The sequence below is a fragment of the Amphiura filiformis genome, chromosome 15 (assembly GCF_039555335.1).
Source record: "Amphiura filiformis chromosome 15, Afil_fr2py, whole genome shotgun sequence".
Taxonomy (NCBI): Eukaryota; Metazoa; Echinodermata; class Ophiuroidea; order Amphilepidida; family Amphiuridae; genus Amphiura; species Amphiura filiformis.
In genome coordinates, this window is record NC_092642.1 from 40187775 (window position 1) to 40324593 (window position 136819).

Consider the following 136819-nt stretch of genomic DNA (forward strand, 5'->3'; position numbering starts at 1 on the left):
TTGCATTTTCTGACCCCTACAAAAAGACAACGACGTCGACGAAAAAAAGGACACGTTTTGTGTTGGATTAGACTACGGTATCGGTATGCCATAGTCGATTTTTGATCAATAAAAATATATTATTTAATCATTATGAACTCGAAATTATACTGATATTATTTTATTACACATACTAGTAAATGGTTTATTTATTTATTTATTTATTTATTTATTTACATAACTGGCTAAAATACATCGAAAATACACATACAAAGCATGTCATGAAATAAAAATTATAAAAGATTGTCCCGGTAGGCTAGCCAGGAGGAGCCAGGAGCGTGAACACTATCACCCAAGGGGTGTGACCCCTCCAACCCACCGAGACAAGTGAACTCAAAACATAAATATTAAGTATTAAATATTGCACATTTAGAATAAGTTACATATTACACATTGTACATATTTCATCAACAATAACATAAAATTTAGGAGTCCAGCTCCAGCTCTTGCATAGTCATTTCAATAAAATGTGTTTTAAGGTGGCTTTTGAATGGCCTCATATTTTTATACAAAATAAACTGATCCCTGATGGACACTGGAAGTGCATTCCAAAGACGGGGAAAATTGACACTGATGGTATATTTAAAACTATCGGTTTTGGGAGTGATGTGATTGTTAAAAAGCAAATTGTCAAGATGGCGAATGTTTACAATCCAGTTGCTGAAATGAAAGACATAAAATTTGAATTTGAAATACACTGGCAAGCAAAACAAATAGATAAATATTTCCTCCTGTTATTAAGATCCATAAGATTGAGTTGTTGAAGACGCTCCCTGTAAGATTGATCCCCTTCTCTGACCCAGAATAAATCTTGATGCCCTCCTTTGGATAAGTTCCAAATTATTAATGTGATTTTTACGATAAACAAACCAAACTGGTGAACAAAAATCTATGACCGGTAAAACAAGAGAACGATAAAGATAATGGTTATGAAAAGGTTTAGGCCTATATAATTATATTAGGGACAGTAACAGTAAAGTATACATAGGCTTATTGAATGCAGCATATTATAATGGCACTTCAATACTGAACACTTCTGATTTTAGAATCTACCAGTTTAATAATCGCGAAAGCCCGAGTTAAAAACACTTGGGAAGCCAACAAACAGAGGGAGTATAGTGACTAAAAAGATCAGATGTGAAAATCCATCAATTGTGCACAAATTAATTAAATCAGAAATGCATATAAATGGGCAAGTGGACTACGGAGAAGTCTAGTGTTGGATATGATAGCTCATATCAACACCTTTATTTATTTCAAAGTACATTTTGCGGAAGTAGGGACCGACAGTTATAATATTCTTTAAAGTGCTTTTGAAAAAAATGATTTGCCCCAAATGTCAAGTTCGAATAATTTAGGCCTATAGTTACTTTTTATTGCTGGTACGGTGGTGTCTTGTAACCCATACAAGTGCTAGAAGTTTCATTAAAAATTCATCGGGAAAAGTGGTTTTCCGGAGTTAATAAGTCCCTAGGAATGAAAACATGGCCACTAAGGGTTAACATTTTGTCTTGCTACTTTTTGAAGAAATCTTTAAATTGATGTATTGCTATTTACTGAAGATATACAATTTATGTATAATAGTCATTATGTCTACTGATGACGATAGCTTTACGTGTACGTACTTCTTGCTATTTAGTGTAGTTAGTTTTAGATTAATGTCTTGCTATCTACTGACGATAGCCTTTTAGGCATGTGTTGCTTTATACTGAAAATAGTTTCTGTATGGTTTGACATCTATTGATGATTGCTTTCTACTGAAGACATACTGTTTGGTATTGTTTGTCTGCTATGTGCACAGTGATTTTCATCACTCCGTGTACTTTTGAACTGTTTTCCTGACACTTCTATAGGCTCTAGAATTGGCCATTTTTGGCGATAGAACTTTGCCTGTTTTTGAGCCTACATTGGTTGTTTGGTTCATTGTGTCTGTTTATGTGCAGTGATTTTCATCACTTGTTCTTTGCTGTTTTTGCCCCCCCCCCCATCTGCATTTTACATGCTCCTTCATGTCAAGTTGGTGTACCTTGCTCTTTTTCTTTCCAGTGATATAGCCTTAACGATTTAAATAGACCTATATAGGGACGTTCTAATTAATTAATTCAGGGACTCATCACAAAGTTAAGAAAAGTAAAAGTGAAAAGTAGTGTTAACTGTTAACCCTTTTTGATACTAAAAATCATTCTTGGATAAAGAAGCTTTTTTCTGTTCTACTTAAAACCCTTTGAGGTTCTTTCTTAATGGTTCCTTAAATGTTCTTCAAGCTTAACGTTCTATAAAGAACCATTTTCTTGGCTAGAGAATGTTTTGGTTCTACAAAGAACCCCATGCATTGGTTTTCATTCCTAGGCATCTAACACTTTTCCAATGATTTAAAAAAAATAATTAAACTCTACCATTTATGGGTTTACAAGACACATCATACCAGCAAAAATAAATAAATAAATAAAAATAAAAGTAAATTATTCGACCTTGGCATTGGGGTAAATAATTGTTTTCAAAAGCCAACTGTCGGTCCCTACCCCAAATGTAGGCCTACTTTAGACAACAGACCGTTTTTGCTATGTGCACAGCGATTTCTGTTTGATTTTGTTTGTCTGCTATATGCACAGTGATTTTCATCACTCCGGTGTCATACGGTACTTTTGTACTGTTTTCCTGACACTTCATGGGCTCTGAAATTGGCCATTTTGGCCATAGAACTTTGCCTGTTTTTGTGCCTGCATTGGTTGTTTGGTTCATCGTGTCTATTTATGTGCAGTGATTTTCATCACTTGTTCTAGTTTACATTTGTACTCCAATTGATGCTGGTTGTTTTTTCAGCTTTTCATGGTTTTAGCACTTCTATCTGTCATCTCTCTGTGGGTCTTGGAACTGGTACATTTTGGCTATCGAACTTTACCTACTTTTAATGCCTGTACATTTGCTGTTCCCCTCCCCCCATCTGCATACTGTCTTGTCTGTATTCTGTGATAAGGTTCTATAAAGATGGGCCTAGGGACGTTCTAATTAATTCATTAGGGTGAGGCGCCGCAGTGTTAGCTTTGGATATTTAATGATTTTTGGTGAAAATAAAGATAATAATTAAATATCCAAAGCTAACGCTAAATAGCCTACGGGCGGCGCCTCCGCCTAATGAATTCAGGGACTCTTCAAAAGTTAAGAAAAGTGAAAAGTAGGCCTATAGTGTTAACCCTTTTTGGTACTAAAAAAAAATATTTTCTTGGATATAAAACCTTTTACTTTGAACGCTTCGAGGGTTCTTCAAAGGTTCTTCAAGCTTAAGGTTCTGTAAGGGGACACACCACTAAATAATCGTCCCATTGAAATACACGTGAAAATACAAGAAAGTAAATTCCTTTTTCCGAGTCTACCCTTACTTAGTTCCGAAAATGAGAAAATGTCTTATGGATTTTTTCAGTATAAAGACTGAAATTTAATAAAAAAAAATTTTTGTGACCAAGCGTGTCAAACCTTTGAGCTACGGGCACCTGAACAGCGCCCTCACGAATTTCAGCTGACAATAATCGCCTCCTTACCAGATCCGGCCTTGATATTATTCCGACAGCCTGTCACTAATTCACAATCGATTTGAAACATTTTTTGAACAGATTTTTAATGTTGAGGTCCAAGGGTGAAAATAAGAGAGCTTGAACCAGGAGCCACTTTGGCAAAAAAGTGGCCCCTGGTTCACCAAGATTTGGATTTCCAATTACCAAGGGGCCAATAAAAATAAAGATGTGCTGGCAGGGTGTCTATTCTTCCAGAAAATTGAAATTATTCCTCACCCTACCGTGCTGTGTCACATCCCCAGATTCTTCCCCAACTGAAACCCCCAAAAATGGACCAAAAAGGGAACATTTTATAGTTTAGGTTGGTTGCTAGCTCGGGGGGGGGGGGACACTCCCATATATTGACATACGTCATGAGCCCATGAAAAGACCTCATTATTTTTTGGCAAATCCTACACCCAATGACCCTGTTTTTTCAGTAGCCTACACTGAATGACCCCTTTCTTGAACAATTAGTCCTCAAAATTGAAATTTTGGCGCGCTTCACACACATTTTGAGCAAAATAAATAAGTTTTGTCTATGTTGTACCCCGGTGTTGTACAGTAAAATTGGGTAAAAATCTATTTTTGATTGTCAATGATGTGAAATTTAAGGCATTCCTATACAAAATTCACTCCATTTTTGACATTGCCAACACCGAATGACCCCTTTTTCTGAAAATTTCCACACCGATAGACCCCTAGTCTCATACGCTGGTGGGCACAGGTATGTCACTTTCATATTCGAGTGCCTTCCCCAGGTGCTATCTACATGTATGTACTTTTCCTTATTTTCTTGTTCCCTCCCTTCCCTGACTGAACATAGGTGTGTTGTGAATTGTTCTATTCTGTCTTCCCTAAAACCATCAAATTCTTTCATAGATGGTACAGTCTGGAACTGAACCATTGCATCTAATAGGACTAATGGTTCAAAGGGAAGACAGGCTGGTAAACACCTCTCTAGGCTCTTTATTATTTTCAGAGCTAGCTGTGATTTATTATTTACAGGAGTGTGAGAGTTCAGCTTTTTTGTTTTGATTTTCAGCTTTTTTTGTACCAGTACACTTGCTCTGTATAAAAGTATAGGATCTTCCCAAATTGCAGCTTTTTGCTAGGTGTTTTGAGCTTTTTGCTATCTGGTTTTTGCGTTTCAGCTCTTTTATATATATGTGGTGACTGGCATGCCCCTGGTTTATAAAGCCTTAGAATTAAAATTCTTCTGTTGCAGAGTTCTGAGAATGCCACTTAACTATTGCATCTAGGGAAGAATAATCAAGGATTTGGATCTGAAGCTGAGGTTTAAAAGGAAGATAAACTTGGACAATTTGATGGTTCTTCACTTCTTCCTTAGAATCCCAAATGCTTCCCTAGATAGGCAGATGTCCAAACTAAAAAGAAATGGACTTTGTATGAATGCAAAGCAGCGCTCCCTTAATTTTAGTGTGCAAACTGTGCATTATTACCTAGGCCCCTATAGTATGACCACTAGTCACTATTGCCCAGGCAGGGAAGAATTACTGACCCAACTTTTCCCTGTTTTATTTTTGGGATGGGAATGGGTAAAAGCCAAGGGACCACTACATGTATGCTGTTATGTACCCATTATAATTCTTCCCTAAATGACACTTGATGAATTCACCCACCCTGTAGAGCAGTCACTGCCAGCCAGTGACCATCTATTTCATTCCAAAAATACCATAAAACATAATAATACATATTCCAGTTATACATTTTCCCCCAAATTAGTTAATTTTATTTTTATTCTTCCTTGAATCCTGTTGACTTTCTTCTGTTTTTTCCCCTCTCTTTTTTTTTCTTTTTCAAAATGCAAAATTCTTCCCCAAAGGGGTACAATTTTTCCCTCCCCTTTGGGGCAATTAACGGAAGAATAAACGCCCCTGTGTGCTGGATGAGTTAAATAAGCAATATTTGCTTGTAATTTGATATTTTAGGTTCACTATCCAGGGGCCAGTTTTGGGCCAGGTTTGGGACCCGTCGTACTCTTGTACAGTACATGGTTACAAATGCAGGAAAGTGTGAATAGAATACTCTCACTTCCCATATGCATGTTAACTCCACTCATGAATCCCACTGTGAGTCCTCTGATCATAAATTCATAATTAAAACAAATAGGTTTATATGTGGTTGGTGGGGAGTAAATGGAAAGCTAGTATCAAGTGCCCTTAAATTTATTTTAGCCTGGTCCAGGGCCCTGAAAAGATAAATCCAGCTGGCTACACAAAATGAACATGATGAATGCTGCACATCTACAATGTAACAGCCTGTGCACACTGCCAGTCTGCCACCCATGACAATTGACATGTATGCTACATGTCTCATTGTATGCTACATGTCTCATTCACACAATGACTGATCAATATAGAAAAAGACCCAGCAAACTGGGAAAACATTTCAAGATTTGTTCTTTTATGGTTATTGTATCATTATTTTAGCTTTTATTAATCATTTTGATATTCCCCATCCAAATACACTCCACTACTTGTATGCTGCACACATGTTGAATTAATGATGTGCTGGAGCGGGATTTTCTGCCAGCCACATGACATGAGCTCACAGTGTACTTCTTGTGCCAGGCTTGGGCTAGTGCTTCTGAGTCATATGAGTGGAGAGGTCCTTACCATACAGAAATTTGGAATTTTATAAGAGATTTAAAGGATTTTTAAAATATTAATAAAACATGAATATAATTATCCAGATGTGCATGATTAATGATAATAATTATATGATTAAGCTAATGGATAATCTGTTAGATGTGTATTGTGTATGTGCATGAATGTACTTGGAAAATTGACAATTAATTTAATTCCAATTGATATTTTAAGATAAATATTTTTTCCACATAATTTTGTCCATGAATTGATTGGACTGGAATTGGACTGGCGTAGACTTCGAGCCCGAGTTTTTTTGACCAAGCTGGGCTGAGCCTTTTAATGTTCAATTCCGAGTCCGAGTCCAGCAAAAAGTGGACTTGAGTCCGAGTCCAGACTCGAAAGCTACATCACTGCTAAATATACTAAAGTATGTTGAAATTAGTATTGCACAGTCTGGGTGTCCATACATAGACATAGTTTTTTCACTTGCATCCCAAAATATGCCACCTTTAGCCTAGATTCACTATGACCACCAATATTTAATCTCTTTTGTACTTGTTTAATTAATTTGTTTATACTCGTACCCATAACTGGACCCATACAAGTCCCAATTTCCATATCCGTACTCTCTAAATGTAAAAGAGTGAAAAACTCACTCCCCAAAAGAATGATTCACTCAAAAATAGTGAAATCTGTTTTTAACTTTAAAACCACTCAAAATAGAGTGAAAACCACTCTAAAGAGTGAATTTTAACTTGTTCAAGGAGTTAAATGAAGGTCAACACATTTTTCGAGTTGTCATTCATTTAACTCCTTGAAAGAGTTAAAATTCACTCTTTTAGAGTGGTTTTCACCCGGGGGGGGGGGCACTCAACTTTGGAAGTGACGGTATGTGCCTGTCAATAGGCCCCCTGTTTTGAAGTCGACTATACCCGATGACCCCCTTTTTTTAAAAGCCATACCCGATGACCCCCCTTTTTTAGTTGCGGCTACCCAATTACCCCTTTTTTTGCTTGCGGCTACCCAATGACCCCCTTTTTTCTAGAATAGCATCATCAAAATGCAACAAAAAAATGCCGAAACTGTCAAATTTTGCTCCATTTTTTTCAAAATTATGCCGAAATTTTCAAAATTTTGCTTCATTTTTTCAAAATTTTCTACCCGATGACCCTTTTTTTAAATCTTATACTCGATGACCCCCTTTTTTCAAAATATTGTACCCAATGACCCCCTTTTGTATTTTGTTTGTACCCAATGACCTCCTTTTTAAAAATAACGCTTTGTACCTGATAGGCCCCTACTTCGCGACTCCGGTAGGCACATACCAGTCACTTCCAAAGTTGAGTGCCCCCCGGGGGTTTTCACTCTATTTTGAGTGGTTTTAAAGTTAAAAAACACATTTCACTCTTTTTTGAGTGGTCTTATAGGTGAATCACTCTTTTGGGGAGTGAGTTTTTCACTCTTTTACATTTAGAGAGTACCGTACCCATGGCCCGTGCTGGTACCCGTACTCGAGTCCCAATTTCGGTACCCGTACCCGTACTTGTACCCGTGGCTTCGGACCCGGACCCGCCTACTCATGCCCTATTGAATTTGGACCCGTACCTGTACTCATGGGACCCGTACCCATGACCTGGGACTCGTACCCGTACCAATGGCTTGGGACCGGTACGGTACCCGTACCCGTACTCAAGGTCCGGGACCCGTACCCGTACACATGGCGGGTCCCAATACTACTAGTCTGTAATAAAATGAGTACCCTCGAGAGGCTGATACAGTTCGCTATTTTTAACCAGAACTATACAGGTTTAAGTGGTGTCCCCATAAAGAACTTGACGAACGTAACCCGGCAGCCAGAAGAAGAAGAACAGGGTTGCCAACAAACTTCAGCCCGAATAGCGGGTCAAATAATCGAAAGTCGCCCAATATTTCTCTTAACCATATTACCATTGGTTTGGGGCAGGAAACAATCATAAGTCACGGGAGCTAATGTTGAAAAATCGCAATTTGTTTTCTTAAAACCATTGGTTTCTATATGGGACAGTAAATTGTCAAAAGTCGAGGGAATGGGAACTTAAATCTTCACTTGAAAAGTCGCCGAATTGGGCTAATAATCACGGAATCAGTAACTCTGATCCGCGAATTAAATTATGTCACATTTTATGTCACAGCTCGTCGTATTTAATTCGCGTTTTACTGTTTTACACTTAATCGCTTTTACTCTAAGCGAATCGCTGGCATGTTCTTTGCGCAAAAACAAAGCATCATTTTCAACAATAGGCATGCGCACGATTTGCTTCTCTTCAAAAGCGATCGAGTATGAACTCAGCTTAAATTGCAGCCCGTCGTATTTAATTCGCGTTTTGTGATTGATATTTATTTTTTTTTAACGAAAAAAAAAAAAAAGCAATATTATATTAACAAAACGACGAATTAAATATTTAATTCGCGAATTACATTTTTAATTCGCGAAGTAAATATTAAATTCGCGAATTAAATATTAAAGTCACGAATTAAATAATTTAATTCGCGAATAAAACATTTAATTCGCGAATAAAACATTTAATTCGCGAATAAAATAGTTTAATTCGCGAATAAAACATTTAATTCGCGAATTAAATATTAAATTCGCGAATTAAATTATTTAATTCGCGAATTAAATATTAAATTCACGAATTAAATGTTTAATTCGCGAATAAAATAGTTTAATTCGCGAATAAAACATTTAATTCGCGAATAAAACATTTAATTCGCGAATTAAATTATTTAATGCGCGAATTAAATATTAAATTCACGAATTAAATGTTTAATTCGCGAATTAAATGTTAAATTCGCGAATAAAATAATTTAATTCGCGAATAAAACATTTAATTCGCGAATAAAACATTAAATTCGCGAATAAAATAGTTTAATTCGCGAATAAAACATTTAATTCGCGAATAAAACATTTAATTCGCGAATAAAACATTAAATTCGCGAATAAAATAGTTTAATTCGCGAATAAAACATTTAATTCGCGAATAAAACATTAAATTCGCGAATAAAATAGTTTAATTCGCGAATAAAACATTTAATTAGCGAATAAAACATTTAATTCGCGAATAAAACATTTAATTCGCGAATAAAACATTTAATTCGCGAATAAAAATAATTTAATTCGCGAATAAAACATTAAATTCGCGAATAAAATAATTTAATTCGCGAATAAAACATTTAATTCGCGAATAAAACATTTAATTCGCGAATAAAACATTTAATTCGCGAATAAAACATTTAATTCGCGAATAAAATAATTTAATTCGCGAATAAAACATTTAATTCGCGAATAAAACATTTAATTCGCGAATAAAATAGTTTAATTCGCGAATAAAACATTTAATTCGCGAAAAAACATTAAATTCGCGAATAAAATAGTTTAATTCGCGAATAAAACATTTAATTCGCGAATAAAACATTTAATTCGCGAATCAAACATTTAATTCGCGAATAAAATAGTTTAATTCGCGAATAAAACATTTAATTCGCGAATAAAACATTTAATTCGCGAATAAAATAGTTTAATTCGCGAATAAAACATTTAATTCGCGAATAAAATAGTTTAATTCGCGAATAAAACATTTAATTCGCGAATAAAACATTTAATTCGCGATTTAAACATTTAATTCGCGAATAAAATAATTTAATTCGCGAATAAAACAAAACGTTTTTAATTCGCGAATAAAACATTTAATTCGCGAATAAAATAGTTTAATTCGCGAATAAAACATTTAATTCGCGAATAAAACATTAAATTCGCGAATAAAATAGTTTAATTCGCGAATAAAACATTTAATTCGCGAATAAAACATTTAATTCGCGAATAAAACATTTAATTCGCGAATAAAATAGTTTAATTCGCGAATAAAATAGTTTAATTCGCGAATAAAACATTTAATTCGCGAATAAAACATTAAATTCGTGAATAAAATAGTTTAATTCGCGAATAAAACATTTAATTCGCGAATAAAACATTTAATTCGCGAATAAAACATTAAATTCGCGAATAAAATAGTTTAATTCGCGAATAAAACATTTAATTCGCGAATAAAACATTTAATTCGCGAATAAAACATTAAATTCGCGAATAAAATAGTTTAATTCGCGAATAAAACATTTAATTCGCGAATAAAACATTTAATTCGCGAATAAAACATTAAATTCGCGAATAAAATAGTTTAATTCGCGAATAAAATATTTTAATCCCGAAATAAAACATTTAATTCGCGAAAAAAACATTAAATTCGCGAATAAAATAGTTTAATTCGCGAATAAAACATTTAATTCGCGAATAAAACATTTAATTCGCGAATAAAACATTTAATTCGCGAATAAAACATTTAATTCGCGAATAAAACATTTAATTCGCGAATAAAACATTTAATTCGCGAATAAAACATTTAATTCGCGAATAAAACATTAAATTCGCGAATAAAATAGTTTAATTCGCGAATAAAACATTTAATTCGCGAATAAAACATTTAATTCGCGAATAAAACATTAAATTCGCGAATAAAATAGTTTAATTCGCGAATAAAATATTAAATTCGCGAATAAAATAGTTTAATTCGCGAATAAAACATTTAATTCGCGAATAAAACATTTAATTCGCGAATAAAACATTAAATTCGCGAATAAAATAGTTTAATTCGCGAATAAAATATTAAATTCGCGAATAAAATAGTTTAATTCGCGAATAAAACATTTAATTCGCGAATAAAACATTTAATTCGCGAATAAAACATTAAATTCGCGAATAAAATAGTTTAATTCGCGAATAAAACATTTAATTCGCGAATAAAACATTAAATTCGCCAATAAAACATTTAATTCGCGAATAAAACATTAAATTCGCGAATAAAATAGTTTAATTCGCGAATAAAACATTTAATTCGCGAATAAAACATTTAATTCGCGAATAAAACATTAAATTCGCGAATAAAATAGTTTAATTGGCAAATAAAACATTTAATTCGCGAATAAAACATTTAATTCGCGAATAAAACATTAAATTCGCGAATAAAATAGTTTAATTCGCGAATAAAACATTTAATTCGCGAATAAAACATTTAATTCGCGAATAAAACATTAAATTCGCGAATAAAATAGTTTAATTCGCGAATAAAACATTTAATTCGCGAATAAAACATTTAATTCGCGAATAAAACATTTAATTCGCGAATAAAACATTAAATTCGCGAATAAAATAGTTTAATTCGCGAATAAAACATTTAATTCGCGAATAAAACATTTAATTCGCGAACAAAATAGTTTAATTCGCGAATAAAACATTAAATTCGTTACTTTGTTAATATTATTATTTTATTTTTTTGATGAATCTAAAAAAAATTAAATATGTCACATATCAGCCACCGTAGCCACCGTATAACTCATATTTACTCGCAAACGCAAAATCGGAATCTGGTTCTGGTTCTGGTTGATTAGGGCCTACTAGGGTACCTGCAGGTAATATGGGACCATTAAGGACGTTTAGCTTATGTGCATAAAAACTATAGAAGATAGGGCCTATGCCCAAAAGAGATTGTTATGATGAACAACCTGTCCTTTAAGATTAATAAAACAGTTATCTTGTTTTTATGTTTGTTTGGACGCTATGACGTCAAAATGACGTCATCGTCAAGTGTCCCATATTACCTGCATGTGCAGGTAATATGGGACACTGTGTTATCTCTATGGTGAAAATCAAAATGTTCAGAAAATCACTCTTTTGTTCTAAAAACATTTTTGTTACATGATTTTGAATGTTAAATGCAAATTTCAACAAGAAAATTCAATTTTCTAAATAGTTTTGCTTTTCGCATTGACAATGCACACAATTTCCTATGTGTCCCATATTACCTGCACCCATTCAGTTGAAAATCAGAGAAAATAATCATTTATAAAAGGAAAGTGCCACTTTTCAGTGGAATTTTACCTGCTGATAAGCTTACTACCCATCACCTAAAGATCCATATGAAAAAGTTTGGCTACAATATGAGCAGAAAAGTGGTAGCACGAAGAGCAACATTTTTTTACTGCATGACCTTGTATTAGGCAAGCATGGGAAAACCTATTGTGCTCCCCATTGTTCACTCGTTATGGCTGATTGATTTCCATTGTTAAGAATCCCCGTGCACATCGAAAAAATGAGTTTTGGTGATATTTATTATGATTTTGGACCAAAAAGTGCCACCATTTGCTATCCACTAATAAACATGAATTTTATATCATAAGAAAGATAACTCTCTCAAGTGTTTATTGCAATGCGAAGAAAAATGTTAGTATGTTCCAGTGAAATGTTCTGAAATTATTTATCAAATAACTTGCTCAAAAAACTTGAAAAAGAAAGAAAAATGTCTCATTTCCCATAGAAAATTGAAAAACGTACAACTTTCAAAGTAAAAAGTGCCACCTTTTCCCAAAACTCAATGGATTTATAATTTATATTATTTGAAAGTAGATATAGCAAAGTTTTTAATACCGAGCGAAGATATTTAAAAACATTTTTCATTTTCCTGTAGTGGTTGAAGATGGGTAGAAAAGTCGAAATTTTACTAGAATTTCCTGTGTTAAAAAGACCTTTTGAAAGTGGCATGAGCAGATGCACCAAAGTTTTCCATATGATAAAAAGTGACAAATGCACCCTCAGTACCAGAGTATTTGGATACACAATCATAAAATGTGGCGTCATTGATTTTATATCAGGTCAAAAAAACGACGTAAATTTTGGGCAATTTCACTCTTTTGGCATTGATTTCAAGTTTGATACACAGACTCCAAAACTGCATTTCTAGAAGCACAATTGAATATTGATGTCTCTAAACACTTAACAAATCAACTTAAAGTGTGTACATTCTCTAAGCTACTTTTTGTTAAAATGAAAACAGGTGTCCCATATTACCTGCTGTCCCATATTACCTGCAGCTACCCTAGTAGGCCTACTCCAACTAAGCGGGATCCGCGGGATCCCGCATCAGCGTCGGAGGAATCAACTGACATTTTGGGAATAAGCTTTTTTCGTGAATATCTACTGGAAAATGTCATAAAAATACGATGCTAGGATCACGAAATACTCCTTTAAATAAATCTTAATGATTTTTGCATCCTGGTATTCCCGGTTTTACACTCCACTGTCGGCTCCACTGTCACAAAACGAATGACGCATATTCTTGCTCGTCGATGTCTTTTTTAAAAACCTTTCTTGTACCCTATCTTTTTAGCCTCATCTTAAAGTTACAGTTCACTTTTTACAACGCACGGAGGTGATAAACAGAACTGCACCGTCATTAAAGAGTTGTTGCTATGCAACTGGACTCCATTGTATTGACAGGTTGAACTTCGTGGGATTGATAGCAATATTTATTGTCGTATTTTAAACAGTTTACACGAACAAATAACAAGAATTTTACAGTGACCAATAAAAAAATAAAGAGGTGAGTACTGTCGTATATTTCACGTTAAAATAAACTGTTAAATAACTCTAAAAACAGTCTTGGAATCTAGACTTCCGAAACTTAGTAGAAGAATTCAACAACCCTGTCACTGCCTGTTTCATGGTTTATTCTCTATGCCATGATGCTATCTCTCGTAGTCTACTGTAGTAGACCAGTTTAATTTATCATTCCCTAAATTAATCTTTCTGACCTGACCATGTTCTGATTCAACAGCTCAGATATCCATGAGAAAACTGGTCTACTGTATTTCGAATATACAATGAACTATGCACTCTATAGTGGGTATGATGTTACCGCATTAAAAATGCAGTCTTGGCTGTTTATGCACATATCCTGTGGTTTTTACAATTAAGCCGTTTGAATAGCCGTCCAGCGCGTACTATTTGCACAAGGTCCAATGTATTGACGTCGCGCACGTATACGCGATAGTTAAGCTGTCAAAGGAAATCTGAATGACACAGATAGAGCTACCCCACGTGGGTTGGGTTCAGTGAACACAGTGGGTTGGGCTAATGCATAAACATGTATGCTTGCCTATCTGTTATTGGTTAAGATTTACCACCCACATTGATTTTTACTTCATTAACATTCATCTCAGATTCGAGATGAAAGAGGTTGAGTCTATGTGTTAAGATATGGTGGGTCACACAGGTCATATCCAACTACCGCAGTCCTTTTTTCTCTGGGCAGGGCAGTCACTGGAGATGTGATGTGTTTCGTCATTAAATGGGTTCATGCATGGAAACGTATGAATTGTTTATCAAAAAAAAAGAAAGGAATGCAGCGCAGTCTATATCTCTCGCGGTGTGTCAGGTGAGAACAACCTACATCTTTGGTTGGTTGGCCTAGGCAGTAAACAAACAACCACTATATATTTGCTCGAAAAACCAAATTTTCGCATTACTCATGTACTGCATTACCGGTTCGGTATATTCCTCGATCTCCCGTATGAAAGCGACTTACATGCATATTCGGATCGAAACCGACGGAGCCTTTGATTAACTTACCCACATATTCAGTCACATACATGATACAACATTCCGCTATTTATATAGCTAAAATAATAGTTTCTCGATCATGAGAGTATGATGTACTGCGTGCAGTGCACTGCGTAATGTCGCAAGTTTAGTGGAATGACACGATAGCACGATCGATTGTGCACGTACAGGAAATGCGGCGATCCTGACTTTTAGACCACCCTCGCTATATAGGGCTCAAATATTACTATTTCATCAAGGTTTAATATTCTAACAGTAACAAGCTTAAACTAAAAGTTTCATCTAGACTAAGGAGTCAAGCTTTAAACTATTAAGCAACAATATCCAACAAGCTAAAAACGATTTTTTTTACCCGCTTTTTAACAAGCTAAAACCAATTTTTGAAAAGAAGCTTTAACATCAATTTTTTTCATTTTAAAAACAATCTAAACAATCTTTAAAAATACAGTGACCTACCTAATATTACTAATCTATGTTTCCGATGATATCCAAGAAGCTAAAATATTGTGAAAGAGGGCAGGGCTTTGAGTAATGAGGGAAATTACGGGGTAAAATACATCACGTTTTTTGAGAAATTCGCCATCTTGAATAAATGCAGAATTGCGTCATGGAGTAAAACGATGTCAAACGCGCTTGAAAATGCATGATACGCTAGCGTAAATTACCGAAAATGAGCGTACATCAAGCGCATGTGCTACGCGAAAACTTTGGAGCTGGCATCACCGGTTTTGTAACCAGCTCTTTTACGTCAAAAATAGCTATAAAAACATGAATTTTGGAACAAAATAAAGCTTGTTTGATGGAATAAAAGGTATGTTTGTACAGTTGAAAACATGTTTAACCTTGTTGCGAAAGTTTAATATGATAAATTTGCCATTTGTACCTTATATTATTAGGGATGACCAATGAACCATCAACTTGATTAGAACGCTCCCATAGACATGCAGGGAGCTCAACTGTGCACTGCTTGCACAGACATTTCTAAATTGATCTCATTCTTTTATTTTTCAATATTTTTCTGTAAAAATTGTTGAAGTGAATGCCAATTATATTTTGTAACTATCTTGCAAATTACAGCAACACAACTTATTTCATTTTTCTGTAAGTGCGAGTCAAAATTGGTCCATCGCCACAGTGGGTTTAATTGCCAGTGGCTGAGTTCAGCACTGCTCAAGAATGGCACAAAATATTCATGTCAATAATTTCAGGTGAAAAACGTGGTCTACTGAGCTGTAATGTGACAGAGTTGCCAGTAATACCTCTATCATACCCTCTGTAAAAAGGGAAAAAAATTGAACAAGTAGATCTCGAGTTACAAATTAAATCACCAGCTTCCCTTTAGAATTTCCATACTCCTTTCGAATCATGCTAAGAAGACACCTTTCTGAACATAAATGTGAAGTTTCGTGGCTTATTTGATGTATTTTTCACCTGATTTCAACCCTAAACATTTTCTTATATTTAGGCCTATACCACCTACAACTTGCTGCTTGCTATACCTTGTTTAGAACTTTCAAAAGAAGTACCTGAATGTGCAGACATAACTGTTTCAAAATAGCTCATGAAAGTCATGCAGGTGACTCCGAGGTCATGCATTGAATTGGTTTGAATGAAGAATACTATGGGAACCAGCACCTTTTGTTAGAAGTCACACATGAGCATGATGAGTGAAGTGGATTTAACCTCTATTGTTGTGAATGAGTCAATGACCTTCAATGACACTGAAGATTTTGTTTGCATACACCTCCTAATTGGTCATATTAAACCCAATAACATTGAAATTTTTGGTTGTGAAAAAAAAGTTCACCTGGACTTAGTGCAATTTTGATTTTGTGCCATATCGGCCATCTTGGATGATTTTTGGCAAATGTTCTCTAAATGCATGATTTCAATGCCTCAGTTTGAAAAAATAATTTATGCCATTGACTAGTAAAGTGCCATTTCACAAGAAACCCCTTTGATACTTTCACAGTATGCTTGTTTCATGTTTGCAATATATGTTAAAATAAAGAAATATATAAAGGTAAATATATGCTTATGCCAATTTTGCTCCCAATTGCTATTTTTGGACCTTGCCATTTTATTTCGCTCCAATGACCGGTCAGAATGGGAAACTTTGAAAATTCATAATTCAAAAAATTTTTGTCCGATTTTGACCATTTAACCACCAAAATACTTCTGTTGATGAGTTCTATCCAGAAAACAATCTTTTGTAGCAATAGGGGCAACATGAAATTTTGATGGTTATCCCTACTTATATAGCTCGGGTGGTCTAAAAGTCAGGATCGCCGGAAATGCATCGCTACCCAAAGTGTGTGTGGTAGGCGTTGTACGCCAACGCAATTGTCATTGCGTGCCTCTCATGATCGAGAAACTATTATAGTAAAAATGATGTATTTTTTTACATGCGTAATTTGCGTATGTTATAAAAGGGTCCTGAGACATTCTCACTGTTCTAGTACATGAGTAGCTTTTCTGATGCAGAAAATGTAAATTGCAAGTTTACAGATCTGTCACTTCAACATTAATGGTTCACTTTAGCAAATTGAAAATATCCTGGGTGGGCGCTTATTGGACAATGGGGCATGAGCGCTTATTAGAACGAATGAATGGTAATTTACCTGTAATTACTGTACTGTCTCAGTCTGTCTGTGTGGATAGAGATAGATCTGTATCTGTATCAATACCATGAATTGATACTGCCCCAACGCTTCAGTTCAGGTGAAGCCAAACGAACAGGAATGGCAGCATTGAATGGTTGTGCACATGCGGAATGATATTTATTGGAGTTGCTTGATTCTTAAATTCTTTGGAGTCTTGTATCATGGTGATGTGGTAGGGTAGTTTGTTCCAGTCTTGTACCAGTAACATACAAGCACAGTTTTTTCCCGAGGACACTACGGGACTGGGATGCGCTTCCGCTGCCCACTGTGGAGCAGTTCAAGGAAGCCATCGAAGCCAACTAAATCCATGGCAGATGTTTTACTTGCACCAAATGAACTTGCACCTGTAAATAGAAGAGGCTGAGTGAGCACAGAGCACATTCGTCCCCTGCTAGAAGCACCGCACAGCAGTCCCTCATCCAGTTGCTGAACAGGCTTTTGATGAGAATATGCATAGAAGTAGAAGTAGAAGCAGTTCGGGGCACTCGTATCGTATATCACGGACATCTCTGATTTCAAAGATGGGTCAGTGATTTCACATACGGGGAGTCTGTGATATCACATACATTGATCTTTGTCGACATCTGGGGCACTTTCGATGAGTGTATTAGAATAAGCTTTCCTATGTTTAGCAAATTTCTACCTGTGCAAAAATTATATCTATATGTGCAAATTCTGACAAATGGTCCCAGAACACACTTAGATTGCAATGGCCAAAATCAAATGTTTTGAAGTAAAAAAATCCCAAGAGTACCCGAGCCTGCGCTCTAATTCAACTTGGGCTAGCTACAACCATGATAAGGCATACTCGGCCAGTGGGGTTTGACTCCCACCCTTTTTATTTTACCCCCACCCTTTTTATTGAGGCACCCTTTATACTGAAAATTCTTGACCCCACGCTTTTTACTGAGGCACCCTTTATACTGAAAATTCTTGACCCCCACCACTTTTTGCTTTTTCCGCTATTTGTAAACTGACAAAGTCACACGCAATTTAGTTCAAGTATCAAGTACGCCGAATTCTGCACCTACACGTGCGAGTCCGATGTTTTTCTCTCCATTAAAAGTTGATACATTACGTGAACAATGCAAATTATAATTTTTATATGTGAAAAACTACTACTGTACTGTAAAATAAGCATTTTAATGAATAACTGTACTTTTATGGCGTTCAAATGTTGTTCTTGTCATGAAACTTGACGACGCTATGTTCAGCTTACTATATCCTACTTCTTCCGTGCTGCTTCGCCAATCAATTATGCATGATAATGACGCCACTCATATACGATCAATGTAAAGAAAAATAACACGTCATGGAAAATCGGACATTTGCATATGACGTAGGTGTTTTGGCAGGGCTTCCGGGGGGAGGATATTGTGTACATTGCACATAGTGTGCAAGTTTTGGTGATTTTTCTTGGAACTATGATTATTTTATCATTCAATAAAAATAAACTGTAAGTTGGAAGAAGTGCCACGCTTTTTATTTTAATCCCACGCTTTATATCAGTCCACGCTTTTTACCCAAAAAGTTTAAACCCCACGCTTTCACCAATTTTCAGAATTTCGAACCGGCACGCATTATAAAGCGTGGACTGCCGAGTGTGAAGGCCTAGTAAATTATTCCCACTGCGCAGGCACGTTCACCAAAATTACTAATATCGTTTGCGACTGGGTTTTGAAACTAGGGAGTATGTGATTTATGATACTGTTATGTGACATGACGCTTCAAGAGTATTTGATATCAGAGACGTCCATGAATTATGAGTGCCCCCGAACTGGTACTGTCCTTGGCCAGAACGAGTACTTGTAGCAGTCCTTATTTGCTGTTATGATTTAATATGAGTTCTGGTGAGAGTGCCTTGAACTTGAAGGATGTTGGACAGTATGTCATATGCAAATGCCCAGGACTTCAAAAGTAGGGTCTATTGCTGACAGGATTTTTTCGGGAAATATGGCATGAGCATATTCTGGAGGGGCTGTGGAGGGGCACCAGACTCCTGGGGTAAACGCAGGGGGTGGCAAAAAAGAATGTGCGACGGAAGAAGAAGGGGTAGGGCGGAAAATTATAAAAAAGGTGAGAATTATCCCAGTTTTTTTTTTTTTATTCAGTCCAGGGGGTCGGCCAGTGCCAATCTTCCCTGAAAGAAATGTGCCTTTAGATATTGCATGGCATTGGCAGCTTTACGTAATTTTTATATGAATATTATGATTTTATTTAAAACATTTTGGTGGTGCAATCCATTCCAGCTAGGCAAGCCAGCCGTCAATCATGCCGGCATGCACAGCAGCAGATATTGAAGGCAGAACTGCATAGCTGTACAGGAAAGAAGAGTCAGAGTTCCAGAATTCTTCAAAGATTATGATAGTTTACGCTCAGGTTTTGTTACAAGTAAGTGAGCTAGTTGTTGTTGTTGTTGTTGTTATTGTTGTTGTGTTGTTGTTGTTGCATTGTTGTTGTGTTGTTGTTGTTGTTGTTTTTGCATTGGCCAAAATATTGTTTGCTTGCCCTTTTGCGACCAACCCTAATCTTGAAAATCTGGACACAAAATTTTACTGTTCAAAAGAATATATCATTTTCATTATCAAACCTAATTTTGAAAATTCCAGAAAAAGGAATTTTCAAGAATTTTGACATCCTGACATGATTTTTAAACAGTTTCTTCACAATTCATCACATCTATTTCTAGGATTTTTATTTTAATGGTAATATATATTTAAATAAAAAAGAAGCCCTGTTCTACTGACTGACTGACCTCTCAATTAGTGTCGGTCGGTCGCAAACACAAGCAAACACTTTTCCCCCATAATGCAATGGTAGTCTGTTATGAGAAGATGGTACCATAAAAGTTTGAGAAAACTCCAAACAGTCAAAGTCTCAGCATTACCTGATAATGAGGGGCGATATGCTATGCACATACCACATATTTTTACGGTCTTTTGCGTAAACGCAAAGACACACGAAGCTCTATCGCGTAGGCCTATTATACACAAAGCCACGTAACGCTGGCGTGATTGTTAGACACTGCGCAATCAAACAATCGGCCCTCATGAATATGCGAGAATCATTAAAGTCATAATGTACGATCTTATAATATGGATTTGGTTAATTTTTTTCAAACCTGATTTTTGTGCATGATGGGCAATTCCAAGCAAAAGTGGACATGACTCAAAAAAATGAAATTGCCAATATATATTTCTTTTAACTTTTATATTATTCCAAACAGATGTAAGGTTCAAGTTATAAACTTTTTTCAGCATTTTTCTAACATTTTGGTGGTTTTTTAAAAGTTTCTTTGGAGAGTGTATTTTAAGTGAAAAACTCCTGTTCAACTTAGGGGTCAGTCCATGTCGAAACAGATTGAGTGTACACCCACCCTCTTGGATTTTGCTCTCCTTTGGCTCAGGGGTACCTTTCATGGAGCCCTAGGTGAGGTCACAAGAAAAAGTTCAAATTCCATTTCGTTTGCGAATGGCGGGCAATCAAAGTTTGGCGACCTCGACCAAAATTGTGAATTTAAGGGTCCAAATGACAAAGTGCTCTCTTTGAGGGGCACTTTCTTCTTAATTGAACCAGTTGTGATCCTCTTTTTGAATGTGGTCACTCACTGGCTGTGTCTGAAATACCTAATGCCAAAAAGATAGATTTCGAATTTCGTTGGGATTTCAGAGGGGTCAAAATCAGCACTTCGTACTGTTCAATCAAATTATCTTGATTTTGAAGGACCCATGATAATGTCACAGTGCACTTATAGGTCCTAATTATGTTCAGAATGGATTAACCATATGCCAATGTCTATGAGCAATTAAAAAAGAGAAATTTCTAGACCCCTACAGAATTTTAGGCCACCCCTAAAGTGGTTCAGCCACAAATGGCACTTAAAGTCAGCAAATTTTGACCCCTAATAACTTTAGGTGTACACCAGATATGAATTTCTAGTCTTTTGCATCTGAAAGAATGTAGTTTAATGTTACTAGGAACATAAGATTTGTTTTGTATTTTTTGTGTTTTAGTATTAAGTTGACGCTTTCAAAATAGTCATTTTTGCCTAACATACCATGCATACAGGATACGGTACAAAATGCCAATTTTAGTATGATATTTTTTTATATTTTTGATCACTTTATAGCCATTTGTATTATTTATCCTGATATTTCAAGTTGCTCTTGAGTCAAGTAATAAGAAAAAAACTACTTTCTAATCCTCTGTATGGATTTTTAAGGGGGTCAAAAATGCACTTCCTGGCAACGATGCACATGCAAAGTACAGGTTATGGGGGTCAAATTTTCAGAATGCTCCCAATTATGTCAAGTAATATATCAAATTACTCGTATGGTCATGAGGATTCCAAAAATATATAGTTTGTTATGTGTCAGACCTTTCAGGAGGGCGCTATGACTAAAAATGTTCATAGGTCAACGACCTTTTGAAAGTATCAAAACACAAAAATACAAAACAAATCTTATGTTCCTAGTAACATAAGACTACATTCTTTCAGATGCAAAAGACTAGAAATTCATATCTGGTGTACACCTAAAGTTATTAGGTGTCAAAATTTGCCGATTTTAAGCGCCATTTGTGGCTGAACCACTTTAGGGGGCCTAAAATTCTGTAGGGGGTCTAGAAATTTCTCTTTTTGAATTGCTCATAGACATTGGCACATGGTTAATCCATTCTGAACATAATTAGGACCTATAAGTGCACTGTGGCATTATCACGGGTCCTTCAAAATCAAAGATAATTTGATTGAACAGTATGAAGTGCTGATTTTGACCCCTCTGAAATCCCAACGAAATTCAAATCAATCTTTTTTGGCATTAGGCATTTCAGACACAGCCAGTGAGTGACCACATTCAAAAGAGGGTCACAACTGATTTAATTAAGAAGAAAATGCCTCTCAAAGAGAGCGCTTTGTCATTTGGACACCTTAAATTCACAATTTTGGTCGAGGTCGCCAAACTTTGATTGCCCGCCATTCGCAAACGAAATTGAATTTGAATTTTTTTCTTGTGACCTCACCTAGGGGTCCATGAAAGGTACCCCTGAGCCAAAGGAGAGCATAATCCAAGAGGGTGGGTGTACACTCAGTCTGTTTTGACATGGACTGACCCTTAGATATTTTCCAAGTGGGCCTATTTTATTAAACATGGGCACTTTTCTTTTAAATTTGATACATTTTATATCTCTGAAATATGGTCTTCAAGAAACATCCAACACATTTTAAATAATCCCCACTAATTTTTTTTTCTTTCATTATGCGTTTTCATAGCACTAAATATGGCGTAGTACGAGTTACCGAAAGATGCATTTTTTATGTATTTTCAAAATGTTGGCAATGTAATTGATGCCACTTATTATTTTCCTTCTACTAGTAGTGCCTTGAGTAAAAATAAGAAATTAATATACAAAACACTATCCATCACATAATAATGACCCATTCAAAACTGTAGCACGAGTTACCAGTAGCACGAGTTACCGATGTAGCACGAGTTACCATAGCCCACTTCCCCCTGTACCAGCAAAGGTAATGCAAAATCTACCACTTGGCAGCAATAGAGGATCTCCCAACTACATGAATATGCATTTATATGTGACCATGGTATTGGTAACTATTTTTTTTTCTTTCATTATTTTCATAGCACTAAATATGGCGAGTACGAGTTACCGAAAGATGCATTTTTTATATATTTTCAAAATGTTGGCAATTTAATTGATGCCACTTATTATTTTCCTTCTACTAGTAGTGCCTTGAGTAAAAATAAGAAATTAATATACAAAACACTATCCATCACATAATAATGACCCATTTAAAACTGTAGCACGAGTTACCAGTAGCACGAGTTACCGATGTAGTACTGAGTTACCATAGCCCACTTCCCCTGTACCAGCAAAGGTCATGCAAAATCTACCACTTGGCAGCAATAGAGGATCTCCCAACTTCATGAATATGCATTTATATGTGACCATTATATTGGTAACAGCTTTCTAGCAGCAGTGTAGCCAGTGTGGGGGGAAGGGGCAGCCTGCCCCATGACAAACTAGAATTATGCAGTTCGTAATTAAGGTGCCCATACACACACACAAAAAAGTGTGTAAATAACAAAGGTTTGTAAATAAAAAATAATATGCAATATGCAAATAAGCTCATTAATATTCATAAATATGCAAATAACATGACACAAAATTATACAGCACATCAGGCCACCATATCCAACCAAACCAAGTTTGAAGTTGATTGGTTATTGTGTTTATAATGCTGCAAAGTGGATTAATGAAAATGTAGGCAAAATTTGTAAATAAGCTCATTAATATTCATAAATATGCAAATAACATAACACAAAACTACACAGCACATCAAGCCACCATTATTCTATCACCATACCGGTACCAAGTTTGTAGTTATTGTGTTGGAGCTGTACAGTGGATTAATGAATTTGCTTCCGCCCGGACAGCCAAACAAAGAAAGAACTAGAGCAACTGTGCCCTTTGCAAGGGCACGAGGTAAGTTAGGCGGATGATTGTGACGATCTCAAGCAGCAATACTTTGCTGGATAGTATTAATTTTAATAAGACTGTTTCATTAATTGCCGTTTTAATATACCTTGATCGTGGAAAGCTGGCATTTTGAAAACTTAACCTTTGACCCCCTTAATGACCTTAAATGAATTTCAAAATATTTAAAACATGATAAGAATGTCATAAGGATCATTGCATTTACATTTCAGCTCAATTGAAGCATTTTGAAAACTTGACCTTTGACCCCTTTATTGCCCCTTAATGACCTGAAATGAATTTCAAAATATTTTCAACATCTTTAGAATGTCATAAGGCTAATTGCATTTAAATTTCAGCTCAATACGAGCATTTTCGAAAACTTGACATTTGACCCCTTTATGACCCCTTAATGACCTTAAATAAATCTTAAAATATTTTTAAAATGTATAGAATGTCATAAGGATCATTGCATATAAATATCAGCTCAATTGAAGCATTTTGAAAAACTTGACCTTTGACCCCTTTATGACCCCTTAATGACCTGAAATGAATTTTAAAATATTTTATATATCTTGAGAATGTCATAAGGATCATTGCATTTAAATTTCAGCTCAATTGGAGCATTTTGAACAACTTGACCTTTGACCCCTTTATGGCCCCTTAATGACCTTAAATAAATTATAAATGTTTTAAACATGGTTAGAATGTCATAAGGATCATTGCATTTAAATTTCAGCTCAATCGGAGCATTTTCGGTTAAAATGACCTTTTTTGACCCCTGTGACCCCTGGATGACCTCGGACGTTAAACAAATCCATAACTTTTGTAGCCAGCTACCCAATACTGCTTGTGACTGAGTTTGGTCGAAATCCGATCAAGGATGTGGGAGTAGTAGCAAATTGTGAGAAAGAAGAAGAAGAAGAAACAAAGAAATGGCAAGAAAGAAATAAGTTAGGCTGCACGCCTAACTTAAAGAAACAAACAACCAGGCAACCACACATGTGTGGGGGCCAAAAATTAAAGAGAAAAGTGACCTCCTGTCGCAGGAAAATTAAAGTAAAAATATGGAAGGCAAAGATAGAGATAAGATTCAAGGAGCCAGTTTCCACCCCGATCATGTGCCAAAATAGTGTAAATTTATTTATACCAAATGTTTGCACACACCAATAAAGTCCTTCTTTTTTTTTAAAAGCTCAAAGACTTTACATTGTACAGTCTCTCTAAAAAACATGCTGTTTAGCATATATCCCACTATCAATACCTGGTCAAAATGAAGCAACCAAAATGTTTAGCCCTCCACCCCCTAGGATCTAGCCTAAGAACCAATCAATTAATATGGGCCTCATGGAAGAACAGAGGATACCTTAAAACATCCACTGAATGAGTAACCGAGGCAAAAAAAGAAATAAAACAAACAAACTAGAGCAACTGTGCCCTTTGCAAGGGCACGAGGTAAGTTAGGCGGATGATTGTGACGATCTGATCAAGCGGCAATACTGTGCTGGGTGCTGGATAGTATTGATTTTAATAAGACTGTTTCATTAATTGCCGTTTTAATATACCTTGACTTTTGACCTCTGTATGACCCCTTAATGACTTTAAATGAATTTTGAAATATTTAAAACATGTAAAGAATGTCATAAGGATCATTGCATTTAAATTTCAGCTCAATTGAAGCATTTTGAAAACTAGACCTTTGACCCCTTTATTGCCCCTTAATGAACTGAAATGAATTTTACAATATTTTCAACATGTTTAGAATGTCATAAGGATTATTGCATTTAAATTTCAGCTCAATTGGAGCATTTTGAAAAACTTGACCTTTGACCCCTTTATGGCCCCTTAATGACCTTAAATAAATTTGAAAATATTTTAAACATGTTTAGAATGTAATTAGGATCATTGCATTTAAATTTCAGCTTAATCGAGCATTTTCGGTTAAAATGACCTTTTTGACCCCTGTGACCCCTTGGATGACCTCTGATGTTAAACAACCCATACCTTTTGTAGCCAGCTACCCAATACTGCTTGTGACTGAGTTTGGTCGAAATCCGATCAAGGGTGTGGAAGAAGTAGCAAATTGTGAGAAGAAAGAAGAAAGAAGAAAGAAAGAAAGAAAGAAATGCAAAGAAAGAAATAAGTTAGGCTGCCCGCCTAACTTAAATAGATACTGGAAATCCTGAGATTAACAGCCACAGTGACATTGTTGATACTGAGATTTGTATAGTTCTGAGATTTGTTTTGGAAATTGGTTTGTTGTTGAGTGTAATGAGGCTCATTTTTCAGCTTAGTGAAGTGATTGAAATCGGGCAAACTAGAGTATTTGCACCAAGCAGGAAATGGTCTCAACCAAAAGATGACCAAACATTCTGTAACTCAGAAAGCAATTTTTAAAAAACTTACAGAGCAAATAACCATGAACATTACAAGTTTTGTGAGGGAATTTAGAGTCAAATAACATGGAAGTAAAAGTTTTATCAATTGTTGACTGTTCAATTTAACTGTTTAAATTTAAGCCCTAGAATAAAATATCCAAACAGGATCAAGCAAGGCGTATGTAAGGCTGGGATGTTTGTATGTAATGTGTGTGGTACATTGTATGCTGGTACATACACTGAATAGTGTTATTTGTACATAGATGGGTTATTTGGGTGATTATTTGTACATAGATTGAGTTATTTGATCATTACACCAGTTGTTGAGGAATTGTTATCAAAAAAAATTGACATTTAGATGAACAATACCATTTTATATATGGCGGACAAACTGTAGCACGAGTTACCGTAGTACGAGTTACCATGTTTTTGCCAGTCAATGTAAAACTATGAGGGGCACAACTTTTTAAGGTATACCAAAACAAACCTTATTATAGCAATTACTTATCATATAATCAATAAGGCTTTAGTGTTTTTTGTTTTAGCACACCATCAAAATAAAAATGAGTGATTTTTAAGCATGTCCTCTGCTCGTAGTACGAGTTACCGATTTTACAGCTGTCCCATACATACAAAAGTTGATATCCTGAATTAGCAATACTATGAGGATCTAGCCTTGAATGTTGGGTATTAAAATACAAAAAATACAGATTCCAATCAAATCAATTTAAAAGCTGGAGCACAAAGTATGTAAAAGGACGCCATAAAGTGTAGCACGAGTTACCGTGGAATTGCCCGCATATATTTGTAATGTTTACACATGTCACAACTTGCACCTAAATGGAATCAGCCAAATTTGTTGTGTTTGTATAGTAAACAGAGCAAAGTTCGACATAAAGTCATAATTCAAGAAATTATGACTTTATGTCCGCCCATAGAACAGCGTGTTAAACGGCCAAAATAACAAGCAGTGCTTCTTTCACATTACCTCGTTATTTCAGCTCAAAATGGACAGAAACCATTCCCGATCATTATTACTAGTTTTATTTCAGCATTTTGAGTATATAATGACCAAATTTAAAATTTGAAGGAAATCGTACATTAAGCCTTTAACATACAATGCACAGGGACTTTGAACTTGGACTTTGTCTGTTGAAAAATATTCTGTATAGTGATTTCAACAACTCTTCCTATACCTTTGTACAGGAGCCAACCGTTGTTAAACCGTGATGAACCCACACTTTTACTGTAGCGTATACGCGAACGCGAGCGAGACTACGCGTTACGCGAGAGCGCGTAAAATTCGTCATGCCTGGAACCTTTGTGCGTATGCCAGCTTACAAGTTGAATTCAGTATTTTTCAGATAGCGGCTAAACATTGCCGTTTTATTCTGCAGTTTTATTGTTGATATCAAAAGAGAAATCATCGAAGTTTTTGTAAGGCTGAGTGGCAATGATTAACTGACATTCCTCGTAAAATAATCGTGAATTATACGATATTTAGCTTCTTTTCGTTGTTGAAAGGATTCAATCATGTTTCACGTTGTTCATCACCGTTTAACAACTTCGCGTCCGGCGCGTCTGCGTGGTTTACTTGGCGGGCAGCTAAAGCTAAAGCTGCCCTCGCCAAGTAAACCACGCAGACGACGCGCCGCATCGTTGTTAAACGGTGATGAACAACGGTGAAACATGATTGAATCTAAATAGCAGCTTCATCATATTTTCATCATAGACTGCAATATTAATTTTGAATACTGTTCTCCTGGGAGGTCCTGGGCTTTTATCAGCTATGATGCTCTAATTACCAGTAGTAATATGACTCAGATAAACCAGTGGCATAACATCATAGGGGCATGTCCCCCTCCCCACAGTACATCAGGAGTGGACAAATTTCATAGAAAAATGACCACAATTTAATGACTGGTGCCTTAGACCCAATGCCCCACCCCCCTGTAATCAGTCCCTGCTCCCCAATCCAATTGGATGACTCATAAATGCTACGCCACTGCTTACAACAATATGATATGAAATTATGGTCATATGAATTAATAATCTTTTTTTTTTTTTAAACCTTTAATTAACAGTCCAAATCACCCTGGGGTATTAAGGCCAGAGTAATGGAAGACACATTCGTTCACGTCCGAATTTGAGATTTTTTGATATTTATCAACACTAAGATGTATTCTTTCACTTGAAACTGATAAAATACAACTTGCTAATATTTATTCGTATTTTTGCTTGATTTATTTCACCTCTTTTCAACTCTAAAAAGTCACATGGCTCAAGACAGCTTAGTAAATTGGCGGAAATAATGAGTCAGAAATGTGCGAATGCGAAATATTGTGATTACGCCTGTGAATCGAAGTCGCGTGGACGCGGTGCAACTCTGCGCGTATGTCTAACGCAGTCAAGGCGCATTCGGTATGTTGTTAACGCCAGCAAATGTGGTGTAAACAAAACAAAAATTTGCAGTCAAAATGCCACTTAGATTTTTTAATTATTTTGAATTTTGGCGCACTGAAAGCAGACATTATAGATTCATTGGTGCAAAAGATGCATATTTAGACCATGCACCAGATACAGCTTTTACAAGTGTGAAAGTCTTACCGTTTAAAAATTTAAGGACGTTTTGTGCATAATTTTGACATTTTTTACTAAAACGTCGATTTCTCAGAGTTCACTTTTGACAATAATGCTTGCGATTTTTGTGACAAGATAACTTCGAAAATATGCAAGCAAAGGGTAAACTTTTTTCACTATCCTTTAGAGTACATCAAAGTCTAGGGAAGGTTTTTTTATTTTTTCAAAATATTTGTTTTAAACAAAAATATACACCATTATGTGCAATTTTTAGCTTAATAGAGTGACAAAATGGCTTTTTTCACATGTTTTTTCAATATTTCAAAAAGAGACGAATTTCAAAAAATAAAAAAAACCTTCCTAAGTTCATGTCTCTTCTTCATGAAAAGCTAACTGACTTTTTTTTACTCCGAACGGCTTTTTTTCTAAGTTGTCACAAAAAATTGGGGTAAATAAGTCAATTTTTGTGATTTTTTCAAAAACTTGAGATTTTTGAACAAATCTGACGTCACCATGGGATTCCTTGACTCATTTCCTTTCCAAAAATGTATAGTTTTATATACTTTGGACATACAATTCAGAAATAATGAAGCTCGAAAAGGTCCATATTCTCTCCCATTACTCTGCCCTTAAAGTATAATAGAGAGCTATGACCATATATGTGACCATCCTCCACAACCATGCCACAACTGAGCCCGGATGTCGCCAGTGCCACTATTGAGATATGCTCCATTGAACTAATAACAATAAACAATAGGAAACAAAGGATTTATTGACTGTTTTATTGATTTTTCACTACTTAAAATGTCAAGTACTATAGACATGATATACCGTACATCATTTTAAGGCCAGTGTAATGGGAGAGAACATGGACCTTTTCGAGCATCATTATTTCTGAATTTTATGTCAAAAGTATATAAAACTATAGGCCTACATTTTTGGAAAGGAAATGAGTCAAGGAATCCATGGTGACGCCAGATTTGTTAAAAAATCTCAAGTTTTTGAAAAAATCACAAAAATTCACTTCAGTGCGCCAAAATTCAAAATAATTAAAAAATCCAAGTGGCATTTTGACTGCAAATTGTTGTTTTGTTTACACCACATTTGCTGGCGTAAACAACATACCGAATGCGCCTTGACTGCATTGCACATACGCGCAGAGTTGCGTCGCGTCACGCGCCACGAATCGCGCGCGTAATCACAATATTTCGCATTCACACATTTCTGACTCATTATTTCCGGCCAATTTACTAAGCTGTCTTGAGCCATGTGACTTTTTAGAGTTGAAAAGAGTGAAACAAATCAAGTAAAAATACGAGTAAATATTAGCAAGTTGTATTTTATCAGTTTCAAGTGAAAGAATACATGTTAGGGGCTGTGCAATAATTATGAGCCCCGAATGGCGTGCCAAAATCACTTGCCCCCCCCCCTCTCGCCCGCCAAAACCGCTTGCCCCCCCCTCTCGGCCCGCCAAAAATTCTTTGCCCCCCCCCCCTTGAACATGCCAAATTTTTGGGATCCCAAATTCTAAACTTTAAATGGTCTAGATGTATGTTATGCAAGCCTAGTGAAAGCAGGAAAATTTGCATATTTAAGCGTTTCCGTGCCGTTTTCCTAAGCCATTTTAGAGCGTTTTATTAAAAAGGCGCCCGTGAATCGTGCCAAAATCGCTTGCCCCCCCTCTCGGCTTGCCAAAATTGCTTGCCCCCCTTTCGGCTCGCCAAAAATTTCTTTCCCCCAATTTTACCCTCCCCAGGGCTCATAATTATTGCACAGCCCCTTAGTGTTGATAAATATCAAGAAATCTCAAATTCGGGCGTGAACGAATATGTCTTCCATTACTCTGGCCTTAAAGCTAATTTCAAGCAGAATATTTTGGTTGAATATCTCAAAAATGATGATTGGCGACTTCAGGGCTCAGTTGTGCTGGATGGTCACATATGATCTTGAATTGAACTTTATTACACTTTGTCAAACTTATAAAAGCAAGAGTTGTCAGTAATATCTTTATTATCTTGGTCTTAAACCTCATTGACACCTGCATTAACAAAAACCTGAATAAAAGTTTCACTTTCAGCTCTTATTATTACATTTCTCTCCATCCACAGAGTCACAGTTCGCAAGATGTCTCGATCAAAGTTTCCAAATAGTGTTGAGTCCAGAAGAGGAGGCGATATTACTGAGAAAATATGAAGATAAACCAGGGGGTAATATGGTCAACTACCAAAAATTTGCTGATGTCATTGATTGTAGTAAGTAAATTTAACACAAGAATGTTTTTCAGTTCAGTTTCTTATTCAGAAAGTGCATCTAAAGGATATTCTGATTTAAAGACAAAATTCTGGTCAGCATGTTGCTACATATTTTACACCTTAAATTGTCTTTCAACTTCACAATAAAATTATAACATTCATCATGTATGGGCTGTGCAATAATTATGAGCGGGGGGTAAAATTTCCAAATGGTGTGCCAAAATAAAAGTCAGGGGTCTTTTGGAGCGGTGCGGTCCAAAATACGGGTCTTTCCCGGGGAACAAATACCTGTATGGTCATCTGTGTTGAGGACCTCCCAGCACCCCGAGCCTGCAACCCTGCATGCATGTGTACACTTCCCAGCAAACACAAAACATTTTTAAAACGTAAAAACATTGGTAAAAACGTTAAATGTCGGTTTTATAAAGGTCATGAAAATGTTTTAAAACATTTTGTATGAAAACACACTGCAACAATATACTTAAAATGTTGTCTAAATGTTAAATATTGTAAAAAATTTTGGAAATATATTTTGCCAAATATTCTTGTTAGAATATTTTGGAAGTAAGTTTTCAAAAAATGTGTTTGAATGTTATGAAAACGTTTATATCCTTCACATAACTCGACATTTAAACGTTTTCTGGCAACCTTTTCTAACCTTTTGCGAATAATATCAAAAAAGGTTTTGTGTTTGCTGGGTTTATGCTTGAGTTCCCCTTTCTGATGTGTAATTCATATTGTGTTGCTTTCTGTTTCATTTCAGTTTTCCAACCAGATCAACTTAAAGTAAACCCTATGACACAGAAGATTGAACCAGAGGAATTGTAAGTCAGCTTAGAATTTAAATCAGTTTAGAAAATCTATTTTCTTCAGTATTTAATTTATTGTTTTCCCAGTTTTAGTTGGATATAGAATAATGCCATAATACATGCAGTAGGAATGAAGAATAAAGACCTTTTGTAATACATTTTGTTATATGAGTGAATGTTCTTAGTCATCCAGTAGTTTCAAACAGAGTTTTGGAAGTAAATCAAATACTGGAACTTACTTTTTGCAAGTTTGCGACGTTGCTTCTGGAACCACCAGACATCATCAGTCTATCACGTGATCAGCCCAGCGGGTCAGTTGCCTGATGAAATCTGGTGGTTCCAGATGCAAAGTTGCAAAAAGTAAGTTCCGGTATTTGATTTAATTCCAAAACTCTACATTTTGTTATACAGACTTGACATTTAATATGGAATATTTTTCGCAAATTTCCCAGATTGGTTTGGACGGAGTCTGCATACACTGCACAGGCTAAAATATTAATTGAGTGTGTCGGGGGATGGTGTAAAATATTTATTTGGTAGAAAATGTGCTTTCCATATGTTTGCATTATGGTGCTCATAATGTAGCGAATTTGCCTAAAATGGCGGGATTAGGGAGGCTGAATTTGAGCTTTGTGGGGACACAATTTCAGACTTTATGCAACATGGTTCTGTTATTATCAAATTTATAGGGGTTTGAGGTGATATTTCTTAAACTTCGTCAGCAACTGGCATTCATCACAGCTGAAAAACACTTACAATGTACCAAGTTTTTGAACAGGGGAGGAGCTTAAAATGGGGCTCTTAGAAGCTGTACGTACTCAGAAAGTTTGAATGGCCCCCTGGGGTCAAATGTTATAAACTTATGGTACAAAAACAACTGCTTGGATTCCTGGTTGGCCAATGAACTCACACTGCTTCTTTGTGTACAGTAAGTTTATAACTTTTGGTCCCAGGGGACCATTCAAACTTTCTGAGTGCGTATCACTTTTAAGAGCCATATTTTTTAAAGCTCCTCCCACTTTCAAAACTGGTAGATCACAGGTGCATTTCAGTTCAGACGAACACTTATTGGTATACAGGTTCAGTAAAATCGCCTCAATCCCCAATGAATTTGATAATATCAGAATAATGTTGGTCAAATTCAGAAATTTTACTCCCACAAAAATCAAATTCCGGTCTCCTTAAATCCGCCATTTTAGGCTAATTCACTTCAGTATGAGCGCCATAATGTAAACTAATGGAAAGCACATTTTCTGTCATACAATTATTTTACACCATCTCCCGATACACCCCAATTAATATTTAGCCCGTGCCGCACAGTGTCTTCGACCCTATATCTTCATGGCAGGAATCGCCATGGTAGGTTAAATCCACAGCCACGATTAGCCATTTGGTTCAAACCTTTAAAGCTCTTTTAAACTAATAATTAGTCGAGGGACATAACTAAGGCTACTCACAATAGCCGGGTAATCGATCTTGGTTGCGCGTGATTAAGCTTGTATACCCCATTGAGGTCAATGGTCATCGACTTTTATACTGCCTACAGTGAGTGCAGCTGTACTACATGCTGCACGCTGTAGTCCATAACAGGACCAACGCAATATAAAATGGTCAAATTTTGAGTTCAAAGCGCACGGCCAATTTTCAAAGCGCATTCTAGCGACTATCATATCTGTTCAACACGTATTTCCAAGTTTATGAGACCAAATCTGGTTTCTTGAGAAAAAATCATGACGGGAGATATTCATCATTTTCTAACCCGGTATCAGAAGATTTTCGTCTGATATCAAAATCGTGCATAGCAATTCACGTGTATCGATCCCGTGTATTCATTTTAGTGTCCCTTCTGCACCAAATAATTATTAGCCAGGCGGTGTCGGTGTGTGCCGTTTATGCAGACCTCTACCAGACCAGTCTTGGAATTTTGCGAAAAAGTATTCCATATTAAATGTCAAGTCTGTATTTATGTGGCTAAAAGTAATAAAATTAATCCTACTTGATTTGAAACTAACATTTTAAAAATCGTCATGTGTGTATAATTTGATATTTTAGTCTTGGAAGCAAGAGATCTTTACGTCCACTCAGTCCAGCCACAAAGAACAAGATTACAGAGATTGTAGAGAGAATTGCCCCATACTACAAGTACCATGGAATCAACATTAGGACCTGCTATGAAGATTTTGACAGGCATCATATTGGTGTGGTTACAGAAAGTCAGGTATTTATGCGTACATTGTAAAAAAAACCAATTTTTTGGCCCAAATTTTTTCAGTCAACCTAACAAAAAAAATATTTTTATTAATTTTTAAAAACTAGATACAAATATTTAGGAACCGGTTTTTTTATAATTTTTTTATATTTTGACCAACTTTGAGAAATTTGCACCAAAAATATTCAAAAAATGCTCAATTTAAAAAAAAATCATACAAAAGCCTGATTTTCTCCCAAATATTTTTGGTGATTAAATCTGTGTGCCTTCTTTTATATCCTGTAGTTTCATCGTAGTTTTCCAAAACCTATCGGTTTGAATGATGAAGAGCTTTCTTTGCTTGTGAGAGGATACCTGGATCCAGAGAGACCCGGCCTATGTAACTATCTCAACTTTCACAATGATGTGGAAGCAATCAAACGGAGGATGGATTAAGAAGAACAAATTGATGTCACACAGGTCAACACATATAACATACCTAGAGAGGTAAATGGTTAATTATCTATTCTTTCATTACTTGGTTATAAACAGTTTCAGTGACTTCTTTTATACTATAGATACACAATGTTCAAACCATAATGAAATATACTTAAAACTTTTTATTTAATTATTGTAAAATTTTGGGCAGGGTTGATGATTAATTCCTTAGCTTACTGGATAATTGGAGCATGTGAAAAATTATACTTTTTGTCCCATAGAGAACGGTACTGTGCACACTGACAATATAGGCATTACTTTGTGAAAAGCTTCTAATTTCACTCTTGCTAGATTGACTTCGCAATTGTTTTGCTAAAATTATGCCCAGCTCAGAAATAAAACCACAATTTGCTTGGATTTTATTTTATTATTGTTTTCTGATATGTACGGGATAAAATGGTGAGCGTATATACTTTGTTTAAAATACAAAATTAGGATTTATAAAAACACCAAATAAATCCTGACCTTTGTATGCGTTCAACCAGTTTACCGTGTGCCTTAGAACCCGATAGAGCGGTGACATTTGACCATACACTAGGATCCACAACATGCTCATCTATCATGGGAACAGTTCTTAAACCCTAATACATTTGTACATTCATCCTTTGTACACAAACTCATACTCTGCAACTTGAGGTCAAATTTTGCACTATGATTATGTAATTGAGGTTATTGGACTATGCCATTGGGATGAGACTCTTGTGGTCCATAGTGATAAGATCTTAAACTGATGGCTTTTGTTTGCTAATTACCATAGAATCTAGCTACTACCTCCATGATTGGATTAAGTATATAACTAAATCCTGTTATCAACCCAGCAATGTTTGCTTATCTTAATCTTACTATAAATAGGGGAATGTTGTATCTATGTGAGTCCATCAAAGGCTCCTCCAGTTTCTATCCAAATGTCGCCAAATTCATACGGGAGATCGATGAATATACGGGAACGGGTTTAAACTTTATTTGGTTGAAAACGGTCAAGAATTGGCTGCAAAAACAGTGAAAATATGGGTAAAAACGGGTTTTTGTTATGAAAATAGGTTGTCAGCCTACAGCGTCACTGCAGCTGGCCGGCAGCTACTGCGTCGGCGCCTCGTCATGTAATCGCACTTTCGCCAATGGGCGAGTAACGGCGCAGAGCCACGCGACTGCGAGCCAGAGACCAGTGGACATGATAATACGGAAAGAAGGAAAATAAAGGACAAAAAGGTACATGGGCGGGTCACGGGACCGGGTGAACACGTGCCGTAGACACGCTAGAGGACGTAATAAAGACGGGAAAAAGATGTGGTTAAATAACGGGTTAAATAAATAAATGACATGGAAACGGAAAATCACAAGCTAAGCAGAACAAACTAAAAAAGAAAATGTATCGAAGAGACAGATTTAGATACATGTAAATAAAAATGTACCTTTTCAATGATTCTATCTGTTCAGTAATTCTTCCTGTTATAGTGAACGCTCCCATTTACTCATCTAGCGGGGACCCGCGCGAAGCGCGGGTATCCCGCTAGTAATAACAAACTGTAGCGTACTAAATAAGACAGAAAAGGCAAACAGACAGAAATTTAGAGTTTTAAATTAGAGAGTTGACAGGAAGTTGTAAGAGTTAAATTGTTATGGATATGATTGGTGTAAGCGAAAATGTTGAATGTCAGATCAAAGTCATCCGAGGTGAATTAAGTAATGTCAATCACAAATTGTTACAGGTCATTTGAGGTGGACTAACTTTATATTTGGATTGTCAGAACACCTTCCCCAATCAAACACATTTCTCTTGCATTTGATCATCTTCTACTCTTCCCTAGAAAAATCATTATAATACCAAATCTACACACCATGGAATTCACCAAATCACGTCCAAGTTCACATTGGGCGCCACATTCCTTTTTTAAAGGAATTTTTATTTAAGTTCATGATACATCAATTTATCAGTGTACAGTAACTGAATCATTTACTCATGTCGATATTAATAGAGATTGATACTATGTACATATTAAAAGAGTCATTATTCTAATTTTTTCAAAGGCAAATAAAAGTAGAGCCCTGTTCAATAACTGGGCTTTTCCCTTTTTTCACAAAAATAGAGCCCTGTTCAAAGCCTTTATTTTTCCCTTGTACATAATAAACATACATACTTAATATTTGATAAACATACTTATTGCAGATAACATCAGACAAAGAACTCAACCAAATCCTCGGTAGAATCCAGGTTGCAGTCCACAAATATGGCATCCGTACGACAGAGTTTTTCTGCGATCACGACAAGCTACGTGGCGGTGTTATTACCAAGAACCAGTTTGTATGCGGCATTATGCTGTGTATCAAGGAGCGTGTAAATCTAACCAAAGGGGAGGTACAGAAAGTTGTGGACTACTATGTGAATCCTGATAGCAGAGTACGATACATGGATTTCTGCCATGCCATGGAAAATGGTACGGACACAGATATAAATTCTGTTTTTGCATTTTTTTTACATAGCATTATTATACCATTTGATGTGGCTAAGAAAGTTTTTTTTTTATTAAAGATGATATTAAAATCTCAAAGGGGACACTATTTTATATGCTCTTAAGGGAGCCTTCTCAACCTCTCTTTTACCAAAGGATTTTTTCCAAAAAAACCTACCACCCTGTCATCCAATTTTTCAGGAAAACTGTCCTATCCTGTTACCCAAAGATCTTTTATGAGAGTTTTTTGTTTTTGCATTCTGGTTAATTTTTGAATGTTTGCACAAAGAGACCATTCATTTTACTGTGTATTGTCAAACAGGTACACCAGTATCTATCTTGTAGGCGAAGTGCAACACCTTTTGAATTGATTAAAATAAAATTGAAGGTCTTAGATGTGCCACTTTTAAATAATGTGTAAAATTAAATTGTTTTTTCTTTAAAAACTTGCATCCCACAGCATTTAATGATCCATATCTAGAGAAGAACCCACAGCTAGAAGTGCCTAGGCCTCCTCGTGGAGCTCTGAGTCGTACCCTTAATTCATTATCTTCAGCTGAGGAGAGAAGGGTGCAAAACATACTGGATGCACTGGCAGAAGATGTGCGCAAGAGGCGGGTCATGACATTTCCATACTTTAAGGATTACGATAGGGTAAATACTTAATTGAAGAACTTCATCTGTTTATATAAAATCTAGCTAATATATCTGGTACTGGTTTAGAATATAAGCCAATACATTTCAGATGATGATGTTGTTGTTGTTATGGATAATGATGATAATGATGATCATACGTCCCCGGATAGATGATGATAATGACAACGACGGCGATGATGAGACAACAATGACGATGTATTTTAGGTAGTGCCAGCACTGCTTATAACAATTTTTTACATAAGCTTACAAAGTTGTTACAAGAAATATCTGAAAGGTTTATAAATTTTAAATGAAAACAGCTTAATGGACAAATGGACAAATCATTCTTAGTATTTGAAAAGAAAATGAATTCTTCAAAGCATTTACTGTACTATTATCAAAAATGGGGAGGGGGTTCTTATTGGAAAGGTGTGTATATGTTCAGTAGATTTGGGTAACACCCATTTTAAAAAAATCTCACAAAATCAGGAACAAGTGCAAATTTTTCATTGTTTTTAGCAAAATTTGCACAAAATATCCTGAATTTGGCAAATGTACCTTAATCTACTTTCAAATTTCAGAAAAAGTATATATTTTTGGGTCTCTTTTTTGTCAAGTTTTGTATATTTTGGAGTAAGTGCATGTTTGGAATCCTAACCACACAGTCCCCATACACCCAATCCAAATCAAGAAGCCACCTGGTGTGAATTGTAATCATCGTTTCCTTTGTTTAACCCACAGAGTAAAGCCTACACACGTAATATGACCAAGACACAATTTGAGCGTGTACTGCGTTCCCTCTCACTCCTGGTTCAACCTGAGGATTTGATTCTTCTTTGCAAGAAATTTGAGGAACCTAACAGTGGAGATGTAAACTACCCTGCATTTGTGCAAGCTGTAGACAAAGGTAGGACAGCATTGGTTATATATAATCACTAATCAAGTCATATAGCGTGACTTAACTTGGCATCTTAGCGTGAGTGCGATATACGACGGTACGCATTTGTAATGCATGGTATTGTTTTGGCACATACTGTACATGTATTTTATCGAACTGCATTTGTTTATTTTATGCCTTGGAGCCAAGATGAGAAGCTTGGACAGGAGAGTGATTCCACATTTGATAGCAATATAGCAAGACTGGAATGTCAGTAAACTAAGACCAATCCAAGAAATTGTCAGGCTTGGTTGGTGAATGCTGTCAGAGAGATATCAGGAGCGCAGAGATGTTAGTTATTCTATGTCAAAGAATAAATCAAGTGAAGTTATACCAGTATAATACAACAAAATTTATGCTGATTCCATCATTATAATAAGGAATATAGTCATAAGTATAAGGAGTATAAATCATATGTTATGTTTTAGAACTTCATTGGATGCATCATGTTGACATAAGGAAATGATGATTGCATCACTCATTCCATCTAAATATTTGTAGTGTATAATGATGTTTTTGATTTTATCCCATCTTGTCAAAAAGAAAAAGAAATCTCATAATCTCTTCTTATTCTTAAAGTCCACCCCAAGTCTACCCCTTTGCAATCCTTTTACTAGTTGGGTCCCGGGGTTGGGTCCAGATTGGCTGACTAATGAGTAATTAGGTTGTGAATTTGAAGAATCCAATTGGCTGATAAAGGAGACAAATGAAAGCAACCAATTGGCTGATTAAGCAGTAATGGAACATATCTCTTTTCACAATGTTCAGTACACCTCATACATTTGATTCTACCGTTGAAACACCCAGTAAGATTTACATACATTTGCATTATTCCTGTTTTCTTGTAGAGTTTGTTGGTTTCACCATGGATAGTGATAAACCTAAGGAAAAGAAGAGACCCAAGACTCCAACCTATGACAAACCACCTGATACAAGTAATGTTGATGTCTTTGAGGTCATAAGTCGCATCAGACATCATGTTCTTGTCAACAGACTTAGGGTGAGTGAATTTATTGAAATTTAGATTTTTTTAAATTCAATTGGTAGAGACAATCATTTCAAAGTAAAATGTACCTGTAAAACAAACCAGTGATGTTAAATTTTGATTTATAATGTAAGCTGTGGAATTTCAAACCGAATGGACTTTCTTCTACTTCTGCTGTAATTTTTGGTAGACCAATGTTCACTGGTATCTCGCCAAATGGTACGAACATCAGATTTGGTGCAGAAACAAACATCAAAAATCCACCCACCACACAGAAAAAAGTGGAGATTATAAACAAAGTTGAAGTGCTAGTAAAAAGACTGGTTTGGTGCCGACTTAGATGAAAGTGGAGACATCTGCCGTAGAAGTTGAGGCTAAGAGTTTTCAATGTGTTTTCTGTAAAAATTGGAGGTCTTTATGTAAAATGATAATAGCATGCTAAAAAAAACCTGCTGAAAGTGCGAGTGGTAAATTTGTAAAGATTTTCTAAATGTTGGGTTCTGTGAGTGGATATTTGACATACCTTTGAAAAATTATGGTTTGGGGTAAAAATTTGCCACTTTTTTGCCTTTTAAATTTGGGGATCTTTATGTAAACTTCTCAGCTATCAGAATAAGATGAGATGATGAGAGAGTGTGTTCAATATTGCACAATTAAAAAAGAATCAAACATGAATGATCTTGGGTGATGGAGCACAACACTATTAAAACCTTACTTAATAATTCATATTACTTTTAACAGGTGTGCCAATATTTCCAAGACTTTGACCCACTCAAGGAGTATTCCATACCTAGCAGCAAATTCCGTATGGGACTCAGTGCAATGGGTCTGCATAATCTAAACAATGCTGAATTCAAAGTTCTCAGTGACTGCTTCAAGGATCCAAAGAAGAAAGCTGAGTCAGTCTTGTGGAAAGAATTTGAGAATGAAATTGAAACGGGTAAGTCACCTGACCCACGTGACGGTTAACTTATCTTGCCCCAAGTACTGTAAGGGGTGTCTTTGAGAGCTGATGGAGTGCTGGTAAAGGGAGGTCTTTCGGAGCTACAAAACAGTCAAAATCAGTGAGAGTCTTTCTTGGTTTTTTGGTTGAACATTTCCTAGAAAAAACAGAAATGCAAAGGATAAGCAATGCTGACATTAGAATTCTACATGGCCTTCTGATCAAAGGAGTGCTAGCAATGCATGTACACACAGTTGAGTACTGCTAGTTGAGTAAACGGGAGCGGTTAGTAAACGGGAGTGTTTAGTAAACGGGAGTAAACGGTGATGATAATCATGCTGTCTTGGTGTAGATTATTCATCCAGTAATAATCAGATGTTGATAATCATGTTAGCTCCTGTCATGTAAGAAGCTAAACTTTTATTTAAGTGAATATCCAGATCTGTGATAATGTTCCTTCAAGAGGCAAATGTATTTGGTTTGATGTTCTTGTACTCGTCAACTGCATGCATTATTCTTTTCATAAACCTGGCCAATTTGAAAATGAGTTGAAATAATTACATTGTCACCAGGATAAAAGATAACTACCATTCTATAGAAACGATTACTGAAGGTTTGCATTTGATTTTGTCCCATCAGTGTTCACCCAGGTGCAACCCGATCTTGAGAAAACACCCATGAACATGGTCCCCAAAATGGACACATTCCTTATGAAGAAACCAGGCACTATGGATTGGGGCACAGCCACACAAGAGCAACAATCCGTCTCAGATGCAGCCATCGATCGTATGCAACAGAACGTTGCTCAAAGGCGCGTACTCTGCAAACCGTGTTTTCAAGATTTTGACCTTCACAACATCGGTGTAGTTACCAAGCCACAGTTCCGTCAGTGCCTGGCGTACTTGCAGCTCAATGCAACAGAACCAGAGTATGAAGCATTGGAAGCCAAATATTCCAATCACATGGGCTTCAATTATCTACTGTTTCTGGGAGATCTAGAACCCAAACCAGATCAAGAGTTGATGTATACCAAACGACTTGAAGAGCTTAGACTTGTAAATGCCAGACAGGTGTCGTTAGAGAAGAATCCACTTAGGGATATTGATGCTGTCATGACCAAAATCAAGAATAAGGTAAGTGTACATGGGTAAAATGAGAATAACTAAATGAGCGTTTATAGGGGCATGACTTGAGCACCAGCCTCATCCCGCATTTTTGTAATCAAAACTGAGATTTTGGTATCGGGAAAAAGCCAATTTTTTCTATCACCCTAGAAAAATTTAATGTGCAGTAAAATTTAACGCCTGAGATAACCACTGCCGGAAGTATATACTATCCTATGGGGCATACATGTTTGTGCTTCTCATATCAAAACTGCTGGAGCAAATACAGCTCAACATTTAGAAACATTATTTTAATAGTAGGTCTCAATAGAAAACAAAATGTGATAAAAAAGTTAATTTACTTGGACAATCCTATAAAGCAACATTGATTTTAAATCTGACATTGTCAATTCCCACATCTGTTTCTCAATCAGATGTTGTTTTTAGTGATTTTATTGAGTATTTGTATTATGTTTATATTTTGAATTTCCCTGGGCATTTTCCACAATTTCTTACATTGTGTCTTTATTTGGGGAAAGAGCAATTTGATTCTTTTTAATCATGAGAACATGTATCAAGACAGTTTGGAAAATGTTACAAATCAAAATGTTGGTTTCTCAGTATATGGTTGATTAAATACTTTATTTATCAAAATCAAACTTAACCTGTCACAAAAAACGGTTCAAATTGCCGTGACTTGAATTAGGTAGGCTCCAGATCTCCCCAACTTGGATTTTGTAACCGTCAAATATATTATATTTAAAAGTTCTTGAAAGTAATGTGGAGTTGTTTATCTATTGTAATTGTTGATTATAGTCAGTCCCAACCCTAAAACCTACCCCTAACTTGGGGGGAGGCGGACTTTATGTTATCTGTTATATTCATAAGTGAAACTTAAAAATCATTTGCCTTCTTTCTTTCAGGTTATAAAAGAAAGAATTCGGGTGTCAGAATTCCTGAAGGATTATGACAAGCTACGCACTGGACGTATGCTGAAAACTGTGTTCAAGAGGGGCCTGGATCTGGCTAAGCTTGGGCTTCAACCAACAGAAATGGCAGTTTTAGAACAATAGTAAGTGATCTATGTAAGGGAACAAACAACAAGTTTGATGAAGCCCTCTGAGGTAGGAGATTGAAAAAGCATTGATTACAGGATGATACTCCTAACAAAACATCAATGTTTTTTTGAAATTGGACCTACTTACAGTTTTGTTTCAAACGGCAAGGAGGCGGTCATACCCTCGGTATAAGGCATCATTGATATATTTTTCTGTGCCAGAATATGTTGTAGCCATAAGCCTCACCATAACATATTGCACAAATTTAAGTCTTTGCACCGCCTCAAAAATGTTCATCTATATGCGGACATGGATATGCGGCTTGTGTAAATTTCCACTTCAAATGTATCACTTGTGGTAGCATATTCTGTTGATGCATGCATTGATATTTGTCATTTGAACTGTAACAAAATCTGATCTCGTCATTAATCTAAATTATGCCCCAAGTTATCATGATTAATCGTGTCTCCTACCTTTTCCCCCCACTACAGCTTTGAATCACCCAAAGATCCTCAGTATGTGGAGTATGTTGTTTTCTGCAATGAGATTGAGAGCATATTTACTCTAAAGAACCTTGAGAAAGCACCCCAAGTAACGCCATCACAATACAAACCACCGATAGAGGTTGATCAGAATGTACTTCCACCAGATGCAGAGGACATCCTGCAGCGTACAGTGCATAGACTTGCAGAGAAGGTAAGTTAGGCTAAGCTATCAAGTTTAGACTTGGGGACCCCCCCCCCAAAAAAAAACCCACCAAACAAACAAAACCAAACAAACAAAACCTGACCCAACATTGTGAACACTGAAACCAACCCTAATTTTGGACATTTTTAATGCAGAAAACTGTCTCTCTCACAGGGAGGGTTCTTCCTGGTTGGGATGTGCCACGGTTTTGGGGTACCTTTTGAGCGATTTTGGTATATTGATGGGTGGTTTTTCAGTGGAGACCAATGCGCCCAGTTGAGCCCCTTTGGGTAAAAGTGCCCTTAAAAGCAACCAATTTGGGCAAATGTTGGTGTGTTTTGTTAAAAATTGGTATACTGATGGGTTGCAAAAACAGTAAAAAGTAAGAATAGAGAAAGTCAGCATCCGAAAGTCTGCATGGCACATCCCCATACAAAATTTTGAAGACCCACTGATCTCTCTTTTTTTTTTAAATACCTAATAATTTGGTTCTGTATTAAATTCATACTGCAAACTTGAAGATAATGCTTTTATTAATGGGAAAGTATTATCTATAGAAGTATATGGCCAAATTATTATTGCAGATTCCTAAACATAGCCTACTCTATTTGTAATATTGTAATCACATATCAATTTGTGTCTTGTCAAATTCACAGGTTCATAAGCACCGTATGCAGTTGTTTCCTCTATTTGAAGACTACGATAGAGTCCACAACGGCACCGTTTCACGCGAACAATTCCGACGTGTCCTCACAGAGCTGGAACTTGGAGGCTTGGTGAAAGAAGCCGAATTCCGAGTGTTGCACATGAAATTCCACGTCAGCGTTGGAGGCAAAGAAGACATTGACTACATCAAATTTTGTGATATGGTCAATGAACTGGCTAATTTTGACCCTCGTAAACCATAAGTGATCAAATAAACTGAAAGACTGCACTAATATAAATGGACACACAGCTCGGTCAATAAGACAGAACTTGACCATTCCAACTTGAATTAATCAAGAACTACATTCTTGCAGGGCTTGGGGAAAGGCTGGTGAATTTTAACATGTTGGTTTGCTTACAAGAATCATCTAATTGTCAATATGCGAGAATGCATAACCTTTTCTTTTGTATTTTATTGGGCTATTCCAGTTGAAATCCATACACCCCTATGGGAGGCATGGCCTTAATCTCCGACACAGGGAGTGTGAATTTCAAATGGGGTTACCTGAATGGGTGGCTCCATTTGAAATCTACACCACCTATGTGGGAGATAAAGTTCTTGTCTTTCATACGGGCCTTACAGGGTGTGTGGATTTTAACTGGAATAGCACATTACACTTAAAACCCTCCTGCAATAAGCCTTTTTGAAGTATGGCGGGCACAAAAGGAGAGGGGTACTTTGATTTGGGTAATCTTTTGGAAATCAAAGTATGCCCTCTCCTTTTTTACCCGCCATGATACTTGGTGCCTGATATGATAATCTTGTTTTTGTTACATTGACCATGTTAGTAGGATGTCAATGTTGGGGGAGAGATTTGAGAGTTGAAATAAACATATGTTGCAATGGCCGCCACACCTACGTTTGGTCGAGGGAAAGTAATTAAAGGCCCATTCAGTGATTTGCTCATCTGGATGATCATAAAAATCATCAAAATTCAGATTTTGGTACTTTTGTCATTGTTATAGATGTGTTAACATGGCCTGCTAGTGGTTCAGCAGAAAGCCGTGTATTTAAAAGACATTCACATGAATCTGTAATTTATATACTGACAGTATATAAATTAGCTACATGTATTTGAATGGGGCTTCAACTTCGTCAATACTGCTGTTTTTTTTGTTTTTTGCCAAATGTTTTATTTCAAAAATACCAAATGACAATTTGAATGACTTATCCCTCACTTTTCAGCAATATATAAACAATTCATTTTTGTATACTCTCGCTGAGATCACTGAATGTGCCTTTAATAATGCATTTGAATGAAATCTTGCTTATGGCTAACTTCGCAGACTTTACTAAAATCACAACTTCCAAGTTTGAATATAGGAATTTGGATGTATATTAATAGTTTATCTTAAGTGTACTAGCACAGAATGTCTGTTTAATGAAAATTTCGCCGTAAAGCAACCTGATGTTTGAATATTGGACTTAACAACCCATTTGAAATTCACTCTCCCTCTGTTGGTTATGTAGCCCAATGAAAGATCTACTTAAAAAACGAAAGATTGCCCCTTACAGTTGCAAGGTATTTACTCTATGGGAATGATAATTGCAGAACAAAGCTAGAACAAAAATGTTCTTGTGCCTAAATTTACCAATAAGCTTCCATACATGAACATTTCTTTGTATTCTTTATTTTCTGTAACATAGTAATTCTTGTATATTTTAAAATGAAGTTTATGTGTCTTTCAAATTGGTGAAGATCAATTAAAAGGAACAAATAATTGTGTGTTGTACTGTATTTATAGTAGACATTCCAGACTATCCGTCCATTCCAAAAGAAAAGTATTACGTAATAGAATTACTTGGGTTTTTATTTGTGTGTCTTCAACTTTATATGTATTAAATGAAAAATTGAACAAAATTGTTTTAAGAACAAGTATGTTGGTATATAAATGTAATATATATAATAAAATTCTGTCGATAATAAAAGATAATTTGTCCTGCAGATTATAGTGAAATTGAATAGAATTCTTTGTGCCTGTGTAATAATTCAAGAATGATTGCTAACAGAATTATTTTGCTAAACACAATTATTTTGTCATATACTTTGTAATACCAGCCTGACTATATATAATTGGTCCCTCAATATAAGGCAAATTGTTTAGTCTCGGGAAACATGCATTGCATGTGTGACCTGCTACCATGAAATGAGCATTAAGTCGCAAGTTGGTAGTTTCAAACAAAGAGCATCAACTCAGTCAGCCAGGATGTCTCCAAAACTACCAACTTGCGACTTGACGCTCATTTCGTGGTAGCAGGTCGCATATCTGTGTCCAATTGGGTTTGCTGCGATAAGAAAAAAACACAGAATAAAAGCGGATCAAGTAAAACTGGAATTTGCCTACTGTAAGGCCCTGTTCAGACTTTTTATTCAACATCAAATGTTTGATGTAAAAGTTCTTTTTTCCAATCTATTTTGACTCTATTTCCAGTCATTTTTAACGAATGTTTGTTGACAATATATGTCCATCAGATATTCAACGTCAAATATATAATTGATTTTTTGTCAACAAACATTTGTTAGAAGATCAGAATTAATTGAAACTGATTGAATTGTTAACGAATGCTTGTTGCGTAAATATTCGACAACGAGTCATGGAGTATGAATCGGCCCTAAATGTGTGCTATGATGTAGCAATTTCCATCAAATATTAATTTGCTATGCTTGATTCAAAATGCTGAAATTAGTAGTTCGTAACTTTCAAGAAAGGTTTCTGTCCTCTCCACGCCAAAATAACAAGGTAAAGTGAACGAAACCCCACTGGATATTTCGGCAGTTTAACATGGACAGGAGTTCTATGGGGGACATGTCAAAATTACTGTTGACCTGAAAAACAACAAATTTGGTTGATTTCATTTAGTTGGAATGTGTAAATATTATGCCCCCAAAATTGGGTTGGAAAACAAATTTCATATCAACAGATTGTACATTATGGCTTTAAATAATCAGATTCTGCCTAAATGCACACTTTCCTTTACTCCCAAGGTGTAAAACACAAGCAGATCCATGGAGGGCCCCAGTCCCCTTTTTCTAATGCACCCATTGCATGGTTCCGCCATTGCAAGGAGAGCCTTGATCCTGCAGCATGCATGAATGGGAATTGAACCAGTCAAAGTTATGTAATTCTTCCTTTCATGTCATGCCAGTTCCAGGCTCTCCTTGCATCACCTAGGTTTCATTAATATCATTGAGGTATAGGACTTTTTATTTTTTCGGAGAAGAGCAGGTAGGGCAACTACTTTATTATATTTCTACATGTTCATACTATATACTCTGAAAATTTTAGAAAATTCGCACGAGTCCGTTTTTTTTAAATCACATTTTTGTTCCTAAAATGGGGGTTATAGCGCCCTCAACTGGCACTCTCTGCATAGGGCTACATGTAAAGACCAGTAAGACAAATGGCCCTAAAATAAAACGGACTCGTGCAAATTTCCTCAAATTTTACATATGATGTAGATTTAACATCTGGAATGTAATGCAAGTGATGTCGTTGCTGCTCTTCTAAATTCATTTTCTAAATGTCCGCCCCAGACCAAGGTGCATCATGGTGGAACCGTGCAATAGGTGAATAGTGACTCAAATAGACCTTTTATTTAGGCTAAAAACATCAGTCAAAAGTTGCAGATTGCTCCATTGGATGCCCTATTGATTTGTACACAAAACATTCTCAAACAAGAACTTTCAGTGAACAAAATATGCAGAACACAATGGATATTGGATTACTTGTGGTTTTATTTACAGTACTGTATCTACATAACTTTATGATTTGATTTACTATACAGTATATACATAACATGGAAATCCATACAAAGGATATAAACCTGGGGTAACGTTTCACTAAACTTTTAACCCTTCGTAACTCAAGTAACCGTTTGTAAAGTTACAAATACCCAATACTAATCTTTACGTAGGGTCCCTGAAGTAAATCCCTATTAATTACGAAGGGTACCGTTCATAAGTTGAGTGAAATGGAACTTACGACTCGTCATAAGTTACGAACGATTTTGAGACTCACAAAGCTTCGTAAAGTATAGTGAAATGGATACCTGGTAAGGGAAAGTTATTTGACTGAAGCAGACTCCTCCTATCACTCAAACACTTTCAGAAATTATTGGGTTTTATTATTGACTCCAGCAGTCAATGTCAGACATGAAGTGAAACCAAGTGAGTTTAAGGGATCGGATAGCAACGTTTGTACAGTATTTTTGTGGGACCTGAGAGCATATCAGACACACCAAATTGATTCTGAATACGAGGAATGTCCTGATGATATCAAAAAAACATGTACTGTGCAAACATTGCTATCGGATTCCTTAACAGTTTTATGATTTTTTTCTAACCAGGATTTAGATTAAGTATATTATAAACATTTCATCATTTGATGCCAGGGGTAGAAGTGTAAACATAAAAACTTTACAAGAATCAAACTTGATTCGGGCAAATTTGTTTACGAGAACCTTCACATTCACTTGAACCATTTCGCAGATTTTCGCCGAAACCCTAAACCTGAATGCCATTCAATATTTCTACCGTCAACCTCACCATTGAAAAGAAATGACAATTGATGCTAGTTCTAGAAGGGAGGTTAAGTCACAAAATCATGAAAATGGAGTTAGTGTCAGTTTCTGCTACAAGGGGGTTATCTACACCCTCTGAACAAGTTTCATAGTGAAATAATATGGTAGGAAATTGAAACTGCAGAGATTTAACCATCCCCTTGCATCTGATATAACAATCTTCTTTGCAATTTTGGAAAGTACTAGCATCCTCTTTTATTGTCAAAAGTTTTTTACAATCCCAACAACAATCCGCCACACAACAGGTAATGAACCTTCAGATACAGTATGTGTGTCATGAATGGCACTTACACCTGCGGCATCTCTTCAGACTTGCCAACTTAATTATGGGTAAATTATTGAGTTCTGTCATGACAGTATATGTTATGTTGACAAGTAAGTATTAACCATTGGTGAAAGTAATATAACTCATGTAGGAGTGACAGAAAAAACAACAATCAACAACAAAATTTACAACAAATATTAAATTTGTGTAATGGTAGAAATATAATCACTCTGTGAAAGATGTGTTATCCCCTATCACTTGCCTAGTGGCTCATTAAATGTCAATCCATCTTTCTCTGTGTGGCTTATAATATTTCAACCATCTCACTCATAGACAGATACTATTTGTATAGTATACAATACACATGTATACAATACACATGTATACAATACACATGTATATAGCAGCATTTACAAAAACATAATTTTTTTCTAAAGTTACGCAAAAAATAACAGAAATCATCTCTGTAAAACAAAACAAAAACAAAATAATAATAACTATAAGCAAAGTAGTAATCAAAGACATCTGACAGAAGGCAGTCGTGTATAGCTCCATGCATAATGCTATGGGAAATCATCCATATTGGATTGACAGGTTGGAGACCAAAATAGCATACCTCCAGTATTCTTTGGCACTGGCAAAAATTAAATAATTGGTGTCTAGGCTAAGTACAAAGGTTTGGGTAATCAGCACAATTTCATGACATGCAGATCACAAAAAAACACACTTCAGTGAAGTTTGACAGCCCATATAAATGAAACCCAGAGGTACACTATTTACCCGTAACCCTACATGACCAACATGCAAACATGGCTGACTCCATCTTAAGTCTAAATTAGTTGATGGTAACCTTACAAATTCACTAATAAGTGCATAATATATGTGACATAATACAAAAATAAAGTTCAGGTATAAAGTAAAGAAATTAGAAAAATAAGCTAATAAACAGGCATTTGAAATGTTTTTGAATGTATGAACATGCAGGCCTTCATTTTTGAAAATTGCAGGAGCTCTGTTAATCACTCTCCTGAGTTTACTTAGGTGCTCACCAAGGAGCTCAATCTTTTAATATCTGTATTAAAACATAGGGATTCAAGTAGTGAAGGAGCTCAGTAAATTATACTCCTGGAATGTTGTTCAGGAGAGCTGTAGGAGCTCTGGTGCAATTGAGCTCCTCAAAAATGAAGGTCTGAACATGGTATAACAATATTGTAATGTCACTTTTCAGCTCACAAGAATATTGTCTCAAAGTTCAGTTTTATAAGAGTGATAATAAGACATATTCTCACTCTATATTGAATAAGAATCCGCATTTAAAGAGGGATGTGACCAGATTGGCAGCCTCGTTCCCCACTTTGTCCTATCATGGTGGTTACCAGTACCACCTTCTGATATCGAAAACATTAGTCCAATTATTTAACTCAAAACTTAGGAATCAGATTATTTTGGTACATTCCTCAATGCGAGGTAAAAACACAATATGAAACAAAACACATTATGTTCAATTACACACAAAATGTGTCAATTCGTTACCCAAACATGTTATCTTCACAAAATCATGAATTTCAGGTCATTATCAACATCAACAAGCAAAATTAATCGTTATTGGTTTACCAACTACAAGGAGGTGGAAGCATAGTGATGAATGCTTGTCATGATTACAAGTGCACAGTACCGTATTCTGCCCATGTGACTAATTGAGTCCAAAATCCTCTCATGCTACAGCAGATGAATTCTGTACATGACATCCACTCTGCTTCCACCTCTTTTAGTGTGTCTTGTCTCAAGTTGAAAGTCACGCCATGTTGCATTTCACAGTGGCAGATTTGATTTAGTTGGTTTACGCAGATGCATTGCCAGTGGAATTAGGTTAGCCTAGGCTTGGGCAATAGTGAATAACAATCAATTTCAACTTATTTTTTTCTTCTTTTTTTTTCGATGTATTGAGTATCAAGTGACTTTACTTAAAAATCTATTTAGTAAGAAAAACAATTGATTATTTTTGATAAAATCAAAATGTCAAATACTTTCATTCAGTAATCAATTATTTTTTATTTATCAAAATATCGCCCAAGCCTGGGTTAGCGTGTGCGATTCGAATCTGCCAACTGTAAAATCCAACATGGTGTTACTCTCAACCTGAGACGAGACACACTATAGTTAAATTTTGCCCCATATTCGACCTTATTGAAACCTATCCCCTAATAAGCGCACCACTCCCTACAAATTTGTTCAAGGAACACATGTTGAAATGTCCCTTTTTAAAGCACCTGTATATAAATTCAGTCAAATGTCCTAATAAAATGACTATCAAAAACTTCTAGCTTAGGATTACAACTCCAGATACACTTGTGTTAAGTGTGTAAATACTTCCTCCCCCACATAATGACTTAAAAGGGCATTTTGTGTTCCACAGCCTCATCCCCCCACTTTTCTCAAAAAAAGTTGAGATTTTTATATCACTGGAATACCTCTGGCTACATAATGTTTATGGACCAAAAATTTCTTGCAGATTAAATCGTTTAGCAAAAATATCATCAAATTTAAATTTCGTTCTGGTATACCAGAACGAAATTACAACAGTGGCCTATGGAACAGTGTAATACACATAATCATGCATAACTCTCAAACGCAAAATCAGAAACAACTGAAATTTTGGGAATAAGCTTTTTTCGTGGATATCTACTGAAAAATGTCATAAAAAGAGGATGCTAGGATCATGAAATCCTCCTTTAAGCTACCAGGTTGCTAATTGGGTCAAATACAGTCATTGTTTTTTAACATGCCTACAATAGAACAATGTTCTTTCCATTTAATATTTTTTAATAAAACCTGAGTTGCTCAAGGAGTAATCATGACTATAGACCCTATCGAATATAAATTCAACCAGAATGGTGTAACAATTGAAATGGTAAACATGTTGGTTCTAAGTTCTAAGTGACACAGGGATAGGTCTCTGGTTCTGGTTCTGGTTGAGTCGGCATTGCCAGACATGCTGTACTTCACCAACTTCGCGGTCAAAGGTCTATGCGCATTTAATGGCGTCGCGTCGCGAAAAGAGCTAATTAATGAAGTTTATTTTTTAACATTTCCCCGCTCGTCGCTGTCACTGTCGTCTCGTCAAGGTCATTCCAGTCGGTCGTCGTTCTGTGGAAGTAGCTGAATTTGTGTACATCCTTCCTGATCAGCTCCCTTTTGAGTTTCCTGCTGTTTCCTCTTGTTTTCAATCCTGCTGTTCCACCCTGTTGAACATAGTCTTCCGCTCTCTAGTCTCTAGATTGATTACACAACCATTCATACGTATCACCTGTTTTGTTGTAATATCATTCAAATTGCCTGTGCCACCTTATAGAGGGAAGAAGTTTATAAAATGACGTAAAGTGACATACTATTTGATAGGGTCTATAGTGGAAATTTCATTTGAATGAACACAGCTGCCAACAGCATGACGACCGTTCATGTACACTGTGTGATGAACGGCTGTGAGTGCGTGATGCGGAAGTGAATCCAACCATGCCAACTCACTTGTGATTGGTTAATATTTTCATTGAGCATCCAAGGTCATGCGTTTGCATTGTACTTTAAAATACGTACAGGTGCGATCGCGGTTGGATCGTGTACAGCTGTTGGCAGCTGTGTTCATTTAAGGCCAGAGTAATGGAAGACACATTCGTCCACGCCCGAATTTGAGATTTCTTGATATTTATCAACACTAAGATGTATTCTTTCACTTGAAACTGATAAAATACAACTTGTTAATATTTACACATATTTTTGCTTGATTTATTTCACTCTTTTCAACTCTAAAAAGTCACATGGCTCAAGAGAGCTTAGTAAATTGGCAGGAAATAATGAGTCAGAAATGCGCGAATGCGAAATATTGTGATTACGCTGCGATTAGGTTAGTCGCGTGGCGCTGACGCAAGTCTCTTGGCGTATGTCCGGCGCAGTCAAGGCGCGTTCGGTATGTTTTTAACGCCGCAAATCGCGGTGTAAACAAAACACAAATGTGCAGTCAAAATGCCACTTAGATTTTTAATTATTTTGAATTTTGGCGCACTAAAAGCAGACATTATAAATTCATTGTTGCAAAAAGATGCATATTAAGACCATGCACCAGTACAGCTTTTACAAGCGTGAAAGTCTTGCCGTTTTAAAATATAAGGACATTTTGTGCATAATTTTGACATTTTTTTACTAAAACATCGATTTCTCATAGTTCACTTTTGACAATATTGCACGATTTTTGTGACAAGATAACTCGAAAAATATGCAAGCAAAAGGTAAACTTTTTGCACTATCGTTTAGAGTACATCAAAGTCTAGGGAAGCTTTTCTCATTTTTTCAAAATATTTGTTTTAAACAAAAATATACACCATTATGTGCAATTTTAGCTGAATAGAATGACAAAATTGCTTTTTTCACATGTTTTTTCCAATATTTCAAAAAAGAGACGAATTTCAAAAAATAAAAAACCTTCCCTAAGTTCATGTCTCTTCTTCATTAAAAGCTAACTGATTTTTTTTTACTCCGAACTGATTTGTCACAAAAAATTGGGGTAAAAAGTGATTTTTTGTGATTTTATCAAAACTTCGAGATTTTTTGAAAAATCTGACGTCCATGGGATTCCTTGACTCATTTCCTTTTCAAAAATGTATAGTTTTATATACTTTGGAGATACAATTCAGAAATAATGATGCTCGAAAAGGTCCATGTTCTCTCCCATTACTCTGCCCTTAAATGAAATTTCTACAATGGTCGCTTGAGAAATGTGATTCCAGCTTTATGATTGTGCATAAATTCAGTTTCAGTCGTATGTATTCAAATCAAAAGTCAGGTACTTCACATTGTGCAATTCAAGTTAAAATCCATACACCCCTATGGAAGACATGACTTAAATCTCCCACACAGATTTGAAGCCACCCATTCAGGTAACCCCATTTGAAATTCACACTCCCTGTGTGGAAGATTACAGTCATGACTTCCGTAAGGGGTGTATGGATTTCAACTGGAATAACCCATTACTCTTTCATTCTGATGAGAATGACACATGTCTACGACTACTTGCTTTTTTCCCTTTTGCCTTCACCGCCTTTTTGAGTTTTTCTGAACTGCTGATAAGTGGCGAGTTCATCAGATCAGAAAGTCCTCTCTTACTAACTGGTGTATACTGTGCCTTGCTTGTTTCCCCAGATGGTGTCTGTAGTTCCGATATCGCTTTTGCCACATCTGGATAATTGGTATAGACATCTTCTTCAGATGACAATAGCATGCTGTCATCTGTGTCATCTGAGAACATTGGAGACATCTGGTCTGAGGTAGAAGGGCTGTTCCCGGATGACATTTTCGTTGCAAGAGATCTTCTTGTAGGGAGTCTACGGAAAGACTTGTGTTTGATAGGTCCATCACTTGTACTGGCTTCAGTTTGCACACCTGTCTCAGTTTCAGATCCTCCTGGACTGTCCCCACTACTCTTGCCAATCCTGGGTGATTGTTTCGTTTTCAGCTTTCTTGAAGGCGACAGAAATTCTTTCATATCTTCTGTATTCACCTGTGAAGTGTCCGGAATGTCTGGAACATCTAATAAGTTAACAAGAGTGATAGCATCATTTTTGAAATTCACTTCCTCGTCTGATTCACATTCAAGATCATCAACATCAAGAAGTTCTACGTCACTCAATTCGGCCTCATAATCATCATCATCTTGAGTACTCTTCCGTCTCTTAGTAAGCCTATCTTCTTCCACTTCTTCCTCCTCAATCTCATTCCTCCCTCGCTTTTTTCTTCCAGCCTCTTGACTCTTTTCATGTTCAATGTCAGTTATTTCTAGCAAAGTATTTACATTGTCATTCTTTGTTGCTGCTTTACTGGCTCCTTTTAAACCTTTAATATCAAGCCATGATAAGATACTACCGCTGGCTTCGTCCAATTTCTTTTGTCCTTTTGTTTTCTTTCCGGGTATCTTTCCTGATCCTTTAGATAACTTGGATTGTTTACCAGTGGATGAAGGACTTCGTAATGATTTCTTTCTTCCTGGTGAGGCGATTTGTTTCCCAAATATAGGTGATGACGTTGGTTTTCCTTTTGTTGCTGGTGACTGCTTGATGACCTTTTGTCTCTTACCACTATATGGTGATGATGTTGGTCGCTTCAGTGGTGGAGAAGACACAGAACCAAACACGGGAGAATCGCTTCTTGTGGAAGATTTGGGCGATTTCAAAACTCCCATTTTTGGAGATGCACCGTTTTGGGGTTTCTTTTGCTTCCATACTTTGACGATTTCAGGTGTTCTGTTTGCTTTTCTTGCGGGAGATTTTCGTGGAGGTGAATCAAAAACATCCTCGAGCGATGAGGCAGTGCTAAGACATCTACTGCTCATCTCTGACGTCTGGAGAAAGGATGCGGATGATAGCAGTCGGCTAGAGTGCATATCTCCTGAAATGCACCTACCACAAGGAGCATTCACATCTTCCTTGTGTGATGCACCAAGGTTTTCTTCATTTTCTGATGGTGAAATTTGTCTCTTTTCAGTAATGGACATCTTAATGTCTGTTTCTACTGGAATCTTCTTTTGTATGGAAGCATGTGTGATAGGTGTACTAGTTACAGTTATTGCTTCAGATGATGATTTTCTTGGTACCCTGAGAGAAGATCCTTTCTGTGGAGTTCTGGTCGGAGATTTCTTTGGTGTTCTGATTGGAGAATGTTTAATAGGCGATGTTATGAGAGGCTTTCTTTCAACTGTTTTATCTGGTGTATCTTCTACCATCACTTCCATCTTAACTTTCTTTGGGGTCTTGATTGGAGACTTCAGAGCCGACTCATGAACAGACTTATCAGGAGATTTCCATAGAGCTCTATTAGCCGTCCTCCTTGGAGATTTAGTTGGAGTCCTTTTAGAAGACTTTGGAGATGAAAGCACATCGGGCATGACTTGTGATCTTGTATTCTTGCTGGGTGAATCTTCTGGTTCTGTCTTCACAGCTAGCATCTTCCTTGACTGCAGCAATGTAGTTGGACTTGCAAAGTTGCTGAACAAATGTGTAGATGATGCTGATTGGGTTCGAGAGTGCAATAATCGCCTACCAACTGGTCTTGCCTCCGGCGTTTTACCAGCTATCCTGAGAGCAACAGCTCTACCTTTGGACAATTCTTCTTTCACATTCACTCTACCTTTGGCTAATTCTTCTTTCATATTCTTGATACTTGTAGATTTAGGTCCTTTCTTAGAGTAGAATACACTTCTGTGACTGTGGTGTCGTGTTAGTTTTGGTTGACTCTTCCCTGGTGTGCGTCTCTTTGGATGCGGAGTCTCTGTAATCAATTATGTAAAATTATACAAAATAGTAAATGTGGAAACAGTATAACTACAAAGAATGGTACACATTAAAAGGTATAAATATGGAAAAAATATTTGACAAAAACAGATTGCAATTGTGACCCGTCACATCAACTTGGTGCAGAAGTCAGTCACTATGTATATTCCTTTTTTTCATAAGATGCAGCCCATTTTTAAAAAATTCAATCATAATCCGGTAACAGAAATGGATATTATTAGCTTGCTCTTAATTCAGAAGAAATTGTGCTCAGCCACAGACCTGTTGCTTCACCAGCACCTGTGAGATTCACAATTGAAAGAGTGCGCTTTGTCTCAGTATCAAACTAGTCTGTTACGGCTTAGGGAACAAACCAAAAATTTGATGACAACCTATAAACGAAAAGTCCTTTCGTCTGATTACGTTTGTAAAAAACTATTTAAATATCGGGCAGACTTCCCTTTTTGGGTTCAAATTTTTAACATTTCACACTTACGTTTCAGGGAATGGTCTGCTTCCAAACAAACAGATTTATATTTATAAGATGTCATCGCATTTTTGGTATGTTCCCGTAAGTGCAACATCAAACAATGAAATATCTTGTCTTGACAACATATCATTTATTGTACTGGCTCTACCTATTCAACCTGCCTGGTATTTGATATCATGTCGCAACCAACAACTGCCGCGTTTTGATGCGAGTAGTTTTTTTTATAGTCCGTACACTTTCCTTGAGTATATAAAAGTATACATTTTCAGAAAGTAAATGATGCAAGGAATCCAACTACAAATAAATAAGGTAATTCTTGGCCAAGCCCGAACACCCGGAACGATAGTGGATATGCAATTAACACACGCACACAGTGGGGTACAGAAGAAAGCATGCATGTGCCTTCCATTGTATACACGCTTTAAGCTACATGGATGCAATAGGTACATTAGAGCTACAACAGATTCCTGCAAAAATCCAGAGAAAATCTCAACATTTGATTTTACTTTACTGACTCGAGGAAGGTATACAGACTATAATCATAATCTATCATTTGCAGTCAAAAATGTCTCAAATCAATAAGATAATTCTGTGTCTGTGTCACCACAAACATGCGATATAAACTGGAGCAGAATTTACCTGGAAAATTTGTAGATATTATCCTAAATATGCCTTACTAAGACTAATGACAAAAAAGTTTGTCTTAGAAACCTGTGTGTAGCTACATGAAATAGGATTTTCCATTGAAGCTACACAAATGAGTCCACTGGATCTTTGAGCCAGTCTTTGCTATGTCTTATTTTTTTGTTTTTTTCTCTGTTATTGATTGGTAGTGTAACTTTAGTTCTTGTAATATGTTTTCAGGGGTAGGTACTTATCAGGCCTTATTGGCTTTCCAGCCTACTCCTCCATAAGTTTTGAATTGTTTGTCGTTTTGATGTATAGTATTGTTTTTAATATGGAAATGATGAACTGAAATTGAAATAGAAAAAAAAAATTGAAATTGACTCTTTTTGGGGAGTCTAAAACTACATAATGTACTAATACAGTTGTGCAAACCTTACTTACCCTTGACAACTTTATCAGGTGACTCCTCCACTATTGAGTTTTCATCGCTTTTGTTATCAGTGATGTGTTTTCTGTATGTACAAAAACACATTCAAATAGATAAGACAAATAATAAGACAAACACTCAGTGATATTCAAGTCTTCAATCTGTAGAATAATATTTACATGTGACAGGCAGTAACCCCAAAATGAAGAGTGGGTCGAGTCCCAGCCTGGCTAGACAAAATATCTATTAGCTTTAAAGATGGTGATCTGCCGATTACTGTGTCATCATGTTACTAGTCCCAAGTTCAATTTTGTTCACACTGTAGATCAAATAATATTGCAAGCAATACATTTTTGAGAATTCAACATGTCTTTTGTTTGATGTACATTTGGTATATGAGTAAATGATCATGTGTTTCTGGATTTTAAAACAAAACAATAAGTGTTGCAAAACCAGCAGGCCTTTGAAATGGGTGAAAAAACTGTCACCACCAGATGAAATTAATTATGAAACAATTAGAAAAATTGTTAGTTGCCTTATTAATTAATAGACCTACTCCTCACAGTCATCTATTGTTTCTCAACCACAGCCTGTAGGACTTATTAACAAAACAATATTGTCAAGTCCACAGATGTAAAGCTATGTAATAGATTTAAGTAGCCAATGCATTTAATTCCAGCTGAACATGTTGTCACAATATCAAAGGTTAGGGATTGTGAGATCCCAGTCTAAGCCATATCACATCCCAAGCAATGAAATTGAGACTTGCTACATTGAATTCTTGGGTTGTCATGGCCCCTTATCCAAGAAGTGAAATGCAATGAAGTGTATTCACTGAGATTCCTTAGGAGAGCATTGGTTCAAAATCTATGCAACCTCTGATTGCGAGGTATTCCGAATTCAAGCAGAGTCATGAGGAAATAACAGGATCCAAACATCAACGTTTATTTCTGAATCCAAACCAGGGGAAGCAGCTGATGTAATGAGGCAGTATACTCTACCACGAGAAAGGTCACAGGTCACTCAGCACTTGTGACTGTCCTGTGGGTTTTGTAATTAAATACCCTAATGTTAATTTAGCCAAGATAAAAGCTCTTCGTAAATTTGATTCAGTACACACATAACCAGTTGCGGTCTATATCTAAGAACTGTCCTGAACGATGTGCTAAAAACTCAGTATATTTACTCTAAACATGCTTGTTGTTATTCTTTGGTTCACTTCAAGTTAGGTAGTGACGTCAATGCCTTTTAGCGGTTGCGCTGCAAGCATGTCGACAAACCGCTCTTGTATGCGTGCATGTACGCTGTGCGCGATATTATTCACTTGCGCGATTCGATTATGTGCCCAGCGAAATACGCACCCAAGTCACTACCAAACTTTAGGCGAAACAATGTATAGCATTGCACGTATGTATAGATCATACTCCTTACCTAGCTAAGTCTTGTTTGTTCAGCATAGCCTGTAATACTTGCTTCTTGCCTGGTGTCTCTTTCACTATTCTTGTTTTCAGCACAAATCTTGATGGTGATTTCCCAGGTGTTCTCCTCCTTGGGCTTGTCCTGCAAAAAAAAATCATATCATAATAAGACTGCTCATAACAAACTATTTCAAAGGCTGCCAGTTCCAAATCTGCTGTACATGAGCATGTCTCCAGGAGTAATAACACCCATCAAATAGACGGGGAAAATGTAAATGTGCTGGAAAAAGAACCCAAAGAATTTTCCAGATGAGTTCTAGAAGCCATTCACATCAGGAAAAAAGGACCCAACTTCAACAGAGACACTGGACTGGACTTAGATCCAGTTTGGGACAACCTCCTCATACCCAAGACAACCAGGGGGACGAGGACAACACCTTTGTCATCATCTGACCTCTATTTGTGAAAATAAAACCCTCGCAAAAAATTACCTCTTACACAGAACTTACCATCTAGCAGCAGGTGGCTCTTTAGCAGACGACTCCATGACAGCAACAGACTGCCTCCGTGAGAATGTGCTGACTTTCTTTCTTGGACTCCTACGAAGAGGTGCTTCTCCACCTCCTGAGAATAAATTCCTGCAAACTCTCTTGGCTTGGTCATCTGGAACAAACAAATAAATAATCACACAAACAAATAAGATAACGACTCACTTCAAATGATTGAAGTTTTTCTGCATAAATTAGTTGACATGGAATTTTACTTCGCAAAAGCACTGAAAAACATCATATTATGACAGAACTTCAAGCTGATTTTACTAGTTCCACTATTACTAAAAGTCTGATAAAAAGTAATAAAAACACAAAATTAGAATTTTTTAAGTAGATTACTGTATAAAAGCATATATAATTTGCGTCTGCAACAATAATACATGTTTGAAGGTTCTTTTTTTTTTTCACAACTATCAACCGTTTATAGTGCATGATAACCAAAGTCAAAACTGCATTTCAAGAAGATCACAATTACCAGAAGGTATGCATATTGAATGTGGTGGTTTTACAATTGGATTGGCACGCATTTGATCTGAGGAATCTTATATAAGTGGATCCTGGGTTTATCTACCGGAAGTCAGTTTGACTAAAATTATGTCATTGCGTGTCCTGGAACAACCCGTAGTGTACATCGCACTGAAACACGTACTGTACGCTCTGCTGATAGCATGTATGCGGTGCTAACCCACCTGCTGTTAGCACCGCATATATTGTATTGTGGGAAGGAATTTTGGTCAAATTGACTTCCGGTAGAGTAACCCAGGATCCAAGTTTTGAGCTCCAGTTTTTTACTCCACCACACTATAGTTCTTGACCATTTCAGTAGACTACCCCTATAACAAGTTGATGGGCTAAACGAGCACCAACTAGCTTTGCATCTTTTTTCACTCATTAAATACAATTTTCAAAACATGAGGGGATAGGGCAGGGTGGCTGGGTTCGTTCAGTGTAATTACCTTCTTGTTCCTTCTTCTTTTTCTTCTTTTCCTGCAAAATAACAAAAAGAATTTAAATCTTTTTCTATCATTACAACTCATATAATCATCACAAAGCCATGAACCATTATAGCTAACTTGAGAAAGACAAAGCAGTGTCTTTAGACATGGAACAAAAGTTCAATAACAATTACCCTTTACAGCCTGTCTCAAAAAAAATTGTGCAAGTGAAAAGCTCCCTCTCTGGCAATTAGAAAATACCGTTATGACATAATGCTTACATTAATGTCAAGGGCGTAGTCTTAGCTCTCAAATTTTGTTTATACTGTTCAATTTGCTTGTTTTAATCTCGAGATATGTTTAGGTAAAGACGAAAGGGTAAAATTACAATTGTACCACTTTTAATAGGAAGAGGACTTTACATGTAACAGTGATAGCATCAAGTTTATCAAGAGTTCCTTCGTGAAATCAAAAGAATGCATCAATTACACAATACACAATTTTTACACTGTTTTTACTGTTTTATCATGATGCAGGAATGATGATTCCCCTTTTCCACTTAAAGCAATATTATAACATTATCATACAAAATAGATTAGCATTTCTTTGACATAAAATGTTAGTTCTTACTGTCAGATATATCCCCTTTTATTTTTGAGCCGAACAACTACGTCAAAGCAAAGAAAATTGGAATTTACTACCAGCGTGTATGTCGCCAATGTCGTACCACTCCTTCGGTCATGTTATGGTACGACCCTTTGTGTAGATCTCGGTGGCGGCCGGATCGTTAAAAAAAAAATGTATGCGTTCGACTAATAATTCCATCGTAATAATAAGACGCCGGTTCCGGCGCTTTATTCAAAATATCGGATTTTGACAAAACTACAGCACCTAGAGTCTTGATTTTTGCAGGGTATATTGGTTTAATAAAGTACACTATAATTGTGTAAAAAAGTGAATTTTAAAAAATCAGTGAGGGCGTCCTCAACAGCAAATGTTATAATATGGCTTTAAAAGAGATTAAAAGATAAATAAATATTTCACATTCTGCTGTAAAAATTAAATACATGTGCATGTCAATGACTTTATCATGGTAAATGCTGTTCTCTTAGTCACTTAAGACATTTAAAAGACAAACAAATATTGCGCACTTATACATGTTAAATGTTAATGAACGCGTATTACTTGTTGGGAGAGATATTAGACAAAATAATGAATGCGTGCTGATGTCGATGCGTCTAATGCATGCACCCGAAAGGAGGATTGCATTAGACGCATCAACATCAGCAATCATTGATTTACATGTACAGCTCTCTTCCCTAGTAAAAGTGGCACAATTGTGATTTTACCCTTACGTTGTTAAATAAAAATATCTCGAACTTGGAACAAGCAAATTGAACAGAACAAACAATATTTGAGAGCTAAAACTGCGCCTGTGACGTTGATGTAAGCATTATGTCACAACGGTATTCTCTAATTGCCATAGTGGGCGCTTTTTACTTGCCCAATTTTTTTTGAGACAGGCTGTATATGCCACACTTAATAATAACTAGCATTATATCCATTAATTGGTTTAACTAGTATCATGTGACCAAAAAAACCACATTTTGCAAAGTAGTCAAAAAGCCGATTGATGAGGGAACGGGGTACTATAATTGGAAGTACTATTTCCCCAGGGAATGATATGCTACTATAAATTTCCCTCTGAGCCTGTATAACCCCATGGCCGCATTGCAGTTCCCAGTAGTCTTTGCAACTCGCCACTCAACTGTGTGCGTGCTTTGTGCGTGTGCATTCAACAAAACAGAGCAAGGCCAGCCTAGCCTTTACTAGGCCTTGCCTCAGTGTTCGATTTACCAGAAAACAGTCACTTGCATTTGTGCAGGTAACATAGAAAATCTATCTGCACAAAGTGAAAGTAACTTGCACACAATTTAACCATATAAAATAAGATGTTTGTGCTGTGAAACTAATCATCTTTATTACAGATGAAAAAAAAAATTGGTGTCATTTCGTAAGGGATATTTATATTACTTCTTTGATTTAGAGGCACATTGTACGTTCGTCGTTGCTGATTCCAACTGTGTAATTTATGACTAAAATTCTACATGCACTTGTGCAGGTACATTTGAAAAGTTACCTGCACAGAATCAAAATCACCTGCATATGTGCAGGCGTGCAGGTGGTAAATCGAACACCTGCCTTGCCTGCATGTATGCCTAGGCCTATACCTATGATAATGGGGTTTCTAATATTTTTTAAACCAATCAATGAACAAAGAATATATTAATGAATGATATAAAACAAATATTTACAGCTCTGAATTCGGGATCTGGTGGAATCTATTGGTCCCCTTGGTGAACTGGAGACTGTGAGCCTACTACTTTCCCTCGATCTAGCAGTCTCGGGAAAATAGTAGGCTCGCAGTCTCCAGTTCACCTCGGGACCAATAAATTCCACTAGATCCCTCATGAGCAGTAAATATTTGATATAAAATGGATCGATTGAGCCCATATTTATTGAGTCGAGCTATGAGTTTTAAAATATTGGACGAGACGTGAGTCGAGTCCAATATTTTAAAACTCATAGCTCGACCAATAAATATGGGCTTAAAGCATCCAATTTTATCATTATTATGTTTTGGATCCAATATTTTTACACACTTGGATCCATCAAAACATAATAATGTATAATATTGGTCAACAGGCCTACTAATGACAAAGCATAATCAGAATGGAAAGAGGTTGTAGGTGCTTTTATTTGTCAATTTTCAAAGATCTTAGAGTGCATATAGTTTATATGTGCAAAATGTTAGATCAGGTCTAACTTTTAGACTTGGTCTAACTACGAAGATTAGTCATACGAAGGGACTTTTGGTATTACATATATTGTTCTAATTATTGTACATCCTGTTAAAGGCAAATATATGTAGCTTAATATTAGATGGCTGCAGTTTAAGGTGGTATTGGATGCATTTTCTAGAAATTAGACAATGCTTTGAGCATGTTTTAAACAGATTAATTGAGTAGGGTAAAGTACACTGATCAATATGCCTTTTGATTGAGCAAATGGACATACGGTTTCCATAATACATCAATTTATATTTTCTTTGTATCCTATTGTTTTTGTCAATAATCAATATAGTTAATGAGCTAAAAGGACTGGAAAGGCTCATTAATATGTAATTTTACCAATATTTTGCTAAAATCAATGCATAAATGTTCAGGGTACTTTTATTTTGCATACTTTTGCTCTGAAACTTGGTCAAAGTGTTTCTAATATGTTCTAATGTATTATACAGTGAAGCCGCCCTCTAATTTGCATATTTGCATAATTAATGAGCTAATTTGCATAAATGCTAATTAATTATGCAAATATGCAAATTAGGGGGCGGCTTCACTATATAATACATTAGAACATATTAGAAACACTTTGACCAAGTTTCAGAGCAAAAGTATGCAAAATAAAAGTACCCTGAACATTTATGCATGGATTTTTAGCAAAATATTGGCAAAAATTATATGTAAATGAGCTTCTCCAGTCAATTTAGCTCATTAACTTAATTGATTATTGATAAAAACAATAAGATACAAAGAAAATATAAATTGATATATTTTGAAAACCGTATGTGCGATTGACACCAAACAAAAGGCACACTGATCAGTGTACTTTGCTCTACTCAATTAATCTGTTTAAAACATGCTTAGAGCACTTTTATAATGCCTCCATAACCACCTTAACTTTTGGACTTTGCTAGGAGTAAATGAGGAAATAAAAAGAGTAAAAGGATCCCTCCTTTAGTCTAACCTCCATAGTTAGACCTGATCTAACTTGATTTGCATATGGACCTAAGGTTTAAATTATCATTACCTTTGTCTTCTTAGATGCTTCTTTCTTGATGACCACTGGTATGACCCTCTTTGACCCCACATCAAAACTTGGATGTCGTACAAGGCTTTTTGACCTGTAACATTATCGAAGAGATAAGTATACTGTTGATTAGTGAACTTTTTAGTGATTCATGTCATGGATCATTTTTGTCTTCTTTTTTTTAAGAATCAATACAAAATAACTGGGCATAAATCAAGCCACAATTACCATACATGTGCAAAATAGCTTACTCCCTCCATGAAACTTCATAGAAAGACAGGACTATAGATGAGGTGACATGTGTTTCCATTTGATACGCCCTCTGTTGGTCTGTGATCAAAACTGTCAGGCAAAAAACACTTTAGTTTACATGGAAGAAGTTGATTTTTATTCATTAACTTTGGTTTCAAAGCAAATAATACTAAAAATGTTATCAAACTTGTTTATAAATGCATCAAGCCATATACATAATATCACACAAAACTTCAAAGGTTTTTAAAAGTTGAGTTTTAAAGAAATTTATGTGGTCTGTCATAGACACTCCTTTGTTATTTTGCCTGGCTTGAAACAATAGAGGGCGGTCTGAATGTAAACATGTGACATCATAGGTCAACTCATCTATACTAAAGAGTTGTACTACTTGTAGATCTTTGAAGATTGGAGAACTTTGGTGCACAAATATTTCTTAGTATTTTAATGTGGCATAAATCACAACCATCTACACATGTGTTACCCCAGTAAACACAGCTCAGACAGCAACACACTGTGCATGTTTGAAGAGTTTTATTCACCCAGTACAGACTGACTAAACACCTCCAATCGCAGACATGCGATCTGTGATCTATCAACATCATCCAGCAAGTGCGTATGTACTCCAGTTGAAATCCATACACCCCTATGGAAGACATAACCTTAATCTTCCACACAGGGAGTGTGAATTCCAAATAGGGATTCCCTAAATGGGTAACTCCAGTTGAAATCTACACTAGAGTCTGAAGTTTACCATTTTCTAAAATCCATTTTCCGTGTTGTAAAATTTGTAAATCCGTGTCATGAATAAAGCTTAAAATGTATAAACAATGATAATGTCACAATAAAGTGTTCAATATCGCGAGCAATATGCTCTGATTGGAATATTCTCACGATAAGGGAGTGTTCATAAATACTTTGGTAGGGGGGCTGGAAAATATGTAGGGGGGTCATAACATTTTAGGAGTTCTGAATAGGGGGGTTAAAAACTTTTGGGTGTATGAACAGGGGGGTTAACAAGTTTTGGGCACGTAGAGGGGGGGTATAAAACTTTAGCAACATTAGTCCTGAAGCAAAAAATATAAAATAGCCTGAAATTTTTTCGCGCGCTACGCTCGAAAATGTTGCAGTAACACCAGAACAAAAGTTCATTCCAGATAAGGGGATTTGATCAGGTCCTTTATGTAAATTTGATAAGTCACTCAATAGTCAAAGATATAAGTATGAAGTGTAAAAAAATATCTTTTTGTCTGTAACTTAATTTTGAGGTTTGTGTCAGTTCCTTCTGGTCTGCTCTTTTAATCACTAAAAAGGTGCAATATCTTTGTTCTTCTTTAGTGTTGACAATTTTTACGATAACGTTTCATGCAGTACAGATTATTAATTTATTATCACTATATATGGGCAATTCCAAGCAAAAGTGGACATGACTCAAAAAAATGAAATTGCCAATATATATTTCTTTTAACTTTTATATTATTCCAAACAGATGTAAGGTTCAAGTTATAAACTTTTTTCGGCATTTTTCTTTTAAAAGTTTCTTTGGAGAGTGTATTTTAAGTGTAAAACTCCTGTTCAACTTAGATATTTTCCAAGTGGGCCTATTTTATTAAACATGGGCACTTTTCTTTTAAATTTGATACATTTTATATCTCTGAAATATGGTCTTCAAGAAACATCCAACACATTTTAAATAATCCCCACTAATTTTTTTTTCTTTCATTGCGTTTTCATAGCACTAAATATGGCGTAAAGTACGAGTTACCGAAAGATGCATTTTTTTATATATTTTCAAAATGTTGGCAATTTAATTGATGCCACTTATTATTTTCCTTCTACTAGTATAGTAGTAGTGCCTTGAGTAAAAATAAGAAATTAATATACAAAACACTATCCATCACATAATAATGACCCATTAAAAACTGTAGCACGAGTTACCAGTAGCACAAGTTACCGATGTAGCACGAGTTACCATAGCCCACTTCCCCCTGTACCAGCAAAGGTAATGCAAAATCTACCACTTGGCAGCAATAGAGGATCTCCCAACTACATGAATATGCATTTATATGTGACCATGGTATTGGTAACTAATTTTTTTCTTTCATTGTGTTTTCATAGCACTAAATATGGCGTAGCACGAGTTACCGAAAGATGCATTTTTTTTATATATTTTCAAAATGTTGGCAATTTAATTGATGCCACTTATTATTTTCCTTCTACTAGTAGTGCCTTGAGTAAAAATAAGAAATTAATATACAAAACACTATCCATCACATAATAATGACCCATTAAAAACTGTAGCACGAGTTACCAGTAGCACGAGTTACCGATGTAGCACGAGTTACCATAGCCCACTTCCCCTGTACCAGCAAAGGTAATGCAAAATCTACCACTTGGCAGCAATAGAGGATCTCCCAACTACATGAATATGCATTTATATGTGACCATGATATTGGTAACAGCTTTCTAGCAGCAGTGTAGTCAGTGTGGGGGGGCAGCCTGCCCCATGACAAACTAGAATTATGCAGTTCGTAATTAAGGTGCCCATACACACACACACAAAAGTGTATAAATAACAAAGGTTTGTAAATAAAAAATAATATGCAATATGCAAATAAGCTCATTAATATTCCTAAATATGCAAATAACATGACACAAAATTATACAGCACATCAGGCCACCATATCCAACCAAACCAAGTTTGAAGTTGATTGGTTATTGTGTTTATAATGCTGCAAAGTGGATTAATGAAAATGTAGGCAAAATTTGTAAATAAGCTCATTAATATTCATAAATATGCAAATAACATAACACAAAACTACACAGCACATCAAGCCACCATTATTCTATCACCATACCGGTACCAAGTTTGTAGTTATTGTGTTGGAGCTGTACAGTGGATTAATGAATTTGCTTCTGCCCGGACAGCCAAACAAAGAAAGAAAGAAAGAAACAACCAGGCAACCACACATGTGTAGGGGCCAAAAATTAAAGAGAAAAGTGACCTCCTGTCGCAGGAAAATTAAAGTAAAAATATGGAAGGCAATGATAGAGATAAGATTCAAGGAGCCAGTTTCCACCCCGATCATGTGCCAAAATAGTGTAAATTTATTTAGCAAATTTTTGCACACACCAATAAAGTCCTTTTTTTTTAAGCTCAAAGACTTTACATTGTACAGTCTCTCTAAAAAAACATGCTATTTAGCATATATCCCACTATCAATACCTGGTCAAAATGATGCAACCAAAATGTTTAGCCCTCCACCCCCTAGGATCTAGCCTAAGAACCAATCAATTAATATGGGCCTCATGGAAGAACAGAGGATAACCTTAAAACATCCACTGAATGAGTAACCAAGGCAAAAGAAGAAATAAAACAAACAAAATAGATACTGGAAATCCTGAGATTAACAGCCACAGTGATATTGTTGATACTGAGATTTGTATAGTTCTAAGATTTGTATTGGAAATTGGTTTGTTGTTGAGTGTAATGAGGCTCATTTTCCAGCTTAGTGAAGTGATTGAAATCGGGCAAACTGTAGAGTATTTGCACCAAGCAGGAAATGGTCTCAACCAAAAGATGACCAAACATTCTTTAACTCAGAAAGCAATTTTTTAAAAACTTACAGAGCAAATTCCCTCACAAGTTTTGTGAGGGAATTTAGAGTCAAATAACATGGAAGTAAACGTTTTATCAATTGTTGACTGTTTAATTTAACTGTTTAAATTTAAGCCCCAGAATAAAATATCCAAACATGATCAAGCAAGGCGTATGTAAGGCTGGGATGTTTGTATGTAATGTGTGTGGTACATTGTATGCTGGTACATACACTGAATAGTGTTATTTGTACATAGATGGGTTATTTGGGGGGTTATTTGTACATAGATTGAGTTATTTGATCATTACACCACTTGTTGAGGAATTGTTATCAAAAAAATTGACATTTAGATGAACAATACCATTTTATATATGGCGGACAAACTGTAGCACGAGTTACCGTAGTACGAGTTACCATGTTTTTGCCAGTCAATGTAAAACTATGAGGGGCACAACTTTTTAAGGTATACGGTCATTTTCACAGTAAAGGGTGTAACTTTTGATTTTTAGGGTCAAAATTTCAAACCACTTAAATATCGTTTCTGTTTACTGAAATCATGCATAGAAGCAACTTAAATTCCAGTAAAATAATGTTTCAAGGCTTAAACCTTTTGATTTCTAATAAAAATTTGACATTTCCATAACATTTTGGTTAAAATCTAAGAAAAATGTATTTTACATAACCTCAGAAAATTATGACATGAAAGCTGGAATACATGTGAAATCCCATTCCAAAGTAAGTCAACAGATATAAGTTAAATTTTATACCATGTTTTGCTATGTTTGTAATTGCAGTTTTGAAAATTTTTAACATCAAGTGTCATTTACAATGGAAGTTTCAAACCTTAAACATATTTTTAAAGTTTTATTTGGGTTCCTAAAATAATTTGAATGTCTAACTTCATGTACAAATACTACTTGATGAAAGGAACCTCCCAGCCAAGTTTCACAGAAATTGGAGTTATTTTTTAGAATTGGCAATTCAAGCGATTTGTGTTTCGGAGGCTTCAGTTAACAACACAGGTGATCATAAAAGTAAAATATTTGGCTAACTACTACAAGTTGACATAAAAAAATAGGTAAAAAATATCACAATTACCAATTTTCATGCTTTGCTTCTAAGTATTGAATTTCAGTTGTGACAAAAATTAAATTATCACAGCAAGTCATTTTTTTTGTTTTGGAGGCTTCATGTTAACAATTGTTAAACATTGCAGAAGTATTTTTTTTAAAACAACAGTGTTGGGATCATCTAAGCTGTTATTTTCTTGTGTGTATTGAATCAATGATTCTATGCGGCAGATATTGTAGATTTATCACATGTTAATTTTTTCACCCATTTGTTAAGTATGGTGTTTTTTGCATGTGAAGCCTCCGAAACAGGCTTTTTTGGGTATCAGTATATTTGTCAAACATTAACCATAATGTCAAATTTTTTTTTAATTTATGACATTCTGCACATATCAAGTAATAATTACAATGCAGATATCGGTATGAAACACACCAATTTAGATATGCATAGATGATAATTAATCTTATTGTTGTTTCGAGGCTTCATTTGTTTCGAGGCTTCAATTGTTAACGGAAAGTTTGTATTGGGTCCCATTTTCAAACGGTGATATATATTTCCACGATTTAAAAACATGTGACTTGAGGATCTACTTTGCTACATTTTGATAAATAGATTGGATGAGCTCTTTTATTTATATTTGCACAAGCTTGCTGAACAGTTTGTTTCGAGGCTTCAAAAAGTTAACGGAAAACGGCTCTTTGAAGTCAAGATTTTATAAAAAATTTTAAAAGCTTGCAAATCGACTAATTTTTGTTACCCATTTCAAGTTAAGATAACAACTGTTATGAATCAAGAAGAAGTGAAGAAATAACCAAGAATTATGAACCAAAGCTACACCCACAAAGTTTGTTAACAACTGTTAACGGAAAATGAAGCCTCGAAACGACAAATTTCAAGTCCGGTTCTCAAAAATACAGGGCTGTTCACAATTAAATCTAATGTGGCAGTGTTTACTGAACATATGACTGTACTTTCAGGATAAGAAAAATTATCCATGAACTAACTGAAGAAAACACAGGGTTTTACAAAATGTTACTGTTTTTATAGTTTTTCAAAATGGCAATATTAAGTACATTTAAGCCTGCTAAAACTGAACGCAGTAACTCCCAAAGCTGATTATGCTACCCAAGGTAGCTGCTAACTAGATGACTTATGTGGCCAAAAATCATGGAATTATGTGGCTTTATTAGAACACTACGGATTAAAATGTTAAAAATCCAAAGTTACACCCTTTACCGTGAAAATGACCTATACCAAAACAAACCTTATCATAGCAATTACTTATCATATAATCAATAAGGCTTTAGTGTTTTTTGTTTTAGCACACCATCAAAATAAAAATGAGTGATTTTTAAGCATGTCCTCTGCTCGTAGCACGAGTTACCGATTTTTACAGCTGTCCCATACATACAAAAGTTGATATCCTGAATTAGCAATACTATGAGGATCTAGCCTTGAATATTGGGTATTAAAACACAAAAAATACAGATTCCATTCAAATCAATTTAAAAGCTGGAGCACAAAGTATGCAAAAGGACACCCAAAAGTGTAGCACAAGTTACCGTGGAATTGCCCATATACAACTACAGTAAGCCAAAAAATTAAGGTACCAATTATGTTCACCTCTTGTATATCCTAAACAAAGACCAAAATGTCATAATTGGAACCTGCAGCCAATAGCTGCATCTTTTAGCTCGAATTTAAGACCTCATTCGTTGAAATTGTTCAAGAAATAAAGACACGGCGATCCCAAAACCCAAGGAAGATATCAATGTAAAAGTTGCAGTTTCCTTCATTGCATGCGCTATTGATTTGTACACAAAGCGTTTGTGAACAAGAGAACTAGCACTGCGCTTCCATTGATTAGCACGTTAAAACTAGTGTTGTGCTTTCACTGATTAGAACACAAAAGTGTAACTTTTGATTTTGTTTCTTCATTAGGTTTTAGATCACTGTTTCTTTAATTCTCAACCAATTTCAACAAATAAGGTCTTAAATCCGAGCTAAAGAGTACAGGTATTGACTGCTTGTTTTAATTTTGACATATTTGTCTTTATTTAGGATATACAGGGGTGAACACAACTGATACCTTAATTCTTTGGCTTACTGTATAGCATGTTGCATTAGGCCTACAATCATAGGCAGAGGAAGCTTGGAGAACCGGGGTACACGTTTCCACCCTCTAATTTTTGCATGGGGGACATCCCCCTAAAAATCCTAGTAGGAGAAAAAAAATCAATAATTGCCCTATGCAACTCTTTTAGCACATCGAAAAGCATCGTGTTTTGGGCCCAAATAGGGTAAAATTACAAAATTTTGTGCTTCACTATAGCTCACGATCACGCGAACTAGCCCATCAAATAGCAAAACACACCATTTCGGCAGTAGCGTATAGCCAAGGGCAGGGGGAAAGTTCCCCCATGACAAAGATGAAAGAAAAAGTTCCCCTAACAAAAAATGAAAGATAAAATCTGGAGGGCAAAGGAAAAGAAGAGCCCCTTTTCCACCCAAATTCACCCCGGTCATGGGCCAAAATAGTGTAAAATACAAAACGTTTGCGCGCTGTGTGCGCACATTGTCACAATAAAGGCATTCTCGTCCCCATCATGGGCGAAAATAGTGTAAAATACAAAATGTTTGCACGCTACGTCCACATATCATCCCAATAAAACCTTTTTTGGAAGCTCAAATACATGAAATGCTCAAATCGAGTCTCTCTAAAAAACAAAACCGGTATACATGGTAGGCCCTATATGTCTCTGCAATTTTTTTGTCAACTGTGCCCCCGAAATTTTATTTTGCCCCCCCAGTTCCAGTAAAACCAGAACAAAATATACTCGTCCCCTGCCTGACCCCCTAAATTACAATGCTTCCATCGCCACTGATTCCAATCATAAATGGATGTTTTTTTAATACTGGATTGCATTTAAATATACTATTGAGCTACTTTACAAAATGATAAAACAATTCTACAATTTGCACATTGCGCATCAATACAAATTTTAGTATCATTAATAATTATGTTTCCTCTGTCCTTTGATGTAGAATGGTAGGCTACATTAAAATGAGGGGGGGGGTCAAAATATTTTTGAACCTAATATGAGGGGGGGTCAAAAAGTTTTAGGTCCATTAAGAGGGGGGGGGGGTCAAAAAAGTTTTGGGTTCACGAAGAGGGGGGTTACAAAAATTTTCGACATGAAAAAATATATTTTCCAGCCCCCCCACCAAAGTATTTATGAACACTCCCTAATAGGCTGACTATTACGATGTTTGATGGGATATAGGGGGTTCTTGCCTTGGTAATATACCTTTATTTCGGTATTATTGATCAGTATTTTTATCATAAAAAGATTGTTTTTAGCATTTTTTTTCTCTTATATTTTAACAATTTTTGTCACATCATACAAAATGTCATTTTCCATGTTGTACCTACGATTCCGCGATTTTCTTCCGTTTTCCGTAAAACAGAAAACTTCAGACTCTAATCTACACCCCCTGTGTGGCAGATCGAGATCATGTCTTCCATAAGTGTATGGATTTCAACCAGAATAGTCCACCCATGTGTCCCCAGTTAAAATCTCCTCATTTATCACTGACCTCTGTCCAGCAACTGACGGCATCACCATAGACCCATAAGAAGAGGGTGCCTCCACTGATTGTTGTTTCTTTAGTGACTTAGGCTTTCTGGTAGGTGACATCAACTCCTCTGGCTTAGCTAGCATCAGGTCATTGTATACCACTTTCAAAATTGGACCCAAGATTTTGTGATAGCTGGCAAAATGTAAAACATATTTCAATAGAGGGTTATATTCTAGGAAATAATATAAGGTGTCTCAATAACAGTAACCCCAAAACACGTTTTCTTCAAAGTTTTGTCAAGCAAATATCTTATACAATGTTATGTTGGCTATTTTACTGGAAATAGTTTAAGTATGAATGAGGCTATGATTAGGACAGGGATTGAGTTTTAAGGTGTGCAAGTGCGACCATCATCGTACACCTTAAATCGTCTGTCCGAATGTGATTTATAGCACACTTCAATTCCTAAACTTCTTACCGAGTGCAATTTAATAGCACACCTGACAACCCACCTAAACATTTCCAGAAGTGCGTTTTGTAGCAAGCTGTTATTTTCAAAACTCAATCCCGGTTAGGTGATTTTGATGTTGAGTTGTAGCATTAAGGTTAGTTTTAGGAATGGTATTCTTTATTCTCAAGCTATTCTATCTTGAGAATCTGATCGAACACTTCAAATCTTCTTCTAACAACAACTTCAGCTGTTAAGTGGCTTTATAATAGTAAAAGTGTGCATCTTCAATTTACATCACTAGCAATATACTTTCTTTTGCCATGATTGAGGTTAGCTTTTCTATTTGACTCATATGGGATAAGGTTGTAACATACAGAGACATTAAGACAATATTACTCTCTTTTGCCACACGTTGGCTAACTATATCATACATTATTTATTGCAAAACAAATTATCTTCCTATTGTTTTTACAAGTTACATCCTTTTACCATGTGAAACTCATTGAAAACAAGTTGAACAAAGTTATGGCAAAATGAATCATAGTTTGTTTAGCTTATAACTGGTGAAAATGATTTGTTTTTTGTTACTGCGCAAAATCAATAATGTCCCAGCTTATGCTTGCATGAAGTCCCGCAAATGCTTGTGTAAATTCACATAAGCGCGTGCCGGTTCCTCATTTCACAACACATCGCCCAAATGTGTGCATGCCATTCTATATCAATACACAATGTTATGAGTCTATAAGCTGAGCAAACTGTAACATGTTATTATCTATTCCAGCTCCACTCACACCTCATTAATTTCCCTAGATTTTTGGATCCACTGAAATATGTATTAGCATTTTACCCTGAAAAATCAATATAACAGGGCTGCAGTGCTAGTTTTCATGCCCCTCCATTGAACGTTTGTCGTAATCCTACCCACAATTTTTTTTTTGTCATTGGAGTTGGAACAGATAATAGTGAAGTAAATATAAGACACACCCTCCTCCCATAAGCAATACTCACTTTGATACTACATCCTCCAAGAAGGTAGTAAGTCTGCTGTGATCAAGCCATATTGGTATACTCTGTAGCATGGTCACCATCTGGTAATGAGAGAAAAAAAAGTGGTTTTAATCATAGGCCAAGCATGTTTAACTTGTCACCTTTTTTTGTGTTGTGCTTGAGCTTATGTCTTTTCAAATATGCACCCGCCCCATACAAAGTGGTACATTTATTAATTGCACCTTTTGGGCTACCATTATATACAAGTTCTCAACCTCTCCGATAATGATCATTATAACATGAGGACATAAAAGGACATTAATTCACTTACTAAAACAATTTTTGCCCAAACTATTCCCACACAATTAAAAGTTAATCTCTGTGCTTGCACATTCCTTTTAAAAGGATTTTTGTCAGCAACATGCAACATTTTGACCTCAAAGTTTGATGAACTTGAATCAATCTAGGTACTTATTGCATGAACTGTGTAGGCGATGGGATTTTCCTGTATGTGCTGCCATGCCTGGTAGACTTTAGTAAAGTACACAGAGATAACGCTGCATTGGGCTATTCAATTTGAAATCCATACCCCCCTATGGTGGACATGAATCTCCCAAACATTGAGTGTAGATTTCAAATGGAGTAACCCTATTTGAAATTCACACTCCCTGTGTGGAAGATTAAGGTCATGTCATCCATAACGAGCGTATGGATTTCAACTGGAATAGCCCATTGCTGGACTCAAACTGATAAATTTGCTGTACTTTGGCTTCAATTGCTTCATCAGACGCGGTACATCACAGTATAAATTTCATATAAGGCAGGATATACGGCTAGCTCTTTAGCATAAAAAGACCAAAACTATTTTCACTGCAGCATCTGTCTTGAGCCTTTTAACTTTCCAAGAACCTGCGTAGAATTACCTGGTCTACAAGGGAGGAATGTTTGATGATATGGGCATAAAGACAAATAAGAAGGGTGATTCCAAAGTATTGACGCCATGACTTATCCAAACTGAAAGCAACTCAAATACCAGTAGAGGATTTCAGGCTCATTTCATTAACAGTCTAAAGGAAACACTCAATATGGAGGAGAAGGTAATAAATATGCTAAAACACATTATGTCATAGATTTGTAATTAAATGTGAGAATAAAAGATAGCAATTCTGTGCTTAGTATTTACTTATGACAACAAAAAGGGCTTACATTACATTTCTGATCACTGACCCAATATCCACCAATTAGATATACATGGTGCTCAACATTTATGTTTACATATAAAATATAGAAATATGGAGCTGTGGCCTTATTGCAACCTTTTAGTCAGTGATTTTTATTTAGATACTTTAAAATGTTTCAAATACTTTTACACCAGTGTTCGAAATATGCCTAAATAAGTTACAGGCCAGCCGGGCTTGACCTTAAAAAGTTACCGGCCAGCAACTAGATGCCAGTCAGAAAAGTTACCGGCCAGGCCAAAAAGTTACAGGCCAATGGCCGGCTAACCGGCCCTATTTCGAACGCTGTTTTACACCTTGAAATAATAAAGGAATAGGATATATACATTATGCATATACAGGGTGATCAAAACTACTTTTGGTACTTTTTTTGTAATTTTGTGTACACCTCTATGGACTTCCTGTATCAAATCACCTATCTTGAAGAAACTTTTCCTTTGTGTCTCCACAGGCTAAAACCGGGGCAACCCCTGATCTCTCAGTAAGGTCATGTGACCAATGCGAGGAACAAGACAAGACAGCCTCTGTGTATTGCCAGGACTGCAAGCATTACTTGTGTGAATCTTGCCTAACTATTCATGCAGCATGGAAAGGTATGAAGCACCATACAGTGTTAACAGTAGCAGACAAATTATCTGAAGAAGTCAGCCTCTCTCATGTTGAAGGACAGTATTGTAGTGAGCATGATAATAAAGAAAAGAAGTTCTATTGCAAAACGTGTGACAAGCCAGTCTGCAAAGACTGTATTGACTCAAAACAGTGCTGTCATGATCATGATACGGTTACTCTGCAACAAGCAGCTGATAACAAGTTGCAGGGATTGAAAGAGCAAATGAAGGAATGCAATAAGAAGAAAGACGAAATTCAAGATGCTATAGATAAGATAGAGAAGATCGAAGACGAGATTTCCTGCTCTGCAGATAAAATCAGATGTGAACTTAACTCAAAGAAAGCAACTTACATGAAAGTGGTAGAGAGTGTATTTGATACAGCTGTAGGCGATGTTGATAGGTTAAAGAAGGAGCATACTAAGAAGCTTACTGAAATAAAATACTGTTTGAAGGGGAAAATGACGGAAATCGATAGCATCAAAGAGCGAGGTGAACATTTGGTGGGGACAAGATCCAATTCTGAAATTGTATCAAACTGCACACCTGACCTGTCAAGTTCCTTTCAAAAGGTCAGTGACCTTGAGGTCAATGAGGTAGATGAAATCCTGCATCAATTCACACCCAATATTCCAATGCCAGTGTGTAAATATGTGGTTGGATATAAGAAAATAGGACAGATAACTTTATCCCAAAAAAATGTATCTCCAACTGGAATTGCAGTAACTTCAGATGAAAAGATCGTGGTATCTCAAGGCTACTATATGCAAGTAGGTGTTACAGTGTATACTATGTCTGGGGTCATACTACACAAGTTTAATGAGTTATTTCCTTCATGTGTAGCCATTACTCCTGACGATATTTATGTATTCCCTAGTGCCAATTATACAAGTTGTCAGCTTTACAGTAACAAGTACAAGTTGCTCAAGAAATTTGTATTCAATGAATCATGTACAGCAACAGCAGTCACTGTAGATAAAAATGGTAGCATTATATTAGGAATGGCTAAAAACATGAATATCGATAATCACACTATATCAATCCATTCTTCTGATGGCACCGTCCAAGCCTGCTTTGCACCATCCATTTCACCAAACAGTCTTGCTGTAACATCTAAAGAAGAGATTGTTATTGCAAATGGCCAGGACACACTTCAACTGTTGGACTACACCGGCAAATGCCTTCACACCACTGAACCCCCTTCTGAAGTCACTACATGGAAACCCACCCAAGTGTGCTGTAATACACAAGATTGTGTGTTTGTGGTGAATCAGGGTGATCCAAAAGCAATCTTTAGGTTTGCAGCAGGAAGAGTGTACATGGGATGTGTGACAACAGAGGTCAATGACCCTTGGGCTATTGCAATCTCTCATGATGATCAGAAACTTCTTGTTGGTGACAAGTCAGATGGGTCAAACTTGGTAAATATATTCCAAGCACCATAACTATTAAAACAGAACATTTCTAGAACTACAGTATGGTGGTTTTAATAACGCTCATTATAATATTTAAAATATTATACAAATATTGAATGTTTATAAATGAGTTCAATGGTAAGAATATTTTCATGAGGTGAAATATGGACTGTTCCATTCAACAAGTCTTTGCCGAGTTGAATGGAACAATTCAAATTTCACCAAATGGAAATGTTCTTTCCACTGAATGACTAAACACTTTCAATATTTATTTTATATAACTCGTATATAAGTTTCCTTTCTTCCACTTAATTTTGAAAACAAAATGAATATCTAAATGTATATTTATTTAGAAGCAACACCCACAGCTAGGAGTATAATTGGCGAGTCGAGGTAGAAACCTCACACTATACGCTCTCGCGTCTGTCAGCATTGCTACAGTAGCTCTGCATAATTTGTGCATTGGAAAAATGACTAGAAATAATCAATAGTAACTGGCCAATCAAATAACAAACTTTGTATGAGTTATATAATACTATTTATTTACTGAGAGAAAAGTGAATACAACTAGCCATATTGCATTGTTAGTGTACAATTAATCCAAGTTTGTAAGAATAAGATGGCATATGATTGATCATTTATTTATACAGACAGACTACTCTTTTTTGAAGTACAACAACATAGTGCTGCTACTACTACTCACCGTATATAAACAGTAAAATAGTGATGTAACAGTAAAAATTACTGATGAGTTGTCACTTTTCACTATTCAACTTTCACCCTACCACAAAAAATACCCTTAAACAAGAGCAGATTATACCAAAAAAATTTACCCCCAATAAGTTTTTAGCAAAATGTGCAACAATGTTTTGTGGGGCCTGAGAGCACATCAGACATATCGAATTGCCTTCTGAATACAGAAAATACAGAAAAGGCAAATTATTGAAAATTTATATTTTTGATATTTAACAGTCCTCAAAGTAAATTTTATAAATATAAGTATATGTAGCTGGGAGGAAAAGCCTACGATCATTTGAAATTTTTGACGTTTCGTATTAAAGATATACATTTTTTTGGGAAAAAATGTTTATCTTCAAATTAAAATTTGTATTATATCGTGAATTTAAAATAAACAAAATTACTTGACATCAGAAGGACATTCCTCATATTCAGTATGCAATTTGATATGTCTGATGCGCACTCATGTCCCACAAAAAATACTGTGCAACCGTTGCTATCTGATTCTTTAACATGACCGGGAGCTACTTTTAAATTGAAACCATCTCCTGGTAAAAAGTCTTCCCAAGTCTCTCATTTTTGCACGCAATGTAGCAATATGTTTCAAGGTTTTAACTCTTGGTTGGTCCAACTTTGCTATTTTTTCCTTGAAAGTACCAGCAGAAGAATGATTGCATGTAACAACTGTTGGGACTCCATTGTGTTGGATGTTTGAAAACGGTGTTTGTTTGAACTATGAACTTCAATGATGGATATTCAAAACTATTTATAATAATATGATGTGTACTTTATAAATTATGTCTCTTATCTTATCCAGATATTACAATTATGATATGTACTGTATATTTTTATACCCAGATATTGTGCAACCATTGTTAAATATATGTAATAAATGCACATTGTACCAGTTGTGTACTTTGTGGAAAGGAAAAAAACTGACCAGAGTAATATAAATAACAGGGCAGTAGCTCCGGAACCAGGCCCCCCAGCATTTTGGTGGCTATGGAAAAGTACCATTGCCTCCTCCCTCTCCGCCAATAATTTGAGCCAGGCACTATTGGGCCCCCAATATTTAACACTAACATTTTCAGGCGTTTTGGGAAAATGTTGACAACTTTAGGCAACTTCCCCTGTGACATGTGGCCTTAGATGGTCGTATCAGATGATGGTAGGGTCTTTAGGTGACAAATGCTCCCAGTCAGTATAGTTCTTCCCCTGAAGTACTTCCTTCTTTCATGAATTTCTTGGTGACAATTGACAAGCTCAACTGAAGTCTTCGTGTCCTTCCCCTACATTCTTATTAAGTTTCTCTCATTCTTTTTTTCTAGCTCCTCTCCAATATTAAATTATTTAGTGTGCCGAAATCTGAGGCTTTTTCTTCATTTTTTAAACTTAAAAATGTGAAAAAGTGCCGATATGCAATGTTTAAACATGTCCAAGCTTACATTGAGTCGGCCAAATTCATTATGTTTGTAAGATATTGGCTATTAAAACAGTAGTGTGTAGGGAAGGTGGGGCATAACGGACCCCGGGCAAAAGCGGACCCATGGGGAAAATAGGCCTTGGCAATACTGCCGTCTATGCAAATTATATTGAGGAACACAAGTATGGTCACGCAGATTTACAACAAAAATTTGATCTGAAACAATCTACTGACATCCGAGCAAGATCGAGTCAAAAATTACAACCTGTCTGACGTAAAGATATGTAGATGTTTAATGCGCTGAAATTTTACTTCATTAATATCGGATTCCCAAATAATTGTGTATATTGTAAACACTAAGGTACTAGCTTTGAGCTGTATGTACTGCATGGCCTATATGATACAATGTATTATGCATGCAACCTATTTCTAAAAAATCGGGTATGGGGCAAAACGGAACCCCTAGTGGGGGCATAACGGAACAGGGTTCCGCTTTTGCCCCGGGCGCTTTTGCCCACAGATGGGTTCCGCTTTTGCCCCAATTGGACATAATACGTCTTCACTCAAGAAAATTTAGGCGTTATCTAGGGGCCTACTCGAGCATGGTAAACACTTCGCTGAAACATAGGCATATTAAACTAGGCCTAGGCCTACAGATAGAATAAATGATTAAAAGTTAACTTACTCCAGAGAGATGGGTAGGCCTACTTAATATTTCTTTCTAATCAAATATTGGTCATACATATTATAGGCCTACTAGGTCTATAAGAAGTTAACCACTCACTCCACGAGATGGTAGGCCCACTTAATATTGTAACTGATAGGCCTACATATAACCCGGCCTACGGCCTACCAATGGAACTACTGATATAAGTTTACACACAGGGTGCCGTTTTGCCCCATAGGGGGGTTCCGTTTTGCCCCGATAGTGGGGCAAAACGGATTTATTTTTTGAAAATATTTCTTCATTTTTATAAAAATTGTAAGATTCAAGTTATATTGGTTAATGGTATATTAACGGTAAATACAAACTTCAACTGAACATATACTTTTTCCAGTCATATTACTTATGGTGACGCATAGAGCATCCTCGGTTAAGTGTTCCGTTATGCCCCACCTTCCCCTACTTTGGTAATTTTGGACACCATCTTGGATTGAAGTAACAAATCGAGGCGACACAAAAGCTTCTTTTGATTCTATTAACCCAAGTAACTTCAATGTAGTAGTTTTTTCTTGAGTTGGACTTGCCTATAAATTCTGTGCTATATGCATGATGCATGCAATGCGCCGGTGCTCCTTTGTTAAAAGGGAAATCCCTGATTGGAGATAGCATTTTCATTAATACAGCATAACATTACTTACATGATAACTTTAGAATGTATTTGATAATGACTATTACACCCGGAGGGTACCTTTACAGTTTATATACGTATAGGCCTAACATGCTTAAATAAGTGCACACACCCGTCTTCCAAATCTAGGTATATCAAACACCCAGATCTGGAAGTTATACGAAGTGGTCCTTTAATGTTACCAAAAATTATCTAAATTATTATGTAAGAATACATAAACATGATTGTTTCTGAAACATTACAAAATATACAAAATTATGTAATTAAAATAATAGCATTTCAATTAAAGATATATAATAAGATATTGTAGAGAGTTGTAACGCGCATATTATGAAGATGAATAATATCTGAGACTAATATTTATAACGCGCATATTATGAAAAACTCTTCTTTGTTTCTCCACAGGCAAAAACTGAAGCAAATCCTGATCTTTCAGCAAGGTCATGTGACCTATGCGAGGAACCAGACAAGACAGCTTCTGTGTATTGCCATGATTGTAAGAATTACTTGTGCGAAACTTGTCATGATGCCCACAAGATATGGAAAGTTATGAAGCACCATCGCATCACAGCAGTAGCAAACATATTATCTGGAGAAGTCAGCCTCTCTTGTGTTGAAGGACAGTACTGTAGTGAGCATGATAACAAAGAAAAGAAGTTCTATTGCAAAACGTGTGACAAGCCAGTCTGCAAAGACTGTATTGACTCAAAACAGTGCTGTCATGATCATGATACGGCTACCCTGCAACAAGCAGCTGATAACAAGTTGCAGGGATTGAAAGAGCAAATGAAGGAATGCAATAAGAAGAAAGACGAAATTCAAGATGCTATAGATAAGATTGAGAAGATCGAAGACGAGATTTCCAGCTCTGCAGATAAAATCAGACGAGAACTCAACTCAAAGAAAGCAACTTACATGAAAGTGTTAGATAGTGTATTTGATACAGCTGTAGGTGATGTTGATAGGTTAAAGAAAGAGCATACCAAGAAGCTTACTGAAATAAAATACTGTTTGAAGGGGAAAATGACGGAAATCGATAGCATCAAAGAGCGAGGTGAACATTTGGTGGGGACAAGATCCAATTCTGAAATTGTATCAAACTGCACACCTGACCTGTCAAGTTCCTTTCAAAAGGTCAATGACCTTGAGGTCAATGAGGTAGATGAAATCCTGCATCAATTCACACCCAATATTCCAATGCCAGTGTTTAAATGTGTGGTTGGATATAAGAAAATAGGACAGATAACTTTATCCCAAAAAAATGTATCTCCAACTGGAATTGCAGTAACTTCAGATGAAAAGATCGTGGTATCTCAAGGCTACTATATGCAAGTAGGTGTTACAGTGTATACTATGTCTGGGGTCATACTACACAAGTTTAATGAGTTATCTCCTTCATGTGTAGCCATTACTCCTGACGATATTTATGTATTCCCTAGTGCCAATTATACAAGTTGTCAGCTTTACAGTAACAAGTACAAGTTGCTCAAGAAATTTGTATTCAATGAATCATGTACAGCAACGGCAGTCACTGTAGATAAAAATGGTAGCATTATATTAGGAATGGCTAAAAACATGAATATCGATAATCACACTATATCAATCCATTCTTCTGATGGCACCGTCCAAGCCTGCTTTGCACCATCCATTTCACCAAACAGTCTTGCTGTAACATCTAAAGAAGAGATTGTTATTGCAAATGGCCAGGACACACTTCAACTGTTGGACTACACCGCAAATGCCTTCACACCACTGAACCCCTTCTGAAGTCACTACATGGAAACCCACCCAAGTGTGCTGTAATACACAAGATTATGTGTTTGTGGTGAATCAGGGTGATCCAAAAGCAATCTTTAGGTTTGCAGCAGGAAGAGTGTACATGGGATGTGTGACAACAGAGGTCAATGACCCAAGGGCTATTGCAATCTCTCATGATGATCAGAAACTTCTTGTTGGTGACAAGTCAGATGGGTCAAACTTGGTAAAGATATTCCAAGCACCATAACTATTAAAACAGAACATTTCTAGAACTACAGTATGGTGGTTTTAATAACGTTCATTATAATATTTAAAATATTATACAAATATTGAATGTTTATAAATGAGTTCAATGGTAAGAATATTTTCATGAGGTGAAATATGGACTGTTCCATTCAACAAGTCTTTGCCGAGTTGAATGGAACAATTCATATTTCACCAAATGGAAATGTTCTTTCCACTGAATGAATAAAAACTTTCAATATTTATTTTATATAACTCGTATATAAGTTTCCTTTCTTCCACTTAATTTTGAAAACAAAATGAATATCTAAATGTATATTTATTTAGAAGCAACACCCACAGCTACGAGTATAATTGGCGAGTCGAGGTAGAAACCTCACACTGTACGCTCTCGCGTCTGTCAGCATTGCTACAGTAGCTCCGCGTCAGTGCAATGGAAAAATGACTAGAAATAATCAATAGTAACTGGCCAATCAAATAGCAAGAAACTTTGTATGAGTTATATAATACTATTTATTTACAGAGAGAAAAGTTAATACAACTAGCCATATTTCATTGTTAGTGTACAATTAATCCAAGTTTGTAAGAATAAGATGGCATATGATTGATCATCTATTTATACTGACAGACTGCTCTTTTATGAAATACAACAACATAGTGCTGCTACTACTACTCACCGTATAATAAACAGTAAAATAGTGATGTAACAGTAAAAATTACTGATGAATTCTTACTTTTCACTATTCAACTTTCACCCTGTCACCACAAATACCCTTAAACAAGAGCAGATTATACCAAATTTTTTTACCCTGAAGTTTTTAGCAAAATGTGCACTTTGATTCAATTGGCAAACATATATGTGATCAGAAAAACTAGTCCTTTTCTGGAAATCGGGTTTTCTTTTTCATTTCGAAATCCACAGTAGGCTAAATATTAAGCAAAATCTGTGTTTTCAGAAACAGTTTTGAAATTGTTTAAGAACATACATAATCACTCATTTGAAATCCATATTATAGAATCAGTTGCAGCGCTAAGGAGAGGAGGTGAGGGAGGGGGGATTCCCCAGTCAAACTTCTTCCCACCACCAGTAAAACCCCAAAATTACAGCAAATTTGGGCAAAATTTGTTGATTTTGCCCCCCCACTACTGAAATACATTTTACTCCCCCAATGCCTCCCCAGAAAAAAAAATCCTTTTTATTAACAACACAAATATGTTCTGACTGAAATGATAGATACCTCTCTCAATTTGGGGCACTTAATTCAGCATTATGCAAAAACACAGTGTGTTCAACCTGCAAATCCATGTGGCAAGTTTTAATACTGGACACCACTGGTTAGTAATGATCTTTAAGGAGATACTTGCCAAATTATGATAGCTGATATTATGTGTACAATGATATGTGGTATTTGTGTTGGCAAATCTTCAAAATGCCAATCTCAAAAGAAAAATTGATTTGAACTGGTGTGGAATTGAACTCCATTGTCCTCCTCCCGATTGGCTGGCTCAACTTTTAATGTTTCCAGTTTTAAATCATCCATATAGGTATATATAGGTACCAATCATAACTTGTTTATTTGGATATAGATGTTGATTCCAATTTGTGGTGTTTTTTTCAGCATTCAGCATCTCTTTTGTGAATGTAGTATTACAACTCAAATTTTGAAATAATATTCAGTCACAAATTTGGTATATATTCATCTTAAAGGGGAATGGACAGATTTGTTCATATTGTGTTTTGTACCTCACATTGAGGCCTGTACCAAAATAATCTGATTCTCATGTTGATATTAGAAGTAAAACATGTTTTACAACAGCCCATAGAATGGTGGTATACCACAATTGGGATGAGGCTATTACCTTTTCATTCATATAAAATTCTACCAGGAGTTACCAAAACCTGACCAGAGTAATATACGTAACAGGAGTAATAGAACATGGTTGGTTATGTGGAACCTGAGTGCCGATAATAAGGTAGAAACGAATGTGCTGTAACAATAATTGAATGGGAACAATGGTAGGGCGGTTCTCGCACCATAATACTGGACCCTGGAGCTTGTACCATCTTTTGCGGTTTGTAAAAAAATGAGAAAAAAAACAAGGTTGCTTTTGAACCACATAAGTGTTGCCTGCTTTTGCAGTTATTCAACAAGTTGACCTCAAATGACTTTTGACCTCAATATGTGACCTTGAACTCCACTATTACCAAAAACTGTGAATTTAAGAACAAGTGGAGAAGTTCAAGATTTGCAAAGCGCAAAATATGACTTGCACAAAAATGACAACATTGACAGTATTAATTACCAACCTCATCAACCATCTCCTGAACATGATCTGGGAGGATAATTTCTTCCGACATGCTCTCATCAAGGACATTCTCTTACCTCATCAACCATCTCCTGAACATGATCTGGGAGGATAATTTCTTCCGACATGCTCTCATCAAGGACATTCTCTTACCTCATCAACCATATCCTGAACATGATCTGGGAGGATAATTTCTTCAGACATGCTCTCAAGGACATTCTCTTACCTCATCAACCATCTCCTGAACATGATCTGGGAGGATGATTTCTTCAGACATACTCTCATCAAGGACATTCTCTTACCTCATCAACCATCTCCTGAACATGATCTGGGAGGATAATTTCTTCCGACATACTCTCATCAAGGACATTTTCTTCACTTTCTTCATCTTCTTTGTTCTTGTCTTTCTCTGGCATCTCAATTACAGTTGGTAGGAGGGCTTCCATTTCTAGTCTCAGGAGAACCTGATGATGCAGAAGAAATTAAAACATGACATATATGTTCAAATTATAAACATACCATTTTTCACCCTGATGTGGCAATGATGTCAATGTGCATTTCATTGGGCGTTCGTTCAAAGGGCTGGTGTACACAAGCATGAGCTTAAGGGTTGTGTTTAGCTATTTCAGGTGGGTAGGGGTAGAAAAAAGATTATTGCCATTTTGACCAAAACACGTGAGTATTTATGATTTGCCAAACAGAAACTAACAGAATAATACCTAAAAGTATCACTTTTTAATCATTTTGTCATAAATACGACTTTCCACCATTTACAATTATTTGTACCGGGTGTGCCTGTTGTCAAGTCGATCAAGATTGTGATGTAACATTCCGCACAGAGGGTAATCAGTACGGCGTGAAAAGTATGGCTTCTATAAGGTTACAATAAGGAACAAACCAAAAGATCGATGACGTCCAATAAACGTAACTAGTTTCGCTTCTCAGCCGACCCCTCCCTCCATGCCAGAAACGTAATAATGAAATGTTGGAAATTTTGACATAATAATAATAATGACACATTCTTCAGACCGATGTTTTTGTACAAACGTAATCGAGTATTTTTACCCCTACCCTTAAACGTAAACTGGTTTCGCTTTATAAGACGTTATCGATTTTTTGGTTTGTTCCGTAAAACAGGTAATAGGTATGAATGGCCGTGTAATCGATCTAGAGAAACCTGTCTCGCTGTCATCTTAAGCTGCATGGGTGTCCCAGAAAGATCCATACCGGAAAGTTGAATTTTGTAGGTAGCATTGTTATCAGTCGTATTGTTTTGAGTTCTAAATATTACATATATTTAGCTTTCTTGGTAATTTAAGATTTTAAAGATCGAATGTTTCTAAAATAAATTACAGAATATTATGTATAATGGTGAAGTTTAAGTTTTGACAATACAATCTATTATGAAAATAATGAACTAACTGCTCAGCACAAAGTTATTTGGAAAAAGTTTTGCAGCTAATTTTGTTATGATCTATCGATTACTAGCATGCATGGTATAAAGGATTTGTTAAGCTTGATTGACCTAATACTGCATGTGTCGTCTTTAGCGGCAGTTTCAAAAATAATGATTATGTGTATGAGTTTCATCATTTGAAATGCCGGCAGAGATTGATTTAGGGGCCTATTATAAAAATATTATAGAGAAGATTCGGTCCTTGTGCCACAGCATGTATTTATGTCCCTATTGGCAAACACACAACTAGGAAAAGGTGAAGATTACATTTGCAGCAAGTTTTTCTTAAACAAGTTATACCCTCTATAAGAATTACATTTTTGGCCTAAATTGATCGTAAATTTTTTTTTTTAAATTCAGCACAAATATCGGGACTAATATTGAAAACACATGAAAAAGGTCACTTAAATCAATATTAAGAATTATTCAGTGTTTCAAGCTCTACATTTGTGCCAAATTTGGTGTATCTCCTTTGACAACTGAATGATTTCTACACTATATTGCAAAATACGCCTACGCTGGGCGATAGTGATAAAGCAGGTCAATGTCTGGTGCTTATGAAGCCTGTGCTGTAAGTTACACACGTGCAATTTTTGTCCAGTTTTAAGAATATCAATATCACGCCAAACTAATCAAGTTTTTGAAATGAAAGTAACACAATAAGTAGGTGACATTTATAAATTAGAGAGCTTATGAATGACGTTATTTAACTTTAACTTTAACGCCTAGAGGATTATAGAGGATTATGTATTCAAAACCAAGGTGGTTTTGAATACATAATCCTCTGTAATCCTCTAGACGCTAAAGTTAAAGTTAAAGTAACGCATTTCGCAAGCTCTATTGTATTCCATGTACCGGTACTAAAATTAAATACACTGTTGATTAATTTTTCAAACACGGTATAGATCATTCTGGAACACCCTGTATCTCAGAACTGTCCTTCAACACAGGTGGTAGTATACGGTTATATTGTTCCGGTCCATTTATGACATAGCCATCCTCATTTTAATACATGATAATACAATAAAACATGAGATCGGTTTGAATGGTTGTGGAATCAAACTAGAGACCTGTTCCTTTGTCACCTTTATAGACCTGATAAATCAAGCGGAACGATTCTTGTCATATCGCTTTTACAGAATTGGTCGTATTGCCAGCGCTGCAGTGTTAGTATTAACTTTGGGCTTCTTATGAATTGACTGTCAATATCTTACTAGGTATACATTAAAACTCAAACGGGAGAAAGAATCACAAGATACGCATGTTAGAACATTTTCAACAATGTTTTAAAATTGTATATTACAATGTATTTACATTAACATTGTACCCTAAATAACATGGACATTTGGGTGATATGTTGATGTAGTTACGGGCCATATTTAGTGCCGATTTGTCTCAATTTGCTTTTGACTTGCCTGGCAACACTCCATAAAATATGGCTAGTCGTGTGAAGACAAAGTTGAAGACCTATAAGGAGTTATATTCGCTCAAATGGAATCATTATGAAGATCGTAAGTAAAAGTAATATAATAACATAGCGCTATTAGCTCGCCTATGAACCTTGATATTCGTTAGTTAACCGGATAAATAACTTCGCAAAACTGACAAACTTGTAGGCCCCTACCAAAATTGGCGTTAACTCGTTACTGTCGAAAATGTACAAAATATGGCTTCCGTGAATCTGAAAATATTGATATTTCAAAATTGGTTAATTGTATTACCATAAATCGAACACGGACATGCAGGATGGTATCTCCAGAAGTCTTTTTGCCTAAAAAAATGGAATTTTGTTGAATTTAGAGTAACAAAATAACATGCGCCAGACAGTGGTCGACGAGACTGTAAAATCAGGTAGAAGTTTGTATGTTGACGAGCTTGAACATGCCTTCGTCGCATTCAAGTCACAAATATCTATCATAATTCTTATTTCAAGGTCCTGTAAATACCTCAGCAAAAAGATATGGTCATCGTCCAACACGGACTGCTCGAAAAGAGTTCACCTATAAAAAAAAACTGCGTGGGCTGTTATGCGTCGTTATATGTACAGGCATATTTGAAGAATTTCCTATCAACTAATAATATTAAGATTGCTAAAATATTAATCTAAAGACTTCAATCTTTCATGTGCACCATAAATTTTGCCCCTGAGATAGATATTGCTAGGCAAAATTTCACAGCAAACATTGCAGTTTTCTCCCATTTCGGAGATATTTGAGACAATACAGCTCGACCCCTTAAAGACAACACATAAATGCGCAAGTGAAACAGCTGCTTCACCACGTTGATGTCACTGCCGCTCAGGATGAAAAATTGTACTACTTTAAATTGATAAACAACTACTGTATTCAACTTAATTACCCCCTCCCCCACACTTCAGTAAATCTAATCATTTCAAGGAACAGCTTTTCAAACTGATCATTTTCCCTGAAACTCAGGATCATAGAAATTTAAAATGAATGTCACTGCCACTATAATTCTACAACTAGTTGATTAATTCACACATAATACAAATGCCCCATTTGTGTTTGTGTGTTGTATGTTCCATAACATAATACCCTGTAGTTCCCTCAATGCTCAGATACACCATTTTTACATATTATGTACCAAAGATGTATTTGTGTGTATACAGTGAATTCGACGTAATGCACACAACACTTACAATATTTTCCAGTAAACTTGTGACACGAGCAAATTTAAACCTTGCATCCCGTATTTATTCTGTTGAAACGCACTCGTCTCTGGCTGGCTGCTAAAGCGATCTGCTGTTGCCGAGTGGAAATTTATGAATGAACATTGTGCTGTACGTGTTGTTAGCTCCGACTTTGTCACATCATAGTAGTAAGCACTCGTCAATGGTTTACACTAAAATAATCATAATAATAATAATAATTTTTATCTTACCTGCATTTCAACTTCTCTGACTCTGTGTTCATAGCTTTCAGGATTGTCCATATTGATGTAGCGCTGTCTAAGCTGGGCGTGGTTGATAAGGAGGGCCTTGCTTGCTATCTCTCTCACATGTTTCTATTATATGAAGTAAAGAAAGGTTAGTCATAAGTTTGGGAAGCATTTTCAAATTACTTTAAACATAAACCTACGGTAGAGTGCCACCATCTTTACTGTCACCACTTTGGTTTTGATTATCAACTATATTGTTTATAAATCAATTAAAAGTATTGTCACCAACATTTTGGGAAAGGTTTAAATTTGATTGAAGGAGGTGCCATATGCCAATAATTTTGCACACCATTGATGGAGGGGTCAGATGCAATATCACCGTTTTTGAATCACCACTGGATTAACACATTATCATATAAATCTAAACATGTTCTGTTGTCAGAGCAGAATTATGTTATTCTAAATCTGCCTGAGCTTGATAATGGAAGTATGTTGCCTTTCAATTAGTATTTGATTGATTGAGGTGTATTATGAACAGGTTTTCAACCTAGTAGTTTTGTCAGCTTCGTACATAACATGATGCATGTCCTGTACCATCTGATTGATGGTTAAGTAGTATGAAAGCTTGATCACTGATCACAGTTGAAAAATGACTGGTTTTTGCACAGGTTTGGAAACCATCAGACTGCAACATAATTATGTCTGGCATGAAGTGAAGCTTGCTTGCGTGAGTGTGTGCAAACCAAATGTGTTTTTGTTCCTGTGTGTGTGTGTGGGTGGGGTGGGCGGAGGGGTGTTTGTACTGGTGTGTACCTACCACAAGTTCTTCTGTCAAATCTGTAAATACTTGATCGGAACATTTGGACTTGGCATAAAGAAGAATGGGTCGCATTGTTTTGAACACCCACATCAAAGAATCCAATTCCTGGTGGAAAACAGAGCAAACAATCATGAGACAAAATAAGAAAAGTTTAACAACAAGTATTGCTGTGCAATGAACAAATGTCAGGTATCAAGGGTAGTGATCCTGAACTTGGGTTACCAGTCTCCTGATGAAGGTCAAAGTTGTGATCGAAAATTTGAGGTATGTCTTAAATTTGAAGTTTAAATTTTAAAGTTTAAATAATCAATTACCACCAGCAAATAAGGATGTGAAAATCTATCCAACTATGGACGCACAACCGTGGACGTGCATGTTTGATTTTTTTCATCTAACAGTGTGTGTGGTTAAATTTACTATCCAAGTGTAAACTTACCCTAGGTACAAAAGCAATTGCAACCATTAGCTATAATGCTTTCTTATGGCATTTAACATATTTTAACATGGAGGTTGTCCCGAGGATAACTAAGGCATAAATTCTGCTTGTCCTCAAAACATTTTGGTTGTCCCCAAAATGTGTCATATTTAAGAGGTAAAATATAGTGGTTGTCCAGAGGATAAGTACATATCTCAATATGATTGTCCCCAAAGATATTTGGACTAGAGAACAAGAGGATAAGTGCTTATTTCAAACACTGTCTAGAAACAGTGTCTAGGAACCATGTCAAACACCGTCTATAATGGAAGACAGAGATAAAAAGACTTTATCGCATCTGACGTCATCAAACTCCAGCACGGTTTGTTTACAAAATGTTGTGATGACATGCTGAACAAGTCAGTATAACCGGGCGCCTTATTGTTAATTTTGTACCTTCAATCATACAAACCATCTCAAAAGTTAGGTCTTTATAGTAGGAAACTTTCTTTCCCAAAGGCACAATGTCAACTATGCCTAGAAAAGTTGCATTTTGCCTTGTAAAAGTACGTAATTTTTCGACATTTTCTGCTATTCCTTTTCTCCGATTGGCACCAGATATATCAGCCTTCCTTTTACACGCTATTAACCAATCAAGGATCGAAGGGAATTTGATTGACAGTGACGTCAGACGTGATAGTTTTTTTATCGGTCTTTCATTATAGGAACCATGGAGGTCCACAGTTTCTGTGCATCCACTGTTGTAGCAATGTGTGTGTCCTCGTTTGCTGGCGTTTACAAACACACCATTTAGTTACTCTTTTACATACCCCAGTCAGACATTTCTTGTATGAAGTCTGAAGATGTGACCCAAATTCCTCTTCACTTGTATATTTGGTTTTACCTGCAAATGTATAAAAAGTTAACATCAATCAATTAACTATAATTTGGTTCACCTTAAGTTTGGTGGTGACGTCGATGCTCTTTCGCTGTTGCGCCTCAAGCTTGCCAACAAACCGTCCCTATACGCGTGCGTGTACACTCAAGGCATTTAACTTTACGCGTGTGATTCGATTCTTCAGTGAGCGAAATACGCACACACGTTACTACCAAACTTGAGATGAACCAAATTATATCATCAACTGATTGGCCAAACCATCAATCAAGCAATAATAAGTCAATCAATCAATGATCAGACAGTACTGAAATTATTAATTAAACAATCATATTGACTTAATCAATCCATCAATTTGAATCGATCAATATATGTGATGTGATCAAGCAAGATCAGCCAGAAGTCGGAAATATTGATTTTAAGATACAACCAAGAAAAGGAAACATTTCCTTTTGTTTCCTATTGTTTTGGAAACTCTTACTGTTCAAATCTTTTGAACTGGTTGTCCAAAAGCCTTTTTGAAATATGGCAGGCACAAAAGGAGAGGGTGTACTTTGAAGTGAGTAATCTTTTGTATGCTTCTCAGCTGACAAAAGATTACTCACTTCAAAGTACGTCCTCTGCTTTTGTGCCCGCCATATTTAAAAAAACTGAAAATTAAATATGACTTGACTTCAGATTGATTTTGCTTGATCACACCACATATGATCAACCAATCAGTTTAAAAAGCTCAAAATCAATCAATCAATCAACCATTAATCAAATGGTACAAATGTATTAATAGTTCATAATTAGTCCAGCAAATTACAGCCAGCATTCTGCTTCATCTGTAAACCAATTCACTCACCTCTCTTGACGATCTCAATATAAGCCTTATTGACATGAGGCTTTTCTTCAGTAACTGGTTCTTTGTTCTTGTCTTCAGCTGCAGGCTTCTTCTTGTTCACATTCTTATTCATACTCTGTTTCATTATAGACACTGTCCTGGTGCCAACATTTAATGTCTTCTTCACTTTAAGCTTTGTCACCTCTGGATTGAGGGGAGAAAAGGGCAACATAAACAAGAAATGTCTTTAAAAATGACAACGCCATGGATGAATTCATGTTTTAACATAAAAACAACAAATAGATATTGAATGGACAAATGCGTGATGAACAAAATATTTTATAATTATATCTTCACTTAACAAGCATGGAGGCACTGCGGTACAGGATTCCACTCAAGATCAGAAGGTTGCAGGTTCAACTATATACCAGGACTAAATTGAGCACAATCTGTGATGTTGCATCTTCATTTGGGCCTGTTTCAAACCAAATTCAACCTGATGTTGGATCTTCATTTGGCCCTGTTTCAAACCAAATTCGACCTTACTTTTGCCCAATTTTGAATTAAAGTCACACAATTTTGTGTGTGCTTTGCTCACATTTGTCTCAATAAAGTCGTTATGGTAGCTGGTCAGTAGGCCGACTCCCCTCCCTTTGAAATTTTGTCCGATATGCCACAAGGTTTGAAACCCTGGCCTTTACTCATTTGTATCTCTTCACACAGGAGTGTAATGGGTATCAGCATAATAATACAGGTGGACTGTTTATCTTTCTTGCGCGATCAGAGACTATGGATGGCATGTGACTAAGAAATAAACAAGTCGCCACGGTGTAGGAAAACAGACTCATTGTACGTGCAACAGGGGACTGGCAACTTCCCAGCAAATTTTTTTTAAACAAGTCTGGCGCAAACCCACTTGAGGAAAATGAGATGGGCGAATTCTTTTGGGCTCATAAATTAAATACATAGCAATAGCAAATCACTTCTTGTCTGCTTGCATGGCGCATAAACAGTTTAACTGATGAGGCAGTAAACCTTTTTGTGCTTCTAACAGCATTACCATAAACCTTTTGCGCTCCAAGCAGCCATTTTGACATTTCTTTGTTTTCAACCCTCAAATAATACCTTTTGTTGTTGTGACAGCACTCTCATTCTTGGCATTCTCAGCATGTTTATCATACATCACTTCCAGATCATAGAGGAGCTTTTCCAAAGTGGGATGAGACTGGTCTTGTTGTTTGCTCAGATCCTCAGGTATTCTGAAGTAACATTTAAAATACAATTAAACCAATATGTAGATAGGCTTTCTCGACACAAATCATATTGCTATGAGTGTGCCGTTGGTTATCACAATACCAGTGCAGCCGGCCCCTGTGTGAGTGTTTGAGCTTTATGTCTGACTTCCTCAGCACTGTGATAACTGACGGCGTACTTGTAGAAATACTATCAACTTACAAATAAGCAAATTACAGAATCATAGCTAAGCTTTCATTCAAAGTTAAAATTCCAATTTTGGTTTTGCTAACAATAATATTCTATTCCCTCCACCCCTATTATACACTCCTCTCAATATTCTTAAGGCTCTCATTGGTGTTACTCTTGGCATTTTTTCTAAAGTTTGCAGCTGGTCAGCTATTTTAGGCATAGAATTGTTTGTATAATTCTTAAGTTAAAATCATATATTGTAAATTAAGTTTGGTAGTTTTTAAATCGCATTGAGGAATCTTAGATTCACAATGCGCTAAATAAATACTGTTACTTTTATTATTATTGTTGCACACACTGTCATTGTCACTCTTTTTAATACTATGCATACTGGCCAATAGGCCCAGCATAAAAATTCCACATTTTTGAGAAACTTTCTTAAAATATCAAGAGCTATCTCAAGAACCACTGAACCAATACTGGGCTTGGTTGTACTCATTTTTAATGCATTTTTTATGCTAATACCAAAAGTGGTCATAAAAATATAAATTTCTGAATTTTTTTAAATTTTTAAAGAAAATTTTGCACTTTGTCTACAGTTGAATTGCTCATATTTATGGCTACTTACTCTTTGAGATGTTCAACAAATTTGACAGGTACTCCATGGGTTGGTCCTTTGTGATACCAAGCTTCTAACTGATGAGGGTTGAACTGTGTCATAGCCTTCTCAGCTCTACCCTGTAATCCTGAGTGTATGTTTGGTGAATGAGCTGAAAGAGGATGCAACAAGGTAAAGTATTGGCATATTCCAGTTGAAATTTGTACACCCCCTATGGAAGACATTACCATGATCTTCTACACAGGGTGTGTGAATTTCAAATGGGGTTATCTGAATGGGTGACTCCATTTTAAATCTGTACCCCCTGTGTGGGAGATTAGAGTTATGTCTTCTTCAGTGGTTGTATGGATTTCAAATGGAATAGCGCATTTGATTTCTTTGTGAAGGATTAAATGTACGTACATAATAATGCTAACGATTTAAAGCTGCGCCCAATGAAATGCACACTGAGGTCATTGTCACATCAGGGTGAAACTGGTATAGTAAGCTGTCAAGCACTCAGAGGTACGGTATCTCACAATTCATCAGTCCTGACTGAAGTAGCAATATTTATAATAATTTCCTTCTTTAGTCTTAGTAGTCAGAGCTAAAAGCTTGGTAATTCTACTAATATAATACTGAATATCATTCTATTTATAGATCTTACCCTTGTTTGTTGACTTCCTTCTTGACCACTGACCTCTAGCATGCTGCTTGACACAGTTCTTGGCAACATCTCTAATCCTGCATTTCATCTTATCCGAGACTAATCCTGACTTTCCACCATCACTCTCTCCTGTACTTGAATTCTTACTTGTGTGGAATTTCATCACTAGTCTTTCTACAGTGCGTACCATGCTGGGTTTGATGACTTTGAGTGATGCTGTGACGGAGGTTAGTGGTTCTAGGACACCAGTGACAATTGCACCTGTTGTCGCTTCTTGCATATCCACTAGCTGTTATAAAAGAAATACATTACAAATTATATTGCAATATGTGATGCGATCAAGCAAAATCAGTCGGAACTCGGAAATATTACATTTTCAGTTTTTTATAGGATAGTAACAAGCATTTACAAAGCTGCATTTTGCAGAAAACCCCATTGAAATTGAACAACCATTCCAAAAGATATGAGCAATTAAAGAGTTTCCAAAACAAAAGGAAATATTTCCTTTGTTTGGCTATATCTCAAAATCAATATTTCTGAGTTCCGACTGATTTTGCTTGATCGCATCACATATGAACAATTGACATGCACAACAAGCTTGTGTCACATGTCATGTACCATTTTCTGTTCACTGTATACTGGTTATACTTTAAAATATCACTTCATCTGTCAATTACTTGCATAAATCTACTTGTTTGAAAAAATATGACCTCTAAAGTATTGTGAAACTATCCAAAGCTCTCAGTATTAAAAGTCCCATTCAGTGATCCCAGTGCAAGTGTAAAAAAATTAAAATTGGTTAAATTGCTTAAAAGTGAAGGATAAGTCATTCAAATTGTCATTTGGTATTTTTGAAATGAAAAACAAAGAAAACAGCAGTATTGAAGAAGTTGAAGCTCCATTCAAATACATGTAGCTGATTTATATACTGTCAGTATATAATTTATATACTGTCAGTATATAAAGTAGATTCATGTAAATGCCTTATTTTGTCTTAAATACACAGCTTATGGCTGAATCACTAGCAGGCTATGTTAACACATCTATGACAATGACAAAGGTACCAAAATCTGAATTTTGATGATTTTGACGATCGTCCGGATGAGCAAATCACTGAATGGGCCTTAAAAGCAGCTGTTACTTATTTTTTGCATACATTTGCTATGGAGCAAACAGATACAATGTAATTCATGATGGGATAATCCCATCAGCTGCTGTGAACACTGACTGAGAGTTATCCTGGATAAGTTCTTGAAATATATACACATTAGCTCATTCTTACCAAGGCTAATTTCCTCTGGCTGAGATCAATCATTAGTTTCTTAAACCAGCTGGACATCTGCAATGGTGGTTCTTCTTCAACTTCTTCATCTTCTCCTTCTTCTTCTGTCTTTTTCTTCTTCTTCTCAATTGCTGCCCTCTGAGCTGTGTATTCATTCCTTACCATACCGGTACAGGTAAACGCTTGATCCTCATAGTGCACGCCAAGAAACAGCGAGCTTGTTGGGAGGGCGCCTTGAATAATAACGCTATGTTCCTTTAGGTAACTGCGAATCATTTTCAAGTACTTGACTGTGCTAGGTGAAGCATTTAGTTCCAGCAGTCGCTTATCTAGAGCACTGGTTGAAGCCTCTCCTTCTTCACATGCAGACCTTGTGATTTGCATGACCAAATCACCCATGTGTGCATTGATGACAGATGGCAGACTGTTATTGTGTTGTTCCTTGTGTGATGATCTTGGTGGTGTACTTGGAAGGACAGAAGATCTGGTAACTTGGGGAGGTAAAGAAGCTGTGGGGTTGCTGTTAAGAAATTAAAAATAAAGAAATAAAGGAAGCAAAATATTAATTTGTTTGTATGAATCAGATTCAATTCTAGCAAAGTCCAACCAAACTGAGTCCCAGCAAAGTCTTTTTTAAAGCCACCCATTGGAATTACTGTTTCCCAGGAAAGGGAAATTAAGGTCAACGCTTCCATATAGGAGGTGTATAACTGAAATAGCCCAATGTAAGATTTTAAAAAAACACTTAACTAATCTGATTATCTAACTATCCACCTCTAACTTACTATCCCAAGTCCAGAATTTGGAGTCAGATTTTGTCAATTTAATTTACTACTTGTAGTACTGGATCAAAACTCAATTCATTTACAACCATGTATTTCTTATTGGGCTATTCCAGTTGAAATCCATACACCCTATGGAAGATATGACTTTAATCTCCCACACAAGTGGTAGGCTATATATTTCAAAAGGTGTCACTCATTTAGGTAACCCCATTTGAAGTTCACACTACCTGCATGGAAGATAAAGGTTAAATGTCTTCCATAGGGTGTATGGATTTCAACTGGAATAGCCCATATGTTTTTTTACCAGATTTGTATCAAGTGAAATAAAACTAGAAATTGAAAAACAGTAACAAGTTGGCCTAAATTTGTCTTTTTTAAATGATACCTGACCACCTTGCCAAATTGCTCTTGCTCTCTCCTCAAAAGGCAGTCCCTATAAAATAATCACTTTGAAAATGTTCTTACCTCAAAGTATTGCTTCCATACAAAGACTGTATCTTTAATTTACAATGTGGAACAATCTTACCACCTGTTAGTCAAGAACAAATAAGAAACAGTACACACCAATAAGAATTCATCAAGGTACATGTAACTAATACTGTACATTTCTACAAACGTTTGCTCGAATCTAGTGAGTAGTGAGCTTCTTCACGGTTATGCTCCAGAAGTGAATCAATGGACCCCAAGACACCTCACCTGCTTGCTGCACTTGTACCTCTGCTTTTACGGAATTTGCCCCTTTCAGTCACAATCAAGATAAATGACTCTGTCTCTAATAATATTATTGATTTTTTGAGTTATATTACTGATAAAAACAGGTGATAAATTCTTATGTTTTACCAGTACAATCCACATTTGGAACACTCTCCCTGAATCAGTTGTGTGTGCCCCCATCTGTGCTTTTAAGCATAAAGCACTGAGTTCAATCAGTGCTATGTCGCCAACGGCGAGCCTGAAAACAGTCTAGTCAGCTTACTTTTGATGTACAGCACAGAATCTTTGTTTTCGCACCGTACCGACTGTGAGGTCACAGTAACCCACTTTCAAGTTAACCTCAACAAGCTGCTATAGGAACTTCTTCACTGAAGATCGATTTCTATACTCCAGACTGAAGGCACCTTGTTTTCAAATAGAAGTCATAATTCTGGAATACCCTTCCCAACTATGTGTTATAATGTGCTTTATTCCATAAAATGTACAATATGATGGGTAAATTCCAAACGTATTCCCTTGTGTTTACAGAACTTTAGAGAAGTACATGTACTCATAACAATGTAACCTGAGCTCCAATTTTCATGGAATTTTTTCATGGACCATTATACATACCCCCATGTTCTGTAACATAAATTTTAGAGTGTGAATGAATTATGAACAAAACTCTATGATTGAAAATTGTCAACATTCCTCTTGTAGTGTCACATAATTACTTCACACTATATAGGCAAAATAACTCATTCTTGATCATGAGAAGAAGTACCTTCTGTGTCAGCGTACTTTTCATTGAATAACACGATCGCACGACCTACATGACCGAACCTTGACCTTGCCTAGCAACGACAGTGTGATTGGTCAATTCTCAAAAGTTGTGTTTGCGCCGTAAGCGCCGGTCTTTGCGTAGTACGCTGGACGCAAACACCTGTGCGTACCCAAGTTGGCTCTCATGATCGAGAATTAAATATTTTGCCTATATAGTGATTCTTCACACAATCTTAAATTTAAGAACACCTGCTCGGAACAAATTCTTTTCCCCTTCCTACCTTGCCATGTACACAGATATTGATCATCACATTCATCTGGCCAACTCCTGGCTGACGATGCACCTCCCACACACTGCCTTATCACAGATGACCATGGAAAGAAACTCCTTGCAACATGTTTCCCTCTTCTTGCCCTCTGTTCACCAGATGCCACACCCTCTTCATTGTCTTCTCCCTCCTCCTCTTCCTCGGTAACCACTTGTAAGTCACCATGTTCTGATCCAACGGCTGGTATTCTTGAGTGAAGGAAGATGTTGAGATCCTGGTTGTCTAACGTAAGCAGAGTTGTAATTGGAATAACACCACCACCCAACTGATGCATGGCTTTAGATGAGATCCGAATGCCATGTTTATCACCGCTGGTAACATCCTGTTGAAAATACGACATAAATATACACTGTACTACTTGTTGTTAGGCTATTAAATAACAAGTAATTTGCAACAAATTGGGTACATTTTTTCAATTTATTACAGAGCCATGTGTCACTTTTGAATTGCGTAGGAGTAGGACAAAGCACTTTTCGAACACAACTCCTCGCTTTGTTGCACAATGTTGCATGTTGCACTGACTTACACACATGTAATAAAGTAGGGCCTACTATAAAATGTACAATACCGTATTGATTCAATTCAATATGTCATCCATTGTTGCTGATAATAATTTTGGAATCAAACATTGTTTGGCAAGTTAATGATTAACTTATGAGAAATCTCACGGGGAAACCAGCGGATCATTGCATTACTGAAGAAGTCTCTCGACCAGGAAGACGAAACTGTCTAAGTGAGTAGAATTTCATTAGATTTGACTACATAATTGAGAACTTAAGTTTACTTCACAATCCTGATGAATTTGTTCCAAGAGATAAAATAAGTCCTTATTGATCTAGACCTGTTTTATGCTCCTGAAAAATAAGGTACCATACATACATATGTAGTAACATACATTGTAAGAAGAACATCCAAATTCGCTAAATCACACAAATCAGTGAACATACATGTACTTTAAATGTGACCCATCACATCAAAACATGGCAGTTGTCCAGAAATCACCTTTAAAGTTAAAATTAAATATGTACCGGGGCATGAAAAATATAATAAGGATAAACAAAAAGAAAGGTTTGTTTCAAAGCACACGAGTGGTTTGAAAACAAATGCGAAATGTGATCTTTTTTTTTTTATTATTTATTTATTTTTTTAATAAACAAAAGTACTGCATTCCTTTTTTTTTTTTTTCATTTATTTTCAAATCCTTCGATTTTACAAATTGTGTGTGTGAGCTTTGAGACAAACCTGTTTTTTTTTGGCCTAATAAAGAATTTGTACTTGTTAATTTTAATGCAAAAAAAAAAAAAAAAAAGACAGAAAAGAGAAAAAGCAGTCTTTTTAAACTTGAACTTGGTTAAGAAATCTACTATTTTTTTTATAAAAGACAAGTGTCATGATTTGATTGAATATTACTGAAGTCTTAATTTTGAATATAGCAGCATCACATTTGAGACATGATTCCCAAACTATCAAATTTCAGCAGTGATGCGATCACGCCAAGCAATGATGATAAAAACATTGCCCAGAAACATACACTTGACTTGCAGTTCCACTCAATTTTAGACTGTTCAAAATAGACAACCTTTGTTCTAAAGATGTTGACTCGTCAGAATTTATTTAACCTCCATTGCAAAAATTTTGATGCTGAACAGAGTGAACTACCAAAAAGCAACTTGGGACTAAATCATGTGCACAAATTCAATGCTAGAAATTTAAGCAGCTGGCCAGAATTTCTTTTCACAGTACGAGAATCAATCTTGATTCTTGCAGAATAAATTTGCAGGAATCATTTCTTGCAAATCAACTTCTGAACTACATGTACAAAAGTTTGCAAGAACCAACTTTGATTCATGCAAATCTGTTTACGAGACTAGAATCTTTGCGAGAATCAATTCTCGGAATCAATTCTCGGATTCATGCAAATCTGTTTACGAGACTAGAATCTTTGCGAGAATCAATTCTCGGATTCTCGCCGAAAATTCTGACCCTGAAATAAGATAACCAAGATGCATGATGAGTTACAAATTTGGTTTACTTTTACCTACCAGTTGTTTACTAGTGTGAAGCGAGGCTGTGTCAATCCAGAAGATTGAAATTGCATTTTGTTTCAACTTATCTTGCAAGCCTTCAAGTGGAGATACAATGGCATCTTTGAACTCCTGCACACTTAATTTATGAAGTACTTCTTCTTCTGTATTACTGCAACTGGGAATGTCAGTACTTGTTGATGTTGATGGGGCTTTGACTTTGTCATCAGGATCTCGACTTGTCTCTGGTTCTGCAGTTTGTTTACCTTCATGACCTTTATTATTTTTTTCTCCAGCTTGTTTACCTTTTTTTTGACTTTGTTTATACCAAAAAAATCACAAACACTTTTTGAGTGGGGCGGTATTGGCATAAAAAGGAAGACAAAATTTGATTTTGCTGAATTATGTGTGTTTTCTTTGGATGGCCCAGCTTGGCTTCTAGTTCTTACAGATGTGGCTTTCACTGGAGAGCGAATGTCTGGTCCTTCCCACTGAAAATCCTGCAGTACATCGGCAAGTGCATGCATAACATGCCCACCAACTGTAGGTTTTTGTTTTACCGTCCCATCCGATTTTGACACCGATTTCGACTGAGTTTTAGGTCGTCTAGGCAAACGAAGTCCCGCTTCAAACTCAGCAATGAGTTGCTCCTCAAATGTCTCCACGTTACTTTCGGTGAATTCTTTTAAAGTTTCTCGTTTGCAAGGAGGATCGTCGCTTGAATTGAAAAACTTGTAGCCCCATCTCAAATGAGTTGCTTGGCCGGCGCTCCCGTTTGCAAAATTAGTGAGTAATTTTAACACACTCAGTCTTACAGAAGCGGTACAGTTTTGAAGAAAACCACGGTTATGCCCCTCTGATGACCAGTTTCTAATATCTGTGAGGAATACCACCTTGAAATGGTCATTATTTACAGCAACAACCGGAGGGTCCATTTTTAAAATGATCGCGATTTTGTTTGTCGAGTTGGGCCATGAACTCTGAACTTGTGTAACAAACTTCTTCCGGTGTGTTTTTGTTATGGACGCACACCACTAAATGAACTCTTCATGGCTTCATCCCACATGCTGAGAAAAATGGAATCTCACACAATATAATGAAATAATGTTGGGCAAAATGTTACTTATCGAAAAGGCAATATATTGCAAAAATATTGTAAATAAAATGTAGTGTATAGGGCCGGCCTAGGGGGCCTATGTTATATTGTCATGCCAATAAAAAGTTGAAAACCAATTTAGAAAATGGAAATATAATTTATTTATTTATTTATTATGCTTCATCACTGGCTCATATACAATTACAAAGATAAATATATTATATAAATATTGCACATACTAATAATCAAGACAAAGTAAAGAATAAAATGCCAGCGAAAAGAATGGGACAAACAGGTGCAAAATCACCTCTAGGACCATCCCACCTTTCGACATAATTATTGTCAACTTTAATGTTTCTGCAATACGGTATCTGTCCTGAGACATGATTTTACTTATTGAAAAGATATTGCAGATAGGCCTATGTTGTAAATATAATCACATAAAGGGCTATGTTTATATGAGAAAATATGATTGGTATTTCAATAAAAGTTTTTTGATCTTGAATCTTTGGAAATGGAAATATACTTAAAGATTTGAGCCAGGTATATAGTACATGTACCAGACATAGGCCTAGGCCTATTTAGTATTTGTCAATATTATTATTATTGCAATCTAAAAATTATATATATGGCCGTGTAAAATTAATATTTTGGTTCTCGTTCCCTCCCTCCTCCATTTCTGGGATTTGTCAGATTTTTTTTTTTTTTTAGATTTTTCAATTTTTTAGACTTTGGAATGATTTATGAAATCTTCATACATATAAATAAGTTTATTAGAGAACAAGCATCACTTCCAAGTCTTTTTGTGGTACTCTAGGGGTTTATCCCTCAGAATCTCACATTTGAAAAAAAAAAAAAAAAGGGCCTCATTCCTCGAGCACTGTTGGAGAAGACCGAAAACTACTGACAATGCTAATTTTACATTGGAAAAAAAACAAAACAAAAAACACCTCCCTCCCTCATCAATCCCTGAAAATCCTCTGGACGCGAACCAAAACATTAATTTTATACGGCCTATAATACATTTGTGCAAAATATTGTAAATCGTAAGTGTATGGGCAATACACAATATACCAAGGAGAAAATATATTGACATGTCAAAAAATGAATTCAGATCATTTCTTGATCTTAAGGGGTACTACACCCTGGCCAATTTTGTGCCTATTTTTGCATTTTCTCAAAAATTATAGCACATTGGTGACAAGTAAGATATGTAGGCCTTCATTTTAGGGCAAGGACCAGGGTCGGATCCAGGAATTTTTGATAAAGGGGGCGCCTTTTGGTCGACGACGAAAAAATGTGTTAAAGGGGGTTACCCCCTCGAAAACTCAACGGTTTTGGCCCATTGTTTGCTGTTCATGGCCGAATTTGTTCCTTTTTTTTTTAATTTCTTACAATTTTTGTATTTTTAAGTCATACCGGGCGCCCTTTGCTAGTCAAAAAATAGAGGGGGCGCGCGCCGGCTGCGCCCCCCCCCCCTAAATCCGCCCCTGAGGACTACAACTATACTGTACTGAAAATTCAGCAACTCAAAGCAATTGATTTATTGATCAAATATCGTTTTTCCCTCATTTTTGACTGTTACTCCAGTGTCTGTGCTGAAATAAAAATTCCAGTGCAGTAGGGCCTAGTTGTAGTCCTTGCCCCTATTTCTGCAATACAAAACGTATGAAATATTCTTGAGCGACAATTATTATATTTTTTTCGAAAAGGGGATGTGCGGCCGATTCGGGATACAATCAAGTCAGCTCGGACTCGGGTGCATTTTTAGCCATTTGTGGTCTATTGGTACGGTTGCCCGCAATTTCACTGAAAATTTGGTTTTGCTGTTTTCAAACTTCTCTCAAAAGATTTCGAATTTTTCAGTCATCATTTTTTAGCCAATTTTGCAAACATTTTCCAAATTTTTTTGCAATTTCGGGTCTGTTTTTCGTCAAATTTGGTTCCACCTAAACCAAACGTGTGATTTGCCTGTGTGATCAGGCCTGTGTCATTGAAATTGCAATGTTTCATTCAGGCCTGGTTTGCCCAGACCTGGGTTTGGCCTGTGTGTGATTTAGCGCCCTCAATTTCCAGTAATTTCTTCTATTTGCACGATTGTAATTACCCCAAATTGTTTTTGACCCCCACCCCTATCTCAGCTGAAATGTTTTAAGACCCCACTTCCGCACACATTAAACTCGAACCATTTTTTTTTCCGAAGTGAAGAAATGTGTGCGGCTGTGTGCTTGATAGAAAGGCTATGATATCCCCGGGATGATATCACAGGCCCGGCTCGCAGGACGCGAATTGTGATTGCAAACTATATCATTTTGGACGTTTTGGACATCATTCACAAAAGGTTATAGAAAAGGTTACCAGAAAACGTTTAAATAATTAAAATAAAGGGCATATAAAGGGTAAAATGTTTTCATACATTCAAAACATTTTGTTGATAGCCCGAACCTATTGCAAATATTCTAACATAATGTTATTTAAGTGTTCACAAAATATTTGGCCAAAAATGTTTGCAAAAAATATTTTACAATAACATTTTGAAAACATTTATAAAATTTTGTTGTAGTCTGTTTTTCATACAAACGTTTTAAAACGTTTTCTTAATCTTAACCTTTATATGTGACGTGTCATGTCAAAAGGAGACACTTTTGGGCACGATCGTAAATGGAGAAATAGCCAAAAATCTGCCCGCGGGTGATTTTTTCACAATTTGGGTTTGTTGCGAATTTGTGATGTTATTAATGTTAAAAATATTGTCTGATAGTTTCAGACCCGAATATAACTAGCATCTTGTATTTTTGGACATATTTTTCAAGGCAATTCCTACTCTCAACATTGTCAATAATATTTTTAAAGGCCGATATCTCAATTTCCAATTTTATAATACCATAACTTACAAACTCAATATCTTCGCTTAGGAATGTCCGATTACATTGGGAAAAACGGCATTGTGGAGCAAAATATCTCTTTATTATAGATATGTAAAAACCTCCAAATTGATAACCTGCCCAAAAGTGTCTCCTTTTGACATGACACGTCACATATAACCTGACATTTAATGTTATCAAAACGTTTTTATAACTTGAACCAAATGACCTGTTTAAAACCGCGGGGGGGGGGCACATCAAAAATTTTGGTGGGTATGTTCCCCCGGAATTTTGAGGTGGTGGGTCTTTGGGAGCTGACGGCGTACCGGGAAAAGGGGTCTTTTGGAGCTACGAACCGGGCTGCGAACAAATAAAATCACGGCTTTTGGAGCTGCGAACAGTCAAAATCGAGGGCCTTTCTTGGCTTGGTTGAAAATCGCCTGAAAAAAACAGAAATAAGGAATGAGCAATTTGGGGGTCTTTTAGAGCTGAAATTATCAAAATCAAGGATCTTTCAGAGCTACTTTGGTCAAATATAGGGGGTCTTTCGGAGCTGCGAAATCCAAAAAGGGGAGGAGTCTTTCCGGAGGAACATACGTATGGTCATTTGTGTTAAGTGCCCCCCTGGTTTAAAACGTTCTTGAGTTTAATGGGTATAAAGATTGTGCAAACAACTTTGATGGAAAGTGAATAAGAAAATGCTCGTGTATAGCGCACAAGAAAATGTTAATAGTCACAAGCCCTTTAATGATTTTATAACCCCTCTATTTTTGGTATGAACATTTTATGACCATATTCGTGTCATGATCAACCCTCATTCCGAAGAAAATTAAATTTTAAAGGGGAGCCATTCCATGTCAACTCCATCCAGGGATGTGCAGCGCAGCACCTCTTCAATTTTTTTTCTTTTTCTGTGTGGTGGTAGATATTAATGAGAAAGTAAAATTCTGAAAATTTGAGCTTCATACGCCATTTCGTTTTCCCGTGGCATCAATTTGAAATTTAGGGGGGTCAGCGTAAAAAATGTGTGAGAAACCGAAAATACGGATTTAGAGTTGTGCGCCCTTATTGTTATACCACGTGGTTTTCAGCAGCGGCAATTGCAATACCGTGAATCCTAGTCCATTCCCCTAAAACTTGCGATTTATCCCGCATTGCGTATATGGTCACGTGATTAAGTTTAAGAGGATTAAGGCAGGATGTAAGTTGCTGCGCGGCTTTATGCTACACATTTCAACTCAACATTTCAACTCTTCGATGAGAATGTGGAGAGTGGGGTCGATCCTTCATATTCATGTAATTATTTCGTGCAAGCTAATCCTAACCCTAATCCTAGCCCTAAGGCCAATTACAATTGATTCTTAGTTTCCTGTTTCCCGCCCACGTCCAAAGTAGAGAATTGCAAAATATTTAATTATTTTATTTACATTTTGGATTTTCTCTTTAAAAATAACTTTTAATGACTACCATTTGCTACTTTCTGACTTTGATCATATCATCTATAATGATGAATAAACATAGAACCTAATTGTACCATTACTTATGTATAAAATCAAATATAGTAGTAAAATAATTAAATGCATCTCCTTGTCAAAATGGCTTGATGTAGGTTGCGACCACTTATTTTAAAATAAAGAAAATAAAAGATAATTAATAATTAATAATTAAAAGTCGCCTCATCCCTGGTTTTCAACCATGAAACAGGAAACTAAGAATTAATTGTGAAGGGCCTAACCTTAATTTCGTGTAAAATTACATGAAGGAATAACCAAGAGTGGGGTGGCAAAAGTTCGGGAGGCCGGGTAGGCCTACTAACAGCAACCGAATGTTTTAGTTTTAAAATTCTGGTTGAAGCAGAAATTACTCCAAAATACGCTTTGCAGCATGTCATAATTTTAAGGCCAATTTGAAAAGGACACTAAAAATGGTAGGCTATCCTGGCTGGAAAAATCATCAGGTGGAGGGCAAGTGGTAGGCCTAATAGTGTTGCGGCTGTTGCCACGTCTAAATTCAGGCCCTGCCTACTAATTTGTAGGCCTAAGGTTCAAACATCAGTGCACCGTGTTTGGTTTACCCTGCGCACCCTATTTTTATGGTCAGGGGCCTATTCGCTAGGCCTATACTTGCACGGTTCCGCCATTAGGCCTATGCCTATTAATGTGCGGGGAGAGCCTCGAATTAACTGGCAGCATACATGGAAGGAAGAATTACGTAACCTTACACAGAATGTCATGACTAGTTCATGTATGCTGCCAGTTCATGTATGCTGCCAATTACGTAACCTTACACAGAATGTCATGACTAGTTCAATTCCCATTCATGTATGCTGCCAGTTCGAGGCTCTCCCCGCACATTAGTGCATAAATGGCGGAACCATGCAAGTAACGAATAGGCCTAGGCCTACTTGTGCGCAGGGTAGGCCTATACCAGAATTATTCCCAAGCTGCATATGGTTGGAATGAGATGTCAAACTTTACGGTGAAAACTGTCAATCTTTTTTCTTCTTTTCAATTGGAAAGGATTTGTCAAAGATTGAAAAACGATGAAAATCAATCCTTTCGGCTGAATTCAGAATATTCAATCAACAAAGATCACAAAACGATTGAGAGCCACTCCGTTTAAAATTCAAGTCGTTTGATGAACATTCAGTGGGAAGATTGAAAAGCAAATCTTTTCGATTGGATTTTCACGTTATTAAAATGTTATTGTAAAATGGAATTCAATGTTAATTATTGTAATAATTATATTGTTTAAAAACATGAAAATTCTAGTCAAAATATCATCATTTAAGATTTTGTTGAAGAGACACTACAAATTGGCACTTTTTATCATTTAAAGGGGATTGGAGTTAATAGCAAACCAACTCGACATTGGAGGGTCAACCCCAGAAAGATACCTAGTGCCGAAAAAAGGGCCCGTAACGCTAATCATTCGAGGGGGGTCTATATGATACTTCACCACTGATCTAATCTCCACATTAGGACCCATGATAGTCGATATCCATTAATTATGACAAAACACTAATCATGCAAGTTGCACACGTTTTTTCATGTCTGACAAAAATGTCAGAATAACACTCAATTTTATTACGTATAGCAATACATCAGTATTAAAATAAAAATGGTTTACTTTTAAGTTTAACAGTAATTCAAGGATACAACTACTGTTTTTATTTTATATAAAAAGTACTAATACTTCAAAATTGTTCAGTGGGGTAACAATAAGTTTAACAGGAGGAACAGTATGGTTTTTATACAGACCATCCTTTTCCCGGGATGTTCTTAGCCATTTTAACTTAATAGTATAGGCTAAAATCGACCTACACCATGTACACCGTACTGAAATCGTTCTCAAATGTTTCGACATTGTTATATATGTCCCATATTTTTATATACTTGTTGGAAGAAAATAGAAATATAACTGGTCAACATTTTTTATGCAAAAAATCTTGTTGACCAGGGATAGTCTTTTGAATTTTATGCGGTTTGGAGTTGATCCGGTAGTTTCCCAGCAAACACATAAGCTTTTCAAACGTTTTAGAACATTATTGAAAAATGTTAACATTTTTAGAACGTGTCTGCTTATTAAAGGGGGGTAACCCTATTGGTTTTGGATATGGATTGTCTTTAAAATTACATAATAATATAAAATATCGCCTCCTTTTATGCTGCTTTGTGAAAAAACGAGAGCATTTTCAGCGTAAATGTCAATAAATAGCCAAATTTGCAATCCAATACCTTGGTATACGTGAATTGCATTCTGGGCAGGCAATGACGAATGCTGACATGCTGTACAATGCCCGGCCCGTATTGAACGGAAAATGTTTTTTTCGCACTGCTTTCAGAAAAAAAGGAAACAAAATATATTTCCCTTGCAATATGTACATTTCAAATGAATATAAAAAAGTTTGGGTAAAATGGAGAGGAAAAACCTTCCGAGACCGGGTTTTGAACCGGTACCTCTCGGTAAAAAACAAACGCGCTAGTCAATTGAGCTATTTAGCACACCACGCTTACCGCTGCCGCTTTCATAACTATATACGGCGCACCGCCTTGCGGTGACTGATATTTCGCTCATAATTCCCTCCCAGAATTCCAAAGTATTTACCATTGTTTACAAACTGGTATACCTGTAAAAACCGCTGTGATTCATGATTTCTCCGAAATACATCGACTTGGAGCGCCAAATTTCAGGATAGTAATGAGAAAAATAGTATCTATTATGTGATACCAAAACCTCATCAACAATGAAAAAAATCGGGGGATGATGCTGTCGATCGGGTTACGGACCTTTAAAGCATATCAAAACGTTCTGTATAGTGTATACATGTAAACATTATTGCCAAAACGATTTTGAAAAACTTTGTTTGAAAATATTCAAAATATCTTGTCATATTTTGTAGCAACTTTTCAAAACATTTTATTCTGCCTGTGACATCCAGGCTTTTGCTCGATCGATGTATTCTTACTTCCCTGAACTGGAGTATATGCCTACCGTCACTGGGTGGGGTGTACAATTTCTGTTCATTCTTTTTGGTTTGATTTAGACAGGTTTACGTCCATGGTTTGATATACTGGATTAACATTTTCTCGAGATTCTGAAAACGTTCACTGAACGTCGTTTGGTGTTTGCTGAGTTCCTTGCCTAGACCAAACAAATTATGATGGTTGACATCAGATATCAGGGCTCCCGAGTTTTATGGAGAGCGATTTATGGCTCCCCTAGATGTGGAATGTACATTACATGATGTCCCTGAAAATCATCATCATCATTTCATCCCTGAAAATGAAAAAATGACATATTGAGCATTGTATTCAAGCATCGGACACGGCCAAATAGATTGTCCTGCATGGCTTGAGCACAAGCAATAAAATTCCCTTAAAAAGGAAATGTTAGTATCAGTGTTATTACATAGATCATAATAGTATGTTGCAGCTTCTGAAGTTAAGACTGAACTCGGATTATTATGAAATATATTTCATCTATTACTTGATTTGCATTGAACTGTACAAACTTTTCATGGGCACTTGGAGACTATTCAATATTTACACCATGAGGGGGAAAAGGAAAAATGGAAATAAAACCCAACAAATACTGTGCCCCCCCCCAATCTGTTCAATATTTTTGGATTCCCCTTGTTTTCCCTATCTTCTGCATTTAAAACTGAACACCCCCCTCATGGTTCAAATAAAAATATAAGATTTCCCCTCCTCAAATAGTCCACCCCTGGCATAAATATTGAATGGTCCTGTATCTCACAGACAGTGACTACTACACAACATGTTCAGTGGAAAACCTGAACATACATTAAAAGTAATCACAAATATTTCAAGAAAACTTAAAAGTTCTATTTTTAGTGACACACAGAAAACCAACATCACCAGATGCAAGAAAATTTGATAAAAACTTTAACCTCCACATAATAAAGCAACTGCATTTACAATCTAAATATGGTTGTACACAAAAACAAATCCAACTTTTAAGGCATACAGGTACAGCAACACACAACAAGCGTGCATTGCTACGTTAGCAAGTGATTAAATATAATGCAATTTTATATACACTTATAAAAGCTCAGACTTTTCACAAAAATATACATTTCTCAAAGCATTACACATATAAAATGACCGCATTTATGAAAAGGCATGTTTAATCAAGAGTTGGGTAAATTTCTTTTTGTCAATTTGGCAAAACTGTACCGGTATCAAACATAACTTTTCACATTCTTGTAGAAAAATAATATTCTCTCATTTCATCTTGATCTCGTAACTTTTGGGAACAAACCAAAGTTTGATGACGTCCCATAAACAAAAAATCTTCAAATAGTGGGATTTGGAGTCAAAAAGATAGTTTGTAAAAAAAATAATAGAAAAATATCCGTCAACGTTGACCTTTCAGGTTGGAATGTCAACTTTTGACACTTATGCTTCAGGAAGGGGACACTTTCGCTTATAGGACGCCAATGAACTTCCGATTTGTTCCTTACATTCATTCAAATATATATATATATCCATTTCAATACTCTTTTTATCTGTTCCTGCAGCGGATGCTCTGTGACCACCATGTAAATTCATTTTGAAAATAATCTTACTGGCATCTAGCTTTCTAATCCCGTATTTTTCAAACGACTTTTCAGATAATTGTGTATATTCATACGTATTGGTAAACGTAAATATAAAGCAAAATTAAACTTCTATATGCTACTCAAATTTTGAGTAGCGTAGCTCAAATTTTGAGTAGCATAAAAGTTTAATTTTGCTTTCTATTAACTTTTCTGGTACTTCCTGTTATGATTTCAAGCAAAAATTTTGCTCAATATGGAATAACTGATTTTTAAATACATGTACATTTTATAACTTTCAGATAATATATTTACAAAAATACTAATAATACAAGGCTATAACAATTTATGAGTATAAAAGATAATATTATAGGCCCTATATGGAATATTTACAAGGAAAACTGATTAATAATAAGAATAGTGTTTATGTAAATATAAATATTATTTACAAGCTCTTAACTATAAGACAAAGCAGCAATTAGAATACTGTTTACTAAGATTGATAGTAATACATTTTGCACCATTTCTGAGAGTTTTTATACTCTCGCTCTCAGTCAAAGCAACCCAAATTTGGGTTCCCATCTCAATTTCTTGGCATTCATTTCATTCCATGCACAAATGTGCGAGTGCATTTTTTGCCAATCTTCCTCCACTTTCCTGTTATTACAATATCATCAATGCTAAAAAACTGCACAGACCTAATCAACTCATTCAGTACAAAAGTACATGAAATAACAATTGGCTACATAGTGATTTCATCCAAGTGTTTCTCCTTTAAAAAAGAAAAGAAAAGTATCACATACAAAGATGGTCTTCTAAATGTTGCGCAACATTCATGAGCTACTAAAATGCCATGATACACATCATAAATATCAAAAGTTATAAGATCAATGAGCTACAACGATAATAAAGTAATTAAGAATATTCATAAATAAAGTCTCTTTATATACCTGCAGTCCTGCACTGAAGAGAGGTATATTGTGCGAGTCAAAAGTTTTTGTATTCCGTGCTATTACATAATCATTCACGGTGTCCCCATTGGCGGAACGGGAATAGTCGACGTCCACGAGCGGCTGTCGCTGGTATCGCTTGATTGACTCGAGGTAGAACTAGCCACGCTGCTAGGCCTCTTGATAAGACTTGGGTGGAAGTTGGCATGGCGACGAGCGTGTTTCATCAGATGGTCACTCCTCATGAACCTTTTCTCGCATAACGGACAGCAGAACCGTTTCTCGCCGGTGTGTGTGCGGTAGTGACGGGCTAATTCGTCTGATCTGGCAAACCTCTTGAGACATTCTGGCCATGTACATGGGAATGGTCGTTCACCTGTATAATGGGAATAGACAATAGAAACAGGGATACTCAACTTAGTTTCAATTCAAATTTAGTGGTATATGCATATTAATTATTTTATGACAAAATGACAATAATAATATAAAAACATGTGATTAATATTTTGTAGATTTAATCTGCACTCTACCACCCACCAATCTTCAGACACAATGTACTAGTATTTGGCAATTCCAAATCACATCCAACCAACTGTTATTGTCATTAATACTTTTTAAACAAAACTCCCAAAACAAAAAGTCGACCAATTGTTGTGGCTCTTTCCAAAGCACAAACCACAATTCATTTCACACCAAAGAGGTCACAATATTCAAAACAAGTTGAACTTGCAGCAGAACTCAGCAGTAGCTGACCTGAACTAAACTGTGCAGACAATAAACATTCCTATACATGGAGTTCTGTGGCTGGCACGCGACTGGAGGCTATGCCACGCGCCAAACAAAGAACTTTAGACTCTACTGCCTCTCCAATTCCAATTCAGTGCTTTAAAAACGGTGTCAAAGATCGGAACGACATAACAATCAACTTTTCGTCTCCGAAAGGGTGGTTAAAAGGTGAGCCACTTTATCCTATACTTTTTATATGTGTTCAGAGACAAAGACCTATTCTGCATGATTACCAATGAAGTGAAGTCCAGTCAATTCTTGTGATTTGGAAAGCCTTGAACCGTTTCAATTCGAACAGGTGCATTATATCTTCACAAAGTAGTTTTGTTATCTTTACACACGCGACCGCTCGGTGCACCTGCTTAATATCATCCCCAACGACTGCTGTTGATAAGCTTGGATTATGTATGCAAGTGGCAATGAAGGTCAACAACGATATGACCTGACTTGGATGAGGGTTGCCTCCAGGAGTTCAGCTTCAATCATTTTGAATTCTAACACATCGACATGATGTTGCCTTTGTTCTTTGAAAAAACAACTTGAGGAGCTCTCATGCAAAGACACATTGATCCCAAACTGTACTGTTACGCCCATTTTCACTTCAAAAATACTATTGTTTAAATAATATACAGCTGAGACGAATATACCTATTCGTCTCAGATATACAGTGCAATATATGACCCATGCACATGTATGAAAAAAAAGCATGTCTCAACTTGTATATTTTCTCATTTATATAGGCCTATACTTTCATGTCAAATCGAGATCAAGTTATGTCTACTGCCGAAAGCACAAAATGCACGATTGTAGGCCTACTATAAAATTATGCCCAGAAATTATGTCATACCAACAAAATGCCATCAGGTCTCCTCAATCACCTGATGCAAAATACTAACGATGTTTCATCAGTCTATAGTACGGTTTCATCACTACTAAACTTGTACTTGATCATCAATTTCTATGGCACAAGATCTAAATAAAATGAATGAATAAAAAAAAAAGTGATTGTTTCTTCAATTCGAGAGACTGGCACACTTTGCACAATATCGGTCAAAGAAAAACATAGATGGGCGGGGCTGCTTTACTCGCACGAGCCTTCAAGGTCACTGACGACCAACCCATTGTGGAAATTCCTAATTATCTGTGTTTAAATAGTGTTCTCCCGAGAGAAAGTAATTTAAACCATGAGAAATTTGCTAGCGAGGTCAAAATGTGTTGAGATTGTACAATTTTCAAGGTGTTTTAAGACCACATGCAGACATCTTCCGGCAAAGAATCAACCAATTGCACTCGTCGATCAATGTTGATTACACAATCATCTCTCAGAACACATGGCCATGTTTTACAACGTGGTTCGTGCACCACGAGGTAAACAAAACAGACCTCGACCCGCCCAACTAATTTTTGGCTAGCCGTATTTTATCATTTATCAAGAATAATTTCACCGGGAATTTCACCACAGAATGAAGATGGTATATATACAAATCCGGGATACAAATAGCCCCGGAAAATTTATATGACCCTGTATATAAACCGGGATTTGTTTCGCAATCCTACACTTGTCTGCGCAAGTTTTTGTTGCTATTTATAGATATTTGGCAACGTACCCAAATAGACCCGATAAACAAAATTTTCTCCCATATAGTTGTAAACAAAGAAAACACAAGAGTTTTGAAAAAAGAAAATCAATGTGTTTATCTGTTCAAAGGTTGATTTATTTCACGTATGCTGTATTCGTGACAGATAATACTATACTATAGAGTCAACAATGAACACATTGTTTTAGAAATAAACAAACAATAAACACTCACACTGAGAAAAAAGGTAGGGGTTTCGTAAATCAGAAGTACAGGCCTATTAATGTTAAGGGGTAGGGGTCATCTTTTAATTAAGATGAATACCTTCTAATTAATTCAAGGACCACGTGTTGCAGTACATCAAAACAGAAAAGAGTGACCCCTTTAAATTCAGTGGTGTGAGAGGCCACAAGGAAAATTACTATAAAAGCTGAAAAACATTGTAGAATCAGGGTAAAAACGCCAAATATGGGCTGAAAATAAAAGAAAACGCGTAAAATTTTGGCCAAAAAAAGAAGAGGTAATCAGCTGAAAAGAGGAATTCTCCCCGGGAATTATCACACCCCTAAAAATTAAAAAAGTCAAAAGATGAGCCGGACAGATTTAGACGGACTCCCCTGCCACTAGGCCATTAATGATTGATCCCACACATTCCCACCACTGCCACCACATTTGGCAGATTTGGCGAAAATCGAATATAATTTGGGAGGATATATTTAAAATATATTATGACTATAACATAATAATACTAATATATTTGATATTAGAAAACAAGTTCATTTATACGCCCAGACAACTCATTTTCCCGCGGTTAACGCCCGGCTTTGACAGGTCGTTGCGCTTGCATTTATTTCTTGTTTCCGTTGTCAACAAAGAACCATGTGCTTTGCCAAAGACTAACCGGTTCGCAATACGGTCGAATTGAAACGTTCCCGCCCACCAAAGCACATGGTAAAAATACGATGATCAGCACAAAGACATCCATGACATCAGACAATATTTAATAAGATTTTTTAATCAAACACCTACCTGTATGTGTCCTCAAGTGTGCCTTAAGATGCGAAGACTTCCCATAAACCTTCTCACATCCCAAATAGTGACATTTATGCTTTTTGACTGGTGGATTTTGAGGCTTGCTTCGCCGAGTCCTTTGTTTGAATTGCGTGTTTCGAGTTCCTGGTGTGTTTACGTTTTTTGTCACAGAATTTGAGGCGAATATCTGACCCACTGGGGGTAGATCTGTGAAAGTTTGTGGTTCCAACTCTTCAGGACTTGGTGGATAGTCACTAGTGGGTGAAGCAGTTTGATTCCTGGGCTTATATTGGTCTAAATCAGCCAATATCCGTGCCACCATGAACAAAGAATCATGAGTACTGTACTGTCCGTTGTCATGTTGTGTATTTGTGCTGTAGTAGCCTTCGTCCACTGCCGTATTCTCGTGTAATTTTGTCGCATTTTCGACGGGTTTCCAAGGTGGTCTTGACGAGGCAATTGCTAACAAACATTCAGCAGCTGAGGCAGCATCTTGATCATACTGATGACTAAAATTGGCTGCATTTTGAACGTGTGACAATGTTGCAAACGCCATGATTTATCCAATGCGTTTCCTTTGTTTTGATTCAGTTCAGAGTTTCACCACGTTGTGCGAATCAGCTGTCAACACAGCTGATTAGTACGAAAAGTTAACTGCGTGATCACAAAACTTGTCATCAAACTTCTTCCAAAATTTTTCAAATACTTCGATTCCTTGAGATTTATGTAAAAACATAACTGTCATTGAAGTCATCACAGCAAAAATCCGTTTTAATTGCAGGTTTTTTCAGCAGATGTCATGTTTTCCTGTCTCGCGCTAGTCGACGAACTGATCTTTTGTTGGGTTTCTGATAACAACGTGTGCTAGTCGTGCACAAAGCTTTGCGACACACAGTGCAATCTAGTACGTGGGCGTGGTGCATATTCACCAAAGCTGATATCTGATTGGCTGATAACTATAGATATGTAAAAATTCACCTTTTGCCTCAGTTGTCAGTTATCTTGTTTCAAGGTCATGTACCAAAAATCAAAACAAAGTCATGAAAGTGGAGAAACTAAAAACTTTTTGCTGTGAAAATTTCCGTTCTTCGAAGTTCTTGCTTCTTGGAGCGGTATGTAACTTTAAATTCCAATAGTGCCGGGACAATAATCTATCGAGTGAAATTGATTCGGAAAAATGTAGGACCCTAAATCAACAATAATCAATAAATTTTATATTGTCATTTCGAGTTTTAACCACTCTACAACTAGTACAAGTGATATTTAACAAGCTCTGGAGGGGCTATCTCTTTGTTTGATGGTCTCTGTGTATGCTGATGAGAGATAATTTGGAGTAGATCAATTTGTGAGGAAGAAATAATTGCTTATCTTTTTTAAAGCCAACAAGTTTTTACTTTCCCAAGAGAAAATGACAGCAGCCTGGTCCGGGCATATAGGGTGAGTAAATAAAATAAAAAATATAAATTGACAAAATATTTATTTTTGGATCAGGTTGAAATTTTGAGTTCTTTTTTGTAATTTCTGATCTCTAACAGAAGTGAAAAGATTGTCATGTTCCCAGGAAGTGTTTCATAAATACTTTGGTGGGAGAGTTGGAAAATATGGGGAGGGGGTACAAAAAAATGTCTTCATAAATACTTGGTGAGGTGGGTTGGGCAAATGGAGGGGGTCAAAAATGTTTAAAGTCTCCAAAAAAGGAGGGGTCAAAAAAGTGTTTGCTTCTTATAGACTGGTCAAAAAGTTTTAACAAGAAAATACCAAAAGAACATATACAAAAGGCTATGTGCGCACATTGTACCAATAGAGCCCTTTTTAGTGTAAAATGGAAGTTTGCCCGCAATGCCCGCTATTGCCTTTTTGGAAGCTCAAGGACTTTACACATATCCCTATATTACGATACCGGATCAAAATGATGAAGCAATTTTTTCGTCTTCCCCCGAATTTATATTTTGCCCCCCCCCTCCCGACCAAGAAAGCTGATTTCGCCCCTGCTGATAAACAAGGGGGTGCACCGCTCAGTCCGACACGCCGCTAGTCCGACACGCCTCTAGTCCGACAACACAAATTCCCTAGGCGCGACGCGACGGTCAGTCCGAAAATGAAAAGCACGGCCCCGGCGCTAGTCCGAAAAAAAAGCATGCGCGTAGGCTAGTCCGAAAATGAAAACCACTGCAACAGTCCGACTCGCCGCTAGTCCGAGTTGGAAAACAATTCTTGAAGTAGGCCTATACTAATCCAGCACCTTTTGGCGACAGAAGTTTATGGAACAAATGCGCGCGAAGCGTGCAAAATTTGCACTTTGGGGGCTAAATGGGCAAATCCTGGGGGGGGCAAATATGAGGTTGATTTGGTCAGAAACCCATTATCAGGCGTGGGGGGGTGAATGTATGGACCATCCCCTGGCAAAGTTTTTTAACCTCCTGGAGTGGGGGTGTGTGTGTGGGGGGGGGGGGGCAAAAGGTTTTGACGCCAAAAATTTCCAAGTGCCCAGCCTGGCCCCCACCAAAGTATTTCCGAACACTCCCTAAAAAGGGGATAAAAATTCAGTCCTATTATAGGGGGGATCCAAAAAATTTGAGTATAAAAATCCGGGGTAAAATGTATACCGTATACGACATGCACATTCCAATTTTTGCCCGCTCCGTGCGCATGAATGTCAAATATTCAATAATTGTGTAGGCTACTCTCATGCTTCAAATCAACAAATTTTGCCTACTTTACAATTTGGGTGTAACATAATTAATAAGTACTAACTGTAATTTTTAGACAATGAGTTAATATCTTTTTTTATAGGACATGAAGGGAGGGGTGATAAAAAAAAAAGATCATAAAAAATGGGGGGGGTAAAAATTCACCTTTTTTATGGGGATCAAAAAATTTTGATGCCCGAGGTTCCAAGTCCCCCACCCACCAAAGTATTTATGAACACTCCCGAAGTGACCGAACAAGAGGTAATGCAGAGGTGGTGCAAACAATTATACCTCCGGGTGGTGAATTATATAGAAGTAGGCCCTATATCAAAAAAAAAAAAAGGGGGGGGCAAGTATTTTGACAGTTCGGAAGGGGAGGCTAAGCGATTTTTTTTGTTTATAGTTTGTCAAAGAAGATGAATAGATTTCTTCTCATCTTTGTGTGCCGCTTGTGCCGTTTCGATAATTATTATTACACTATTTAAAAGGGCATTTCGTGATCCACAGCCTCATCCCCCCACTTTTCTCAAAAAAAGTTGAGATTTTTATATCACTGGAATACTCTGGCTACATTATGTTTATGTACAAAATATTTCTTGCAGATTAATTCGTTTAGCAAAGATATCGTGAAATTTGATTTTCGTTCTGGTGCACCAAAACGAAATTACAACGTATTGTTTTTGGAGCAGTGTAATACACATAATCATGCATAACTCGCAAACGCAAAATCGGAATCAACTGAACTTTTGGGAATATGCTTTTTTCGTGGATTATGTACTGAAAAATGTCATAAAAAGAGGATGCTAGGATCACGAAATACTCCTTTAATAGTAAAGGTGTATAGGCCTAGAAAACGTTCTCAATCATTTACTCACCGTGATGATTAGACAACTTTAAAAGTTCTAGATATGGGTTCCCCATAATCTGGCACGGGGGTCATGAATATGTCGGTGACCAGAAACGATAAGTGACTTTATTTTTACTCACCCTAGTTGCTTGTGTATATCGATTTGCTACTTTTATAAAGTATACAAATGCTATATAGCTGAAGTAAAACGATCAATGTATACAATATAACATAAATGGATGATCGTTATCGGAATGTCCATTTATTAGAAAAAGTTCGAGCTCGTAAACAAATAAGCAACAAAAACAACATAGCATACTTTGTATATCGAAAATATGCATGCATATCATGTTCACAAAACTAACATAATTGAAACGGGTTTAAGGGATCTAGAATGAGCGTTTATGGCGTTTCGACAGTATTTTTTGTGGGACATGATATGAGAGCACCTCAGACGTATCGAATTGCATTCTGAATACGAAGCATGTCTTTCTGATATCAAATAATTTTCATTTTTTGAAATTCACGATATAATACAAATTTTATGACAAATTATTAAAATTTGATATTTTTCAATTTTTGATATATGTGACCGTACAGCACGAATGAGTTAAATGTCCTCAATTGTATTCCGAGTTACAGTGTAAAATGGGCATGAAGGTCATATTCATAGGTATTTCAATTTGGTGCTACGTGTATCTCATTAAATGAGGTACACGTAGCACCAAATTGAGGTACCAATGAATACGACCTTCATGCCCATTTTACACTGTAACTCGGAATACAATTGAGGACATTTACGGCTCATTCGTGCTGTACGGTCACATATAACAGTTCTCGAAATAAATTTTATAAATCTAATGATATATTCTTAAAGTGTATGTAGCTGGGAGGAAAAGCCGACGATCAATTGAAAATTTTGACCTTTTATATTGAAAATATGAATTTTTTCCCCAAAAGGCCTTTTTTTTTGGTGTTTTGGGAAAAATCCATATCTTCAATACGAAAGGTCAAAATTTTCAATTGATCGTCGGCTTTTCATCCCACCTACATACACTTTAAGTATAAATCATCAGATTTATAAAGTTTACTTCAAAAATATCAAAAATATCAATTTTTAATGATTTGCCATAAAATGTGTATTAAATTGCGAATTTCAAAAATTCAAAATTATTTGATATCAGAAGGACATTCTTCGTATTCAGAATGCAATTCGATATGTCTGATGTGCTCTAATGTCCCACAATAAATACTGTCCAAACGTTCATACCCCTTCCCTTAATGTCAAATGATGCTTGTTTTTTTTATGCCTCCACCGCGAGGCATACTGTTTTTGCAATGTCCGAGCTTCCGTCCGTCCGGTCCGGAGGCTGTATCTCGGGCATGGATGGGCGGATTGACTTCAAATTTTCAGGATAGGTGGGTCATGGTCAAAAACTCTGGCTACTTTTTTTTGGGTGGGGTTTAAGGTCATATACTGAGGTCAAAGGTCATTTAAGGTCAAATTACTAAGTCCGTCCGTCCGGAGGCTGTATCTCGGACATGGATGGGCGTATTGACTTCAAATTTTCAGGATAGGTGGGTCATGGTCAAAAACTCTGGCTACTTTTTTTTGGGTGGGGTTCAAGGTCATACACTGAGGTCAAAGGTCATTTAAGGTCAAATTACTAAAACTGTTGTATGGGCATGAAACTTGGTGGGTACAGTCAACATTTAGAGCCAAATTTTGGAAGGTCATTTCAGGGGTCACCCAGGGTCATCTAAGGTCAAATTACTAAATATTGTCTTATGGGCATGAAACTTGGTGGGTACAGTCAACATTTAGAGTCACTTTTTTGGAAGGTCATTTTGGGGTCATCCGGGGTCACCAGGGGTCATCTAAGGTCAAATTAATAAAATTGGTTGTATGGGTCTGAAACTTGGTAGATACAGTCAACATTTAGAGCCAATTTTTAGAAGGTCATTTTAGGGTCACCCAGGGGTCATATAAGGTCAAATTAATCAAATTGGTCATATGGGCATGAAACTTGGTGGGTACAGTCAACATTTAGAGCCAAATTTTTGGCATGTCATTTTGGAGTCACCCAGGGGTCATTGGAGGTCAAATTACTAAAAATGAATTTGTACACATTTAAATTTAAATCGCCCCATGGTGGAGGCATCCCATTCGATGCCTTGCGTCGAAAACCGCGACGTTTCTAGTTTTCACGGCAGTGAAATGATGCCACTTTCCCCCACATCTCATATGCACAGTTTATCCCTTACATATCCTGTGGCATGAATATTGAATAGGTATTGTAGCCCACCAGCCCTGTGGTTAAGAGTCTAGAAAATAATTCCTAATATCTCATACCCTAGTTTGTATGCCTTTATCTAATCTTGCCCCCTCATGACAACTTACTAATTAGCCCTATACCCGTAAAAGAGTCTGTCTAGTGTAGGAATTTTGTTGCCTTTTTTTAGAAACATGTTTGCAATTGGCTTATAGCCATCACATGCTGACAATACATATAACTGATTGGTTAATCAAAACTAGCAGGGTCATGGTCAGGCCTAATTGAGCTTAATTGCAAAGTAAACATATCATTCTGTATAGAAAACTGTGCAGCAGGTGATTTACTTCAGAAAATTACTACATTGCACAAAACTAAGTCCATTATCTATAGTTAATTGAATGTTAGATATTGACTCTTGTAATAACCCATGTGTATAAGCCTGTATAATATTAGGCTAATATTGGTGTTCATAAGAGACAAATATCCCTGACCCTGACAAAAGCTAGCAAGAGCAAGCTGTGTAATTTGTTTACTTGTGATAAGATACAATTTTCTTCGTAGTTATAGCCAAATTTGTTTCCTAGTACTGACTTAATGAAAATTCCTTTAAAAAGGAATGGGCGCCCAATGTGAGCTTGGTCGTGATGTGGTAAATTTCATGGTGTTTAGATTTGGTATTATTATCTCTTGCTAACCCGGTGACACCTCATTATAGAAATCAGACCTGTCGATAGGTTGTAAGAGGGGATGGCCTTTTCCAGGCACGAATTGGGCCAGAAAGTTTTGCTACTTTGCAACGCAATAAATGCAAAACGAGATCCTGTAGGTGAGCTTAGGTGGCTCCCGAGGTGGCTTAAAAACTAAATGCAAAATGAGGTTTTTAAAAAATATTGTTTTCCAGAGTCAAGACGCAGGTATCATTATTAAGCCTCATATCACTTATTTATTGTCAAATAAGTGCAGAGTAGGTTAGATATGAATATTGAATGTTAGACCAAAGTAGCTCAAAGTACATGTACTATACCGTACACCTAATCCGTGAACTTGTCTTTTTTAAAGACAAATTCTTGTTTTTATTTGGCAAGATTATGATGTGGTTTAAACAGGATAGTTAGTTTGGGACATTTCGTGATAGCTCGTGATGAGCCTCATCCCACATTTCACAATTGAGATTTTCATACCGCTCAGTGGAAACAGCTGGAAACCTCTGTCTACGGTACATAATGTTTTTGTAGGCCTACAAACAAATTCTTGCAAATTAATTAGTTTATAGCAAAAATAACGTCAAATTTGTATTTCGTACTAGTGGTAGGCCTACCGGTACGACGGTATGTCGGAGACAGGTTAAACAATACTTTTTCTGAATCATTATGATACATTCCAGGAATAGTACATTGATATGGTTTTTAACAAGATTTGACCAAACTTCTTAATGTAATTCATGGCACTGATCCACAACTGCGGATTTTCGGAGACTTTTGATATGTTATTTAATATGCTTTTCTGAAATGAATGTGAATAAATGGATTCTGTTGCAATTAGCATGATTAGTGGTGGCCTAACCCCTTAGTTTTTTCTTAATTTGATTGGCCTATTAAGGTTACGGAGGGTGAAAATTCCACTCAACTTGTCTTTTGTTTTTTAATTTTTATTTATGAAGTATATGTATATATTAAACATCTCAGAGATGTAGATTGAAAAAATTGTATCAACAAAGTATTTTTTAAATTATTTTTGTGTATCAATTTTGCTCTAGATATCCCACAGCACTAATTCTTTTTTAAAGACAGTTCTTGTTTTAAGGGGACACTACACTAAATCCTTCCGCATTTGGTGTAACTCATGGAAGAAAGAGAAGGTGTGGGGGGCTACCATTTTCTTTGGAAGGGGGAATCCCAAATATACATGGGGGGCCCGTGGGTTAGATTTTAAAAGGTATGCCAACATTTCCTGTCATCCTCCCCTGGCCCTGCTCTTGGCCAGCCTAACTTTGCCAATGTGGAAACTTTAAATGGCCTAGATATTGTGATGCAGATTTGAATGTTTCTGTAGTGTTTCCTAAGCCTTATAAAGATGCACTGTAAATGTTTGCCAAAAACTGCTCCCCCCTCCCCCATTCTACCCTCCCCCCGGACTCATAATTATTATGCGCCTAGTTACTTTATTGTATTTTCACATGTATTTCAATGGGACATTTATTTAGTGATGTGCCCCCTTATAGTGATTATTATTCCAGTGCATGAACTGGCAACCCTATCATTTTCATTTGATTGCTAAAATCACTGAAGCATATGCACAGTGGAGCATGAGTATTCAACCAGCACTATACTAGACAAAATCAATAAAATAAGTACTATCACCTTGGTTCTGGCAACACTAACTAGCATTGTAAACAAGTTAGCACATGGTTTGAACATGATACTAGATAGTGTGGAAGTTTTGGCAGAAATTTGTCAATTTCTGCAAGTTTTGTGAAAATCAATTGATACTTCCCATGCAGTAAGGATTATCAGTAGTAATACAGGAGCACTGCACCTGGAATATTATGGGATTGTGAATTGATACTGTGAAATAGCAGAAAATGTGAGTACTTGAAACTAAATGTGTGGATATCTCAGAACTCCATTTTGGACCATTTGGCCTGATATGCTGAGATGAAATAAATTATTTTTAATGTTTCCCGTAGCTGTTTCATAAAATTTTGATATGCATGTGTTAGCTGATACTTCAAAGAAATAATGTAGGGAATAATTGTGTCAATATATTGGCACACTAAATTAATATTGTTGTTGCAAAAAGACGACATTTACCCCATCATTTTCATTGACATTCTGTGAACATGTAAGCTTACTGTTTTAAATCAGGAGGACCTATCGAAAGAATAAATAGGTACATTATTTCATTGGTTTGTTTGTAACACATATGCGAAATCACAATGAAATCGGACCCTCTCCCCATATTTTCCTGGCCTCTTTCCCAAAAAACCTCATGCTCATGAAATTGAACACAAATTGAAACACTTACAAAGTACATTTGTGTATGAGCTATGACGTTTAAAGTATTACAATAATAATCATTAGAGTGTCAACTTTAAGATGAAGTATGATTTTTAGGCCTGCCATGTTTATTTTTTGAAAAACAAGATATTTTAGGTGGCTACGTGCAGCCAATTTGCCTACACAAAAGTTCAAAATCCTGTATAACCTTAATATGAACTCTGAGCCGTCAGCCGGGATCGCGTTGGTGCTCCAACGTTGAGCGGAATTTCCTCCAATCGAACAAAGTCAAAATGGCAGCTTACATGACTTCGTTGTCAATGTAATCAACGTAGCGGATCGACGGACTTTTTACCACTAATGTGCTAATTTACACCGGTTTTATTGATGTCACAACGTTTATACTAAGCAGGAGATTGATGCACTTTTATTCAGCATATAAGGTGGGATGTAATTCGCCAGAAATATAACAGAATTTTAAGTTTAAGTAAGCTTATATTAAAACTGTAAAACATGAAAAGCTTACGAGCATGACGATGATGGATGATTTAATCATAACAATTGAAATGGCATGATGTACAATGCATAGCAGGAAATTAGATGATAAAACAATGGCTTTTCAAGACGATGGTACGCACTTAGCTTGTGCTGAGCGACCAACCAGTACATTAGGTAATTTGCTGCAACCAGAAGTTCTTGGTGAAGAAGCAATCAGCAAAGCAGTCGCATGTCAACAAACAGTTCTGAATCTAAGTAATCGCAGTCTTTCATATTTGCCAGCCTCTATACAAAAACTTAAAAATATTAAGCGACTTCTTTTGAACAACAACAAGATCATTATGCCGCCTGTTGAGTTACTGGCACTGGAGAATCTTGAAGAGTTGACTTTAGACCACAACCAACTCACACTGCTTCCATATGGTCTGGGGAGTTTAGCCAAATTAAGGTACTTGAATTTAAGTCACAATCATCTCGGTAATCTTCCTAATGATATCGGTGACTTGAAAAATTTGACTGAGCTGTGGATTGTTCACATTGAAATTGTCAACTTGCCATCTGAAATTGGACTTCTTCGATGTCTTAAGAAACTTAGTGTTAGGAACAATATGCTATCTGTTCTACCAAATGAATTCTGTCAACTAACCAAACTACAGTGGTTATGCATTGCTGAAAATCAACTAGTAGAACTTCCACAACACTTTGCTAGGCTAAGTGAGCTCTCGTATCTAGACCTGAGTGACAACCAGTTTGATGACGTACCAAGATGCGCAACTGATCTACTCAAATTGATGACTCTGTTGTTAAAAAGAAATCACATCACATGTTTATCTGATGACACTTTGCTGGGCTTGTCAAATTTGGTCAAGTTAGATCTGAGGGAAAATCCATTCACAGAGAGACCAGCTCACTGGAAGGTAAGCCTTCATGACTTCAGTAGGAGAAAACATATCCAATCAGTTATATACTGCGCCAATAAAGTATCCTTACACTTGGAAAAATAATCACAATTTCCAAACTGAACAATTTTGGAGTAAATTTGTTTTCTTAATAGATGCTGCACATTATGACACCACTTTGAATCAAATGTGACGTCAAGAAGTTAAGTTATAAGCATTTGATTAGACGAAGGTCCCGTTTCAAAAGTGACAAACTAGCCTATTCAAAACTCCACAGACCACAAATCTGGTTTGAGAGTGGTGAATGGCTAATTTAAGCGTTTGACTTTAATTTAAAAAAAAAGGAATAAAAGTAAACTGAAACAAAAGAACTGACAAATAAAATGAAAGTTATGAAAAGTACAGAGAAGTAAAAATGAAATAAAAACTGCTTTAAATAACGCTTCATTGAAGAAACTGTGTTGTCTCTTTGTTGCCCTTGTTGGAATCTTTTTGCGCCTTGTATAGGCCAGTTTGTCACTTTTAAAACTGGGACTTCGCTCTATTCAATTGCTTGTAACTTTACTTCTTGAGGTCGCATTGGATTCAATGTGGTGTCATAATGTGCAGGATTAGATTTATTAAAACAACAAATTTACCCCAATATTGTTCAGTTTTGAAATTGTGATTATTTTTCCAAGTGTATTAAGGATACTTTATTGGCGCAGTATAATTATATCAATTTATACTTTTTTTGTAATGCAATTGATGTGTTAGAGAATAGTAAATAACTGTCCCCTAAATAGGTCATTGGATGAAATCAGAGGTTGTTTTGGGCTCCTGAGGATAAAGAAAGAAATTGGCCCAATGCAATGCCGGACGCAATGATGATTGGTGCAAAAGTATTATTGTCATTCATTATTTTACTGTCATTTTATATATTTGTTTTATGAAAATAAATTGAAAATGTATATCTTCCGTCGTTTACTGTTTGAATGCACATTTAATATGCGGTGCACAAGTACAAAGGCTCACTTGGAGTGATTACGTGCACCTGTAGTCGGGCTCTCATTCACGCGCGGATGGGAAATAGTGTTCACTTTATGTTTGATACGGTTTCTAGACTGAAATTTTGCGTAGAACACGCTCCCGTAGTCCACTTTAATTAAAAATGTGCCCAACGTGCTTTTTCTTTTTTTTTTTTTTTCTATTTGGGTTACTAAAATTACTAAAAATGTATTCTAAGGTCAATGGTGGTGATTTTGGTGTCTAAATATATGTTTATGGACATGAGAAAGTCATTTAAACAGTTTACGAAATCCAAAATGGCTTCCTTATGTTCCAAAATTCAAAATGGCGGCGAAAATGGTGAATTTTAGCCAAACTTATTTGAACGGCTTTTTCAGGCCGATGGTGGTGATTTGAGTGTCAATGAATATGTCTGTGGACATGACAAACGTATTTGCATAGTTTATCAAAATCCAAAATGGCTGCCGTATACAAAAACATTCAAAATGGCCGCCAAAATGCCGAAAATTATTCTACCTTATTTGAACAGCGCTCTCGGGCCGGTGGTCGTGATTAGGGTGTAGGTAGGTATATGTTTGCGGACATGAAACAGTCATTGATATTGTTTATAAAAATCCAAAATGGCTGCCCTATGCCCAGAAATTCAAAATGGCGGTCAAAATGTCGAATATTAGTTTATATCATTTGAACGGCATTCTCAGGCCGATGGTGGTGATTTTGGTCTCCAGTTATATGTTTGGGGACATGACAAAGTCATTCAGCTAGTTTACAAAATCAAAACATTTGCCCTATGGTCCAAAATTCAAAATGGCGGCTAAGATAGTGAATTTTAGTAAAAATTACTTGAAAGATATTCTTAGGCTGATGGTAGCGATATTGGTGTCTAGGTATGTTTGTGACATAAAGGCCCCTATAGTGTACATGACCAAGTCATTCAGATAGTTGATGAAATCTAGAATGGCTGCCCTATGCTAAAGTGGTGGCCAAAATTGCAAATTTTATGTTGATTTTATCTAATTATCATATAGACACCTCAACTCTTGGGACTTAATTATTTTTTTAAAATCTAAGGTCGCCGTGTCACAATATAATCACTTATAAATAACATAGATGCCTAAAATATTCAAAATGGCGCCATTAACCAAATGTTGATAATAACTAACACTAAAAGGATCACACTTGATGTCCATTGATCTATTATGATTTAAAAAGGTTGTCCAAAGACGATTGAAAATGTTGTATATTGCGTAAAATGTAAACTATTTCTATCTCTAAACCTGGGCATTTGAAGACCTTGGCGGCCATAATATGAAACATCATATAATAATCATTATAACGCAGTAAGTAAATTGATAAACCCTAGAACTAAGTAGGGGGGTTGTACCACCCCAAAGGTTTTTCATCCGCCATAAAAAAAACCCGCGTATTTACGTCCAAACGACTTAAGCTAATCCTAGATCCATCCATTGCGCTCATTTTAGTGATAAAATGTTTGCCCAAGCACCTTACCCGGGGGTAGGATCGACCATCAAAAATGGCCAGGGGGGGGGGGGGGGGGGGGAGGCCCATCATGATTTTCATTTCACTCTTGTAAAATTATTCCAAGCTATATTGACTTTTTACTTGTTAGTCAGGTTGAAATAGTCATTTCCTTTCATATTTATGAGAAAATTCGGTGAAAATCGCATGTTTGCCTATATAGTTTTGTAGATAGCCAAAATTTCCCAATTTTACAAGGGTGTGATTACATTATGACGTCATAAAAAATTATTTTGAACTACAATCTAGGCAACTGGACTTACGTTTTTATATTATCGTATTATGACGTCATAGCGATATTATGTGGGAATGTGGACTTTTTTTTGAATCACTGGAGAGAGAGACCTATAGCTATACTTTGGTACCAAATATAACGGCATATGACGTTTGTAATTGAAAATTAGGGCGAGGGTTGCAACACCCCACCCCTTTTTTGTACCACGGACTACGAAGAGGGGGGGGGGGTGTTGCCCCTAATTTTCAATTGTATTTGGTACCAATGTATAGCTATGGGTCTCGTCGACCCAGTGATACCAAAAGAAGTACACACATTCCCCACATAATAATATGACGTCATAATGTGAGCACAACCTTGCAAAACTGAATATGAATGCACAACCCATCCAAGTCCATACTTTGGCCAAATTGAGTTAAGCATGGAAAATTGTTGCTTATACATTGGCCTATCATATGTATAAAAGTTGAACCCAAATCCACCCTCTACGTGGGTCTATTAGCATGTGAAATCCAACATGGCCTACACCCGGCATGTATGATACACATTTGTTTTTTAGTTTTCTCAAAATCACTTTCGATGGCCTTGGGTGGGTTTTGTATTCATGTATTCAATTCTGGTTATTTACAAAAGTATAGGCAAAATTGATCTTCTTCCAAAAATTCTACGAACATGCGATTTTCACCGAATTGTCTCCTAAATATAAAAGAAATTGACTACTTCGACCTAACTAACAAGTAAAAAGTCAATATATCTTGGAATAATTTTACAAGAGTGAAATGAAAATCATGGATTTTACTGTACATGCTTTAGAAACCTATGGTGGGCCTCACCCCCCTCTATGGTCAATCATCTTTGATGGTCGGACATACCCCCGGGTAAGGTGCTGGGGTAAAAATTGTATCACTTAAAGGAGCGTACAGGATGGATCTACGATTAGTTTAAGTCGTTTGGGCGTAAAATACGCGTGTTTTTTTTTATGGCTGATGAAAACCTTAGGGTTGGGACAACCCCCTACGTAGTTATAGGGTTAATCACTTTCCTTAAATTTTGCGTTATAATGATTATTATGTTTCATATTATGGCCGCCAAGATCTTCAAATACCCCGGTTTAACGATAGAAATCGTTTACCTTTTACGGGATATGCAACAGTTGGCCACCTTTTTAAATCATAATAGATCAATGGCCATAAAATGTGATCATTTAGTTAATGGCGCCATTTTGAATAATTTGGGCATCTATGTACCAATTACAAGTGATTACATTGTGACACGGCGACCTTAGATTTAAAACAAAAATTGAGTCCCAAGAGCTGGGGTATCTATGTGTTAATTATGTAAAATCAATATAAAATTAGCAATTTTGACCACCACTTGATTTTTTTAGCATAGGGCAGCCATTTAAGATTTCATCATCTAATTGACTTGGTCATGTACACTATAGGGGCCTATATGTCACAAACATAACCTAGACACCAATATCGCTACCATCGGCCTAAGAATATCTTTCAAGTATTTTTTACTAAAATTCACTATTTTAGCCGCCATTTTGAATTTTGGACCATAGGGCAACTTTTTGGGAATTTGTAAACTAGCTGAATGACTTTGTCATGTCTCCAAACATATAACTGGACACCAAAATCACCACCATCGGCATGAGAATGCCGTTCAAATGATATAGACTAATATTCGACATTTCGACCGCCATTTTGAATTTTGGGGCATAGGGCAGCTATTTTGGATTTTTATAAACAATATAAATGACTGTTTCATGTCCGCAAACATATACCTACACACAAATCACGACCATCGGCCCGAGAGCGCCGTTCAAATAAGTTAGAATTATTTTCGGCATTTTGGCGAACATTTTGAATTTTTTTTGTATAAGGCAGCCATTTTGTATTTTGATAAACTATTTAAATAACTTTTTCATGTCCACAGACATATTCATAGACACTCAAATCACCACCATCGGCCTGAAAAAGCCGTTCAAATAAGTTTGGCCAAAATTCACCATGTTGGCCGCCATTTTGAATTTTGGAACATAAGGAAGCCATTTTGGATTTCGTAAACTGTCTAAATGACTTTCTCAAATTCTCATGTCCATAAACATATATTTAGATACCAAAATCACCACCATTGGCCTTAGAATACATTTTTAGTAATTTTGACCCCCATTGTAGGGGCACCCCCCGGAAAAAGCACTTTGGGCACCTTTTTAATTAAAGTGGACTACGGGAGCGTGTTCTACGCAAAATTTCAGTCTAGAAACAGTATCAAACATAAAGTGAACACTATTTCCCATCCGCGCGTGAATGAGAGCCCGACTACTGGTTTTCCAAACTTTTCCGATCTTGATTTGAAATGGTCTAATTGTTCATAAAGGTTTCCTAGTCTTTACATGTTGAACACACAGATTTAGTTCTCCAATTCCCCAATCCAATGATGGCACCAACGCATCAACACTTTGCTTGCAAAAAGTAGCCGGCACTATTATAGAGTTGAGTAGCCAGCATTTTTCTCATAATTTTAATTAAGCTAGACCAGGTCTGAGAATTTTTTCTTTGTTTTTGTTTCCCCTGCAGGGTTTGGATTACATTCTACTTGGTGACACTGCCACCCCATTAGATTCAGCAGACCAGACAAGCACATCAAATGATGAAGATGAATGTAGCAGCAGCAACGAAGAGGGAGAAGAGGATGATGATGATGATGAACAAGATGATTGAAACTAAGAAAATAAAGAGTCTGGATGGGGGTTGGGGAGAACTAAACCATGTTACTGTTATTAATTAAGATTTAATTTAAATCTGGTCAACCAGACATACCTATTTTGACGGACCAACCGACGTTGCGACTGAAACCTTCAGTCTACAGCTGGGTTGTGATGCAAATGACCTTGAGTACCGGACACTTCCGGTATTGATGACAATCGACGAGGAATGTCCTTTATGATTCGATCCCAGCCGTGTGACAGCTTGGCCCGGACAACCCAGCTGAAGACTAAAGATTTCAGTCGCAACATCGGTTCGTCCGTCAAAATAGGTATGTCTGGTTGACCAGATTTAAATTAAATTTTAATTTCAACATACCCAGATGAATGAGAGTCTGCACAGTTTCATGTTACTGTTAGCAAACATTTTTGATGGGTTTCAGTATGCAGAGACACATCATTGCCCAAATTACACAATTTTCCCTTGTGCCTCTTTTTCCTGTACAAACATTTTCGAAGATAGTGATCCCCTCCCCGTTTGTATAGATTTGGTTGACTATGTACATTTTTCTCAAAAAGTTTGTAAAAGAATACAAAATAAGCTAAAATAATGAATGTATAGTTTGAAATACCAGGGTAATAAGATAATTAATTGGCCTTTTCAGGTTTTCTTTCATATTAAAGGTCTGGCTTTTCATGTTCTGTCTATCTTACGTACATTAAGGCCCAGGGCCGTAGCAAGGTCGAAAAATGTGGGGCGGCCATCACAAATATGGGGCGGCCAAATTACAAATTTATGCCCATATTGAAATAAAGATACAAAGAAAAACATAACAAATTTCTCAAAAAGTGGGGCGGCCATGGCATCCCCGGCCGCCCCGCTTGCTACGGCCCTGTTAAGGCCTACCATTAAAACAATATGTTTCCAAATTTTGAGTTGTATTGCTTGGGGGATGGTAAAATAGGGGGGGGGCAAGAATTTAGTGGCAAGCCGAAAAGGTGTGTGTGAGGGGGGAGGGGGACGGAAGCAATTTGGCAAGCTGAAAAGGGGAAGGGAAGCAATTCTTGGCAAACATGCATGGTGCACCTTTGAAAAAAAAACGATCTAAAAAGCCTTGGGAAAACAGTATGGAAACGCTAAAAATAAGCACACTGCATTAAATGCATACAATTTTTCCTTCTCGCACTCACATTATATTTAAGGTTTGCAAGTTTGGCATGTGCAAAGGGGGGGGGGTTGTAGGCTTAGAGCCAAGGGGGGGCAATCATTTTTTGGCAGGCTGAGGGGAAGCCAAGTTTTACCCCCCCCCCTCCCCCTCACAAATATTGCACAGCCCTTACTCCCTGTTTATTGTAATGTTGCTACTATTATTATTGTTGCCTATTAGGGTTACACTTGAAATGAAGTTACCAAAATGTTTGCTGTGACTTTTTTCCAGACTTTTTGCTGGTCATTTGAAGTTCTGATCAGCAGGATGGCACATTCACAGATTGCATAGGGGTGGTCAACTGGAATTTTTAGAATGTACATAATTATTTTTATTTTCAAAATGTGATATGTTCCTGTGGGTATAATTATAACTTAGGGGTACTACTACACCCTGTCCAATTTTGAGCCTATTTTTGCATTTTCTCAAAATTATAGCGCATTGGTGACAAGTAAGATATGTATATTATAGGGCAAGGACTACAACTACTGCACTGGAAATTTTATTTCAACACAGAAAAAAGTTGTGGAGTTACAGTCAAATATGAGGGAAAACCAATATTTGATCAATAAATCAATAACTACTTGCCTTGAGTTGCTGAATTTTCAGTACAGTAGTTGTAGTCCTTGCCCCTACAATGTACATATCTGACTTATCACCAATGCGCTATAATTTTTGAGAAAAATGTAAAAATAGGCACAAAAATGGCCAGGGGTGTAGTACCCCCTTAATATGAATTACCAAAACATTTTATGAAAATGATTGGATCTGATAATTTTTCCCCATCTTTAATACACTTTACTCAACAAACCACTGTTCTGTAGATAGTACATGTACTATTTTGTGTGACTCACTGGAACTTGTTTGAAGCCTGTGGTTTGAAGTTGATAGTAATCCATGATACTGAGGGACCGTTCACAAACACTTGTTGGGGAGGCAGGGGGGGGGGGGCTGATGCAAAAAGGGGCCCTGAAAAGTTTTGATCCTTGGGGGACTGAAAAAATTACCACAAATTTGAGTTTATATTCTTTTCTATAAAATTATGGTTGACCCATAATTTTCATGTCAAAAAGGGGGCCTTAAAATTTTTGAGGCCTGTAAAGGGGGGTCCCGAAAATTTTTCGTGATGAAATTTTTTGCATCAGGCCCCCCTTAACAAGTGTTTGTGAACGGTCCTAATGCTAGATAAAATAGCAGTCAAAATTATGTCAGCTACAACCCAAAGGTATCCGCATTAATTAATGGGGCTGCCATTTTCTTCGAATGGGGGGGGGGTTATGAATATACTGGGGGGGGTGTCATAGAATTTCTATACCATTTCTGCATGTGACTCAAAATTCTTACAAACAAAAGTTGTACACAATCTATAGTTACTATATAACATAAAATTTCTCATATTCTTTACGCTTATGATCAAAAATTTTATGTGCTCCGAGCACTTTCTTTGCACTTACAATCAGACCCCGACACAGACTCAAGGGAAATTATTCATTGCCGGAACTAAGGAGCGGAGCGTGCGGACATTTTGAGTCACCATTCCTTAATAATTCTATAACTCCCTTATTTCTTGTTTAAAATTCTATGACCCCAGTATATTCATGACCCCCCCACCTCTTCCCAAGAAGCTCAAAGAAAATGACAGTCGAACCCAGGAGTCGAACTCGAAACCTATTCAAAGTATTTGCCCGGGGATTTATTATTCGACTTAAAAAAAGACAGAGAAGACAAAAAAAATGAAGCAAATGAGTTCATCACAATTTTTGAATAAAATTGATTTTATATATGAATATGCGACTGCTTTCTTAAGGCCTATTTACACGAGGAATTTACCGTTGCCTACATAATAACCATACATTTGATTTTGATGGATGACTTGCCCTGGTGATGGAATTTACATGGGACATTTGTTTCCAGCAATATGATCTGAATCAACTATATCTGGGGTCCCCCTATGTGACCTATAAAACCATAACCAGGTAAATACATAATAAAAGTGTGCAAAAGCCATCAACATTCCAGAGAAACTCTCTGGAGAGTGTAGTACTGTCTTGAACAAATAGTCCCGGTTCTATTTTGAGGAAACTATGAAAGGTCAGAGGTCCAGGGGTATTGCCTGGCAAAATTACCAATATACACGAGGACTTTCCCTTGCTGGAAATAAATTTCCAGCAATAGAGTCCTCGTGTAAACTGTGCTTTAGATCACAGATCCAGGATCTATGATGTACATGTAAACTCTAAAATATAAAAAAATGGCAAAAACCATATTTTTGTGCTATTTTGGCCATTTTTGACCTAAAAATGTAATTTTTGCATGGGGAAAAAAATAAATATATATTTTCTGGATTAAAAAAATATGTCATTATATCAACCTAGTTATTCTGAACAAAAAAGTTAATGATGGTGAATGTCTATGACCTATAGTTTTTGATCTATGGCCCTTTCAAATTCACATATGGACTAAAATAGCATGTTTTTGTCATTTTTTCCAATATTAGGCTGAAAATGGTACTTTTTTGTAATTTTAACAAAATTTTCAGTGTTTGGAAAGTGGGAACTTCACATATATTATGGATATATTATAGTACTTTCATTTTAAGCTAGTTGTAGATCCACTGGTAGCTCGGTTTCCATGGCAGAAGTTAATTATATCATCATTTTATTACTTTCAATGCAGCAAAATCATTTTAGTCATCATTTTACTGCATTGAAAGTAGATAAAATTGCTGCTACCACGGTAGCGGCATACTAGTGGATCTTGAAATAGCTTAACATTAAAGTACAATTACATGTTCATATTATTAAGTGAAGTTCTACTTTCCAAAAACTATTAATAAGTTGGTTAAAATGGCCATAAAGGACCATTTTTGGCGTAATATTGGAAATATTGAACAAAAACATGCTATTTTAGTCCATATATGAATTTGAAAGGGCCATAGATCAAAAACTATAGGTCACAGACATTCACCATCATTAACTTTTTTGTTCAGAATAACTAGGTTGACATAATGACATATTTTTTAAATCAATAAAATTTATATTTATTTTTTTCCCCATGCAAAATTACATTTTTAGCTCAAAAATGGCCGAAATATCACAAAAATATGGTTTTTGCCATTTTTTTTATATTTTAGAGTTGTGCTGTGACATTTTTATTCACCAGTGTTAGACATCCATGTAATATGTAACATTTACAATAGAAATGAAATTTCTACTCAATTTATTTTGAAAGTTACAGCTATTTTAATATTTGACATTTTTGGGCAAAAATGGAAAAAATCACGAAAAACACATTTTTAACCCCAAATAACTCCTAAATTACACAGTAACGTGCAACTTTTGAAAGTGGGAAATATTATATTATTGATCAGTGATATACATTTTTAACCCCAAATAACTCCTAAATTACACAGTAACGTGCAACTTTTGAAAGTGGGAAATATTATATTATTGATCAGTGATATAATAGCTATATTTTCATGTATAAACCATCCTCTACCCAGAAAGGGAGAACGAAAACTACTTTCTGAAGCACTTAGCAAGCCTTGTCGGCTTGTCCCATGGTCTACGGGCATGTATGCTTGGATTATAAATTTATGTCTGTGTCTCTCCAGTCTCTGAAACTTTAGATTTAGTGTTGGGCGATCTTAATATTTTCATTACCTAAATGCTATTTTCTGGTCCTTTCCCCGGGGACCTTTCGAATGCTAAAAGTGTACCTTCTGTCAATGTATCTCCCACGTTTGACCTCTTTCATATTTGTAAAAAATATATTCAAATTTGACAAGTATGACTATTCATGGGGGGGGTAGGACATTTCTCTTCAAAATGAATCAATTTGTCAAAATGATAAGAAACTCATCAAATTTGTCAATTTCAAAATTTAATAGGTTCTTGTAAAAAAATAATAGCTTCTAATTATCAAAAAGGAAAAAAAAACATGACCGAAAAATCAAATTTGAATATCTATTCTTCCCCGAGGGTAGACTACCCCGTAGTCCACTTGCCCATTGTGCATACTCTGGATATTGTATTTAAGCTTAAAACTCTGATTTAATTAATGTGTGCACAATTGATAGATTTTCACATCTGATCT

At 36.3% G+C, this 136819-nt stretch overlaps 7 protein-coding genes across 8 annotated transcripts; 4 read left to right on the forward strand and 3 right to left on the reverse strand.

The window, feature by feature from the left end:
- The first annotated feature begins 13525 nt into the window (after nt 1-13525).
- Nucleotides 13526-44450, forward strand: LOC140171635 (uncharacterized). Of its 2 annotated transcripts, none has more exons than XM_072194922.1 (15): nt 13526-13671; nt 19603-19744; nt 30912-31055; nt 31819-31879; nt 33917-34082; nt 34359-34559; nt 36718-36985; nt 37461-37654; nt 38378-38543; nt 39422-39573; nt 40300-40498; nt 41141-41634; nt 42528-42676; nt 43154-43358; nt 44006-44450. In XM_072194922.1, exons 7-15 carry the CDS (start codon nt 36865-36867, stop codon nt 44255-44257), a joined length of 1932 nt encoding a protein of 643 aa, XP_072051023.1. In that variant the 5' UTR covers nt 13526-13671; nt 19603-19744; nt 30912-31055; nt 31819-31879; nt 33917-34082; nt 34359-34559; nt 36718-36864; the 3' UTR covers nt 44258-44450. The 2 variants fall into 2 exon arrangements, with proteins under 2 accessions (XP_072051023.1, XP_072051024.1); XM_072194923.1 differs by having other exon boundaries at nt 19607-19744.
- Nucleotides 17875-34508, forward strand: LOC140170951 (uncharacterized). Its single transcript, XM_072194145.1, has 5 exons — nt 17875-17878; nt 30912-31055; nt 31819-31879; nt 33917-34082; nt 34359-34508. Exons 1-5 carry the CDS (start codon nt 17875-17877, stop codon nt 34506-34508), a joined length of 525 nt encoding a protein of 174 aa, XP_072050246.1.
- Nucleotides 44451-53643: 9193 nt separating the features above from the next.
- Nucleotides 53644-97372, reverse strand: LOC140171636 (uncharacterized). Its single transcript, XM_072194924.1, has 17 exons — nt 96836-97372; nt 95554-95842; nt 94917-95058; nt 93989-94122; nt 92885-93067; nt 91973-92046; nt 90725-90832; nt 89911-90033; nt 85856-86017; nt 74493-74572; nt 73052-73225; nt 64536-64629; nt 60687-60717; nt 59689-59842; nt 59193-59321; nt 57776-57846; nt 53644-56215 (listed from the first exon to the last, which is right to left on the reverse strand). The coding sequence occupies exons 1-17, from the start codon at nt 97232-97234 to the stop codon at nt 53931-53933; spliced, it is 4632 nt and encodes a 1543-aa protein (XP_072051025.1). The 5' UTR covers nt 97235-97372; the 3' UTR covers nt 53644-53930.
- LOC140172217 (E3 ubiquitin-protein ligase TRIM45-like) lies at nt 75033-77831 on the forward strand. The gene is made up of 2 exons (XM_072195528.1): nt 75033-75568; nt 76161-77831. The coding sequence occupies exons 1-2, from the start codon at nt 75557-75559 to the stop codon at nt 77760-77762; spliced, it is 1614 nt and encodes a 537-aa protein (XP_072051629.1). The 5' UTR covers nt 75033-75556; the 3' UTR covers nt 77763-77831.
- A 672-nt stretch (nt 97373-98044) lies between the features above and the next one.
- On the reverse strand, nt 98045-101772 carry LOC140172218 (uncharacterized). The gene is made up of 3 exons (XM_072195529.1): nt 101468-101772; nt 99378-99747; nt 98045-98149 (listed from the first exon to the last, which is right to left on the reverse strand). The coding sequence occupies exons 2-3, from the start codon at nt 99697-99699 to the stop codon at nt 98082-98084; spliced, it is 390 nt and encodes a 129-aa protein (XP_072051630.1). The 5' UTR covers nt 99700-99747; nt 101468-101772; the 3' UTR covers nt 98045-98081.
- Nucleotides 101773-109706: 7934 nt separating this feature from the next.
- Nucleotides 109707-116775, reverse strand: LOC140171637 (Krueppel-like factor 9). Its single transcript, XM_072194926.1, has 2 exons — nt 115813-116775; nt 109707-112796 (listed from the first exon to the last, which is right to left on the reverse strand). Exons 1-2 carry the CDS (start codon nt 116369-116371, stop codon nt 112495-112497), a joined length of 861 nt encoding a protein of 286 aa, XP_072051027.1. The 5' UTR covers nt 116372-116775; the 3' UTR covers nt 109707-112494.
- Nucleotides 116776-124865: 8090 nt separating this feature from the next.
- Nucleotides 124866-133099, forward strand: LOC140171638 (uncharacterized). The gene is made up of 2 exons (XM_072194927.1): nt 124866-126039; nt 131389-133099. Exons 1-2 carry the CDS (start codon nt 125206-125208, stop codon nt 131530-131532), a joined length of 978 nt encoding a protein of 325 aa, XP_072051028.1. The 5' UTR covers nt 124866-125205; the 3' UTR covers nt 131533-133099.
- Nucleotides 133100-136819: the final 3720 nt, after the last annotated feature.

Bases quoted from the DNA above. Each gene is read 5' to 3' on its own strand.
- LOC140170951 (XM_072194145.1), top strand. The intron at 31,880-33,916 runs GTAAGTCAGCTT...TTGATATTTTAG, and splicing joins AAGATTGAACCAGAGGAATT to TCTTGGAAGCAAGAGATCTT. The intron at 34,083-34,358 runs GTATTTATGCGT...TATATCCTGTAG, and splicing joins GTGTGGTTACAGAAAGTCAG to TTTCATCGTAGTTTTCCAAA.
- LOC140171635 (XM_072194922.1), top strand. From the start codon at position 36,865: ATGCTGTGTATCAAGGAGCGTGTAAATCTAACCAAAGGGGAGGTACAG. The intron at 41,635-42,527 runs GTAAGTGTACAT...TCTTTCTTTCAG, and splicing joins TGACCAAAATCAAGAATAAG to GTTATAAAAGAAAGAATTCG. The intron at 43,359-44,005 runs GTAAGTTAGGCT...TCAAATTCACAG, and splicing joins TGCATAGACTTGCAGAGAAG to GTTCATAAGCACCGTATGCA.
- LOC140171636 (XM_072194924.1), bottom strand. From the start codon at position 97,234: ATGGGTGATTTGGTCATGCAAATCACAAGGTCTGCATGTGAAGAAGGA. The intron at 92,047-92,884 runs GTGAGTGAATTG...ATACATTTGCAG, and splicing joins TATTGAGATCGTCAAGAGAG to GTAAAACCAAATATACAAGT. The intron at 59,322-59,688 runs GTAAGTTCTGTG...TTTTTTTTGCAG, and splicing joins GAGCCACCTGCTGCTAGATG to GACAAGCCCAAGGAGGAGAA.
- LOC140172218 (XM_072195529.1), bottom strand. From the start codon at position 99,699: ATGCATCAGTTGGGTGGTGGTGTTATTCCAATTACAACTCTGCTTACG. The intron at 98,150-99,377 runs GTAGGAAGGGGA...CTTGACTAACAG, and splicing joins ATATCTGTGTACATGGCAAG to GTGGTAAGATTGTTCCACAT.
- LOC140171637 (XM_072194926.1), bottom strand. From the start codon at position 116,371: ATGGCGTTTGCAACATTGTCACACGTTCAAAATGCAGCCAATTTTAGT. The intron at 112,797-115,812 runs GTAGGTGTTTGA...CCCATTATACAG, and splicing joins ACACTTGAGGACACATACAG to GTGAACGACCATTCCCATGT.
- LOC140171638 (XM_072194927.1), top strand. From the start codon at position 125,206: ATGCATAGCAGGAAATTAGATGATAAAACAATGGCTTTTCAAGACGAT. The intron at 126,040-131,388 runs GTAAGCCTTCAT...TTTCCCCTGCAG, and splicing joins AGAGACCAGCTCACTGGAAG to GGTTTGGATTACATTCTACT.